Source organism: Metopolophium dirhodum, chromosome 1 (genome assembly GCF_019925205.1).
Source record: "Metopolophium dirhodum isolate CAU chromosome 1, ASM1992520v1, whole genome shotgun sequence".
Taxonomy (NCBI): Eukaryota; Metazoa; Arthropoda; class Insecta; order Hemiptera; family Aphididae; genus Metopolophium; species Metopolophium dirhodum.
The window spans coordinates 64,649,684-64,793,862 of NC_083560.1; the positions used below are offsets into that span (position 1 = coordinate 64,649,684).

Consider the following 144,179-nt stretch of genomic DNA (forward strand, 5'->3'; position numbering starts at 1 on the left):
TATACAATAAATTCTATTTGTAATATAGACATATCTCTCATGGACATATACAATGAACTTACAGTCATTGCCAGATAAATTGAGACGGCGGCGGCGGCGCTTTTCTGTAAGTGTAGCCCAAACTAGTCGCTGGCAGTGTGGTGCAAAGGTCACACAGTTGTATACGACGCGCGCAGTCACCAGTTCGAACCCGACTCAGTGCAAAAAATTTTATTTATTATTATTATTATATTATTTATATTATTTATATTATTTAACAATTTCTAAATTTTGTTCTTAAATAAAAGATTATTATCAGAATATTTGATTTTAAATTAATATCGTAAAATAATTTGTATGACAATTGTTGGTTTATTGATGTATTTTCGGTAATAATATTCAAATACGAAGAACCACTGGTTTTCCGTTATCGCGCTGCCGCCACCGTCTCATTTTATCTGGCAACGACTGTAAAAATTTAATTCAAAGACAATTATTATCATATCTAACAAGACCCCAAACAACAAAATCCGTTCTCCAGTTTCGGAAATCTACTCCGCTAAATGAAAATCTAGCAAAAATAGCTCTTTTTATAACTGTGAAAACATTTTGTATTTACTAGGATAGTAGGATAATCTCTTTTTAATGATCCATCAACCAACTTTCTAGCTATCATAGTTTAGGAGAAAAGTTAAAAAAAATATACATTTTGGGACTGTTCACGCAGATGTTTTTGTGGATTCAAACCGTTTACCGCTTGGGTGTGATATCGGATCCCTCTCATTAATATTTTATATTAAAGCTAGCTTAATTACCCACTTATACTCATTATTACTAAGTTACATTTTTATTACTAACTTATTTAACACAAATTCTTGAAGTATTCAAAATTCAGACTTTTTTCATTTCAATTACCATATTATTTGATTAAAAATCAAGAAAGTAAAATATCATGAAAACAACTCGTAAATAACAAGTATCTATTTTTGTAATATAATAATATTATTATTTATGTTAATAGATTGATATTAATGACTACGTATAATTTTTAATTTATTATAGTTTAAAATATCTTTTAATACGTGGACAATAATATTACCCTTATATTCAAATGTATAAAAATTTTCAAAAAAAAAATCATGTGTTTAATAATATAAAATAAAAAGGGTGTTACTTATTTAAAAAAAAAGAAAAATTGTATTGTTATAGCACGTTATATAAATGACGTAAAACATTTAAGTTTTAAAAATAGTATGTTCTTTTAAAGTTTACATACAAAATGTATGTAGGTTGTTAATGAAGAAAATTCGGGTGAGCAATGAGCACCTAAAGTGTATTGTAAAGATATTCGTAAATCGTAGGTTAGGTTAGAACACAATAATATAGAAAAATTAAAAAATACATTTTTGTCAAATAAAACAAGATTTATTTGATTTGTTTTCAACACCAAACAACATATAATATAATATATAAAGCTGGTAATTGGTATATAATATATAGTCAACCAGAAGCACACGAAACGTACAGTATATTTTTGGATACAACAATATATCACGTGTAAGTATACCTATATGGATATATACCTAATGCGTAATATTTTGTATGAAACCGTTTAATCGAAAACAGAAAACAAAAATATTTATCATAGTATGTTACGTCTTAATACGTAAACACCGACTTGAAATCACAAATATAACATGATAAAATGCCATGATATGTGTACAAAGTTGTTGTTTAACGTATTATAAAATAATTGAATGGTATATAATTTTGATTATTTAATAATGGTTGCAATTAAATATTCAGCCGGTTTTAAAATATATTTAAAAAAAAATTACAAGTCCTTAACAATTACGAGTATACTAATATATTTTTATATATATTTATAGTAAGTATATAATGTAAATGAATATCAGTGTACGGAGAATACTTGCTGAAAAAAAAAAGGAAATCAATTACGTCACATTGCAACGGTAAAGATTAAAGGAAACGATAACGAATAATTTCTCACATAAATCTTTTGGTCGTGAAAATCTCACGCTTATTTCATTATACACACACCTCATATTTAATAGGGTACCTACCTATTATTATTTATCAATTTATTATTAAACTACATGATGACTGCAGCAGTGGCGTCCACCCGCACGACCTCACAATAATATAATAATATTAATATCATCGATATCGAGCCAAAGGCGAAACGGTTTCCTATTATATATTTATTAATTTCGTCAGTGGAACTCTATGAAAAAAAAAAAGAAGTAGGCACGCGAAAACGATTTTGGTTTTTTTTTGCATATTATCGCAAGTCTGCGTCGGCGAAAGTTCAAGAATTTTCAATTCAAGAAGGCAATTTGGTTCGAGTTTGAGTTAACGCTAGCGTTGGTGGAAATACGTTGGTTATGCAGGATTTTTATAATGACATTTAACGGGTAAAACTGCACGTAATTTAGTGGCCAATTGAAGTGGGATAATATTTTGCTATACTATGTTTTTTATGTTTCAAATTGTCAAGTTCGGAGGGGGCGCCACTGGAGTCTGGATGTACCTACCTATTGTAATCAGGTATTTGAGATTGGATATTTCAATGGTCGGGCATTAGGTGTCGGAACTGAATAATTACCATCAACGATGACGTTGTTTAATAAATATTATTATTATTTTATCCGGGGAATTTAATATTATGTTAAACGAAAATCGTATCCAGACCACGATAATTTATATTATTTTTTGATGCTACAAAAAAAAAAAAAATACAATGTCATTTTTTGATGCTACAAAAAAATACACAAGTTCATTTTTTGATGCTACAAAAAAAATACAATGTATATGAGGCACATAGGTAGGTAGGTACCTCTATAATATTTTTCGTAGTTTCTGTTAATGCGTTCGACATCGATAACTTATAATAGGTGGCTTAAGTATATAAATATGATATTATAAACATATAATAATAAAAGCGTTCCAATAATGATAATAATAATAATATATAACTTATATAATCCAAAATACATCGATTACGATTAAACATAGGTTACAGTAACTAACCCGTTTGAGCGCCACGATGTGGCGTTAAAAGTTCCTAGAACAACTTCAATAATATAATCTTAATAAACTGTAGTAAAAACACAAATTAACACTTAATAAGTAGGTTTTCATAGAACCTGTCCATAAGTGTAAAAAAAACAACACATTAAATGCGCAATTATAGCATAACATCGAAAACATATCATTTCTATATCATTTTTCTCTCTTCAACCACTATTAAGAATATAATTTTTTTTCTCTTGATAGCTGGTAACAAATACAATATAATAATAGGTACCAATAATTGCGGACCGACAAAAACAATACAAAACGATAACTCAGAATCCATGAAATTATTCGACAAACGCTTATACATTATACTATATTGTGCACGGCAAGTATCGAACGATTGAGAAAGGTCGACGAGCGACAGCCAAAGTTCAACATAATATTATTATAATATGGCTTTCAAATAATTATTGTCCCCGTCTCTTTTTTCCACGATGGGCGCTAACACGGAAAATGTTCTACTGACAATCGTACACGGATAATATACAATAATGTATAATATTGTGTATTCTATAGGATACTATAGCGTTAGTAATAAGAGTTATAAGATTACTGTAGTGGCCGCTTAACACCGACGATCGAGAAACACAGCTGCATCGAAGTAAACCGGCGTACCTATCTTATACATAATGGTGTACATTAGTGCATGGGATTAAATATAAAAACGGGAATTGTGAACTTTAATTTTTTTTAATCTATATTCGTTAAGATTGGTTTTGACTCACGTTTTTAGCAGTTATTCAACGTGGAAGAAAAACGAGTCCGAATTTTCTAATAGAAAACTTGATCGATTTGTAATTTTTAATATTATAATGCGTTATAGTAAAACTGACGAGTGATAACGCGTAATACTGTGCACGGAAATGAGGAAAAAACGAAGAAGCGAGCATACCTAATAGAAGGTATATTATATTTTAAGAATAAAATATGTTTGTGCTTTAAACATTCATTATTAATAATACAACGATCGACAGAAATGTAGGATATTTATTATTTATAACATCTATACACACAAATTGATTTTGAACGGACGCAGGACACGAATAAAAAGCAATAATAATTAATAATCGCTATTCTTAAATTAATTTAATAGTCACACTAAAAACAAATACACCGACGATTTGATCAACAATAACTACCTATTTAGACTGCGCATCAATGGATCAAACTGGCGATCCACCGGTAATATTGAGTAATTGATAAGTTGTTCGCTTAATCAAATGAATTGCGATTCAAACAGGTAGCGAAACGATTCAACTAGTAATATTTTATCGTAAAAAGTCGACAATCAAACGAGATGTCTTGGGTAGGCGTTAAATAATTAATAATATAATTATATAGGTTAATATTAGAGGTCAGATTATGATGGAACAAGTTCATCGAAGCGTACGGATTACCTCGCGACGACCTGTCAACAACACGGAATACGATAACCGTACTCGGTCAGCGATTTCCGGATGTTAATTTATTATTATTATTGAACAGTTTACAATATTTCTGGGCCCGGGGACATAAGTCGTGTAGGCAAAACAAAACGCGTTCGATCCACGAGCGTATTATAACCTATAACTTAACACAATAAACAAATTAATTCTAAATCCTTTATACGGAAGATTACAAACTAATGTCAACATTGTTGCTCAAACACTATAATATTATAAAATATATTGTGTGTAATGTTTGTGTGTGCGTGTGCATTATTGATGTGATATGGCATAGGTGAGTTTAATGTTTACTTCACATGATACCAAAATAATAAATTATAATATTACATTATAAATAATCGACATGCAAAAATAACGTAGAGAATAAATCGTAGTAGATATCTAATTAATGCGTGCGATTTTATTATGCGATGACTGTATAAGAAGAAAAGAAACACAATGAAAAAAACAAAAATCAAAATCGAAATTAAATGCGTCCGATTATTAATATTGGTAATGCTATAATGAAAGGAACAAATGGCAATAGATAATTCACCGTGAATAGCGAACATGATATAATACTATATTATCATAGGTATTATTGGGAGATTTGGAAAAATATAATAGCATGCTTTGTTTTTGTGGTTGGGAAAAAAATATAATGTACGAGATAACAAAAAAAATAAATTATATAAATAGTAACGTACAAAAAAATTAATATATTGTTAAAATCGACATTTCTTGTATAAATTGTACTGTATCTTGTTTTTGTGTATTTTTTTCCAAATGATATAATATATCATTTTAATAATGAATATTACTAAAATATGATGTTAACAAATTCAAACATAGAAAATAATAATACAAATAAAATAATAATATTAACTTAAAGTTCTAGATACAAGAAGTCATATTATCACAAAAATTAAAAAAAAAGAAAACAAATATATAATTTAATGAAAAAAACCCCCTTTTGTGGTGCTCCCGAAAGCGCCAAAATAAAATGTATGATTCGTTTTTTATCGTAATATAATATAAATATATATTATGTATATATTTATATAAAAAAAAGTAAGTATTAACTTTTATTAATTTATATAATACTATATTAAAAATAGTAATATTATAACGGGATAAAATTAAATGTCATTTATAGATTATTTACAAATGAATATAATATGTAATAACAATGAGAGAAAAAATAATAATGGTCAAAATTAAATAATAATAAATTACCATAGACAGAAATAATAATCAATACGCATTTACTCCTACTTTTCCTGTTCCTCTTCCGGTTCCTGTTGTTCCTGCGGTTCTTCCAAATTGTTGTGCAACAATACCGAAATTGAGTCCTTAACCGCGTGGAACATGATATTCTTGATCTGCAGCTTGTCCTCGTGGTTGCTGTGGCTGCTGGACAGTTCGCGGAACTCGTTCATCAACCGGAAACACTGAGATACGTTTTCGGGTGAAACGAAGTCACCAGCCACCTTGATGCAGCTGTGCAGATTTCTCACCTGCAAACGACACACGAGCACGTTTAACGTCAAATGAGAGTGATAAACAATAATAAATATTATGTTTATAATATAATATTACAATATTATATTATCGTGTGTTAACAAACGCCGAAGAAGCATGACGTTTTTCGTATAATAAAAAAAAATTTAAAACATTATATGGTGGAATTATGTGGTAGGTATATTATAATGGCAATAATATTATGTTTCAGTCAAAAATTTATTAAATAACACGTGTTGTACCTGGTGTGGGGCTCCGGCCGGGATGAATATGGCGTCACCTAGACACTGTACCACCGCGTAACCCTGGACACCGTATTCAGTATACAACCGCGCCCTGAGATCTGCGTCCAAGTATGAGGATTGGTCGTGGATGGGATCGTGGTTGGGTTCCAGTGGTTCACCGCGTTCGGCGCTCACTTTGTTCAACAGGTCGCGTATCGAGTCTGCGTCCTTGGCGTGATAAATGTGCCATACAGCACCCGGCAACTCTTTGGGCTCGCGGGCCCGTCTCCTACTTGCCATGTCACAGCCAGCCTCGTCGATCGCCCGATACGCTTCTGAAACATCCATAATATTATAGGCAAATAAATAAACTGGCCACAGCGATATAGTTCTGTAGGTGTGTAGTAGACCAAACTAAAAAAATACATTCGTAAATTAAACCAACTAAATCAACTACAAAATAATATAGAATATAGAGAATTGATTACAATTTATTAAAATAATTTTATAAAACAGACATTTTTATAGAAAAAAGTATACAAGTAAACGTCAAAGACGAACCAACATAAATAAATAGTATAAAATACAAAAATTAATTTTGCATACACTGTACAAGATTGACTAGTCAGTCAAGTGAACAATTTTTCAGCATCTTCAAGTATACAATTGCTGTAATATAGTTATTAAATTACAATAATGAAAGGGCAAAGAAACTTTCCAGTGTGTTGGAAAAGACATTGTATCACGAACATGACTTTTAATTTGCAAGAAAATAATTATAATATCATAGATAATATTATTCACGTGTTCATCATAATCATTACTATATGTTAAAACGTATGAACTATGTCACTAGAGCAACTGATAAGTTCATCAAGTGTGACAAAAAAAAGCAAATTACAAAGTTCAGAGCATATCACAGCGACAAAGATAAATTATCGAATAGGAAAATATAAATTTATTTTGTGCATGAATATTATTGCTAATATTAGATACTTACCCTTTACGTGCCATTCATGATCAGCTTCGTCTTGGTTTTCACTCTTGTGCGAAATAGCCACATACACCATTACATTAACTGCATCCGATACGTCCAAATGTAGATTAGTTGTACTCATTAACTGTTTTGCGGAATCGCGATTTCCAGCGTTCCCGTAAGCTGAGTACATTTTAGGCCCAAGATCTGGTCGTACAAAACATGCCGGTAATCTAGCGGCCAAATTAAGATTTCCATCGCGTAGAGTATAATCTTTTAACGGCAATACTCTCATTAGATCATCAAATCTGTATCGGAAAACGCTAAATACATTAGATTGGTTTTACTATTCAAGAAATCATAAGAAAACTGGAGATACATCAAACGTTAAGAAAATAGTTACCTTTCTGGTAAGGTGTCCGCAAAATCAGTGCCAACTGGCCAGTCTTTTAGTTTCAACAACATGTGTTTACCATCCGGACCTTTAAGTCGCTTGCTTTCGTCCTCAAAACCATCCCAAAACTGTTTCATTGTCTTACCCTCGACAAGCATACCAGTCGCACAGTCAATCAAGTCATTGGTAAATTCACCGAAGTCACGACTAAACGAATAAGGACTCCACAATTCCGGATTTAACCTTTGGCCCACGTCACTGACCATCACTGGTTGACCTCTTTTCCACTGTTCCTACAAAGTACCAACCAATTGCCATTAAATACGTGGAGGTAGTAAAAACAGTAATTTATTCAACATATTATTTCACGACTAAAGTAAACATAATACATTAATACAAATCCGGCAACAATACGACCATCAATATTAATGTATTCGATGCGAATATCTTGATTACACATTTTTATACCAGTAGTTATTTTTATATATAGTAACTGAATAAGAATTTACTTGAAACATGTCGCAGTTGGTAGGATCTTCGGGATCCAAAAGTCTCAACAGTTTTCCGTCACATAGCCATGTATGGGGATTGTTTGGAAAAAATTCTCGGCTCTCTGCCAGTGTCATTACACGTGGTGGAAGCGGCTCGCGTGGAATAGTTTTCAGATATTTATTTTTCTTACGGACAAAGTGTTTTAAAGCCTGCTCTCTCCTTCCCGGGTGAGATTGAACACTCGCTCGTCCGCCATTTGAACACTATGGAATACAAACGAAAATAGACAAATAATTAATGATTTAACAATTTAATTTGCATGCGTTTATTTTACCCCGGCAATCTGTGGTTCGATGTTAATAGCATTTTGGGAAAGACTCTTAGATTCCTCGGCAATATTTCCCGATGAGCTCTCATCAGGACTTTTCTTAGAGTTTTCAGCAGCACTGTTTTTCGAACCCTCGGCAGGAATGTTTTGAGAGTCCTCAGACACTTTAATTTTTGAGTTATCAGCAGATTCGTTTTTTAAGTTCTCAGCAGAACTTATTTCAGAATTTTCAGCAAGACTGCTTTGAGAGTTATCATCAGTATTTGAAGTGCTTGCTTGTGACATTGAAGGCACATTGTCATCGTCGTCATCAGTACTGGCATCGCCCTTAAAATACAGAAAAGACATATTATAGTGATAGTATTCATATATTTGAGAATATTTATTCACATTATACATTCAAACCTTAGAGCCCTATATAGTATGGGCCCTTTAACTATATAATTAGGTACCTATAATAATGGTATGGAGAAAATAAACCATATTTCTTAGTACCTGTATTGGTAAAAAATTAAATATATTTTCAGGCACGAAAAATAAACACAAAGCTAAATCTAATGAATAATAAGTATTTTAGAAGTTGAGACTTTATAAGTGTACAATAAACTTTTTTTATTACCTACATATTATAATGATACAAATTAAGGGACCTGCACATGACCTGTTTTTTTAATCACAAACAAACCTTGCATGAAAAACTCGTGGAGTGATCAGATATTGATAATTTTCTTTTTTTTTTGGAAAGAAAAACTCTTCTTACAGGACATGCATTTAAAAAACTCTTTTTCTAAACCATATTATACGATTTTTAATACGATCAATTTTTGTTATGTTTGTTTTAAGCATCAAAATAAAAATCAAAGTCCAATGCGCACTGTAGAAAATTATCCTCTTTCTACCGAAAAAACAATAATCAAATTAGACAACTCTATGATGCGTGAGAATTATTCCTGTAATGCGTGTTTTTATCAAAAAATTACATTTTTCATTTTTAGACGGCGGTGCCGTTGACATGTCCACACATACTTAGATAGTCCGGTACCCGCATACAATCACACTCACGCTAATCAACATTGACGACTAACACAAATGATATAGGTGGCGGTAATGAAATTTCATATTGCCCAGATAATGCCCCTTATCAAAGATACACGAGCAGGCCACTTAATAAAAAGGCCAGACATAATACAGAGACCAGATTTTGGCACTCGTCCCACTTCGTTCAATTCAGCATAATAAAGTAGTATATAACAAATATAAGAAAATATAATATAAATATAATAAATCATCACGTTCAAAAATGATCAAGCGCTTTAGTTCACCTAGTGTTTGTAATACTATTTAAAATGTGTAGTTATTCATAAAACAATGAATTATCTTAGATTTTGTAACATTTATTAAATATAGACGAGCAGACTATAAAATAAAATTGTGAAGGTAAAAAAAAATATGTAATTTTAATACATAGATTCAACTTTGACTAAAATAAATTACAATCTAATTAAAAATCGTTTAAATTTTAAATAGAAATAAATATTTACCGGTATCTCAGGGAAAGGATGGTCTGGACAACCACATTCGATTGCAAGGTTCCACAAAGTACTGACTTTGTGTAAATCAGAGAATACAACGTCCATCGAGTCACTGGCTACGATTTGTGTAAGCATGAGCCGCTCGACGTCGTGATTATGTTTGCTGTTACAAGTCATCCACGTGAATGTGTCTTTCTCTCGCAGGTCCTTCTTAGTCATAGTCGCGGCGTTTGGCAACTCTGACGAGCCATTGAGACGCGCCTGCACAACATCCGTAATATATTTGTGTTAGTTATATAGGTATAACATTGTTTGTAGAAAATATTTAAAACCAAACGTATTCCTCGTATATATGTGATTCGATTTAGCATAAAAAAAATAATCAAAACGAACACGTGGGTAATACTTTACTTAACAGCAATTTATGTAATGAAACGTGTGAATAAATACAAACCGTCCATTCAAAATAAAAAATACTGATACTTAAATAAATATATGGATACTTCTGTAGGTATTAAACCAAGTACATTTTTATGATTTCAGTATAACACATAATACATTTTTCTGGTTTCAGTATTATGAGTTAATAAACTAGCCATGCATCATTTTGTTTTTAATTTCGACTACATTTGCAGTATTTAAGTTGTATTCGCTCGAGAACACATGATATTAACTATTATTAAGTACTAAAATAATTATAATTTCTTAAAACAAGTGTCATATAAGTTTTAATAAATGTATTGGCATGTAGTTGCATTATTTTTCAATTGCACACATTGTTAAATTTTTTATAAGGATTAGTATAAAATAACTAGAAAAAATATTGATGCGTTTAAGATTAACGATTATTAAAAATAAATTAATATATATATATACCTTAACACAATCGATGCAAACACCAAAACCACATTTTGCGCAGGCCCAGTGGTAGTTAAAAATAGTCGTAAGACAAACATCACACATTTCCCTCACACCATTAGCTGCTTTTTTCCACGCAATAGGTTTGCCTGCAAAACAAATAAAGTATAATTTTTAAATTCACTTTTAACACGTGAAATTAATTACCTTGGAAATATGGTGATAGAGTTAGAGCTTTATTTTCTTCTTTCACTAAATAGCAAAATTGACGACCAGCCTCAACTAACACTTTTTTTGCAACTTCCACATCTAATGAACTTGGTGGACATTCCGGGTTAGGTAGCCAAAGATTCGCATCATCCTAAAATAAATGTTTAATTAATAAATGATGTTCCTTGAGTTTTAACTATAATAGGCACGAACTTACTTCAGTAATATCCAAGAAAGGATCGGGAAACCCAGCATTCATTAATTGCCCAGTTTTGTTTGTGAACAACCGACGAAATGCGTAGAACCGACAAAATATGTTATCAATTTCATCTTGCGTCATTAAATCATTCTTCTTATTGTTTATGAATATGCGACATTCTCGACATTTATGTATCTTTGGCCCAGCATTTAAACATGGGCCCGATTGAAAAAACCGCACTTCACCGTCATTATTTTTTCCTTTTTTCAAAGGTATACTTACAACAACCTTGGGCTTTCTTCCTCTTTTTTTAGGAATTTTAATCGGAGGAACTTTCTTCTCCGTATCTAAAGGCTTGACATTGTCTGTTGTGTCTTTATTTTCAGGGGGTATCGCGGGATTAGAAACTTTTCTTTTCTTACACTTTTTGGTCCCACTTCCCGATGATGTCGACGGTTCTGAGTAAGAAGTACACGGCAAAATTACAGGAGGCGATACTGCCTCTATATTATCGTCTGATGAGCTTTTGGAAATTTTTCTTTTTTTGGTAATTTCACACTGTAAAACTGGAGGAGTATCATCCATTTGAGAGAAAGAATGTGATGGATTTTGATCAATATTAACGCCTGCTTCTTTCAAGTCTTCTGCCCATACATGGCGTTGTAACCATGCTTTCTTTAACTTGTGATGATGGGTTTTTATTCCACTAGACATTTCTGTATAAGTGGCAGGCATTAGAACCGGAGGAGGTGTAGATGGAGAAGAATCATAGGTAGTTGAGTTGGTGATTGGGATATTTGAAGAGGTTGTCACCGAAATTTCTGTTGTAACATTTATTGATGATGCGGGTTTTGAAATTGTTGCTGGGATTGATGCAGGAGTAATTGTGGGAATCTCTGTTGAAGCTGTAAACTGGGATATTGAAACGGGAGTTGGAATAATTGTCAAATTAGGTAAAATGGTAGATGAAATGGAAGTTGGGATAGCCTTTGGATCAATTTTTGAAACGGTAGACGGAATGGAAATTGGGACAGTTATCAAATTAGCTGTTGAAATTGTTATTGGTTTGCTTGATGAATTACTCGTTGAAACAGTAGACGGCAAAATTATCGAGTTGGTCGATGAGAGTGTCGTCGTTAAGATTGCTGAATTGGTAGTCGAATTGCTTATTAATGTAATCAATGGCGAGCTCACATTATCGTTAACAGGCAAATACATTTCTAAATAGTTATGTTTTTTAGATTTAACACAAACATTTATATCATGTGTGTTTGTGGTATCTTGAGGATCTGGTTTGGCATTTTTGTAGTTAGAATTTAAATATAAAGGAACATCAGTTTCAGGTGTAGCTTTATTACATATCATAACTAGATCTAATGCTTCCGTTTGGAGATCATCAATTGGTACTGCGACAGGTACAAATTTTGGAAGGGCACTAGACATCATTGCATTTAAGTGTGCTGGAGGGGGCGTGTCTAAATCTCTTTGAGCATGATCAGTTTGAGGTGGATACAAAGCATAACGACCATGTGTATTTAACAGAGGCCCAGGATGATGTTGTTCCGGGGAAGAGTTGTGACCTTTTAATTGACTAGTATTGACCGAAGAAGATGATGTCCTGGAGTAATGCATTGGTTTAGCTTGTTTTAGTTCTTTATTATCTAATTTTACAGCGGGGACTGTTAGAATAGTAGGAGTACGATTATATGAATAAGCTTCTGGCACAGGCATCGATGAGTTTTTGTACGAAGACTCGTTTCTAACTATTACTGATGAATTGGAAGGAGGTGCGTACACATGATTTGTATTCATGTAAGGAGCATACGAGATCATATTATTGTGGTTTCCACCATCGTTGGCATTGATTAATACATTATCATGATCGAAATTCGATATAGGAACGGTCCGACTTCTATAATGCGCTTGCTGCTATGAACATATAAATAATAACAATAGTTAAATAAACATTTCCAAAAAAAAATGTATTATTTATATTTACGCTCCATATGAAGCATATGAAAAATATAAAGTAAATTTTATTTTTCTATAAAAACCGACTGCTGGCGTATTATCGATAAAGTTTTAAAAAATGTTATTCTTTTCTGAGGAAAACGGAATCATAATATTAATTTTATATTTTTTTTATTGAAAATGTTCGTGACTACAAGATTTAAGACTTTAATCACAGATTTCTAGAACACCATAATATAACGTAACTTCCTAAATAAACATATAATATACAATATGTATATATTCAAAATTTTTAATTCCAATTAATATTTTTTTATTATTTGTTCTTAAGTTTCCATGGAAATGGTTATTAACTTATATAATTAACTTTTGAGAACACTTGAAATTTGAAAAATCACAAACACTTAAACAAATTGAGCTCTTCTTAGAATTGTTTTTTTTAAATTAGAATTTTCTAATTACAACACACCACGTTTTTATACTAATTTTCTAACTTCAACATTATTTGATTGATAATAAATTTGATTTTATAATAATTATTATTTAACTAAAATATGCATTTTTAACTATCCATTAATGTTAGTTTATTTAAATTTATACTTACAGTTGAAGGTCTAGAAGATGATGAACCAACCGGTGTTGATCTGGTCGGTGCATATTTATTTTTATTTTCTTTCCAATCGTCGACTCCTCGATGATTGGTGGTTTGATTTGCCCCATTTAGGGATGGATGTCTTTGCTTAGATGAATCTTGAGTCTTAGGTCCTTGACTTGGATACACATTTTTCGGCGGGGAAGGCAAATTTGATATCCAATTGGTTCTCTAATAAAAACAATATTTAAATAATGCTATATTTTATTTAGATTCTTTTTTCAAACATAATTTATATATTTTGAGATACGATAGGAGTTGCACGATTGGGTTTAGATTGAACACATATTTATTTAATACATTTAAGCATGCAATATTGAATTTAGACGAATAACATTACTGTCAATAAATTATAGGGAGCGATTGGGTAATATTTGATATGGATGTCTCTTCAAATACAATGAATATAGCTGTAAAAATAGCAAACCTTTATGTTATTATATTTAATAATAATATTTACACACATACACACACACACACACACACACACATATATATATATAATTATATACATATATTTTTTTAACCCTGCTCAAATTTATGTTTATTTCTAAAATCTTTATCGCCAATAATGAAAGTACACTATTATTAAGGTATTATTTATTTATTACCTATAATTTAAAACGTACAATAAAAGTAAAAATAAATAATGACGAGTGTATAACTAATTAATTAATTTCATACTGAATATGACATTTATTTTTAAATAAAGATTAAAAGATATGTTTCTTTTAAGACAATTTTGTTTTATACGTTATCTTGTAAAGATAAAACTAATTACCTATCTAATACAAATAAAATAAAATACAATGAGCACTTTGTTATTAAATGAACATCTACTGTAAACTGTAGGGTTTTTTGAGCTGTGTAATTTAGTCAGACTGTTGTTTTTCACGATAAATAATTGATGGGATATTTATTTTCAAGAACAAGACTTAATAATTTTTTCAAAATATGTAGGTATGGGGCCCGGAGTGGTGCAGTAGTCACGCAGTTGACTACGACTCACACAGTCATCGGTTCGATTCATATCAAAGTGCAAAAAAATTGTGTGGTTCTACGCAACCACCGAAAATCCCAATGCTGTCGTCCGATTGCGTCATCCGGTTTCCAACTAGGTCCCACTCCACTGGGAGTGAAGACCGCACATGTCTCCTCTTGGAGAAGGGGGGTAGTACCATGTATATAGTGATATATATACATAGATAAATAGATCACATAGTCTCCCTACTACCCACTTGTGATAAGCATTGACGAAGACCTTGAGGTCGTTTCAATGAACAAATACAAAAAAAAAATGTAGGTATTAACTTTATCAATAACTAGAGAAAAATTATTTATTTAATATAGGTATTGTTAATTTTTAAAAACTTGTGTTATTGTAACAATTTCTAGTTTTCTATTAAATGTATATGCTTAAAATCCATTGCTACATTAATTTTCATGAGTTTTATATTTCATATTAGGGATGCAGGACTTTTAAAAATAATATAACTACCAATTGTAGTTTTATCGACAAAAAACTTAATACGATTTGTATATCTATTAATATTAATTTCAAGGTACCCCCAATTATCTGTTGTACCTATAGTTATCGCATGTAAAAGAAAGGTGTATTAGTAAATTATCTTTATTTAGTAATTTGTGCGATATTTAAAGAGGATTAAGGATACTATTTAAAAAATATTATGATACAAGTAAATATATATATTTTTTTTTACATTTGTTAATGAGATGTAGGTAGTAATAAATAGTATGTAGTATAATATATTCTAATTAATAAAACAGGCCAAATGGGTTGGCCTTATTGGCATGTTAACGATCACTCATAATAACACCAGACAAAGTAACGTATATAAGCTAAGTTTTAAAAAAAAGAAGACTTGATTTTGTGTTATAGATATAAAACGTCAAATCGTAAATATTTATTGTTGTATAATATTATGAATAATATAATAATAAAAATAAATACAACATCTATTTGTAATAGAAATTTTATTTCAACAAAACTTTTAATCACAAGTAAAATACTATTATGATATATAATATTAGAATTTTGGTAAAGTGTTTTTTATTGATGTTGTTAAACAGTTATTATAATGTAAGGCAACGTGAAGGAAGTTAGTTGCTACTGGATAAAACCATATCCCCCACCTCAAGACAAAACCTAAATACACCACTTGTTTAATGAATTTGGGAATAGATGGTCTAAAAATACTTACTATTTGTATCGCAATATTCATATAAGTAATAAAGGTATGTTCTGTTTTTATAAAAATTACCTTATATGATAGTATAATTTATAAGACAAAACATTTTCAGACAATATTTACATTATATTACCTATATAAGGATTCATTTGTGACTATTATTGATTTTTTAATACACATTGTAATTATCTATATAATGCGTTTAAAACATGTAATGCTAGGTTGACCATGAGCCAAATACCTTTTGACAAATAACGGTATTTTTATTACATTTGTCGATACTATCACAGAGGGCGGTTATCATGCTAAAAGATATTAGTATCATATTTCGGAATTTTACTTAAACGATCACATATAAAGTACCATATATGTTCAGTAGTTCCAGTTTTGTGTAGTAAGCATTAATAACGGAGTATATTATGAAACTTAAAGGTAAAAATATTATTTGTGTTTTGGTCATAGGGTTTCTACGATACTTTAACTTTTAAGCGAGTTTAATATATTTTTACCTACTAATGACTTGATTAATAATTTAAATACCGTAAAAAACCCATGAGAAACGCATAATATAATGTTTTTACCATTAAGTTTCGTAATATATCGATTTACTATAATACTCAAGGTAATCTATTACTAAAAGAGACCTCTTAAACATAAGCCAACACAAAAAAATAAACATAAGTATATATATTATTTCTTAATTTTCATATTAGCTACTCATAATATTCATAATTTGTAGTAACCAGTGAAAGACATTGCAATTGTCGGTGGTACATGTTATTATTTTACTTATAAAAGTATAAACAATCGAAATTTTTTTATTATTTGCAAAATATTTTTGTACGCTTGTATTTTTCGTTATGTTTGCACGATTAGGTTTTTAGAGAATTTATTAAGACACTATAGTGAGTGGTGGATAAAAAGTGTAAACCAATACATATTTCTGCTGCTTTTGTTTAATTCGACATAAGTTTGAAGTAAGAGAAAAAATAAAGAAGAATGAAAAATATAAAGCTTTTTGCATTATAAACGAAGCTACTTTATACATTGGTCTTAAAATACAATCTTCAGGGAATTAATAAAGTGTTGCAAAAGTATAACAATATAAACACTAAAGAAATTATAAAAAAAAAATGAAGAATAATTAATCGAAACTCTTACCCTTTGTTGCTGAGCAAGTTTCAGACTCTCCTCGAAATGCTGATGGACAGCTGCCTCGGCTTGTTGCTTTTCGGTATGTTCGCGATTGCCTCTCTGGTGACGGTTTACCAGCCGTTCGATTTCCACCTGCCCGTACTCGTTATTCAAAACGTTCTCGATGGGCACACCTCCGCTCCTGCTCTTGCCGCCCCCTGCAGGGCCTTGTGTGTACGGCGGCTGTTTGGCTCTTTTCGTTTCTTTGTAAACGTCCTTTTCCGCATTTCCTCTGCGGCGAAAAATAAAGAAAACGATGCATGATAGACAGCATAATATACTCTTGCAGACAAGCTCGTTATTCGAAAATCTGAACAGGGCATGTCTCGGTTTTTACGTCGTAGGTAAATGTGCGATATATTTTATTTGAGACGACAATTATTATAACTGACAACTATACAGCGATATTATAATATATTTGTCAATTTGTCAAGTGTACATTTCAGTGTTTGCAAACTTCTCTAAGAATACCTATTCACGTTCGTCAACTTTACAAAATATGAATTCGATCAACCGCCCGCGATCGTTTTATTTCATTCTCGAGTTGTAAGTTTATAGGTATAGGTATTTTTAAGCTAAGTACTTTATAAGCTGAAACGACTGTTCCTCTATAATTACACTCCAGCTGTAGTGGTTTAGGAAATTATTAGTAATTAGTAATTACTAATTAGGTACACGTTTGTGTCAACTAAATTACAATCTACGAATATATTTTATTTCTTTATTTGTACCTATTTAAAATCATTAATTGTGGAGTGATTAAACAAAAAAAATAATTAATCAATAAGTTTTAACTAGTAATAGAATATATTATTATGTGATACGTATAGACATGAATCTAACTTAGGTAACGTATTATCTTTTTAAATTAACTAGAAAAAAACTATATGTTACAAATTACAAAGGATTATTATACTAGTTAAATTATTAAATTAATTAGAAAAATTAACTTTTCAATTATTTAATGTTAGGTTGTACCTGCTATTTAGTTGCTGCTGTTCGTTGGGGCGATGATGGTGGTAATAGCTGTTGGCTGCCGTCGAATTATTGTTGCTGTTTGCCACGGGAACAGCAGGCGGTTTCCACAGCATTCCTCCGGCTGCGCCCATGGTCGGCTGCATCGCTGACGGCGCTGGAGTCTGAGGCGGCATCGCTGGTGGAGGCCCGACCGACGGTGGGTGGAAAGGCTGATAGGGCATCATCATCTGTGGCATTTGCGCCGTGTTCGACATGAAAAGGCTCTGGTGCTGAACGCTATCCACGTGTCTTATGGGACCGTTCGGCGACTGGAAAACGCGATATAACAGTGAGTTGGTGGTAAACGACAGCACATACATTATTGTAGGTACCTATTATTATTTCATTATTTTACACAAACGATGCAGTACCTATATGTGCACCCCGCAAGATGAGAAGGTAATATTCAGTTTTGTTTGGGCGGACCACAGACACGGGTAATAATTAATAACACAACATAATACGACCCGTTGACTATCGCATGATTATGAACTATCATCGTGACGATTATTATCGATTTTACCTACGACAGCTATAGCGTGGATATATATAAGCCAAGTATAGTAATGTACTAATGTTCAATACAAGTACAGATGTGTACGTGTAAATAAATAATAAATTCCGGTAGAATAATATAAAACAAAATATAGATATTGTGAAAGGTTTTCGACTATAATCCACACAGAGTCGATACATTTATAGAAACAATTTAGATTGTCCCAGCTGTGATGGGAAAGTTGAGATTTTGTTTTGTTTACTATTTTACTATATGTGTACCCGGGGAATATTTAGCTTATAAAATCAAACGTGCATAGAACGAAGATTATTCAAACAAGAAACTTTAATAATTATTATTTACCAAAATACTATAGGTTCAGCTTCAAACATTAAGTCACCGTTCGATGATCGTCGGCTGTCGATAGATATTAAATTGATCGTGATGGAAGTTTTATGATTGAAAAATGCTCATGTGCAGTGAGACGGATAATAATTATATTCATACAAATATATGCAAATGTCAATCAGCGTTGTGCAACCAGAGGTATTTCAGTAGCATAAAACGTGCAAAAATAATAATATTTAGTCTTAGAAATATTAACAACATTTTATACAACATACATGCGCTAATAACAATTCTTTATTAAAGAAAATCTATTTGGTGTAGATTCTTAATATGCATATTGTTATTTATATGATGTGTTTTGGCATTCGTGTAGCAGGTAATACTGATACACCTCGTAATTCCAACTGTATCAGGTGATCTATTAAATTGTATAAATAAACCTAATGGTTGCCTACAAACTTTTCTTCTGTAGTGACAGTTAAGTCGATAAAGTGCACTTGCCACTTTTACTCTTGTATTATTATTTATTACTTATTAGTTATCCATATATAGTTATTACATGATAATATAAAATACACGAGATTTACGCTGAATGTCTATAATTCTATACCTAAATTATCATTATCACGAAATTACACAGAATTATGATAGTATATTAATCAATTGTACGTATTCAAATTTGGTAGATTACCTTGACATCATCCAGCTATAGATCAACAGCTACACGAATGCCGGTATTTTTTTTTTTTTTGAAAAATAATATACCAAAACAAATACGAAGCTCTATATTATGTTATTAGAAAAAAATAACAAAATAAATTTACATTATACTATACCCAAGGGCGTTTGGTAATCTTTGAGTTCGGTAATGATGTGGATCCGATCGGACATAGATTTTATAGACACTGTAGACAGGTACTGGGACAGAAAGAAAGGCTACTTATTATGTGCGGAAAATATATTTCCTTTATAAATAATTTACCGATAAATCACACGGGGGCAAAATAATAAAACATTTCGAAATCGTGGGTTTCGTTCAATTTTCCAAACGCTACCCGTCGTAATATCCACAACACAATGCATCATTATTTACATGGCACGTAACGCGTAATATAATATTATGATGATGATGATGATCGCAGCAGTGTGTGTATATAACACCGATACGCTGAAACGTAATATTGATGCAATTATTATGTTTAATAATATAATATTATGGACGTGACGTGCAATAAAACGTTTCCCTGTGCGACCTACTGCTGTTAAGTATTACTATTGTAAAGGGTTGTATCTCGGGCCCCACACGCCGCGACCGCACAGACTTATCGCGACACCGTCGAGGTATTCCGTTTACGACCCGACGAGGGTTTATGACAACCCGGCGAGGTACCTATATAGAATATTTGTTTTCTGTTATTATCATTATCATCATCATCATCATCATCATCATCACCTGAGGATGGGTGCTATTATTATTTTTTCTCACCAAAACAAACATCGATAATAACGCCGTGTCCCACGTGAATCCGACAAGTGCGACGGAACAGCACGATCAGAAAGAAATGATATTGTTATCTTATTATATAAGAACGATATTGTTATCATTATGAACTTTTAATGCGCGTATAATGTACTACCTATACGTCCTACATACTACGTAAGACAACTAGTCTTATGTCGCATTATTATATTATGAGCTTTGATCCAGATTGTGACATATACTTTTATCGACCGTCTAAAAGCCGATTTATATTATTATAATATTTTGAGAAATACGCATTTTCCACGGAATTGGTTTTAATAATAATATTATGGAACGATAAAATAAAAATCGAATATTTTATTTAATATTCTCGATTGACGCTCTAAAAGTCTTAAAGGAATAACGGCTTTTATAAATATATACAAACTGTAAAACGGGTGAGGACCTATAACTAATAACAATGGTTTAGTTCGTAAAAATTTTGTAAATAATTTTCGGAGATAATAATAATAATATATTATTTATTCATTTTATTTTCCCGTTTATAGCAGAATATAAAGTCAGACAAATATTTGAAATCAATAAAAATGTAGGTACTTAGGTTCGTATAAATATTAAACTTTGTAATAAAAAAAAACTCGTAAAATATATATAATTTCATAATCACATATTATTATATTGTAGAATGTTATATACCTATACAATATAATAATAATATAATATCTGCTAAAAGTAAATACCTATAATAATTTGTTGAAGGGTCGAAGATTTATAGGGTTTGAGTTCGTTTAATTAACGTTTATTTCTATATTATGTTATAATATATTTGGGAGTATTTATACTGTTGAAATAGAAATAATAATTTATTATTGAAAAGTAAACAGTTGATTTGACATCGAGACTCGTAGCGTAATCAAATTATTTAACGCAGAAAAAAATCTTTCTATTAAATTGTGTATCGTCTAAATTCCATTAAATCCATTTTATTTATATGTACATATAAATGTTATATATAAGTTATAGTGCTAACTCTACTCCGGACTAAAGCGACGAAATAAAAATGACAAATTGAGACATTTAAGTCTTAATAAAATCAGGGCATTAAATATAATATTATATAATATAGAATTTTCGACATTCGGTTTATCGTGAACTTAGTGAATTAAAATCAAACCAGAAGATTCAATTATTATCATTTATTACTACACAAATAAAAGTGATCTTATTTATACGTTTTTTTTTTAACATTTGATATTGGTTCACTAAAAGCAATAACAAATTAGCAAAAGTATAATTTAGCACGTTCCTCCCATTTATGAGAATTAAAAAGAAAAAATATCTCATAAAAAACCTCAAGAGTTGAGTAATTTACAGCCTTTATGCACAGAAACCATTAATTATCTTTAACGAGGTGATGAAATATTAATTTTATTCCTTTTGGGGAAAGCTTTGATGAACATTTAATTATTTTTAAATTTTACCTTTACATACTACCTATATAATTTCCAAAATATTATATTTCAACATGAAACTTAAATTAAACTATCTTCTGAACTACGTGTATGCTCAGTACTCACATAAACTTGTATTTTGGTTATTATTTATTATTTTCATGCATTATAAAGTGTACCTAGAATTTAATTATATTTATTCATTATTAATTTTGGATAACAAAATGCAATTATAATATTACTCATTATAGCTATTAACACATAAATTATAATACATTTATTCTTTTGTATCTAATGAATTTAATTCTATTTTTAATGTATTTTTTTATGCTTAAAAAAACCTGTACTTAAAAATTGAGGAAAATTACCATTGAAAAAAATATAATAATAATAAGCAATTTTTTTATTTCAATTCATTGAATATATTATATTGTATACCTTTTATGATAAAGTATTTTATATATTAATTCATTGATGTACAATGCTATACATAACTTATGGTTATAGTTTAAAAGAAGTTTTCCATCCACAATAAATAGTAGTGTAATAACAACTCCTTGCAAGTTGCAGCACAACTCAAACACAACGAACTAACCTCCTGACTCCAAGCTGGTAAAATCTTCTTCATTTAAAAACAAACTTTAATAAACTGTATACATTATTATTATTTCTAAAAACAGCAACTATTTTAATTTATTGCTTTATAACAAAATATTATTCTTTGTATTTTACTTTGAACTTTGCAGTCAAATGAGAATACATTTCTCGAACTTACATAATATATTTATCATTAAAATATTGATATTAAAATTTACATATTGATTAATTAAAACCTCCGAGGAAAATTGAATAGTAACAAGTAATAATACTATTTACCAAATAAATAAATAAAATAAGTAAATTTACAAATAAAAGTCATGACATCGATATAATATGTTTATAGTTATAATCATTAAGAGTGTATTTTGTAGTATATATGGAATTATATGTATAATATATATATATATTAATATGTATTTATAAGTTATTTTGTTTTATAATTTAATTATAGTTTTAAAAGTAACTTAAATAATGGACTTCGGACGTTCGATAAACGGAACGAAACTATAAATATTATTACAATAGGTACCTATTTATAATATTATAATCGTTTGTAATTAGTTAAAATGATACTTTAAGCTGCAGTTCATTAATTATTTATGTTGACCTATAAATTTAAAAAATCATTTGGTTTTTTCGTACAAAATGGCCGAAAACATAATATTATGTTCTCAAAACCTGACCAAAAAATATAAAATATGAAAGATGAAAGTAGAAAATTAATTTATATCTCACAAATAATTGAATATTAATTAATTGTTGAACAACACACATTAATTATACATGCATATTATATCATTAGAAATATATGTCTTTGATTAATTATTATTCATCAAGTGTTAAAATAATATTTTATAAAACTATCATTAATATGATGCAACTATATTTTTCCATATTATGTTAATTTAGTTGAAGTGATATTTTAGAGTTGATGATAAATAGGAAATTACAGCAAACAAATAAGTTCTGTTTGAGTTTTCTCGTAAAATGAGACAAACACAAATGGAATATAATATTATAGAGTATCTACATACATATTTTAATTATTTTCAGTCATAGTAACGTTTAAATATTAAATTCATAAGACCACATTTCAAAATAGATGTCCGTTTTTCTAAACACATAACATTATATATTAAATTTGTTCGTGCATGACACAGTGGTTGGTTATTATCTGGTCTAAACGGACGAGAGTAAAATAAACCATTAAACCTGCTAACATTTTTGAATCTATTGCTTTCGGAACAAAACACATGAATAAATATACATAAGTACACGAACGTATAGAGGTCGTTTGCGTGTTATAAAAGGGATTTTTATGCGGGAAAAAAGCCTTTTGACTAATGAACTGCAGTAGCCATTTCTACATTTTACATTGATATCTTACAATATTAGGTATGTACCTACTTATAATTTATAAGTGTGCCAAAGGGGTATTCGTGCAAAGCAAATTACCAACCGTCGTACATAATATTATTATTATTATATAGCCATAAAGGTAGGTTTTCTTAGAGTTTCGAGATATTTGGTATTGATTTGGTTTGTTATCGCCCCGCCGCCGCGAAACGTATTGAATGTATAGGTACCAGGTATACCGTTCGTGAGTAGTCTTTTAATTTTAAAATTCTCAATTATTTAAGATCAACGTGTCGTTGTATCTTGGTTTATTGGAATATTATTACATGGAACTCAAGTATGCAAAAATACAAAATATATTGATATATTTATAGAAAAGAGAAAAATAATCTGAAGTTTAAATGTTGAGTGTATTGTATTTATGATTTATATTGTAATTGTATTTTATTATATTATTAACGTGTCGCAGGCTTTTCACTTTTCAGCACAAGTGTATATGTCAACCGTACCTAACTGTCTTCAAACGTTATTGTTAAAATTAATTTTAATTATGAGTTAGGTATTCACCGTAATATTTTTAATGGTGACATTCCAATTTTAGTTTTTATAACGAAAACATATTATTAATATATAATTATATATTATCGAAAAAAAAATAATACGTGAATGAAATGTTTAACAACTGTCAAGATATTAAATAAGGATCGCTCGAGAAAATTGTCTAATTTTTTTTTGTGTTTATTATTCGCGTTTAATTATAGAATATATTAATTATTATTTGTGCTACAGTTATTAATTGTAAGGAATGATTAATTATTATTATTATTATTATTACTATTTACTTTTGTTTGAAAGTTTTGTTACGATACATAAAAAAATGTATGAGCAAGACTGATAGTCGCCTGGTAGTGCGATAACAAACGAGTACCATTATTAATATTATTGAAGAAAACGTCTCATACGAAACCACTGTTATTAGTTATTACATACAATGTTGTGTAAAGGAAAAAATTATACATTATACCAATAATTATAAATCGATAATAAAAAAAAAATTTCTATTACGTAGCTGGATATATACAATCAGCTACTATAGGTCAACTATACAAAGTGTTTGGTGAGGCAAAAAAGAATGGAATGTGTTTCTTCGTTTCGAGATTACTGTGCGTTAGTAATAAATAATAATTCATATCAGAAGTATATTGAATATGATTAACATGTGCCAGACAAAAGTCGCCTGTACAGAAAAATAACAAACTTAGAAACGACTGCAGTGACGTCAAAGTTTTCCGTCGACTAAAATAACAATATAATATATTATTATATCGTACAACATAATACTTTAGTAGCGCGCAACTTATTATGTGCAAAGAAAATTATGTAAAATGTAATTTAATTGGCTTGTTGTTTAGAAAATGTTTTATCATCATTAAGCGTTACGCGTCTTATACGTACTTCGAAAAATATTGCAAAAGTGGAGCACATAATATTTATTACATTATTTGGTAAATGTTTTAGCACTCTTAATTTTACATCAAAATCCGTAAATAAAATATTAAGTATAGCTAGCCTACTTATGTATGCAAAAAACGAGCCACACGAATCGAAACTCGATTGTGCGCGTCGCGGAGTGTGTCAAATTCAAAAGTATAATTCCTGCCAGTGCGATGTCCTCTCTTAATGATAAGCTTAAATGATCTATCCAATTATTCATTGCCTACGACCGAAACGAGCCCTCCCCCCCCTCTACAAATTGTGTTGTATCGCGTCACCCTTCAGCAATTTATTTTTCGGTCGGCGAATTTCGGTTTGCATATTACTGCAGATATAAAATATCAATTATTGTAAACGCACGATATTACTGTACCTATTTTCACGTTTCTACGAATCCGATAAAATTAATTTTGTAAGTTATATAATATATAGGTTAAAATATGTGCGAAAACATTTTAATTCTTAACCGATTTAGAAGGTATCTAGTAGGTATCTATACAATACGATAAAATTTTAAAATTTTTTTGACAATTTACTTTAAGTAATTACATATTTAGTGTGCGATAAACAGTTAATATATAGGATTACAGAATTAACTTTAATTGTGTGAATTTAATAAAAATTTCATTGTTAATATCCAAGTTCAAATGCCAAAAAAAAAAGAAATATCAACAGCATTTGCGGATGCGCGTGTCAATTTCTTGAATTCATATAACCGTATTCAATGACAGTTCACGATTGTATGGTTCATTATTTAACCGTTTCGAAGCAATCAAAATACGTTCAAGTCATTTAACCTATACCTATGTAGTGCAACATTTCGATTTACATACCAATTTACCATTCCAAAACTGTAAGTAATAGGTTACAAGACATTAAGTCGTTTTGTCGGTTTCATACAAATGCAGTAAAATATGTAAATGTAATCGTTTATTTTTTTTATTATAATTTATTTATATTTTATATATTATTATTATCAGTAGGTATACGAAATATATTATGTATAATTTTATGCGAATACCGAAACGATTTTGAAATCTATTATGAGCCCTATAGATTCAAAACATAATGACGCACTATGACGGTTTTTGCACATTGTACCACTTTACATCATCGTTCGTCTCAGAATGAAAAGGTTCTAAGTACATTTTTTTGAAAAATGATATTTTTGCATATTATTATTTAATATTTTTTGTTGTAAAATTCAATCCTGAAATCGTATCGATCCGTTGATTATTCAATAAGATAAAGATAATGAAAAGGTTCTAATTCATACGTGAATGATAAGTACGGACTAATTTAAAAACGTTCCCCTGAAAAATTACAAAAATTACGTTGGAGCCTTTTCATTTTGAGACGACGTCATATCCTATGCAGTTATGAATTGAATTTTAAAAATGTAGTCTTCCTCTAACGCTTTTTGTATTGAAAAAATTACGTTTACCAGGGAAAACAGTTTTCAAAATGTAGCTGCAATAAACAAATTTTTGTCTTCCGATTGTCGTCGGTTTGTGTTAGCGCTTGGCATTTTAATGGATTGAATGCAATTTTTTTATGCATTTGAATTAAAACACAAATCACATCCCTACTTACATATAGAAATCATGCGACATAAAACCACACACAAGCGCACGCCATCACGCAAGCACTCAAACACGCAAACACAAACACACAAACACACACATACCTGCAACATGTGAGGGTCTCTCCAGACGGGTATATTGTTGTACGTAGACGGCGGCGTCTGATGTTGTTCGTTGGGCGGCGATACAGCGGCCGCGTGGTCGTCGGAACCGCTGAACGCACTCGAGTGGGACCCAGACCGTTCGTCGCCCGAGTTCAGCGTGCGTGACGAACTGAGACCTGAGTCAGACCGGTCGGCAGTCTCAGCGTACGGCGTGGCCACGGTGGCCGTGGCGTGCAGCGCGCTGTTGGACAAGGACCCCTGAAGCTTTGACTGAAACGGCGTCGAGTTGACGGCGGTTGCGGTAGCTGCAGTAGTGATGGCCACTGCAGCCGCAGGGTTGACAGATGCGGCGCTGTTAGCCACTACGGCCGGATACTGATGATGACGGTTACGGTATTGTTGATATTTTTGCTGTTGATGTTGATGATGCTGTTGCTGTTGCTGTTGTTGCTGTTGCTGCTGCTGCATTTGATGGTGGCGCAACTGATTATGTCGTTGTTGTTGCTGGTGCTGATGATGCTGTTGTTGCTGATGCTGTTGCTGTTGCTGTTGCTGTTGCTGATGCTGTTGCTGTTGATGATGCTGTTGCTGCTGCTGCTGATGTTGATTATGGATTTGTTGCGGCTGTTGCTGATGCCGTTGTTGTTGCAGCTGTTGTTGATGATGTTGAAGATTCTGTTGCTGTTGCATTTGTAGATGTTGTTGCATTTGTTGTTGTTGCTGCATTTGTTGTTGTTGTTGTTGCTGCTGCTGCTGCTGCATTTGTTGTTGTTGTTGTTGTTGTTGCTGAATTTGTTGTTGTTGTTGTTGTTGTTGCTGCATTTGTTGTTGCTGTTGAAAATGGTGCAATGGCGGTGGCGGTGGCGGCGGCGGCGGTATCCTTTTGATTTTGTCACCGTTACTGGTGGCTTCGTCTGTACCGCCACCACTCGTACCCCTAACGCCGCCCAAATCTTCTTCCATGTAACTCGGCTGTGCCCAGTGACCCTTTCCATAAGCATTATCGACGGGACCTACCCACGCCAAAGGTTGTCCGTGTCCTGACGTCTTTGCACGATTCGTCTACACTTTGCCCTAGCCGAATTTGCCGATGGCACGACTCACTGCGAACAACATCACACCACATCGATATTCAATTACATACATTTGTCTCAAAATATTGTAATATAATTGCAAGTACGTTATATGATACGCGACAAGGTGGGTTCTGGTCGGCAAGCGAAACGTATATACTTTAGGTACACACATTATCTAAGTAGACCACCTAACCCACCCATGGTAATTAAATATTATATACATTTTAATCGGATGAAAATATAAACACATATTATTTTCTATTCGTTCCCATCTCGGTCAAAGTATTATATTATAGATCTTTTGGGACCTTTCTATACATTTTGAAGTTCCGTTAGTTTTTAATTAAAAATCCGGTTTTAGCCCTTTTAATGGACCTTCCGCGTATAAATTTCATCCAAAGAGTTATTAACTCTATATAGTAGAACCAAAATAATACTTAATATATATTATATATATACCTATATTATACGAATAAACCTTTTAAAGTATTAAATTACAGTTCATATAGAATTCTTCATAATATAATACCCACACGATGTTATGCGACCATAAAGTGTATACCACGGGCCCGAAATTATTATACTGTTACTATTAATATTATTATTATTATTATTATGATTCTTACGAAAGATGTTCGTCTGCATGCGCTAATACTTCAATAAAATCATACAAAAATATGTACTTAAATGATTTCGACCCCATCATGAAATGTTGTATTTTTTTTTTAATGGTAATAAGTAAATACAATGTGAATTGGAGACGATCGTAATCTTACGACTCATCTACGCATATTCCTGCATCTGCAAATCGTTATTTAGGTAACTATATAATAACGTATTATAATCATATAGAAATACTTTATGTATTAGGGTGTATATAGGACACTTAAGAGGGTATGTCCAATAATAATAAATAACAAAATATTAATCATCTTAAAAATGATTTTGAGCTGAGTTATTTTTTTTTTGTAGAAAGAAATTTAGAAATCCCTGCAACAGTCGAAGATCTTTGTATATTATTACATTTGTATTGCCTTAAATGTTGGTTATGGTGGAAACGCAATTTTTCTTATTAAACGTTTTCAAGTAATTTAAAGTATTAATTTTTATCGTACATATTATTATGCCCTATATACCTACCTATACTTATTTTCAATAATGTTATTTTAATAAAATATGTCTTATGTAGTTGCGCTAAAAATATAAAAATAAAACTGTACCGTAATAATTATTACTTATTAGTATGAAATCTCCGTTTACTTAAAACAGTTAAGACATTCACAGAAATTTATTAAATACGCTAAAAAACCCGTGATATAAGGTCATTACACCAGTTGCATTATTATAACGTAGACACGATAACATAATACTAAAACATTGTGTATAATAATATGATAATATTTTATGACGTATATTACATTATATTATATAGGTACCTAGGTACCTAAGCTGTTGTCATTATAATCGATTTGCGTTTAATATTATGTAGATACAGGCAACAGGCGTACAGCTATAAACATATATATATTCGCCGTAAAGTACTACAAATTATATTTTGTCAGTATAGTTAAGACTCATAACGAGCGAACACATAAATACAAAGCAAAATGCAATATATAATACCTGCTTATTATAATAGTGTTTGAGCCATTGTATAAACCTGCACAATGTCTTAAACGAAAACATATTTGAATATTGTCTGATTCAACACGCGCATTAACGAAAGAAATTCAAACACAAATTTATAACTAAACTGAATGTTAATAAAATTATGTTTTTATACTTATTTAATACGTAGAAATTTAAGCTGTATTAATTTCGAATAAATATAATAAAACATATATTAATTAAGCAGGTTTTTTGAACAACAATCATTTCAATATACCTACCTACCCGTTTAAAATAAATGTTCGGTTACCGATTCCTAAGCTAATAAATTAACAGTTAAGCTTATAAAGTTTATTAAACTCAAATATATACACGAAATTCAAATTTAAAGTAAGTATCTTGTATCTATACAATCACAACTATTTACTTATATAAGTTATACCTATTGTTAGATTATTACGGTGCAATAAATTTAAGAGTAAAATACGGTGAATAATGAATTCGTGATAATTTCACATTTAAGACATTTTCGCAAAATAATTAACATTTACTGATTATTTTACCAACAATTTCCAATACAGTCACGGTACACATAATTAATATAATAGTTTTTATTTAAACTCAACGTTTTAAGTATAGCAAAGATTAAAGAATAATAACTGAAAATCAAGAACCCATAAAAAAATCTGTGTGAACTTTTTTAAGAAAGGCGTGTACAATATTATAAGAAACTTTTGAATTACTTTCACTGTAAAAAACGTATTCCAGACCGTTTAAAAATAAATTATTACTCTTACATACTACATTTGCGTTAAAGCGTATAACTTACCACATACATATTATTTATAAACAAATTTAATTCGGATGTGACGTACATTATAATAGTATGTCATTTGAATGAAAACCTATTCCAATGATAAATATAAACAACGCGCAGTGATAAAATTAATTCAACGAATGTGGCAATTAATTTGTAATTATTACTGTACTATACATAACGATATCGGTGATAAGCGTGTGTATGATGAAAACTCTGAAAGGTTTTAAAACCTAAATTGAGGTTTTTATGCCGCCTGTTATTTTTTCAACCGAGGAATAATTTTTCGATGCACCGCATTTTAGGTACGTACCTTCTGCGGGCTCCTGACTCGGTCACGGCCGATAATGCTCAGAAGTAAACGGAGTGGTTAAGTATACTACTCGACGACATAAAGCAAAATATCTATCGAACACAAGAGAATTTAGAATTCACCACTCGACGCAGCATTTCCGTTCAAAAACAACGTGTTGTTATTGTACATATGGATACGTTTGTTGTGAGGGAAGAAATACCCTGCGGAAGCACGGCGAACCAAATCCTGTGCCCTATGAAAACAGCAAACTCGTTTTTTTAGGGCGAATATAATATATTATAACCTATATAGAATTAGGACGGTGTTTTTCTTCAACCGAAGCGAGCAGGGTTGTTTACTCAACCACCTGCTTGAGTCTCGTGAAAGGCCATTGGCGTCGTTCAATATTTCCTCCCCCCGTCCACCGACCGGCGCTCCTTCTTTCACGCAGCCATTACAATAATATAAGTACAACTCACGACAGTTGTATGGTATATATAATGTATATATATATATATGGTTGTTTTCACTATATTGCTGGTATGACATATTATACCTATCGTTGTGCGATTATGAGTCAGCAACTTGCCAACGTACGTTTTAATGGTTTACACTTGTGTATATATATATATATATACTTCAAAAATACACCCACGATGATGATATAATCACACTAATGATTTATAATGCTGGTTCTGTATAGTAAAAGTACAATTACTTCCTCTTCGTAAAAAAAAAAAAATCTTTTTCAAAACGAAAAGACGGTTAGGTTAGACGGTGATTATTTCTGACTTATGTAATTGGATGAAAAAAAAATCGACTATATAAAATTGGTTTTCAATCGCTGTAAGCGACTATTTTCAAATTCACGTTTTTATAAGCTATTTGTGATGGATGGACCGAGAATTAACATACCTAAAGACGCATTTTGAAAATAAACTATAAAGTTACGAAATAAGTAATTAATTACACATAGTTAATCGGTAGTATATTTATATTCTATAATATATAGCTTTGAGTTTCGACGTAATTCACATATTTTATTATATCACGTATATTGTATACAGTAATAGGTGCATAACACGTTTCGATATAAACAAACAATATAATTTTTTTTTGTAAAGAAAAAATGATATCAGAGTAAGGTAACTAAAGCTTATTCTTTTATTTTATAATATAAATTAAATTTATGCTGAATTCATTTTAAGCGATAACAGTAATTATAATAGTTATTATTATTTTTCATTATAATAATTAATTCAGTGATTTACCACATAATTACATCACTGAAATATTCTAGATTTAAATTAATTTCAACGTTGTATAGGTACGAGGTACATTCGACTTTTTAAAATTATCTAATTATGATTTGTCATAGTTAGGGTTCGGATTTTTGTGTTAACTAAGTCAAGGGATATGATACTATTATAAGATATTTCATAAGCCTAAAATATTCTTAAATACCTATGTGAAAAAGAATTTTTTTTTGAACTCTGTGTTTAATGAGCGTCTTTATTTTTACTCCCAACAAACTACAAATACTCATTGCAAAGATACGGTAAAAATATAAAAATCCTGACTTTTATTGATTTCTTAAAATATATTTAACATCATATCATTTATTTCATATTATATCCTACAACTTATTTTCTCTGCTAGTTAGTTGCCATGACAACGCCATTATTGTGTTTGGGAATATCTGCGAAATTAAGATGTTTGTATTGAATGAGGAAAACATCAAATAAATGTAATTTGATAGACAAAGCCACTATAAGTATAAAGATTCTCGATATATAAGTATCAAACGATCCGCAAGTAACCTATAAGTTATTTTATTATACATTACGATGACGCTATTGACGAGTAATATCTTGACGGACAGTTAACTCTTGTAACTCGACTAAATTTCAAATAATTCTCAGTCCTCGCTATATAAGCTTGTGAGCCATCTAGTTTGCACAGAAATGTAATGTATGTATATTGGTATATAGTAACTACTTAAAGTTAGTTAGCCCTTTACCGGCAAGCCCTATTCGATAGAAGTCCTACGCCTAAAACCTACCTACCTAATAATATAATATACATAACAATATATTGAAATAATTGCGCAAAAGAGAGCTATTTAAACAAATGGTTTCATTTAGTAACTGAATTTTTAAATTGTATTATAATTGTTGTAATTTATATTATAATATTTTATATGTAAACAAATAAGGATGTAGAAATGGTATATTATGATATTATTGAAAACCATTAACCCATTAAGTAATATTAATCGATTTATCCTTTATTACTCTTTTTTTTCTCTTATATTATTACTTTGTTTTAATATCTAATTATTATGTATTATCCGATATGTCAAAACTATAATATTCTGGAGTCCACTACTCCACTAGGCCAATGCTTCTTAAACCATAAATATTGTCAAATTATTGTAATTGTTTTAATGTTTTTTTGAGTTATTAATCATTTTTAACGTTTCAGATTGAGTTTTGTTTTATTTGGTCACGTTGGGCGTAGGCGATTTCCCTTAGTTTTAGTCCCTGTGAATGCATTCGAATAATACATAGGTATAATGACAACGGCGTATTCAAAACATAATTACCCGCGAGGACGGGGGTATTTAAAATATTATTGAAAAAAAAAACTGATGTTAAATTTCTAATCATACGTAATCTGAGCAAAATATTTGGATGGAGGCGGGGTCATCAACCCCACCCAACCTCACAAAAGCACGGCCTTTGGTAGTCAGTTGTACTATACTTGTACTAAATTGTATGGTTGGTATAACTATATTATATAGTTAAAATTATCTTAACATTAATTATAGTTGCTGTAACTATTTAATATTTGTACATCAACCATTTTATATGGTTAAATTTGAGTTACTATTTTATATACTATCATTTTAGTACTCTCAACTAAACACATTGTTTGATATAACTTAATAAAACGTTACGCCAACTGAAAATTATCCAACTATTTACTAAATTTAAAATTTTTTTTTCCATGCACTTTGTGTGCCCTTTAAAATTCACCACCCCCCTTCCACGGTTATCATAGTTTGGATCCGCCTCTGTATTATATAATATTATACTGTTTTATGTCGTTTGCATCCAAACAAACTAAAACATACAAACATATTTTAGGGTTGCCATAACACTGAATACGTGTAAGTATTTTATAATCTGACTGATGTATTAATATAAATGGACCAAAATCTGACCATTCCACTGTAAGTACCTTCATGAACGAATTTCGCTCGTTCGGTCACAGTGCAAACATCATAAGGGCAAACAACAGTAACAGAGCAAATTATTTGTTTACTTGTTTGCAATAGTAATGGAAATATATTATGGTATAGTGCATTATAATAATTAATAATACTTCAAAAATACTATGTAAGTACCCGCAACCTACACTCCGTTTGAAATTACTTCAAGCTCACTAAACTTTAGATATGATGTTACGAAAAATCCAAGTCATTACGCATGCTCAGGTAAATAAAATAACTAATAAAAACAAGAAAAATTTACATTTTGATAAAAATGTTTTCTAAAAATAAGAAACATGATTACAAACAATTTTTTTTTTTATATTTAATGTTGAAATTTACGAAAATTCAATTTATTTTTTACATAGGTTTCGAGTGGTCGACACTTGTGTATAGAAATTGAGTAGTAACTTGTAGATAAATTATAACGAAATAAGTACCTCCTCTAGGTAACATAGTTATTTTAGTGATAACATATGTCATTAACATTATCATTGTAAAAATTACTAAATTACCTACTTAAAATAACGTCAAGTTTAAACTATTTAATTATATTTCTGCAAGATATAAATTGTCAATAGTAAAGTCTATAATATAGACTCTATATCATTAAACAATTTATAAGTTGCCCACAATCGAAGTTTATCACTATAAACTACTTTATGAAATAATATATGTCTCGGTAATATTTATTTAGACGGACTCGAAGACAAACGATGATACAGTAAGTGCCTATAATAGGTATGTGACAATAGATCTAAAATATTACATTATTTATGATTGAAAATAATATTACATGATATACACAATACACGAGTACTACTTTTTTAATTATTTAACTCATTTAAACGAAATACCTACATATTTTATATTATTATTGCTAAAGTGTAAGTTCATGAAATTTAACCGTTGTTTATACCTATTTATAATAGTTATTATCTCACCACAGCACATAATTATATTTCAACCCAGTTAAGTACAAATAATATTAGTTATTATAGCTCTAGAAGCCTAATCTTATATAAAGCACAGGTCAATATTATAATAATTAAAAGATTAAATACGGTTATTTATGTTCTTGATAACCGGTGACCATACATAAACAGATTTAAAACTATTAAATGTTATTAATTAACTATAAATTTAATTTATTTAATAACAAAGCAATCGAAAAAACGTAGTCATATTAAATTATGGATATACTACAATTTAGTTGAATGTAGGTATATTTTAATTTTTGATTGATAATATGCTTTTAGTATTCCTAGGATACCTTTACTGAGTAAATACGACTTATCAAAACTAATCAACGAAAGTGAAATAAAAGAGAAATAATTGAAGCGACACCAGAGTTCAGTTCCAGTATATCATGGCCATCGTACTAAAGTAAAATATAAATATTAAAATATGTCATTTTTTTAAATAAAACGTTTTTATATTCCCATAATAAATTGATTATAATCGCAGTGTCTATTATGTTTAATGTATGCGAGTACTTCGTTCTTTTTTTTCGCCTTTAAAGCTGAGCAAAAGTATGCAACATTTGATCAATTATTAAAAATTACACAATCTGACAAGATTTAACACAAATGGAATATTTTAATTTCAAAAAAAGAATTTTTAAATTCTCAACATTTTTTTGATAGTGATTTGTATCACCGTGCTGGATCTACCATGATTGTAGACGTTTCTTTTCCAATACAATTTTATGAATTTTAATTTCCAATTCTTCTAAGACAGATTTTTTGAATAACTTTCAAATTGTACCTGAATTATATAGATAATATGCATATTATTATAGTTTTTATTCCAAATACTTTTGAATGTTATAACGGTTCAGTATTATAAAACTATGTCGATGATGTTGTATCCCCCAAAATTCTCCGAGTTTATACATAGCCTTGGGAACTGAATAGATTAAATAGTATATTGTTCAAATTCCATTCCTTATTTCACTAGGTACCCATTGAAGGTTACATGTTTTACATTTTATTATTTTAATAAAATACTAATTATGTAATATTTAATGATATGCAAGCAACTCGAGTACGGTTATTTTTTTTTTACTTCGGATACGGTAACAATTATTATGAAGTGACGAGTAATTATTTTTAAAAATATGTTAGGATCTTATTATTTTTCGTTAAATAACTTTACTAGAATATTCAACGAAGATGAACCTTGATATTCAAAATTACTAAATATACACCCTAAGTGTACTAATTCAAACATACTAGTTAAATAACATTACAAATTACAATACCACCGATGTTTAATATGTTACATTATTAATATCAAGCAACTATGTATTATACAAAATACTTATTTAGCTCTGTTTCGTTTATTACCAACTAAAAATTTTCTAAGAAAATAAATTTAAATAGTCGATAAAAAAATATTTCAATCATAGAAAACCCGTAGGTACCTACTGTTTTTTAGAAGTTCGATTAAAGCCGTTTAAACATAAAAAAATGATTATTTTAAAAATTACGTAAATTTGGCGAATTCATGCAACGTATTATATGTTAATGGTTATTATATGTAGAAAATAAAGAGCAGTAAAAACACTTAAGTAGCCGTTTGCAGTATAATAATTATTAATTTCCAAGTGGTATTTTCAAGTGATAAGTGATAACCATTATAATAATATATAATATTATATAGAAATAGCTAGAATGAAACACGCGAACCTAAATAAATCTAAAACCATAGAATTTCCCGTTTCCATTATCATAATCTAATGTACATACTTAATAATAATTGAAGTTGTGAAAATAAAGAACAGTAATTGTATGAGATATATTGTATATATTGTTAAAACTGTCAACGGCATTAAAATTTAATACATGTATAACTATATAATATCATGATAGTCATGTTAAGTGGAACTGTTTTGAGAGAGATTTCACAACAACAAATGCACATACTAAGTAGATACACCGTCTAAACTGTATTAAAAATTGTAAACATGTATTACATATATAGGTGCATGTAAATTATATTTAGGAAAAGGATTATGAACTTGAAGGTACATTATTATTTAGTACTTTTATCAGTTATTCACGCCATAACATATTTAAGATAATATAATTTAAAACCTACTTATTATTATCTAGTACCTACTTACAATTCAATTAAAATTTTAAGATAAAAAGGTATTTGCATTGAGATATGTAATATATGTATCATATTAAGTATTGTCGCTAATAAAAATAATTGCATGAACCTATACCAATTTAAATAATACATTTAAAAAATAATAAATTAGTCTATTATAATCACTGATGTGAAAATAAATCTTCAGTATAATTATCAGGTTACCTAATGGATTTATTATTACTTATTTAAAATCTATAACAATATGATTGAAAAAAATTGTTGTTATAATACAAATAACCATATAATTATTTTGAAATTTGTCAGCTAAATTAATTTTGTTTAGCCTAAATTCTGAACAAATTTAACTATTATAAATGTTGAATGTGTGATGAAATAACAATAAAACTTTGTAATAGATATGATTAATTATTTTATATTTTTAATTTATAATTTATTAAATGTACACATAAAAAATGTAAAACGCATTATCCAACATACAAAAATAAAGCTCCCTCCTATGTTTATGTAAACAAAATATATAAAACTATTTGAAATGTCTAAACCACCTACAACCACTACCTACGTTGAAGAATCACGCTTCTAAATTACCTTTCTGTGTAATAGATACAAAATACTCAACATTATGAACAATTATTGAATTATATACATTAATACGATTTTGAGATTAAATTTAACCGAACAACCTCCGGGTAAACTATTAAATTATTATTTATTCAATACTAATGCAATGTGAAAACGGCATCGGCTGCAATATAACTGCCAACCGTTTATTATGCACAATAGAAAATATAATAATATATTACACTGAGCTGCGACCGCTTGCCAACAGAGAGAATCAGATATAACTATTTTTGTAAGACGTGGGGGATCATCACTATTTAATGGGCACGAATAATCGCGTTGTACACTCGGATATCAAGTCGGACGTGTGTAATTCGTGATGTGCTAGTTTTACCGGTAAAGATAGCGAGACAAATATTGATAACATTTATGAGGATACATACCATAATATTGTATACGCGTAAAACTCAGTGCAAGAACAGACGTAAATAATAAGCACTAATATCTCATTAAGAAAAAAATAACGAAAAAACAATAGGTAGTTAACGTCTAATCAATGTAACGCAATGTATGTATAAAAAAATGCATTCAACGAGTTAATGATAATAATAAGTGACACAAAAAAACTTTAAATTTAAAACGTTAAAGAACGATAACGGTAAAATATTAAATCGCAGTTAATTTATTATTTAAAGGAAAACTATTTGAAAAGTATTAATTAAAGTAAACCACGTACAAGCGAGTAGTTTTTCAATAGAGTATTCACACCATATTATAACGTTACAGCAAAAAAATAAAACACTCAAAATTACGGGTATTAACTATACGAGAGTTGAAAAAAAAACAATAATCCACATTAAAAACACATGACGTTCTATTTAAATAAAAACTGTTGAGTCATAAATAATAATAAATATAAATCTAACATCAGTTTATTGTTCAACAATATCTACAATAATTTATCAAAAAAAAAAAAATTTATTGAAAGAATTATGCAGTGTGTAATAAGTATTAATGTGTAAATTTTAAAAAAAAATGGTTCACATGCTATTATTGTTATAAGTAGGTATTTCGTATTCATTAATAACTGGACGTGGCCTTGAACAATAATTTTGGTCACGTTATTTTCTACATATAATATGTTGCCCGATGTAGGTCCAAGGCACGTCTATTTGTATTATTATCTAATTGTTCTTTGATAACACAAACAGCAAATACGATTTTTATTTATCACTGCATATTACACAAATTATTCAACTTAATTAATCTTATTTCATATGTGAACGTAGTGAACTTTACTTCTAAATTAAATTGTATAAATAGAAAATAAGAAACATAATGACACTATACTTTACACAACTACTAAATATATAATAATATATTAAAATATATGAGTAATAACAAATACTGCTGTTAAATAAACTGAATAACTGGAGATAAAACATTTTTGTATTTTTAATTATTATACACTATTGCAATAACATGAAACGAGTAATTAATATTATCTTGAGTATGTTCCTGCCTACTTGATTATTTACGTCTTGCGTAAACCTATGGTTAAAAAACGAAAAACGTATATTTAACACGCAAATTAGATATTGCAAAGAATTTAGACTAAAATACATTACATTTTACTTTTTAGATACTTCACATAAATGTTTTTTGAAGTTTATAAGACATCACTACGAACAATAATTATTTTAAATTATTTTTTATTGAAAATCCTTGTAATCCTTGATCCGTGGCAATAGAATATTTTACGGAGACAATTTCGTCTTATACTTGTTTCTTTTTTACTCACATAATATTGCGAAACAAACCGATTAAAAAAGAAATCTATAGAATACTATACTATTCTAGCTGTTTGAGAACAATTAGTAATGACAAAATCAATCTAAAGTAAATAATAAGATTTCAAGGGATAAACCTAATAAATATTAGTTTTTCGTAACTTCAAGTCTTAACGACAAACTACGTTTTTATACTTTTATCAATCATTCTTAAAACGTTAGACATTGTAAAACTTATAATTCAAAAACAAATTTTATACTTAATCAAAAACGGAAGTTTAAAAGAACTCGATCAATAGTTAATTATAACTTTTTATATAGTGTGTATACACTGTGTATATTCACGCCGAAAAAAAAAAACTTCAAAAAGTATCAAATTTCAATATGATCCACCTAAACCCCTGTTTAAAAATTAAATCATATTTAGTACGTTAGAAAATCATACCGAAATGGGAGGTACCTTTAAGGTCTCAAATAACTCAGTATTACTGCAATAAATAATAATAATTACACTGGTGTATTAATATTATAATTGTAGTTTGTAATTCACTGCAGCGGACCCTACTCGTCTATAGGTAGTCATCAGGTTTAGAGCTCATCGCCATTGGTGGTGGATATATTTTAAACAACAATGTAGAAAAAAGTAATAAATATTTCTCTCGATCGATTACTGCGATACAATATAATTCGATTAAAATACAATTACGGTATATTATATAATATGTTGCATTTGACGCATGTAATAATTGTTAAAAACCTTTAAAAAAAAATTTTAATTATGACGTTGATTACAATATTCACTACAGAAAAAAACACTAGTAATAATATTGTACATAATATTATACATATAATTTATATCAATATTTGTATTTATGTTCCAAACTATGTCGCGGTGGTGGGATACCTAATGTAAATATAATATTATATATATATATATATATTGTTATTGTATGTACCCACAATGATTATTAATTGCATTAACCAGCCGTGGCATACGTACCACCTCCCACCCATATTATACTCGACCGAAACGGTTTATTTTTATTTGCGAATAATAATTTATCTTTTTACCCGCATTATAATTATATTATTACCTAGTGTTGTTTTATACTCTCGAGCCGCGAGCGCGTAACAATATTATAATAGTATATAACATGGATGGTGCCTATGTATGTGTCTCGTCCCGCGCAATCGAACACAATATCGAAACCGTTAAAACACTGAACCATGTTTCCGTTAATTGATTTATAATGGGTTACATCTAGTGCACTTTGATTAGCGCAGACACGTCCGTACGACGACACAATCGAGTACACGCACTCGACGACGAAATTCAAAACGCGCGCTGTATAATATTATATACTTTGCATCGATGATAATAATATTATATTGGTTCCGACCGACGCAATAATTATTATTGTCAATAAAAATGATGAGTGTATAATATCGGTCCGATCGTATATAAAAAAAAAAATATAACAATGTTCACCGTACGTATATAGTGGCCGCACATATAATTTTTCTTTTTTGCAACTGAATGCATTAAAATAATTTATTTCTATATCAGATAGTGGCTTGAAAAGACAATAATTGTTTTTTATTAAACTACATAATATAGGTATTATGAGCTCGACGGTTCGCGAATTCGGTCGACAGTCGTCGAAAACGAACGGATTTTTTTTAGCAACCGGTTCGCCGGTGCAGCCGTACAGAGAACTGTGGCGGCACGCTAGCTGGTGGTGCAGCAACTACTCGTACGCGGAATTTTGCGGAAAAAACCCGAATGAAAGAATGAAAGAAAGAAACCAGAACTTCAGTCGTCGTTGTTGTATCAGTTGACCGTCGTCATCGATTATTTCACACACGGTGTATAAAATATAAATAATGTATTAAAACAAAAACATGTTTGCTACGCGTGTGAGAATCTACGGTGGCGGAGGGAGAGGAGGACCTGCTTCCATACATGTAACGACGACGACGTCTAATACCGTTTTTTCCCCCTGTTACCTTACTACCTATCCACCACCATACCCGGCACCACCGCCAACCGAATAATGATGTATAATTCGTGCGCGTTTTAGAGTGCTTAAAAAAAAAAAAATAACAAAACGGAGAAAACGTTTTTTTATTGCCAGCCGTATAATAAAAAGAACAACGAACACAACGGGCGGCGGTGTAATTATTATATTGCACGCGGAGTGCAAACAGGTGGTGGTATTGGCGGCGGTGACCTGCAGGTCGAATTTGTGTACACACGTCTACACACACGGCGGTGGCGTAGAAAAGGGCTCATGTGAAGAGAACGGGACTGCTTCGACGATAGATGATGACGACGGCGACGGTCATTATTGTGTCTACGGAATAACACACGCACTACGCACATGATAATATAATAATTAGGGATAGGACTGCAATGTGCATTTTAAAATTTTAAAATTGTCTTCGGTAATGTCCACGAATTACATTGATCACATTTAATTCACATTAATCATATAATATTGATACACTGCATGATACATTTTTTATTATGCTTATTTTAAATATAATTCATATTATTGCATGTATCTTAAATATTAACACGATAAGTGCATGTTTAATGGTTTATTTAAACGAAAGTAGTGTAAGGCTAGATGCCACGTCATATTCCACTCCTAATATTTAAATTTCATAATAAACCGGCGGTTATGATAAATATTAACAAATAGATTTATTTAAAAGTACGGGTATAAGAAATAATAGATTTAGCTAACATGAAAAGTTTACTTTATTCAATTTATTTTAAAATTATAACATGCTTCTCTTTCACTTAATGATAGATAAGAAAATATTGGTAAATTATCATCGAATATACGTTCTACTATATTTGACATTTGTATTGCATATTTTAGCATATTTTAACAAAATTAAGTGCATATTTTAATATTTTATTATTTTACATATCATATTATACACCCTAGCCCTAATAATAATAATAATATATTATGCACACTTAACCCGTTAATCCGAAATATCGGTGATGCCGATGAACCATACCGCAGTAAATATATGTAGATTTAAAAAACAATTTTTTTTAGAAGGATTACAAATACTGATGGATATCGAAAATGAGTATAAGCTTATTACCCATATTATACTGTTTTACTATATTAACTGTATTTATACTCGTTTTTACACACACACCCATTGACAGTATATTTATGTACCTATTGTCGATCGTCAGTCACGAGCGGCACGCTTCTGATTATAGCACTAACACCGTAAATGCTACATAGTATGATATTACTATACTCTGAGGTCGTATATAGGTACGTTCGAAAACCACACTCGTACACAAACGGTGGCGGTGGTGGTGGTGGTGGTGGTGGTAGTGGCGACAGCAGCGGTAATGGAACATAAATATTGAGCGAAAAAAATTGCATTCAAGGTCGATTCGAGTGAATTAATTCGGTTACGAGTTCGTTGGACGTGTTTGCGTATGCATATATGTTATATACTTCGAGGTAATTACATGCCGCAAAAAGAAAGGTGGAATTATACGATTTGGAACAAGCGAAACGTCAAAATATTATATCGAGCGTATTTAATTTACATCAAAAATTATTGACCATACTACAACCAATTATTGGCAATGTTATCCAATAATAGCTAATATAATAATATAATAGTTGATCAAAAAATACAAATTAGGACCGTTTTATTTGTACGATAATAAATGTTGAAATCATTACCTATACGATTAACACTTACTGTACATATAATATACCTACGATTTTCCGTGCACATGCTGACACGGATAGTCGAACAGGTCCTGGTTACTCATCAACTCAATTCGTCTCATACCTTATAAGTTTGTTCACCAATGCCCAATTGGTATTAGAATTAAAAGATGTTTGTCGACTCTATAGCGTTTAAAATTTGACTGTTCTGATTATTTTTCGTCAGTATATACATTAATCAGCGCCGAGTTTTATGTATAATGTTTATACACATATATATATGTGTGTATGTATTTATCATTACCAATGTAGAGCAGTGGCGCCGTTAGACTATATATAGGAACACAAATTTAATATTTTTCGTTGTACCTACTGTTAACACAATTATTTATAAGTGGTATCCCCGCAGAAACTTAAAATACAGTTTATGCCACACAGGCTGTTATTAACTTCGGCGTCACCGATTCGATTGGTTACTGTATAATATTATAGGTATTATAAGTACGAACGCACCTGGCTGCTGAGAACTATAATAGTATACCTAACAGTCCATCACGTATGCCTATTGCCTATATGCCAGTACCTATGCGTAACGCGAGTGCAAAACTCGATTTCAATTAATCAAATTCTGAGAAAAGGAATAAAAAAACATTTTAAACGCATAGGTAATAATACTATAACCTATAGTCAGAACTTAAGCATAAATATAAAACAAGCTTGTATGTTTATACATGAAGTTACGATTCAAGATTAATTTATGCTTCTGTGCCGATTAAAATAATATAAATTCAATGAACCGGAAAATAGTTACAAAATAGGTGGTCATTAAACATCAAAATAGCAAGTGGCGGGGAAGCAATTCCCGATAAAAAAAAAGCTGTTTAACGATCTCATAGTAAAAAATCGCTACCTGAACCTAGGAACGTACTACTAGTGCAGTGTAGTTTGGTTGTATACCTAATACGATTAATTACTACGACTTAGGTTAGGTTATAGTTTTACTTGTATTCTTTCAAATGTCTATCGTGAAAGTCTAGCAGTGATCAGTTGTTGGACTATACGCGCGTGCACACACGCACACTGCACACACACCGTATATAATATTAACGTTTAGGTATATCGTATATAATTATGTATTTAGAAATATATATTTTTAAGCTCTCACACTATGAACTTGGACAACTGGCGCCAATTCGTTATCCGCTAAATTCTAAAACCGGTTCCATCATTCCCACTGTAATCACAAGTGAACCCCTTCGCCGCGCTACTCGCGACCGTGTATAATATAACATGAAACAACACCACTATTATTCTATCGCTTTGATATAAAACCGCTACTTCAAAATGCCACGCGAATGTGTGCGCTTGTACCTATATATAATGAGGCAACTTTATAATACACTATACAGGTATACCTTCATGAAATAGGTATTATTGTATTTTTTCTTCTATAAATCGTCTAATCCCAAACAATAATATCTTCCGTCAGATAATATGCGAACGAGTGTTCGCAATCGAAAACAATAGTTAACCGTTACGTTCAACTAATTACACACTTTAAAAAAAAAAATCGTATTTTATACTTGTAAACATTTTTAACACACTCCATACCAATAAATGAATTACTACAAAAATTGAAATGAACAATTTCACAATCGCACTGATCTCCATCCTACAATCCAAAAAAGTAAAGAAACGATGTCAAAATATAAAAAATCTATAGTTATATACAGTACCTAACTGTATATGCATGAACGATGTACTCAAATATTTTTGCTTTAACACATGTTTGTCGTTATATTACAACTAAAGTCTTATACAATTAATATTAACATTGACTATGAATACTAGTACCTATTTATAATCAATGATATTAATTATTTACAAACCCAGAATTAGAATAATTCATAGAAAAAACCAATTTTAAGTGATACTGATGTTACACTTGAGTGTTTAAACTTATGTTTATGGATGATATAATATTACATTTTAATGAGTAAGTGATCACAACAAAACGGTGAAATTCGATTATGATATTATTGATGCGTATAACAGGTAATTAAATAATTTTTTCTATTGATATTTCGGTCAACCACAATAAATTGCTTCATTCATTTATTGCTTAATAATATTTTTATAGTTAAAAAATCAAGTAGATTATACCTAATTAAATATTTTTTTATTTTTACTGTAGATTCAACTATAATACATGCATTGTTATTGCATAGAATACATTTGTAATATAATTATTTTAGTAATTCAATTTAAATCCTTGACAAAAAAATAAAAATGATAAGCTTATTTTAATTTTCAAAACCAGATTTCACGAAAATAATAATATAATAATATACATTTAAATCATCATCATAAAAATAAAATATTTTTACAGTGGCCCGTGGGTATCATCATCGATTATAAATATTATTAGTAGGTATTTATAATTAATAGTACCATTAACTAATAATGGCATGACTCATTCTTTCAATAAAAAAATTAATCTAAGGTAATTGTTAACCCAACACAAAAACAACATTATTCTTCTACAATTAATATCGAAATCGTAGATAATTATAGACATTAAAAGCAACTCCAAGCATTTATTTTTAATTCGAGTAATTTTTAAGTTATAAGTTATAGTGAAATAATAAATTATACATTTTAATAAATGTTTTACATAAAAAAAACATTATTTGAATTATACACAATTTATCTCACCTACGCTATTAGTTCAATTACAAGTATAGTCACCCCAAAAAGTACAATTATTTTTATTAATTTGTATTACATATTTAAATTATATTATATTATAAATAGGTGTTTACAATAGGTAGTTGGTGTTATGATGAATAAGCAAAGAAACCATACAATTTACATTTTACACTGCACATTATAAATAATTATTAATTTTCACTCAATTTAACAATGGTAGTTCTTCGTACAGTTTAAAAATAATTTAACATCAATACGAAAATTGAAAATTGAAATAGTAATTGGAAATTTCATCTAACGTTTCTGTATATTTGTTAGTAGTGTTATAATTAATATTATCATTAATTTAATTAATAATATAAAATCGTTAAGATCCTAAAGGGAACCTATAAATAAGTAATAACTAACCGAATAACTAGGTTTCGCCAGTGTGCAGTTTTTTTGTGTCATAACTTTTTTTATATTACAGTTAGAGATTGTTTTTTGATCATTACCATTATTAATATTATTATTATAATTATTTATTAGATAAACTTGATTGATTAAAAATAGTTGTTTCTGGGTAAATACTCTTCTAAATAGTTATAATAAGATACGACGTCGAATTTTATTCATATACATTTATATACAAGAAAAATACTAATTTCTACTATTACTATTAAAATCTGCAACTAATGGTAACTATTTAAAACAATTTCCACCATGAATTTCAAAATCCTTTTTTGAGTACCTCTTTAAGATGTGAATTTTGTTAAACCCTTTCTTAGTTCTGCGTCATAAAACGAAACGACTGACTAGTTTCATACTCAAAGCTGCAGAGGTTCTAACTAGACAGTTATGAATCAGTCAGTCAGGAAAAGTTATTTTATGTATAATATATAATATAGATGATGATTATAATACTACCTACCAATTTAAATATTTTGCAAAAATAAAATCCATATCTCATTTGAAATTAAAAATATGCATGCCCAATATGCTTGATGATAGTACTATTATAGCTATAATAGTATCTACTATACCTAGGTATCAGTATATGATGTTTAGCCTAATTTATTTATATTATTTTATTAATTATATTACCACAGTAACTTTACCCCTGCTATAGATACAATGTTAATAGTTTTATATTAAAATTTTATTTTAATACTTCTATAGTAATTAGCACAACGATAATTTAACAATATTGTACAAAAATAATTTCCACGAAAAGCGTAGTTTTATTTAATTATGAAATTGCGTTTGTGGCTTATATTGCTTTTTTTGTTAAGTGCAAATAACAGTGTAGATAGTATATAGTACCCAAGGTAGATTGTTATATTGAGATTATAGTGTATTGTACAAAATATTGATTTTTATTTGTTCATATTTCATATGGCAATGCCAATTGTTGACAGTACTATCATAATTATTATCACTTGAGCACATTTAAAAGTGTATTTTAAAATGTTAATCAAGTATCGACTATTAAATGAAAAAAAAATCAGCACGGCACTCGATAGTTATAACACAAAGCATTAACAAAATAAATTGCTAAAATGTATACAGTACCTTTAACTATAAAATCATGTACAACAATTGTATTCATTGAACAACAAATGCAACATTTCTAAAAACAATAATGAAATTCGAAAATAACAAGTTGAATATTATGATTTATATTATGAAAGTTTTGAATATTATTTACTATAGATGGCATTATAAAACTATAAATTCAATGCATATATTACAATGTTCGCTGTGATTCACCACAAGCATGCTCACCCCTGTTTTTTCATTTAATAATAAATGTAAACAAGTTCTGATATTTGGAGTTTTATACATTAAGACCTTATTTTCATATCTTTGAGATTTTTTGTACTACTTAACAAACTGCTGCTTTTCAAATGAGAACCCCATTTATTTCTGGTTGTAAATTATTTATTGTATATTTTTTTTGAAAATTTTGACACACCTACCTAATCAAAAATTCGAAAGTATAGTTTTTCAATCTTTATTAAAATGTTTATATTAAGAATAATTATCTTAAAAAAAATTTACAAAAGTCTAAAGTCTTTGAAATATTGGATATAGAATTTATTATACTTGGACCATTATTATAAATTATAAATATTGATGGATTAATATAAATTATTAAAATTTTTGAAATACCATAGTTATGTTGTAAACTTATTATCGTAGACCTATTATATCCATAGTACACAAAATAACTCAAAAACCACTCATTCGAATTTTGATTTGAAACGTCAACATTTTCAGAAAAAATATCAGCTAAATAATCCACAGTAGAAAACGGAGGTTATCATTTGAAAAACAAAAGTTTGTATGTTCACAGGACACTCCTAAGTAACGCAAAAAATATTAAGAATTTAAAAAATGGTCATTAAATATATTGAAAAATACAAAAATTAAATTTTGAACAACTGCATTATTGAAGAAGAAAAATATCACGATCATGCTTGGTGAATCACTTTCTATATTATTATGTATATATTATATATGAATAAAGTACTGTTTAAATTTAAATCAGTCTAGGAATTTGGACTTTGATCTTACCAGACAAGCTAAAAAAAACTCAAATCTTATTGATAACAACAAACATTATAAGATTTTTCCAAATAAACACAAATAAAAAGCGGTACAATATAATTGAAAAACTCTCAATACCAAAGAATAAAAATACAAAAACAGTGATTCGGAAACACAGACAGAAATCGATGAAGTGTAAAATTAAATGTGGTTTTTTTAAACTAAATAGCATATTAATCAATACACTACAATAAAACCAATTAGTGATCAATATAAATAGCAATGCTTTCTATTAAAGAATGTCAAGAATTTCAGTGATTAATAATAAATGTATTAATACAAATGTATCTCATGTTGGAAACCATTATGCCATCAGCTGTATTTTACTTACTTAAGCTCTTCGCTTAACATATACTTATACTTAACATTATTCGTAGTTTTCTATAGTTAAAAGAAATATTTTGTCTTAAAATAAAACAATTTTGTCTTGTTTAGACCATTGTTTAACAGTAAGTACTAAAAGTTGCTTGTCTTTTATTTATTTAGCTTGTGAGGTTATTAAACTAATAACGGATGAAGACCAAGATGAAAGATGGAAATCCACCGAAATCAGACGTAAGAACCCCGTACTAATTAATTTTGTTCTGACTCAAAACCACTGGACGGTAGCAATTTATTAGCAATACATCACTCCGGTATATTTGTATTAAGTGTTGATTTTACTGCTTATGTGAACAACTTAAGCTAAAACTAATTTCGATGGTAATAATTTTAAAATGTATAACTTCAATTTACATATTATATTTAGTGTCTGTTTCCTTCTTTTTCGATTGTAAAAATGTATTACAATTTTATGCTTAGATACCTAATTATTTCACACTTTCACATTAAAATAAAACAGGTGGATTAAAGATATGAACCGTAATTGATATTTTATTTTAGTACACTGTTCATTTTGTATCACTTATATTTGTCTTGTATTTTATAAAGTAACCAAATACATGATATGTTATTAGTTCTATATCTCAAAGCCAGTCATTCACATGTAGGTATACAGTTTATATAAAGTCATTAGTAAAATAAAACGAAATATTTGTAAGAAATATCTCAACTTTATTCAATTAAATACAACTAATGATAAGTAATTCTATGTTTTGTTTCCAAAGTTATAACTTATAAATTATTAAAATATAATTCACAAAAAGAAAAAGAAAAAGTGGGTATAGCAGGAATAACTCTATTAGTATATTAAAAAATGAAAAATGTTTTGGTTTTGTCAACATTTATATAAACACAGAAAATCAGTCAGACGTTGAAAAATTGAACAAAAGCAAAATAATCTGTTCTTTTGAATCAAGCAATAATAATATCGTTTTAAAATATATACGCAATAATAAACTCTAAATATATTGTATACCAAATACCAATATAACCGTTACTGAATATACATTATACATATAGATGTTTTAGAAGAATCGAACAATTTTATTCTTAAAAAAAAATACAAGCAAAGTAAACATAAAAATCTAATCAAATATTGCAATCTATATAGCGAAGAAAAAGTAGTATTCAAACATTTTTTTTTTTTTAGTATTTGACTGGAAAAATAAATAAACAATTTACCTAACATAATATAATATAAAATAAAAATATTTCAACTCCTATCTTAAAATATATAAAAAGATCCCCATAAATATTTAGTATTACCTACATGTATGAATATATTTATTTTATAGAATGATGGTAACATAAATATTTATAATATGAAATTACATTTTTTATTAGATTTATAAAATTCTCAGTTTTCGTTTTTTTACTTAAACTTTAAATATTAACAGTCTATACGATAAATTAAACAAAATGACGGTCGTTAATTGTTATTATTTGTAACTTGCACCATAGATGACGTGTACAGTGTACACAATACGTACATATAACGATATTATTTTTCGCCACCTACATAGAAACATATTCCAGAAGGCCACATGATTTATATTCGAACGTCAAACAACACATTCGTGTATACTATATAAAATATATATTACATCAATTTCGATAAACATGAATTGATGTTATTCTGCATGCACTCTTATGGGATAATGAAATGTATAGGTACATGTACATACACATGGCCACGTATTAAGAATACTAAATTACTTCGGGAAGACAGTTAACCTGTTAACCACTGCAGTTAGACTAGTAAGACCAAAATTATATTTTATCAAATTGTATTGTTCGCCCTCGGAATCACAGTTTTTTTTACGATAATTAACTACTGAATATAAGTGCCAAGTGATCACTTAAAATTATTAAAACGCAACTTTCGTTTATTATTTTCGATATAGATATAAATTTGTTAGTTCGTTGGTTTCACGAACAGGCATTTAACAAAATGTATGATATTAGAAAAAAAATCATCATTAGGAGAGTTTTTTTCTGTTATAAATAAAAATAAAGTCTATTTTAAGCCAAACAGATGAATTCCTAATGACTTAAAAACGAATGAGAACCAAACTTGAAAACATCTGATAGGCAGATAAGCTAATAGGAGAATTTCCGTCATAATATTTGAATCAAACTATTTTACAGCTTAATTGGCAAATATTTTATAAAGAACAAAGCTACGAGTTTATATACAAAATGATTATTATGAAAATGGCACCATTTGTAATGACAATGCGTCAAAAATACATAGTTAACTTCAAATAGCTACTTCAATAGCACAATGGTACCACATGCAATTGAATAGATAGTATATATTTTTATTATGTAAAAAATAATTACAATATATGTAGCACATATTATATAGTTAATAACTGTAGGATAACAAATAATATATACGCAATATAGAAAGCCCGGAGATGGGAAAAACTAAATATAATGTTATCCGGATATAATGAGTATTCTAAATTAATGTTTTTGGTTACCTACATTCCGCCGCCGCAAAGAAAAATTAAATTAATAATACGAGTGTGTATGTGTACTGAGTAATACTGGTTTGAGTAAATATTATACTTCATATGCGTAGTTGAGCACTTATATTTAAAGGTGGGCATTAATCGGTTTAATTAACGATCCAGTATTATTTGCAAGATTGCGAACATGTATGTACAACAATCGAAAGTTATTATTCTTTAGCTAAAGCTGCAATAAGACAGCATTAATGCTAATACACTATAATACCAGTATGGGGAAAACATGACATGTTGCGGAATGAAGATAACTGCAGATGAATCATAAATATTAAAAAAAACATTAAACCAGTAGTTTATAATATTTAGGTAATAATGTTTATAGAACGTTTAAATTTATCTTAATATATATTATTATTTTCGTAACCTTTCAACAAGAATATAGCATAATATACAATAAATATATAATATTATTATGGTTGTATGAGCGGTATATTATGAACGATAATAAAGAGTTACTACATTATTTAAATACGGTTAAATAAAACCGGAAATATCCATCTGATGTATAATTAATCTCGGGAGTACTGCCAAGAACTAATTATTAATTGTTGTTTGATTAAAAAAAAAATAGTCGTAAATAACAGCGAAAGTATTATAATTTGTAATTGGGTAATATAATATTATGCCACGACTAATAATAATATTATACTGTCACGACGAGTAATCTCGATCAAATAATTTCCCAACAATCGACCAAAAATTAATTTATAATATTATCATGTTTTGAAAAAGTCGATACATGATAAAATCAAATCGATACCTAGTCCGGATTTGATTAACCGACATAAACTTTTTAATTCCCACTCGTCAAGTCGTAACACGTACGTAATTATTATCAGTCTAATACCTACGTGTCTTAATATTATTTATAACATACGTTTCTATATACCACTAGGTATTCATATAATATTATAAATAGGGCAGAGGACTTTTGGCTTATTTGTTTTTTGCAATCTTAATAAAAAGGCTAGCTATGGAAACAAACTCGTTTCATCTTACGATAAAACTGAATATGTAGTTTTATGTTGTATATATGTGGAGATTTAAGTATTTTTTGCATACGAGGCCAATTTATTTTTTGTGCTATATTTGAACATTTTATTTTAAATAACATTTATCAAAATTAAAATCAGTTTTTAAACCATTCGGTTATCAATTTAAAGCCTACAATACGCACTGTACGAGACAGGACTTTTGTATGTTTTGTCCTTGTCAAATTGAACGTCGTTCTTATATTTTAGATGCTATTTATTCTTTATATTTATTAATTAAGCTACAAGGAAATAATTGTTAGTTACATATTTTACGATTTTTGAACGCACGAGTGTTATTTTGGGCTAATGTCCTCGGCCATAATAAACACGCTTTAAAGTATATGATACGAATGACGGGTAGACCCATCGCGATCGTTTCGCAATTTTATCAGCGATTACTTATTATTAAATTATTCGTGTTTATGTATTAAACTGCAGTTGTGATACGGATGTGTGTTATATTGTTATCCGTAATCGCGTAGTTGGACAAATTATTGATAAAATAATAATGTGCGGAACGAGAAAACCTATAAAAAAAAAACTAGGTGAATCTAACACACGGATAATCTCGAAAAATATATATATATTATATAAATAATCGCCGGTAACGATAAAAATATTAATCTCTTTTCGCAGTCAGACGATCAGACATCAATCGGTTAGTCATCGCGCGTCTCCCACCGCCAAATTCTACCGACACCTATCGTAAGTGTACAGTCAACGACGTCCGCACAATATTATTATTATATTATATTATTATGTCGGGTGACGCGGACAATATAATGTATTGCGTACAACTGTATTATTACTATATCATATTATGTGGCGTCTGACCTAGTGCTATATTCTATTATAATATATTTATTATATTTCGCATATTCGTCGTTCACTTTCCTGGCGCTACCCCGTGTTCAATGGGCACGCCGCCTATTGAACACACACACGACAGTCGAGAGACCGAAAATAAAAGCGTTCCGATAACAATAATAAAAAATAATAACAATCTTATAATAGTATATTATAGAACATCATCATGATCATCATCGTCATTGTTATGCGTTCGCGGAGGCGGGGCCGTAGACTATAATGACGACCACGACACGCGGACATCATCGACGAAAACGACAACGGCTATGGTACGACACGAACGGTGGAGCCGGGGGGGGGGGGAGAGGGGCTCGCAGAAGACGTACTCAGGATATACTATCGAAACGAGAAAAAGTCATATTATTATTATTATATTATTCTCCGTGCGGCCCCCAACCGGTTTCAGTGCTCGCGGAGACGGGATCGGTTTTTTTTTTTATCTCCTAGATCAAAACAATGACGGGCGGGTATGACCCCCGCGCGACTGCCGGTGGCTGCGGCGGACGAAAAACCGGTCCGAAGCCATGTGCAACGTGCACACGACGTACCTGTATATTCATAATAATAATAATAATAATAATAATAATATAAACGATAAACCGGTAAAACGCGAGCGAAGAAGAAGGTACAACAACAAAAACACGATCATCGGAGGAAACATTTTCTCCCGCCACCCGCTGTTATACGTTGCAGTGTAATATTATTATTATAAAGTAATAGTAGCGGCGACGAGTAGAGGTATATACACGATTATGAAACGAAAATAATAATAATAATACCGTCGTAAATGAGGGGCAACGGAACAAAAACGAATCGAGGCCATAATTTTATTAATTTTATAGGCATTAATAACTACAAACATAATAATATTAATAATAATACACCGCACGGACGCAGAATTAAGATGTTTTTCGCCCGGGAGCAAAACGTTATATTTACCCCACCCCCACGCGGCTTCCGCTACACCGACACTATACAGTTTAAACGATGAGCAGCGAGGAAAAAAAATTAATAATTTCCCCTTTCATCCAACTCGTAGTGGGAGTGTAATTTTTTTTTAACCCGATTTGTGATCGCAATATACATACCAATGAGTGTTTTTATGTTAATCTGTCAAGCGGTCAATTCGTGTACCGCATATTATTATAAATTTATAATCAATACAATATTTTCAGTGTTTTATGTTGGATCGAATTATCCTACCTATTATTAGATTTTAATGTAATAAACTGATAACATAATAATTTGTCTACGAGGTCAGAACGGCGATTAAGTGAAGTACACTCACACATATATGTATATAATATTAAACATAGTTTATATACTAATGTTGAAATTTTTTTTTTAATGTACTGTGGTAGCCTTCTTTTATGTGTGCTCACCCGTTAATATTTAGTTTTGTATAATACAAATATATATATATATATGTATATAAACTGTCGTCTTCAGGGGGAATACTAACGTGGACGATATCGAAAAGACCATCGCATTTTCCCGTGCGTTTCCGGTTAAAAAACCAACGACCTAGACAAAAAAAATCCGCAGAATCGTTTACGTGATCCGAATTTGATTAAAGAAGTAACGTGTGGTCATCTTTATAGTGATAGCCACCAGCCATCACTATTTTCCCCGGAGCTAGTATTTTACCATTAACTAAGAGACACTGCACAAAAATGAGATATACATTTTAAAAAGAAAAAAACAAATAAACAAACGATAAAATTATATGAACGTGCACATTGCATAGTTGGATATTGTTGGTATACAAATATCTTGATTATAATACGAATTCTGAATTTTTGTATTAAATATTGAATGAAAATATGTAAGTGATTTATTTATAAATAATAAGTATATAAATACAGATATAAATATATAATAAATAGGCATACAACACTGAACACGTATTTATATATTGATGTTTGACGTCAAACGTCAATATTTTGTAATAAAAAAAAATTAACTACAATATCTAAAGGTATCTCGAATATTTTGAAAGGGCAAACTACTTTTTGTTCACCTTAAGTTCTGCACTACAGACCACTTTTATTATAAAAAATTATATATTAAATTAATCATATTTCATATTATAGCAAACTAAATTCCGATGAAGTCATATTTTAACATGTATAAAACTACAAACTCTTATAGTTATTCAATTGTACTATACCCATATCTGCTACACTATACAGAAACAAAATTGAGATTTTAAGAACGCTAGAAATTTATTAGAACCACATTGGTTATTATATCAATACATAAAATTAAATTTAATAACGTATAATACTAAATCTTTTCCATAACAATAAACTATAATTTAACTGTATTAATCCTGATTAAATAATAAATTCTCTAGCAACTATTGTTTTATACAGCTCATCATTAAAATAAGCTCTTATCTAAGTTTCGTAACATCAATTTTATTTTTATTTTAGGCACGATAAAATTAATTGTGTGGCCTAATTTAAATGTTTAAAGAAACCAGTTGGACTATTTCATACTTTTTTACTATAAGGGATGGGAAAAATATGTCGATATAATATTTTAGTTATTCATTATACCAAGTTTATAATAAGAATTGATGGTTTCGAGTCTTTATTAAACCTATGTTAAATATGACTTTATAATTTGTAAAACCGTTGAAAATATGGCATTATTATATTATGTTTATGTGTAACGAACACAGTAGAACACAGTCTACTTAATAGTTAATATAATAATATTCTGTTAATCATTTTGTTACATATTATTCCCTACATTATCTAATATAATATTAAGGATAGTTAAAATATATCAATCTACATACAAAATAAATATTTGCTGATTTATTATTAATTTTAATCTATAAATAACAATCATTTCCTATACTGACTTCGCGTTTATTAATCAACTAAAAAAGATAACTTTTAATTTATAACATAGTTGTTGTGTAAATTAAATTAGGTTATTGCCCCACATATTAAACTAATTCTACTCTAAAGAAGAGATAAGTTTTAAAAACATCTTACTTTTCTCCCAAACAAGTATTAAGTGAACAAAAAAATATTATTATTATTAAAACAATAAAAAAATATTGAAAATAATTTATTATAATAATACAACAACTACAATGATTTTTAATTTACATTAAAATTGATTCTAAGCAGATTAAAAGTGAAGAAGCTAGAAGTGTTTAAATATGAACAAAACATTTTCCTTTATAATGGCTTCTAAAAAATAAATTTGTAATATTATAATAGTTCTATTGAGACATTAACCATAATATACAGGCTTCTGGCGAGTGCTCGACACATATTTTCTATGTCCTCTCGGTTTTTTTTCTTTATATTAGATTTAATTTTTTTTACAATATTTAAATAACGTGTACTAAATGATATGTATTTTATTACATAACAAAAGAAATAATTTGGTGCCACTAAGACGTTTTATTACTTTTTATAAAACTATTATTTTGATTGTTAAATTGTGTTAGCGTTATTACTTATTAATATAAAGTATGAACATTATATTTTTTTGAAATATACTTATATTTTGTACGCTCATAATAAAAAAAAGTAAGATACAATCGTGCCGGAAAACAATATTTTAAATTGAAGTATTTTTTTGTACCTCACAAGCTTTGGGTTTCATTTATAATAACCACAGAGCCTTAAAAGTACGAAAATAAATTAAACTGTATAAATATGTCATAAACATGATTTTATAAAATATGACTTGACTTCAAAATAAATAAATAATAAAATTATTGTAATAAAATTTTAACCGCTAAAATTATTTATATAATTTAAGATCAATAACTAAATATCAAATTAATTCAGAAAAATACGATATGAAAGTGATCTATTTCTTATTAAATTTTGTTTTGAAATGTTACTTTATCCGCGTAAATTACGTTTAAATAATTTATAAACATATAAAAATATAATTATAATACATGGACAAATATTAAAAACGGGGACTGGATTTTGGAAGCTTCTATTAGCGAAGGCTGAAGGGTTATAAAGTGTATTGCAAAGATATTTAATAATTAGAAATCAATGTTAGTTAATAACATTGTTGAAAAAACGATCCTAAGCAGTAAAAAACGGGGTTGGTGAAAATTTTTCTGATTATCTTTTTTATGTTCATTGAAAACTGTTTGAGAAAATCAAAATACAACCTGTTGTAATAACCTTGATATAAATAGTGTCGTATAAAACTTAGGTTAGTACATTTTCAATTAAAACAAATTTTCACAGAAAAATGTGATCATTAATATTTAATAAAAATGAACGGTTATACAAACAAAAAGTACTTACACAAAGTACTTTAGTCAAAAACTATAATAAGAGTAGGTACCTAGTAAAATAATTATAGAATCATAATTGTTTTAATTTATTTTAATGAATATAAAAACTAGAAAAAAAATTCTGTTGTGAGTATTGAAAAATATTAATTATAATGCCTACGTTTTAATTAATCATTTTTACAAAACAAACAAGGGGTTTGGCGAGTGGAGCGAGCAGAGCGCAAAGTATTAAATAAAGCATTTTATTATAAATATAGGTAAGACGAAGGTAGGTTGGTATTTAAAGAAAATATACAGGAAATAGTTGTACCCTATTTATGATTATAATATATTTAATGTGATTCATACAGTCATTTCATCTGTATATGTTATTGATGAATTATAAAAACGGGTTATTATTTTTTTATGTATTTTACATGTGCAATTTTTTTTTAAATCCGTGTTATTTTATTGAAAATTAATTATTGTTGATCTTTGATGTTAAATTAATTTAAACAACGAAGGCCAATGATCAAAAACCACAACATTTTATTAAATGTAAGCATTTAATATTATACCTCGTATTACACAAATTGGATAAGATATTATATTATATCATTAAGTTAATGGTATAAAATCATATTGTTGGGTTACACAATGTAAATGGACATAATATACACTATGAGCACACTTTAGAATTATGATTGATACACTTCTAGGCCATGTTTGATTGGTAAATAGATACGAGAATAATCGAATTGAATTATGATTCACAAATATTTATTCATTTAATATTTAAATCCACAAACTAAAAATATTCATAATGTAAAAAAGCTTATTGAAGTTAATTTTCGGTTTGTTTAAAAATATTAATTAGATAGGTACTTGAAATTAAAGATAATGCAAGGTCTAACATTTTACAATCTATTTACTACTGTATGTCTGTATACCTAAATAAGGGATTATTATTTATTACAACAATAACATATTTATTGAAACCCGTTTTTCTTATTAATTATGTTTAATATAGAAAATTAACTTGATATAGTTTACAACGAATTTGATAATACGTAAACACTAAACGATATTGGACATTTTATAATATGTATGAACTAGAAACGAGTATAAAAATCCTTTACACTGTCGCTGAGGCATTGCAAATTATCGCGAGCCCAAGTCGGTCATCTACTCGTCATACGCATCTCGTCTCGTCCATGTAAGTTTTTGGGTCGAAAGTTAAAGAACACGAGAGTAGCAACTAGCAAGAGTATATAGGAGTACCATAAAAAAAAAATATTTTTTGTTCTTTGAAAATACCATTAGAGTTGTTTTCAAAAATAAAATAATAATAGCAGAGTAAATAATAAAACTCTAAAAAGAGATGAAAACATTTTATTTTTAATTCTAAGCAGAACAAGAAAACTATAAGCATTTATTTTGTGGTTTTAAAGTTATTTCAGAGTTTTTTAAAGTAATAATAAAATGATTTAAAACTTCATATTTTGTAGTAATTAATAAAGTATGTATAATATAATCGTGATTATATTTGAAATTTTAATTACCTACATACTTATATCCACTTCAAGTAAAAGCTTATTGACAACTATTTTTTTTTCATATAGGTAAGTTATTCAAAAAATACACATATGATACAAATTATTTTTAATTGTAAATATGTTAAACAAATATGTTTCTCAAAATTATAAAAATATGCAGTTTATTTTTCGTTTAGAAATCATATGCATAGTTATAACCAATGGCACTTACGTGAGTAATAGAAATTAACAAGTCCCTACACATTATTATTTTACAGCGAATATTTTATAAGTAGAAATGAGTTGAAGGTAACCATGTATATTATCCAAAAGGGAATAGAAGTTCATTCCTCTAGCTTTAGAAACAATACATTTATTCGCCAACAAACCGTTAGTACAAAACTAATCTGTTACAACTGCTACAAGCTTCATATATTTGACAACAAAAAAGGTGGGCAAGTGGATGTCGCTCTGCTGTACTGTAGGTTACAAGTGGGTCACTGTATAATGGATGGTATTAAATTTGAATTCAATGATATATCATTGTATAAGAAAAACGATTCTGAGTGGAGACGATATGTCAGTCTAGGTATAAGACATATTATACACTTATGTATGGTATTAAAAATAAAATTGACCTATAATAAATTCCAAATTAATCATATCACAATATCCATTAGGTACATATAACGCGTTATACATCAACAACAAACCGTGATACTATCATCATAATATATCGATGAAAATATTACAAATTAGAAGTTTCAAGTGCCCACGAATAATATTATACAATCACAACAAAATAACTAAAATAGTTATTCTAGGTTTTTATGTAATTTCGTCCAAATTTGAACTTAAAATGACTATACAAATAAACTGTGCTTGTGTATTTTTTAGATTTTTTGGTAACCGAATTATCTATTTACATGGAATCTTGTTTTAAATTTTCAATCCTTAGCTATAAAAACTGAACATTTTATAATTTATTAATTACAATGGTTGATAATTTTCGAGATTTTGATAAATTCTGTCCAAATTTGATCTTTAAATGCTTATAAAAAAAAACTGTGCCTATGTATTTTCAATATTTTTCAACTGCTATTGTAAAAATATATCAGGAGTCTTGTATTAAATTTTTACACTTTTTGGCCCAACAGATAAAACTTTATTGATATTTATAGAAAAAAAAACTAAAAAAATTGAAAACTGAAAATGCCCGTAAACAGCTCAAAAAGTGTCAAAATATTTTCAAAATTGTATGGTGTATAGGAAATGCTAATATAAACATTCAGTGAAATTTTCATGTATCTACAGTTATTCGTTTTTGAATTACAAGAAAATAAGGAAATCGGTACATGAGAAATCGAGTGAATATCTAATGTTGTAAAAATATGAATTTAAAACGCTCATAAAAATTTAATTTGACTTTCTTGTAGAAATTTTTTTTTTGATAAAGTTAGAGAAACTTATGAGGAATCTTGTATTAGATTTTAAAATCTTAGATTTAAAAAGAAAATTTTTTATGAATTTCTAACTCAAAATAATTTGCAAATTTTCGTGATTTTTCCGTATTTTTTCAAGATTTGAACTTTAAACGTGTATAAAAAAAAACTGTGACTAAGGATTTTTAATTTTTTTCATCTGCCTTTGAAACAATAACCTAGGAGCCTTCTATTAAATTTTCAAGCTTTTTTACCCAACAAATAAAATTTTATTGATATTTATAGAAAAAAAATTTAAAAAAACTGAAAACTGACAATGTCCGTAAACAGTTCAAAAAAAGTCAAATTATTTTCAAAATTGTATTGTGTATAGAAAATGCAAATATAAACAACCAGTGAAAATTTCATGCATCTACGGTCATTTGTTTTAGAGTTACACCAATAACCAAAATCGATTTTGTTAAAAATCGATTTTGCGTAAAAATTCCCGTTTTTCCTTAATTTTTCTTTTGTTTTTCACATCGCTTTTGAAAACTACTGGGAAATTAAAATTTTGACCTCCCCAATGCACCAACGATATTCACTTTCCCATCGAACAAGATACTGAAGTCGAAAATCGAAGCATTATTTCGACTACTTATCGTGTACACAGACACAAAAATAAAAAAAAAATAAAAAAAAAAATAAAAAAAAATAAAAAAAAAAATAAAAAAAAAAACACACATCATTGTAAAATCAATACATTCATCGTTTCACTCAGAATCTAAAATAATAGTTTTATGTTCTATAACAAAAGAAAAATATCACTTAATACAATTTTTATTTCGTTTAAAATTTTTAAATACAAATTATGGCCGTAATAAGTCATAAAACCTATAAGAGATGCATTTGTTGAGGAACAAATGATTTGATTTTATTATTTGCACATAATTTTAATTTAGCAGTATTATACATTCTAACCATTATACATCTAAAAATTATTAAAATATGCACGTGAATCAATCACAGATAAATTAATATTATTTAATTTTCAAAAATAATGAGAACGTAATTGAAGGGTTCAGAGCAACAACCAGACAAGTCCATTTTTATCAAATTGTTAGGGCTGTACGGCGATTAAACGTAAGGTAAATAATTTGAATTTTTTTAAAAAAGGAAAAAATATAGACACCTGTATTGATGTTTTATTTTTTTTAAGTGAATTATTTATTTCAAATTCAATTACATTAATAGTACTTAAGTTTTGAAGAACGAAATCGTATCAGTCACAGTTCTCTGCAGTAGATCTGATATTTCTGAGGATATTTCAAATTACCGCCGACGTCTGGAATGGTCGGGTTCTTATCGTATTAAAAATTTAAATTGCGACCGGTCGCTTTCAGTTTCCAGCACCAAACAATTAAATTACTCCAATTTTTTCACTGTTCAACATATAATAACATTTAGAAAAAACGCAAAATTTGAAAAAAAATATTATACCTACTGATACGAGTATTATAGATTTATAGCTACATACTTACCTACTATTTTATAAACTAACTATCGCGTTTTACTATTATCGTGTGACCGCAGCTCTAAGGAAATTAATTTTTATTACTTTTGTTATGAATGATATTTCATTTAACTACATGTTTATACTAATTTATTTTAATTTATAACTATAAATATTATTTTACTGGTATGCTAGTGTATCAGATAAGTATTAAAAACCAAACCTCCAAAAATGAAAACGGAATTTATAATTGGTTGGAAATAATTAATTTTAGTTTCAAATATTATTTTGTTTTTATTTGTTTTAATATGTCCGTAAACTCGTTTTTTGGTCAAAAGAATGTTCTAAAAGTTTCATAGAGCTGTTTATATATAGCAATATAGGGACAGGTTAGGTTTTGTATACCTATGTATACCTAACTTATATAGGTACATACAATATTTGAAATTCATTGGTTTTTTAAAGGTTTACTTTTGAAATTTTCAAAAAAATACAGAGAATTGCTGAAAACTACGCTATACTAATAGCTATAAGACATAAGATATAAGACCAGTGTTTTTTTTGGAAACTATTTAAAGGTACATACCTATTATTTTACACAACTTTTTAATATTCACCGTTCATTTATTTTAATAATTTATCATGATATTTTCTAAAAGTACGTTGATCTTATTGGGTTTTTATACAACATATTGAAAGAGTTGTTTTTCACATTTTAATTTAATTTATGAAAGGCCTTACAATATTGAATATTTATTCAATTTTTAAATTTTAATACGACAATTGTTGAATATATGTATAATAATAATAATTAATCATTATTTATATCAATCTTAATCAAATTTTGAATTTTGGATTTTAAAAAGTAATTTAAGAATAAGATCGTATGTTAAACTATATTTTAAATTACACGTATAATAATATTTATAATATACCAATAGTTTATTAATTTTACAATGGTATTATGTTAAAATATGATATATACACAATAAACGAACATATAGTATTATTATATATAAGAAAATATTGAATATATAGTACATATTAGATTCATATTAATCAGATTTATAATTGATATTATTAAGACTTAGTTGTTTAATATAGAAAGGAGTACTTTAGGTGTTACTAATATGATACTAATATGTACTACTATGTAGTAAATGCGTTCAACAAATTTTTTTTTAAGAATATTGTACATTATTTTTATCAGCAGTTACGATTTTAAAACAGTCTTTATTGATCGTTTAGGTAACTACTTAAAATTTATAATAATTATTAATAATATTAAAATAATGTTAATTTGAGTCAAGGTGAACGAATAGTTTAAAAGCCCATATATGTAGTATCATATGTAGTAATCATTGATTATAAATACTAGTATTTATAATCAATGGTAGTATGTACCCGGTCCGTGTTTATTATTTTAAATTTAATTAGGTATAGGTATAATAACATACAAATAAATTGATAATATATTTTCTTAACAACAAACCATACGACACATTATGATATATATTGTAGAATTGTAGAATTCTTGTTATTTAAATTGTTAAATAAAATATTATTGGGTCATAAACCAATCTTGAAGGTAATTCAATAAAAAAAATATAATTTAATTAAGGTAATAACTGTATTGTATTCATTCGATAGAGGCAATTTCAATGAGAAAATATACGTAGGTAGGTAGGTACGTCGTTTTGACAAATTTGTTTAAATTGGAAAAATATTTCATTCTACCAATTGAACTTAGTTTTAATAACAAATAACTATATAATAATTTAGGTAATTCAATGCACTTTTCACTTTTTTTTTAAATTTGACTTTGTGTATTTAAATGTTCATACATATTTTATACAGCAAACACGTTGTAGTAAAAAAATTAACTGGTAACACTTGGCCTATATTTCAAAGTTAAACGCGATTTCCAAAACTAAAATAACTACTTTTCGTCCAATATATAAAATTTTTACCTAGATGATAAAATAAGATAACTAGTGGTGGTAATATTACAGTGGTCCTTATATAAATATGGTGGTTTGTCCTTGGCGAAAACTATTTTATTATTATAGTATCCTTTCCCGTGATATAAAACCTACATAACAAATATAAAAAAACTTATCATTCACTACCTGCTACAAACAGGTTTCGTTAGAACAACAATTGAAATTTGAAAACCATGGAATGCAATTATAATTACAGTACAAAAATTATTATTATAACATTTGACCATTTACTACAGTACATTTTAAACCCCGTGCAGTTGTTACAGAAAATATTATAAAATAATAATTATAATGTTCATAAAAAAGTAATAATAAACATATTATAAGAGTACAGTAGTATATTATATTTAGTTTCACTAACATTTTTATCGACAAATATAATAGGTAGTATAAACAAAAGTAAAACATTGTTCTAATTTATTATTAAAATAATATCATAACAATATAATATTATGATCAACTATATATTTAATTTTAAACTTTGAGTTAAAATACGCGTGCATTGCATATAGAACATATTATGATCAGGGATATGTCAAAAGTTTCAAAAATTTAATTACACCAATTGATTGCTTTAAAATAATAGGAATATTGCATTTGTTTATAATAAAATAATAATTTATGCCATGTTCCTTGAACTAATTAATTTTAAGATAAGAAATCACTTTAAATAAAATACAATTTATAGTGTAAAGTATAATGAACAATAATTTAAAAAATAATACATCGATATAGTCTTTTATTGTTATTTGTAAGTAAAATGCATTTTTGACATAAATTGTATTTATTTACACAATTGTACTTCTTTCAATTCAGTTAAAAACACAGCCTAAATGTTGGAAACATTTTTTTCCATTTTAACAATCATTTTAGTTACTATATTATAATTCAAATTTTAGATATTGATTTAAAAAATAATATTTCTTCAAGATTGATATAATTCGAACAATACCTATGTTTCATATTAATAAGCTTAATCATTTAAAACGATGTGTGAATAGGATATTAATAATTATTCGAAAATATATTACCTAAATATTACAATTTAGTATTTTATATTTTCCATTCAATCTCAATATTTTATTTATATTTACTTTAACTGAGTTACCAACAAGAAAAGTCTAGATTATTTTATAATTGCAATCATAAATAAAATAAACATTGGGTATGATGAGAAGAACAAGTTACACAAAAGAAAAAGTAAATGTGAATCATGGACAACAATAAACAGAAATCGGTATTTACAAACATCATAGTTAGTCGCGAAAGGACAACATAAAGAAAGGCCTTTATTTCTTCACTAAAGGATAGTTTTCGAGCAACAGGAGTATACTCATATATTGTTATTTAAAGTATATTATGTACTACCAGCTAGTTAACAATAATAACGTTGGCGGCCCAAGATATACCTATTATATGAATTGGAGTAGGAATGTAAGACGAAACAATGACCCAAGATAACGAATTCAATTAACTAATTATAATATTATATCTGAGGATTTGTTTAACAAAATTAATAGGTCAACATTTAGTTTAAAAATTTAATTCACGTTTACCTAGGTACCTGCATTTTAAAGAATATACTTTTTATGTTCTTAAGAGGACACAATACTCACACATGTCGCATGTGTTCATACAATCGTTCAGCAGAACCAATTTTGTGTTGTTAGTTGTTAAAATTATGATATATATGTAGGGAGTTTAGTATGACAAAAATCTCAATGAAAATAATATCTGTACATCTTACAAATTAAACTTGTAATCTTAAATGTACTTAAATAAAAGTACCGAATGTATCTATCTCAGTAGTTGATACTAAATTGCATTTTTAGTGAACAATTTCAATGATAAAATATATTGTCACGATCATTATAATACATACCTATTACCTATTGTAGTAGAATTATTATAACGGCTTATTATAACTTGACCTTGGTTTATTGTAGGTATACAGATTTCAACCGACCAAATAATGTTAGTAATATAATGACATTATAATGGCATTATAAATTATAGTACATTTTTTTTTATTTAAGAGATTTATTTACTATTAAGAAATATACTTATTAATTAGTATAACATATTGTATTATATTATAATGAAAATGTATCTATTCCAAATTCATTTTTGTCTAATTATTTTAAAAACCCTAAACTTTACTAACTTTTTTAAAATATGTAGGTAATTTTCTTCAAATAATCAAAAAGAAAAAAAATAATTTTTACTGTGAATATAACCTTGCGGAAAATAAAGAACTGTTAGTAGAATATATAAATGTATCATTATGTCTATTTATAAATATCAGCTATATTAAAACTTATTTTTTATAAAATAAAATAATGAACAATTAAGATCAATTAAGATGTATACATAAAAACAAACTAAATTATTAAACTCTAGCATAAAAAAATATCCGTATAATTAATAATTAGGTATAAACTATTAGATTATAGTATAACAATTCACAAATTTACCAACTCAAATTCATATTAGCACATAAATAATCTGATTGCATACAACTTTAATAACTATTATTTTAATATTTAAAACACGTTCAGTAATTATATTTTCTTTAGGCTGTATTCAACCCAAACTAAATTCAATGTTTTTGTGTAAGTCTTAGTTAATCCATAATACGTTTAAGGAACATTATGTTAATTTTTAAAGATGAGAAGTGAAAAATTAAATATAACTGTTATTCTGTCTGGCTGTAGTCCGTTGTATAAGAATCTTCTACAGAGTCCAAACAAGTCAATAGATTCTTATTTCTAAGTTAAAATGTATTTATTAGAAAACATTATTTTATTTATAAAAATTAATCGAGCATAAACGTAATAAATTACTTTCGAACTTTTTACTTAAAATGTAGGATAAAAGGGTAAAAATACAAGAATAAAATGATTATAAAACTTTGTTAAATATTCCATAACTTCCTCGATAACTTCATAATAAATAAGCCAATTAGCTATAATTTGTTAGGCGTTATACATGTTGAATATTATATGAAGCGTAAAAAAGGGATAACGTGATAACTAAAAAGTATACAAGTATTTTTGACGAAGATGAGTATATAGGTACTATATTAAACACCTTTAAGTAATACTCTGATTATTACATGTCATTTTATATTATGATACATTTTGATAAAATTGGCCGGTGTACCTAATTGTGTAAAGTAAACATTATACATACCTATACTAACTAATAAAACAAATATTACGTTGTAATAACATTAGATCTGGGTAAACCTTTATTACAACATTTATATAATCAATTTCACAAGTAAAAAATAATAAATCAATAATTTTGTAGTTATTATTTTCTATTGAAAGTTCAAATAGATTAAAATGAGTACTTTGCATATTTTACCTGAACATTAAAGAAATTTATCGGAATTTAGATTGTTGATTTCAACTTACAAGCGGTTACGAGTTATAACTCAATTTAATCTATTACAATATTGTAGGTAATATCTATAATAAAAATGTATTTATTTCCTTTCAGTCACGCATTATTGTCTTAAAAATAATTTATAAAATCGGATACCTGGGTACCACAATATCAATGTTTCGGGAAATAAATCTGAACACGTTTACCCGGTGGCGGGGGATCTCCTCTCGTGATCACAGCAGAATTACCTATATGATATGTTTATTATGACTATACATTAAACATTTAATATTTAAACACATAGTTATGAATTATAATATACATCAAACCACAAAAAAACTCAATAGTTGTATGGACTTACAGACGGAAAGTCTATTTGAATTTTGGGCAAAGACCTACTATTTAATAAGCACTTTAGTACTCAACTACAATAGTACAATTTGTAGGTTAGATTATAAAATGTAAGCCATGGTTTTATAATTACACAAATTCGTCAGTGTTAATGATAATATAAAATATTGTTAGGTAGTATATTATTATAACGATAGAACACGTGCCAAAATCTTTGTGCAATAGCTGATAATATTATTTTTTAAATGTATTATTGAAACATTCTTCGGTAAATTATTAAAAAAAAAACAAATATTAGAAAATTCTCAACGGCTCAGTTATAGCGGCAAAGCCGTTTGCACGCGCGAGTATTTCACCGTATCTATTTTTAGTAATGTGGATACAATTTAAGTATTTATATTTTATAACTGGATTAAACTTGCATCAGTTGTACAAGTACCCGGAAATTACATTAATTAAAACAATTAAAAATAATATTGTATTATATTTTATTACACATTATTTGATACCTTGGTTGATACCTAATAATAATTTATGATTATTATTTGAGTACTAATACAATAATATAATGTATTTAATTTAATCAAGATATATTTACGTAACTTTTAAGTAAGTTAACTATAACTATAGGCAAGTACGGACAAAACACATTTTAACAATTCTTACCTACAGAAGTATTGATGTATTGATTGTTTTCATTAATAATTTAAACGGAATCATTCGAAAATAATATCTAACGGCTAGTTCTTTCTCAACTATTATAGTGTCAAGTGTTTTTAACTAACCGTTCGCTCTTAAAAATTTATAATAACCAAAATTGTTTTTTTCTTTTTATGACGGAACAAAACTAACAAGATATTGTAAGAGGTTTAATTACATTTTTTCAATCAACTGTCAACACGTGCTCTAATAAAACATAATATTGTGAACCTTCCCACCTTCCTCCTTACCGGTTTTAGTTGGATGTTCCTACTGGACAGTATAATTGCCGCGGGTACGAGAAACGTTAATAAGAATGTTTTAATATTCTAATTAGGTACCTACACTATATTATAATCTACTTCTTCCTAAAGTAAGTACCTAATAACTTAACAAAGATCGACAAACATATAAAAATACAAATAAAAAAATTAAATCGGTATGTTATTGTTTAGGTTATTGTTGTACAATACAAAATAATAATAATAATAATAATAGTATTAATAGTAGTAGCAATTATATAGTAGGTAAGTATTAATGATAATATTAGTGTGAACATGAAAAGTGAGACCGAATATCGGCATTCGGCAGGTATAAATGTATAATAATATTATAGCTGGTTTAGGTACTCACGGGAAGTTGTTATGAAGACGACGTTGACGTGTCCGGGGTCTTCCGTTACCACGTATAATTGGGTCAGGCGTGCGTGTAAATGCAGGTAGGGTACGTATATAATATATTATTTAATGGGCGCGAGGAGACGGACGACGGTAGGTGTATTAAAATAATAATAATGTTATAAGTACCGACAGTTTTGTGGGCACGCGGCGAGCGCGCCGGTGACGGCGGACGGGGAACGTCCGGAGAAGATTATGGCATCGGCGACGCGGAAACGGTCAACGGGGAGAAGATTCGTGTTGACGAGTCAAAAAAACCGAAACCAATGACGACGTGCCCACCGGGAGAGACGTCGGCGGCGCTGATAAGGGGCGGGCGGCGCGGCGCCGCGCGACCGTTTGATGGGTGCGCGTGGGGAGGGTAGTGGGGGACTGGGCTAGTGTGCGTGTGTTCGGCAGCTGGACGCGGCGGACGCGTGCGACGACGACGAGAAACGACGTGCTGCACGGACGGCGGACGACTGGCAACTCCCGGGCCTTCGGGCTTCGACCGACGCGGCTGTGTGCGTGCCAGGCGCTCCGTCGTAGTCGTCGTCGTCGTCGTCGTCGTCGTCGTCGTTGCCGTCGTCGTCGTCGTCGTTGCCGTCGTCGTCGTCGTCGTGGCCGCCGCAGAAACAGTCTCTCGGTCCGGCTGCGCTCCCAGTGGCGAGTTTGCGAGTTGACCGGCCGCGGCGGTGGCGGAAAATGACGTCCACCTCCTCCGCCACTGGGAAAACGTTGTCCTTAAAGAAAAGTGTGTATTAATGCGTTGGCGTTTGTCTGGAAAAAAACCGACTAACCACAACCCCTCCCACCACTACGACCCAATCGCACGCCAATTCACGTCTCTGCGACACCGTCTCCTACAGTCCTCCGCCGCTGCCGTCGCCGTGGGCACCGACATGGGTTTTTATTTTGTGTCCGAGCTCCTGCTAATTTGAGTTTGGAAAAAAAGACTTGCCACCCCCATCGACTATATCGGCGGGACGACCGCGAGCGTGCTCACCAAATGTTTAAATCGATTTTTTTATTTATATTTCTCCGATGTAATTTGATTGTGACTGCACTATATATATATATATATATATACTACCCCTATACGTATATTTACTTCTAGGTATTATATATTTATATTAGAATCGACTTTCGAGTCAAACGGTTAAAAATTCGTTTAGAATAATGTAGTGTTTTATGTTATATTTCACGATCTGCATATTATTATGATGACAGTGTACACATTATACATAATACATATTGTATACGATAATAACTCAAGACTCGGTCGTAAAATTGTAATATTATAATAAGCCTTTAAAAGGCTCAGTCAAACAGAGAGCGGGCTGCCATGGTGCACAGCGGTCCGGTTGTATTATTTTACAGTGCCCGCGCGGGCAGACCGCTTTCTGTTTGACTGAGCCTTTACGTTTCGAAAAGACGCAACGAAAAAACTAAGTTTTAAATTTATAGATTTAAAGAATTTTTTCCACGCCAATCGTTATAAAAAAACCGAAACAAAAATATGTCTCAAATTGATCCTATAAAAGACCTTAAACAGCGCAAAACTACATCGCCAGCAATCGTTTTACTTATAAATGTTTTTCATGATTTTTTGTAAAATTAAAAAAAAATTTATTCCTTTTATGTTTTCACTTTATATCACGCTTAATAATACAAATGTATCTTTTGAATATTAAATTTAATACAAATTGCCACTAACTATTTTATACTTGAGTATACTAATTATTAGTAACTAAAATGGTAAATACTATATTATAACAGACAATTTTTATTTATGAAAAGCTAGTAAATACGATATTATAACAGACAATTTGTTTTTATTAAAAGCAATTTCCTCTTGCAGTTTTATTCACGAATGGGATGGTTTGAGTTTTTATCTATTGATATTATATTTACAGGCAACTGACAAGTATGGCTATGTATAAATTGTGCTTTGAATATTAAGCGTAAACATTCAATTTTTGTTTTAAATAAACTATTATATTTTATACATTTGTATTGTATACATTATAACTATATTAAATACATTTATACATGCCTATACAAATATTAGTGTTTGATCAAAGTAATTTTTTAATAATACACAATTTTAAATATATAAAGTGGTTGCATAGTGCATACCAATTAGGTACCAACCACTTTAAATGTTAATCTCAGTATATATAGTCTTTAACTCAGTTACAAAATGTTTGAACCCCAGGTAATAGGTTGTCTCTTTAATAGTAATCTATTTATTTATATATATTTATTTTCATATTATTTAAAAGTAAATTTCAAAATATCTATTTATATGACGCGTTTTACCCAGTTACAATAAATTATATACCTAGTAGTAACCTAGATTTTCCGATATTATTAATTATTATGTATCAAAGAGTCAACGAGTCATAATAATATTATCTCTGCTAAATGCCTAAATATGACCTTAAAAAGTACATTTTTTTTTATTATTTTATTTAATTTATCTCGTTTGGTCATATATAGTCATCAGTTTATGAATGATTAATAAAATAAATATAATTAATATGATTCAAATTAAATATTAAGATATCTTGTTCATATACATATAATATAAGTTATAAGTACTTATATAAATATATTAAATTTGTTACGATTGATTTTTAACTAAGAACATTTTAAATACAGATGTTGCTGGTTATAGACGTTTAGTAAACATGATATTTTATACATAGTTAATCACCAAGATGCAAAACGTGGATGAATATCATCGTATACAATATAATAGCTATGATCAGCTTTTTTGTATCAAATTTTTAATCAAATGTCAATATTATTTATAATTGAATATGTTTTCTTAATTATTATACTTACTATATAAATATAATCAATATTATCTATTGTAGTTTTATCCGTTTTGAATTTGAACTGCTGATTGTATTATCTATTTCTTTTATACTAAAATTAAACTAAAAGTAAATATTATAATATATAAATTAACTTTTGTTTGATAATGCATTTAATAACTCCGATAACTTTGAATCACTAATATAATAAAAATTAAGTGTGAAAACTGAGTTTTGAATTGCGTTTAAGTTTTTAAGTTAAGAATTTGACGTATTAAATAGTAATTTTAGAATATTGTTATTTTTTTAATTTAATTTTTTTCTTGTTTAGAAAGATACTCTAAATGTTTTTGCGGCAATATTTTCTGTTGAACATTTTATCTATGTGGCACTTAAGTGTCCATAAGTGTAATGAAAATATACCAAAATATAATGATAATCCTGTAAAATAAAAACAATACACCATAAAAAAAATGAGCGTGTTGCTAGTATACGCGTGGATGAAGTGAAACTTCTTTCAGTCATTCAACTGATAGAATAAAAGGTTTGTATATTAAATTACCAGACTTACATTTACATTTTACATCATTATATAAGTTCTGTGTTTCTATTTGTATTATCGGTGTATACCATTTATGAATTATTAGAACAAAATTATGATCCCATTTTTATTTACTTTGGGTTCAGCGGCGTGTTTAGGAATTATTTAAGAGAGGGGATAGGGCATAAAAATCACGTACAAGGAAGCATAAGCCCTCACAACCCGTTAAAGGTTTCTGATAATTTCCTACTACATATATTATTATGCTGTATTGCAGGCAGCAGCGGTCCTCAAACTTTTTTGTTCGTGGAGCTCTATAGCTATTATGTGGCCAAGAAAATGCTACGGAGTCCTAAACATTTTGAATGCTTATAAAATATACATACTTCATGGATATAATGCATAAAAGATTTTCTTATTAATTTGTTTCTTCATATAATATAATCATAAACAACATAAACGACAAAAGCAATTTATCCTTCAACCAACTCGTATTTATATAACATCGTTTTCGAGTACATAACAAAATATATGAATTAGTATTAATTAAATAAACATGATAAACCAAACATTTTTGTTTATTACTTATGTCCTATAAATTTATTAATATGTTCTTACTATATTTACCAGAATGGAAAAACCACCGATAAATACTCTAAAATTGTTGTTAATACCTAACAAAAAATGTATCCCCCCCCCCCCCGCCCAGTAAATACACCACTGGTTGGGTTGATGGACATTGAGTCTTTTTTTATAAAAAAACAAACCATAGAAGTGTCATGACGACCTAACCGTGATGGTTTTTTTTCATACCCTTTATAAAAAAGTTTCACTTCAAAAAGTTTTTTTCAAATGCGAAAGTGTTGCATTAATTTCAAACGTATGTAGTGTTAAAAGTTGCAACACGCTAGTATCTGTCCGACATTTCAATTATTTCAGACCTATATAATATAAGTGTATAAAATATAAAAATTATTTGAACATAATTAATTATTTTAAATTCATATAGTCTGACCAATGCAGTATGCCTTATGTAGTAAAATAATATTGTGACAATTGAAACTAAATTACATGCAATATAATTAGTTTTATTAAAATCGTAGCTATACAAATAACCTGATCTTTTCTTTTAAAAATATTAATTTATTTAGTAAAAAGATTTTTGTCAATATATATGAGAAGAGAGTTCAAGAAACATTAACCAACAGTTCTAAATATTGTGCCTATATGGCTATATAGTATATATAATATATATATGTGTCAATTTTTCTTTACATATACCTACAACCTACGTCTATTAAGTTATTCGAATATCTATAGTAAAAAAATAACAGTGTGATGGAAATTTTTTTTTAAATCTCTATAGATAATAGATATTTTCAAAACAAATTTATATTTGCATGACAATAAGTGTGTGTGTACAGAAATTAGAATAGTGAGGTTAATACACTGCAAATTTAAATCAACAAAAATGCAAAACAAATTGGTCTGGATCATGAAACAGTCGAAGGTAAATTCGAAAAAAGTAAAAATAAATACCTATGTCCGAATCATTGGTTGTAACTATTATAACCATATTCGAGTAGGTAATATATCATTGAATAAAGATTGAACAACTCAAAGTCATTTGTAAGTTAGGAAATATTGTACGGTATAGGTAACTGACTTCAATATATTATAAACCAATATAACAAAGAACATTAACAAATTAATATTACTGTGTACCTATATTATTTACTATAAGTATAGGTACCTTAAACTTAGTTCTGTTATAGAACTTAATATGCAACTTGTTTAATTAAGCATAATATAGGACCACTATTCATATATTTTATAACTTTCCATAGCGTTATATTATAATCATTATAATTTATACTAACATTACTAGTTGAGGAAGTATGTACAAAGTTTTGCTAAATTAAATGTATAAAATTATATCATTAGATAAAAATGTTTTATACTTATGACTTTTAATTAAAATTAAATAAAGAAATACATTTAGACTATTAAAGTTAAAATATTATAAACCTAATTTATATTATACAATTATATATTTTGTTAAGAGCTTATCATTCTAACAAGATCTTGGGAAGTCTCTGCTGTTTAGTATAGGCTTTGATTGTAGGTACTTTTCATTGAGTAATAAAGGTCATGATTGTAATACATGTGTTAAATATTTTGAATTTAATGATAGATCATTGAATATGAAAAACGATTAAACGAGTCAGTTTTTATTTCTAAGTAATCTTAGTTTGACGATAGGTTTATTTATTTTTTAAATAATTTGTTATAAATCATAAATGTTATAATACTATACATAATAATATTGTTGTAAATTTACAATGTTATATTATACTAGCTGAATAACTAGGTTTCATCTGTGTGCAGTTTTTTTTTGTGGCAAATCCTATATAGGTGTATCTCGGTTTGAGTGTATCTCAGTTTGAGTGTATCTCAGTTTTAGTGTGCCTAGGTTCACGGACAAATCAGCGTCAGTATACCCAGCATTGTGAAATAATTTGACCCAGATGGGTAACCGCGAGTCGTGGATTTGATTTATCACTTGGTATAAATTATATTTAAGCTACTTACCCTCTAAACTTTTCAGACATAAAAACATCTCTGAGATTTTTGTCAGATTCAATTGAGTATAGTTTTTGAGTATATAAGCTATAGACACATACATTTAGTTTTAAGATATGGTTTCTTTATTCAAGGCCATAAGCGCGACAATTTGATGCATGCTTGTACCCGATCTGCCCGAGTAACCAATGGCAACCATTGATATACAAAAAAAAATAATACTTATTTCTAGTATTACTATTTTAATCTCCTCCGACCAACGGCAACCATTAATAAACAAAATAAAAGTTTCAATTTACACCGAGAATCTCAAGCTGGTTATATCGGAAAATCCTTTCTTATTGCACATTTAGAGCATTAGAGGAACCACTATTCCAAATTTCAGGTTATTACGTTTTGTAGTTTTTGAGATATAAATGAGTAAGTGAGTGAGTGAGTGTGTGGTATTTGGATTTTACATATTATCCTGTATGTCCCGCGATGATTTACCCATTAAGATATCTCCTAAGATAATTAATTTATCAGAAATCTGTTTTATTTTATTAGACTCACAGAGACAAGGACTACAATATATTATATTTTATTTTTTAATTTAATTACATTTTTTGGTAAAAAAGTTTAAAATGTTATGTTTATTTTTTTATTTTTGAAACATTTAAGGTAGCAATTTTATAGAGTTTAATTTTCTGAAAACGTTGGCCTTTCAACATTTAATTTTCATTAACCACATGATTTTTAATAATTATTTTAGTTTATAGGTAAAACAGCAAAAAACAAGGTGTTGTCCGAGTGGCGAGTCCCCCAGTAATTTCAATGAGTAGAGTGAGTCATAGATATGTGCAGGTGACGGGAGTCCAAAATCTAAACAATATGGATAGATAAGATAGTAAATGTAATAAGAATATATACAATTTACGTCATCAACGCCCAAACTTTTCTAAAATGCCTCTTTTTTTTGATAAGTTAATGTCATTCAAATTCCAGAAATAAACCCCCCTCCTCCCACCCCATAAAAAAAAGTTCCAAGTAAACTACTGACGTAATTTTCTTATTAGTTACTGCCTTACTGGTAATTAATGGTAAATGTCAAATAATGGAGTACATCGTACACATTAACCGCATGCCTCTGTGTTAGCAACTTAGCGTATAATATAGGTACACGTGTAGAATAACAAATCGACGTACCGAATTCTTTGTACAGCTCATGTATAGTAAATAATTAACACTAGCAAATTTACATGGTACTATCATCATTTGTAGTGGAGAATAAAAAATGTGCTCGAGCAAAAAATTAATTTTATTATGATTTAACTTGAATAATTAAAAATTAAAAATTCATATAACTCGTTTTGAAAACATATTATGGCAAAAAACACTATTCTCGAGCACAGTTTATATTCTCTTCTACGAATTCGTCAATATGTAAATTTGCTCTAATATTAACTATAATTAAACTAAAAGTAAGAATCTGGTAAGATCCTCGATATATTAACCATGTGTAAGGCAGAGCTGGCAATGTCCTCTTAACTATCTGAATTAAAAATTTTTATTTTATTTATTAAAATGTATCAGCATATCACATGCTATTACAAATTTAACAATTATACAATTTTACAGAATATAATGTTGTGTTAGTTTAGCCGAATTGTAATTGATTAGGTATAGATATTTTTAAATAATATAATGAGAAAAGGAACGAGATAAGATAATATATAAATGAATTTTAATGTTATTTAAATGTAAAATTAATTATAAAATATCTCCATGGACGTTATAAAATAAGCAAAAATTGTTTTAAATTGTTTTTTTTATTTTTAATAAATATATTTTATAGTTTTTTTTCTTTTTGTTACCAAAATGTGATAAGTATTTTATTTACAATCTGTATTTACATAGTACGATGAGTAAATTTGGTGGTGGGGTATTATTGGCGTGAAGGGGAAGTCACCCATTGACGACACCCCGAATATTTTATACTTAGATTTAAAAATTTAAAATGATTATAGATCCATGTTATTCTTATAACATAGAATAAAATAAAAAAGTTCAGATTCGTTAAATTTTACTTTACTTTCAACTCCTGAAAAATTTAAAAACTACTAAAAAATATCTTTAATCTTAATTTGACATGATGTATTTTAAATTATTTAATATTATCCTATATGGCATACACGATTAAATAAACAATTAGTGCATATATACTCTGTTCAGCGAGAGAACGCTCCAATACTACGCACCCCCTGTGTCACCGTGCTATCAAAACCGGTTCCCCAATGGCAGGGGATGCGTCCCGCAGAACAAACGATTTTGGTCGGGCCACAGTGCGTTCTCTCGCCAAACAAAGTATATTATATACCTTCTTTATTTGTTTTCTAATTATCTCATCTTTATGTATATTGTATTTGTATTATAATATATAGGTACACTTTATTCTGTCACAAAAATCAACAATAAACCAATAAATTGTGTTATTACTTATTAAAAAATTAATTAATGTTGTTATTTTAATTATTTATTATTCGGTGTAGTATATTAATTATAAAAATACCCGTCGACTATGAACAAAAAATAACACAGGAATAGTATTTCCTCGACATGTTGTTCCTCTATATTATATAGACTATAAAACAAGTTTTTCTACTAGGTACCTACTTAATAATAATTTCAAACTCGATGATTCCAAAAAAAAGTAGACAACGGTATTATTGCAATATTATTGTACATAATGTTATCTACATTTTATATACATATACTTCACCTTGCTTCAACAGTTTAACCTGTTCCCGTTTTATACTAACAAAACCGCTTTTAATAATGTTTATGGTTTAATAGCAACACTATTATTACTTATTTGCATACACAATTCACTATTCAGTAGGTACTCACTATTGAAAAAAGTTTATTATTTTTTGTCACGGCTGCACTGAAAGTAGAATATTTTTTTGATGCCGGTTGAAGCATTGAAAATGAACTTTTTCCGTCCCGTGGGCGGAAAATTTACTGTCCAAACCAGATTAATTATAATATAATATATGTCATTAACGTATCTATACGTTTTGTTTAACATAGTAATACATCAAATGCTAGCTGGTAGGTGGGTTACTCTCGTCCTGTTCAATGAAACAATTTAACTAATATAGATACTGAGAAAGGCCATCGGCATGAACTGTTCATTACAGATTACAGTAATTTCCACAGAGGAGATTTAGGAGGCGGCAGAGGCATGTCGAATTCAGTCTTGTGTGAAATTATTCGTCTCTTGCTCAAGATCAATCGCTCAATATTGCCACAAAAGACACTATTTTATTTCCATTATCTATCATCTATCGTGATGACCATATTGTATAATTTATATAATATGTATATACAATTTTAAACACACTATAAGTATCCGATTAAAAAATCTTATTTTAGAAAAATGTGCTTGATTATATTTTCCGGCCGTGACATAACGAACTAAATAATGTTGATTAAATATTAAAATTCTTCACATAATATAATATTATTCAAGTACAGTATTTTATTACAGTTTAGTAGTTCTAGTGATTATATTACTTTAGTCCCAATTTAGTATATAATATTTATCGATGTGATATTAGTTTAGGGAAGTCGATGCGATACATTGTATTTGTAAAAATAAGCACTGATCATGATAGTTGATACCATAACCGCTGAGTCATATTAATCTATGTTTATGTTGTAATAGTTATTTGGTTTTAAGCGAAATAAAATGTGACACTCTGAAATCTGTTTTACATAATATTATATAATATTATATTTTAATAACATTTTCTTTTTTTTTAAAATACTTCTTTTTACTCGTGGCCCTCGTAGATACTTTGCGTCTTTGAAACAGGTTTTTCAACATTCAACTTGAAAATGTGTCCAACAAACTATAAAGATTAAAATTTCCAATTAGTTGTGTCGTCATAGGTCGTATAATACTGTATAATTAATTATGCTGTATGATTAGTGCATGAGCGATTGCCCATTGTCAACCGTTTCCGTACTTTTTGGAAAGTATTTTAACAGAAATTATGGTGGACTATTGTGCGCCCATTTATTAAAAGGTTGACACGTTTGTGATTACTGATTATGATTTAAAAAAACAAAACAACTCGTTCTGTTGTAGGTATCTACCGTCTAGTATAGGTACCTCGATATTGAGTAGGTCACTGTAATGGACGTGTTAAATTTTCATTTATCGCTAGAAACCACCTTCAAAGAAGAAAATCGAGCATTTTTACTGATATATAGGTGACGTCAGACAGACACACACAAAAAACAAACACCATCGTAAAATCAATACATCTATCACTCCACTCAGAATCTAAAATGCAAAGCACATTAGGACCAGTAGCAAAATCATATTGAAAAATTACAACTAAGTTGAACAATATAAATATACAGGAAAATAATAATTTTAATCAAATTGTGGGGTGTTACCCAACCGCTAAATTTTCCGTCAGCCATTCTGCTTGTGAATCAGTTGTCGCGACCGTTTTCTCCGTCCTAATGTCCATCACACGTTCGCACCATAATTTTGTTTTCTATTTTTCATCTGCCGCGTCTGTCAGTGCGTTTTTATACCAAACTATAATATCATGTCTATATGGTTTACTAAATATTACTGTATACGTATAGTAGGTAGTATTGTGCAGTTCGACGAAATTCCGAACACGAATCACGATCCATACCTATTTTTGTTTATATAATCAACCGCTTTCGTGTCGTCGTTCGAGAATGAATAATATTTATTATAATATATTTGGTGTTATATGTTTTGGCAAAACGCGACATGATGGTCTTCCCCGGGCCCACGCTACGTGTTGCTCGTTTTATACGCACCGCGAGTCACCTATATTATTTACAGGTTGTTTTTACATTTACAGTATAATAATATGTTATTCCCCTGTAGAAATAGCGTAATATTATAGTATGAGAAAATATTGGAAAATCCGAGGAAAATCTCAGTTGAATAATCGCGTAAAATTGTATGAAGATTTTTAGTTTAAATAGTATAATACTACAACATATATTATAATATATAATATTGTCATCGTCCGTTACTACTTTATAGATACTTCGTTTAAGAGTCAGCGACACAGATATGCGTAGTATAACGCGCATTTTGGGCGTCAATAATGCGTAAATGCGCAATTAAGCTAGAAAAACTGAAGAATAAATTTGTTTTCGTTTATTCTTAAAAATGTGTGATCAAAGCATGATTAAATAATGACTTTTTGAAAAAGTATTATTTTGAAAAATTATAAGAATGTATAATGAATTACTTATAACACATTATTAATTTGTTCGTTTTTATTTTACCTACTCATTCGTTATTTGTACCTACATTGTTTTTTAATTTTATTTTTCATAAATAGATGTGGCCACAAATATAAGATATAACATATTTCGTTATTTTTTTTTCATTCAAGTTAATGATTGTGTACTAAAAATGCAGAATATGTATTTTATTTTATATACAACTATAAATACACAGTCAATTATTTTTATCATACCTAATCGGGCTAATCTAAAATGACAGAATACAGTAAGAGTGATTTGTTTTATTTGGCACAAGAAAACAATGATTAATCTGAGTCAACTCAAATAGCTATAATTATGGTCTTGATTTTTTTAATATCATGTTAATTGATCACGAAAGAATTTTTGTTACAACGATTAATAAATATGTATTGAACATACATATTGTTTTAGTTACGATAAATGTATAGCTAATTCCCAATATATCTGCACATTACAGCAATTACAAATTCTGTTAAAGAAAATCATAACAATCATTAGTTATGTTTATTCATCGTCATGTAAATAAATAATAATGTATAATTTATTCAATGAACAATATTAAGATAATTAAAATATTATAAGTACGTGGTGTCGTCGTATACAATTGGTTAATCATTGGTCCTATTGGTATTTGGTACCTACCAATAGGATAATATTTTACCAATTGGTATAATATAACTACCTAACCTACTTTAAGCTTTTAACTATGACATCACAATAGTACAAACTACAAAATACGTACAATACCTATTACCTATTTACTCTAAGAGATAAGGATTGATTATAAAACGATATATTTGCTACAAATTGAAATTTGCATGAAACTATTATATTAAAAGGCAATACCTATACCTATAGTCTATATACATTTTGATTTGATTTTAAAAGTTCCATGTAATTTATTATGATAAATTATGTAAACTTTTGTTGATTAATTTCTGATCACATGGTTTAATACACTGCTTATTAATTACAAACCATACAATATACAAAGTATCATTTTTTATTAATTATTGAACAATATTTCATATTCGGATAAAGTAGTATCATAAGGTCTTTATTAAAAGTACCTACTAATAAAACAATATATAAATTGGGTCAATAATTAGAAAATCAAGCACTGATCAGTGATGTTCAAAAAATTTGAATTATCGTAATATACAAAAGAATAATAATATAATGTATTAAACATATTATTATTTATTATAGCTTCAAAGCATTTCTTATGATATAATTATAATATCTATATTAAATTACTATATTCTAAAATAAAAGTTAAATCTAAAACCTAATATATTATATTCATCTAGAGATATTACAATGTTAAAATTTGACGCTTTAATGTTATAGTACATAAATGTAAGTTTTATTTTATTGTAGTATAGGGACATAGGGTAGTAATAAAGGGTAGTATACAAGGCAAAGACTCATAAAAAAAAATAATGCACCCATCAAATAAAACAATTGAAATAATTAAATACTGATGTTCCTATTGTACTATTATATTTTATAAAACGTACTCAAACGACAAAATCACGAAGTGAATGAATAAAATGTGGTGAATCAATTGTACATTCTTGTGTTAAAAATCTAATATTCAAAAAATGTTACGTTGCACACGTACGAGTATATAACATCGACTTAGGTATTGGATTATGATGATGAAATATTAATTTATTTTTTATTCATATCATATTAATAAACCCATACTATATTTATAATCGAGTGAATTAATATCTAATATAAATATATAATCCATATATTATATTGTTCAACGTTTTTATTTGTAATGAAGATAAGTTGGGCTCGATTCACGTCGGTAGTTTCAAGTTTGTTTACTAAGCAAACAATGTCTTTCAAATTAATATCTCAACCATTTAAATTAAAAATTCCAATAAATTATTGTATATCTAAACTGCATTTCTTAAAATATATTTTATGCTATCAACATCATTTAAAACCGTTAAAAATAATATAAAACCATACAATTTTCAAAAAAAAAAACCCACGTTTACCTATTTTCTGTAGCCACAAAATAATTTATTTTTAATTTATAATTTATATTTTAATGAAACCTAAGATTATGAATCCATAATGGATTGTCTCGAGATTTTAGTCCCTGATTTTATTGTTCACTAAAGTCAAAAAAACTAAGAGTTTTATGGTAAGTTGTATAAAAAATGGATTAATTAAATAATTTGCCAAAATGTATCGATCATGGGCCACTACCTAAATCATGTTTGAAGGAATTATCTAACTTACTATTGATTTACTAAATGTTTGGTGATTGTTCATACTTTATGTAGCCCAACATATTATATATCTGTATTATCATTACTTTAATTATACACCTGTGGAAGTTATCATAATAATATTGGTGAAAATTCTAGTTTTAGCATTATATACATATATGTAGAAAACACACATGATCTAAAATATCTTGGTCATAACTCATAATATCTGCTCTATTGACTATTTATGTGACTTATCATATTTATATTCTAATATTGGAACACACTTCACACATTTACATAATATTAACTATTATAGTAATAATATTTAAAATATTTCATATCTATAATTTGAAACATTATCATAATATTATGTAATAAGTAGTAGATACCTAAGTACCTATCATTGATTATAAATACTAATGAGTATTATGAGTATTCATAATCAATGCTACTATACCTACGTACTACTGTACTTTAAAGATGTAATTATTTCAAATTTCCTAGTAAACTTCATAAACAAGTTACTATATAATGTAATGCGATGTTTTTAATTTAATCAAATCATTACCATTTTTAGGTAAATCAACTTCACATCACTGCGTTGATGATGAATTTAAATAGCAATAAATTATCACTGATTTCAATAATAAATTCCATTGCCTATATCTATATGACTATATGGCTATAATATGATTTATTTATTTTCTTGATTGTTATGTTTAACGTGTGTGTTGAATATATGATTGTTGACTGTTGTATTTAGTTGTGTCGTAGATTTTCGTAAAGACAAAGTGGTGGAAATGCTTTCAATTAAATGGTGGTGTTGCGACGAAGTATATTAATATACATTATACCTAGCCATTATTATAAATCATATTGACTTATGGACAACTACTTTCTGATTGTTTGGTTAGTCGCACAACTGAAACTAGTTGATTAGACACATCCATTTACGATTAGCGATTCATGCATAGACCTTTGAATCGTTCATTTGAATACACAATTCAATATGCGTGACTACGTCAGGTATTAATGACAGTAATAATTGAAATGTATAAACGTATTTAAAACATCTATTGAGACAGAAAATACAAGTTACATATTTATTCATATAAGTGATAATACACGTCATGTTTATTTATTAATTGGAACATTTGGAACTGTAAATATTGTAATAAAAAACAATTAAAACATTTGAGAAATATCTTCATTACCTTTGTTAAAAGCTAAAACTGAAAAAAAAATTAAATATACGTACAAATTGGGAATGAACATTGTATAGATAAGACTGTAGGTGTAATTTATTGAAAATTTAATTTTTAGATTATTTTATCAATATCTATTATTCATTACTAACAATAAACGGTTGATAGTATTTTACTTTTAGAACTAAACATGATATATTGACCATTGACTGATGATTCATATTATACTTACGAGTTATAAACATTAAACCACACATTGTTTGAATAAAAAAAAATATTGAAAGAAAATCTAAATTACCTCAATTTTAAATGTATTATTATTATTTTTAAACATGTCAACGTACTTTAACAATAAAATAATAATTACACAAGTACATTAGTACATTTTACGAAACATGATTTATTTTGTTATTTCAATATATTTTAAGTATTAGGTATATATTTTATTTTATCGCGGAGTAAAATTAGTTTATAGAAATAATACTTGACATTTGAGTTGATGAAAACATTGAAAACCCTTGAGAGAACACAATGGTGTTCATGAACAATTAATTAAATATTTCTGTAAAATACAATAAGCGCAATCATACTAGATTAATTAAGATAATTGTTTTAAATAAATATTCTTCTTTTTATACAACAATAATTGAAAGACTTTTTCAGCATAAAATAACCAGCACACAAGTACAAATTATATTTTGCAGCAAAAATACAACGGTGAGAATCGGTATTTTCAATTATAGTGATTAAAATATGTTGTGAAACCTATATTGTGTTTTCCGAATTCTTGTGTATCTTCTATATCGATAATTCTAGATTCCAATATTAATTTTGACGCAACCTTTATTCCAAATTGTTCGAATAATCCTATATTACTATAACACTTATATTATTTGATATTAAAGTAAAGTTGCTACTAAAGTAATATATTTGACTATTAGTAAAACAGTTGAATTAATTTTATTCTGAAAACTTATATTAATTGAAAACGTAACTGTGTGTATAAAACATAATAGTATACTTAAAAACGAAAATTGTTATTCTCAATTTAAATACCTACCTAATTTTGTCAACATTACATTACATTTTGACAATAAAAGAGTTTTATACTACCTAATTATTTACTTTTTATTATTTTTGGGGGAAGGCAAGATGAGCATTTGCCCCGGTCTGATTTTAAAAGCAGCCCAATGGGCTGGTACCCAGATGGTTTTCGATTAACCATTATTATATTAACGCAAAAACATGCCTATATTTATAGGAAAATATTATATTGTGTAGGTAGTAGGTACTAAGAATTTATTGTCACAATGATAAATTGTTAATTAATGGTTGGAATATATTTATATTTAGACCCATGTGTGGACGTTCCTGAAAATTTTGTATTACCTAATTATTTACTTGTCATTATTTTAGGGGGCAGGCAAGGTGGGCATTTACCCCGGTCTGATTTTAAAAGCAGCCCAATGGGCTGGTGTCCAGTGGTTTTCGATTCAACCATTATTACACTAACGCAAAAACATGCCTATATTTATAGGAAAATATTATATTGTGTAGGAACTTACTAAGAATTTATTACCACAACGATAAATTGTTAATTAATAGTTACTAATTAACAGTTGGAATATATTTATATTTAGACCCATTTGTGGACGTGCTTGAAAGTTGGTATGTATGTATGTGTCTTATGAAGGAAAAATAACATAATATATTAATATGTGCTGTCGAGTGGTTGTTTTTTAAGTTACCCACCCGGCTACCCATTAGGGCTGGTCAAAACGTTTGCCCCCTCTATTAAAAACTGAAAAGACACCACTGATCCAGGTTTGTTCTGTCCTATTTAAGTTTTATAAAAAATTTGATTTTGGTAATTCCTGACTTAATATTATAAGTTATAACGCTCTACAGAACACTAAAAACTTTTAATCTTAAAATAAAATTATATTACAGTTAATATACTTTGTATAGAATTTATACAATTTTAAATTGTAAAACAGTTTAAAGGATTATTTCAAATATATATTATACGCTGGTACGCTGCGTATTCCAAACAAAATATAACTATAGCCTACAGGCAATATTGTTATATTAGGAAGCAAGTAAAGTTTCAAAGAAACCCTAAAGAAAACTAAGCAACTGACATTAAAAGCTTTCCGGCGAAGTTCGAAGAATTTATTTAATTGCGTACTTTGTGCGCGCCTTTATATTTATTAACAGTGTACTGGAATTAAAACATATTTTTCTTAAATTGTTTTCATGTTTACTTTAAACAATCCAATATTTTTGTTACATGGAAATATAAATGAATATAATCCATTCACTAATATTATTTTTTAAATCAAACTATAATATCATAAATAATTTTTAATAATAATCGATATTATACGTGTGTTGTAATGTAGTTGGAATTAAAGTTAACTATTATTTTACAGTTTTTTAATTGTATAATATGAACGTTTTCGTAATGAAGGGTCAATTTTAATTTGCCTTTTAGAAAGTCACTTATTTTTCTTCGATATAATATATAAAAATTTCTTTTTTTTGTGGTCGAATTTCAAATTAATCACTTTTGGTTATTATATTATATTTTTGCTGGGGTATCACATTTTTAATAGTCATTGACATGTTGTATAGGTACATAAAATGTGTCGACAATCCTTTAATATGATGTCATCAATTACTCAGTAATTATTGGGGAAACACAAAAACTAGCAAAAACAAAAATAGTTAAGAAGAAGTTAAAAGAAGGCAATTAACCTTATTGAAAAACCTTGACCTTATTTGAGGTAAATCGATATAAATCGTTTTTTTCAAACATTCGATTAAACTGAACTTCTAAACACTTATAAAACATCCGTTCAAGTTTCTGAATTTTTATTTTTATTTCTTTAGATTTTATCAAGATTGTAGTAAGTTCTGTAATTGTTTTATTTATAACCACGTAAACATAGTTATCAGATTTATTTAAACTCAATTTTTAATTTTGGGATTATCAGTAGATATTACTTGAAATTTTCAAAAAGAGCTTATATTTCTTTAGTTCGTGAAATATAACACATTTTTTGAAAAATTATGATAATTTTATAATTTAATCACTATTATAATTATATATTATTATGTATTATATTGTGTATTACATTTTAATACTGTATACCTAACTCAAATGTATAATGATTAAAGAAAAAAATGGAAAAATACACATTCAAACTATTCGTAGGTATACGTCATAGCTTGAATGGTAGAAACTAAGTAATTGTATAGTTATTTATCTATTTGCTTATAACTTAATTAAATGATTTATGAACAAATTTTTGAATGATGTATATTTCTAAAATTGGATGCAGTATAACGAATTTTTGATGTATACCATTTTGCTTTTCTGTTGAATTATTTTGAAGACATTTTTACTTTTACTTATCAAATTAAAAATTCGACATTTTTAAGTTTAAGTGTGACACAAGAACGACGAGGAAGAATAACTGTAACTCCCATAACGTAGGTATTAAGTATTAACGTGCCCGTGTATTGTGTACCTATATCTTCTAACTACGAACTATTTTTTGTAATGTTATTTTACAGGACATTGAAGCCTTTGCACTCTTCTACCAAACTTCTCCATTTATTCCGTTCCATTGCATTACCCATTTGTATTGTCAATATCCAATATATCCTTTTCACCCTATCTTACCATGTATGACGAGGTCTTCCCCTTAGTCACTTTTTTGTTGGATTTTCTGATCAGGACATTTCGTATAAGGATTTATCAGTTCTCCAAGCTTGGCCAGCTCACTCCAACGGTTTTGCTTTTAGGAACAATCTGATATTTGGCATCTTGAAAAACGTTTCTAAATCATTGTTTTGTGTTTTTCATATTACATATTAAACGTATAGTATAGTGGTCAAGTATCTGTGGTTATATGTTTTTGAATTAAAATAAAATAAAAACATAGTTTGATGAGGAATCGTTAATTTACGTTGAATATCCAATATCACAACAGTTTAAAATGCTCATAACAAAAAACTACTAATCGAACATAATTGAAAAAAATTTTTATGTCTATAAGTAGCTCAAAAAGAGTCAAACTATTTTGAAAATGTTATCATCTATGGAAATTGGTCATATAAAAATTTGGTGAAAATGTAAAGTACCAACAGATATTTGTTTTTGAGTTACACCAAATAAACAAAATACATTTCGTTCAAAACTGTTTTGCGTAAAAATTCCTGTCTGTTCTTCATTTCTCCTATGCTTTCGAAAACTACTGGGAATTTTATAATTATGACCTCCCTAAGTACCAATTAGATTCACTTTTTACTAGAAAAGGTACTGAAGTCGAATATCAAAGTGTCAATTTTTCGGCGCCCATAGGCCATAAGGTTATGACATTCAAAAAAAAAATTGCAACATTATAAATTCAATGCATTCATCGCGTGGCTTAGAATCTAAAAATAATTTAATATTCATTTTTATTGTATTATTTTCTTCCGTTTTACTAATATTTTGTAAAAAGGTTGTAAAAATAAATGATTATTTCAGTCGTATAACGCGTACGTACAATTACTTATATTTATTAATTATTCTTGCATCATAATTTGTGTTATTAAGTCTTTTGATTAGAGTGGTTTCATTGAACATAATAGTTCTTGTTGAAATTTATTGACTTTTTAGTTAGGTAGATTTTGTGACGTATTAGGGCGATGAGGAATGAGAAATTTCAAAGTCATATATATTGAAAGCTTTACATCGATGGGTATTACACTATTGGACTATTACAGTATTGGTCTTTTAGTTATTAAAGTTTTCGGCTTTACTGATCACTCTTTTTTGTAGAACGTATATCCACATGACCATATTATATATATACCAATTTGATACCATAATATACATGCTGAAATAAAGAATTATGTATTAGTTTATTTTTTTCTGAATAGATCGAGATTTAACGAGATTTGCATAATATGGTTTGATAATTGAAGGGAAGGTTTCCGTCTAGAACTAGATCCTATAAGTATTTGTACGGTTTTATTGGTTTGCATGTTACTAGTGGATGGACAGATTTATCCTTTAATAACAGTGAAAGTAATATGTGATCTTGCGGATTTATTTTTTTTTTATTTCCCAGCATTTATCTCGTTGCTTGTCAATTGACCATTTGACCATTGTAACTGTTAAATACATTTCTGAATAAGAAAATGAACATTTTGTGATTTATATTTGAATTAATGTGTTTTCCATGTACCACTCTAATTCAGAGTTCAAGTAATACATTTTTAACTCTTTACTTTAGGCGTTAAATTACAGTAAAGATTCAAGGTTCACCGAGTATTCGTATAAGCATTTAAATATCTCCGATTGAAGTGTCGATAATGTTAAATAATTCGTTACGTATTTTTTCTTTGAATTAAAATGTAAAATCCTCAAAATCGAGTTTTGAGATTTACGACAATTATTAGGAATTAGTCCGACGATTTAAAACGTAGGTATAATATCAATTCTACAATTTTACCGTATTTCAGATTTTTGATGTCAATTCTTGTTATACGCGCATACCTACGCATTATATATTATTAAAAGCATTAGGTACACATTATTTACATAATGCCAATGGGTTTCATTTTATTGAGAATGCATATTTATTATTTATATTTCAATACTACATGGTTTTTAAATTAATGGAAAGCAATAAATAGTTAAATTTAGTTCGAGGTTGTTCCAATGATGAATGATGTATAGGTACAAACTACTAACTACATTATTGATAACCACTACCTATAATAATTATTACCATGGATATTGGAAATGGGACGAAATAATATTATTCTTATGCACTTTCAATGACGGAATATTTTATTTTAACAATGAAATCTCTTCAATTCTGTGAAGAAGTTAAACATGATATTAATACACAATATTCAAGGTCTGCTATTCACGGATGTACTTTTAAAATGTAATTTAAATATTTCCACATAGTACATTATTATACAACGTTTTACATATTCCATTTTGCGAACGAAACAAATAATAGACTGCAAATAGACTTTTCAATAACTTGACATAATAATGAAATATAATAATTTATTTCCAGAGTAAATATTATAAAATTACAAAAAATATGTCATTCGCTATGATTACAATAATAGTGTTGGGTCGACCTCAATTATTCATTGTTTTTCCGAGTAAACTCAATGAACGATTATTGTTCTAGAAACGTACCTTTTCGTAATGAATTTCCATAAAAAATTCATATTAAAAATAAAGTAAATATATTTATAATAATACGCAATAAAGTATTTTACTTCAGCAAAATGTAGTTGATGTTTTTATGTTCAGTATAGAAAAAGGTTAAAATGAATTTCTTTTTTATGAATTTCATGTGTTTCATTATAACTTTATTCAAACGAATACCTACCTACACTCCGCAGTACAACATTAATTTCCATATTTGTTTAGGATGCTTGTAAAACAATTTATTTGGATTCTATAAAATGCATTAAATTCTACTTATACGCATATATGTGAGAAAGTAAATTTGAATACCAGATTTTAAATTTTAGCTAACATGTAATTTTAAATGCGTTTTTATTTTCCAAATATTTTATACTGTTTTTTGCCTTTTATGGAAAAAATGTCTTGTAGTTTATTTTTAATACAAAATATAATTTCAACGAAGATACACGACAAAAAAGTATCGTTAATTAATATCATATTTGGAATAACTGTGAAAAATTGGTAGTAAATAGAAGTTAATACTTAGTAGTAGGTATTTATCTGCTTAAAAACATTTTACCAGATGGTTTCACTATAAGACCTCCTAAAACTAGTAAATACTTAATTTTACAATCACTGAATCACATATTTTTATGTTTTTTTTTTTTATTGGTCTTGAAATTATAAGTTTCTTCTTCGACAACTAAGGTTATTACATTTGTAGTAAAACTGTAAAACAGATTTATTATACTTGTGTCACATTTAAAGTATTGTTAATCTTTTTCATACAATCATAATATTATGTAAATAGTATGTTAAATTGTATTAATTAATTAAAAATAATTTTATCACTTCTCTGCTCTACGAGATTCCCCCGATAACTTGACGGATCAAACAAGACCTCTCACCTATACTAAATGTTACAATAATAAGTAATATATTTTTGTATATTAATTGTTTATAAATTATAATAATAACTAACAATGAGAAGAAATTTTCGAATTTGGTAAAGTTGATCAAAGTTAGTCTTACGAACAGCTAACAAATACTACAACAACACTACATGATATTTTATCAATAAATATAAAAAAAACCATCTACCTCTACATTTCAATTTTCATTATAATTACATTTCTATTATAAGCTTTTTTAAAAATATACGCTATATTTCCCCCATTCTTTGGACGGTTGGTTGAGAATTAATATCATATTATTAAAGGTACCTAATTTATTATTCAAGTCTCCGATTTATGAAAAAAGAAGAAAATAATCACGAAAGTTATTTTTAACGAACCGTTATAAAAGGTTTTTATGATATCCTTTCAACTACCTATTCTATACGTCGTAGAAAATACTAACAATACTATTGATCTTTGCCTATTAAATTTTGTATTTCTATTGACTAACACGAACAAAACATTACGTCAATACCTTTGTATCTATAGGAAGCCGCACCAAAGTTTGATACACGTTAAATTGTTATTCACATCTTACACCATCGAAAAAGCAAGTTCACTTATACATAATGTGAGTCCTATACATGTTATGGTTGTAAAGTAATTTTATAGCTAAGGCATACACCGGACCTATATTTTAAAAACATTTTAAATACCAATATTTTTTAAGGTGCTTGTAGCCTTGGTTTTCATGTTATAACATAGGTACCTATATTCAAATATTTAATTACATACCTAAATACCTTACAATATAATATACACGTCAAAATATCCTGCGTTCATACTAACTCAAAACTTTAACTTCTAAGCTATTAGAAAAAGTAATGATTAGAAAAACTAATAACCATGGAATTTTATCTTCATTAATGACTAATGAGTGATATTCGTTATTTTAATAATGGTAACGTGTGCCGTGTGCTAACCGTTTTCAATTAATTGAAGTGTAGCTACAAAAGCACCTGAAAAACAGATGTTGATTTTTGGTGTAACTCTTAAAAACATTACCGTAGATATAGGTACATGAAATTTTGAATTTTGAAAATTTTTAATCAAGCTTTATTTTAAACAAGTTTTGAATGAAATCATATTTTAAAAGTAAATGTAATAAAAAGTTTTGCAGGACTACAATTTCTAATTTTCTACACGGACTTTAAATCTGAAAAAACAATTATTTTCATTTAATGTTATAATGTTCTGTCACCATTCGTAATCTCAATTTTTACTTCATACGGATCAGTACTAAAAAAATAAAATAAAATAAAATAAAATACAATTAATAATATTCTATTAGGTGAAATCCTTGTTAGCACGTTACAATTATACTTTTTTTAAGAAATAATCTTAATATTAATTTCTTAAAAACCCGGATTTTAGTGTTAAATGCCTTAAAACCTTAAGGTCAGTTCTTACAATGTCCGGTTAAGTGTCTGATAACGCTAACCGGGTGAATTTATTTTGTGTTCCCGATAGAATTCTGCCAGTTAGTCTCAACCGACATTTAACCGGGCATTGAAAGAACGGACCTAAAAGTTAAAATGCTTTTATAAATGAAAATAATGACCTTAAAATTTAAAAATTTAAAAAAATAAAAATAAAAACTTCTTTTTTTAATTCAAAAACACATGAAATGTATAAATTATAAAACGAGCATCGCATAACTAGTTTTGTAAAATAATGCAAAGTGCATCGAAATCCCAGCTTTAGAGATAACATACCTATAAGAGTGGCATCATATTGATATTGAATTCATTCAAATTATATTATAAAATAATGCAATACACTTATAGCTATGTAGGTACTTTGTTTTATTGCTGTAGATATGATTACCGTTATAGAATATTAACATAGTTTGTCATACAAAAACATAATATCATATTTATTTTATTTTAAACAGTTAATATGTAACCAAGTTTAGGTACAAATGGGTATTAATGAGTACCTAGTTTAACGTTTAATTTATTATTCTTGATATATACATTTAAAGCCAATTAATAATTTACCAGCAGCACAGCATTTACTATGTAAATTAAAATTTTAAATTTTGATACATAAACTAAAAACTTTAACTACTGTAGTATGCCCGATAGCAGTATTTAAGCAACTTTTAAGAGTTTTCTACTTAAAATTGGTATTGATAACTAAAACTACGAAATAAAATTAAAGAATCGTCAGACAGTTATTAATAAATTCTGCTCATAACCTAGAATTTAATAAAATTATATTATGTTATCTTGGAAATAATCTTCCACAATTCGTATCAAAAAACGTACTGCAGTGTGCGTATTATTTATATAATTGAACACTATTCTACGTCATCAATTTACTAAAGAATTCTGAATGATTTATTGCAAAAATATAGTTAACTTCTTAGATTTAGACTCATCTTAATCTAAAGAGATAGTTTATGTTCGAACAATACATTTAAGTCATATATTTAATGAATATATTTTGTTAAATGCATCATACACGTTCTTCATAAAATTGACGTTCTTCACGTTTCCTTCATAAAATATGTCATTAAAACGTGTACAATGTACATCAATACGTCTTACTACGAATTTAAAAAGCATAAAATCCTATGTAACATAATTGTTGCTTTAAAATTAATCGCATAAATAATATTAATTATTACGAAAAATATACGAAAAGTATTAGTTTAGCGCTTGAATTATAGTAAATCGACTTGATTACTAAACAAAAATAGTTGCATGGCGTTATAAATGAAATGTATTATATATAAATTAAATTTATGAACTAAAATAAATAACCAAATTACTTAGGTATAACTTACGTACCAAGTATAATACCTATGCAAATTAAGCGCACTAATATTTTGAAATTTAAAAAATAGAAGGTGGCGACTGATATTGTATAATAAATTAAGAAAAAAACAAAATGTTTATTTTATAAAAATAATCCATATTAATAAAACGTTAATAAAATTTACACGCATTTTTAATTTGCGTATAACTATAATATTATATCATTCTATATGGGTGGAAATTATACAAAAAGTACATTATATGGATTAAAATATTTGTTAATATTTTGGACCAAGTGCATAAATAATAATTGATAACGTGTAGGTATTAGGTATACCAAGTACCTATACATACAATTAAATTGAGTACCCGACGCATTAGTTGTGTATACAGACGTACAGTACTTATAGTCGTTAGAATTACAATATTATCTAAGTATACACTACATATAGCCGTCCTCGTATTATGGTTATTTCCTACAGCTATATAATCATAAATATTAATACCTATCGATAATTTCTCGCCATTATATGCAGTAATAGCGTTGTTGGTGTCTTCGTTGGAAAAACGAATATTGTGCGTGTTGTGTAATATTAAAACATTTAAAAATGACTAATTATTATGATAAATATATAATAATCTAATAAATTGCAAAAATGTAACGTCACTTGAATACTTATCCAATAATAATAACTGATTAGTAAAAAGCATGAAAATAATAATGGATTTTAAATCCTCGAAGACGATATTAAGACATTTTTAACACTGCGGTAACACATTAAATCGAGAAGTACAGAGTGCCTCCAATTGACATTATATAGTTTATAGTATGGCATATCACATATCTATATCCTGTGTTCTTCAATCGATTATACGTATTTTAGTAATATTTTAAAAAGTATAAAATAAAATGTTAATATTTTGTTTTTTAAACAACGACTGTGCGTTGTAGTGTAGGTACACACATACCTATTTATTATTTACATATAATGATGAAAACCACCAAAGCTATAGTTGACCAGTATAGTTATTTATTAGTTTTATTAGTCTGATTACTAATTTTTATGATATTGGTAATTTATTATTTTTATTTTTATTCGACGAAAACTTACATAATGCGTATTATAATTTTGTACTTTAAAAGTTTAAAATTTGATGACCTAAATGTTTTTGTTACTTTTATTTGAATTTGTTGAAAACCATTTCGTTTAAACGGTCTAATACAAAATACTAAATATGATTGCAGTAACAATTATTATACATGATTATAGAATAAAGCATTAATTTAATAATTCTTGAATAAATTAAAACAATACAGAACTAAGTATAGTAAGCAATATAATATACGCTACATTGAATTATTAAATGTTTGTGGGACGTACAGGACACACTAGATTATAATCTATATTGTACAGACTGAATGGATATAATATTATATTGTATAACACAAAACAAGATACAATCACTTAAAGTAAATAATTTTACTATTCATTATTGCGAAATGCGATGAATTATTATTGGAGTAAATAAATCAATACACAATTCAATCAAAAAGTTATTTGTCAAAATGTATACAAACCACGAAATCGTAAAAATTTAATTTTAATTTTTAGTTATAAGTTATTATAGGTAGTATTAAAAATTTATACTAGAGGCTATACACTTTTTATGAAATATTTTTTTTCTTGAAATCTAATACTTTAAAATGAACAATTTTCGATATACCGTTTACAATATGAATATAATAATATGATAGGTTATAAATAAACCTATTTAAAAATCAGATAATTAAATTTAGTGTTTGATTATTATGTTTGTTTCTTTTACTGATATTTTTTATAATCTTTTTAGGTTAGGTTAAGTATTGACGTAAGTACTGTATAAGTTCCCAGAAATAATCTGATTAAACCAACATCTTTTTATCGTGGTTATAGATTTATTATTATTAAAAATTTTTTTAGAAATATTAATTTAGGTATATAAAATCCATCTTTCAATTTTTTTCCTATGTACTATGTAGTTAATAAAAGGAAGCTTATAAATAAATAAGAGCTTAGAGCAGTATATTATGTATAGAAACTGATGTATACAAAATATCAATGAAGTTTGTTTTATATTATTAATGTATTCCTTGAATTATTTATTCCCATATAATATTTTTATTTCATTTAAACAGACAGAGATATGTGCACATAATAATAATAATATAATATACAATATCATTACAGTAGATTAACAAACAGATATAAAGTAACTTTAGTATTATTTATAAAAGTTACCTGTTTGATTTAGTATGGGTAGCGGTATGATTATAAATACTCCGATAAAACAAAAATAACGCATGGACTTGAAAAAAAAGGAATTTTGATTTTAATTTGTTTTTAAGTTTAAAAGTTTAAATTGTAACAGTCTAATTCAAATTAGATAAATTTAACGTTGTGTTATTTTAAATAAATGTAGGAACCATGAGATACAAACTTTTATTTTTCAAACGAGAACCTTCCATTTTCTATAGTAATTTTTTTAGCGGATAATTTTCTGAAAACTTTCACGTACCTATCAGAATAAAAATTTATAGGAGTAGTTTTTAAGTGAATCGACTTAGTCTTCTATATCACTTCGTATAATATATGATATTGATTCTATATTTATAAGAAAATTTCCTTTATAAAAAGTAATATGAGATAGACCATTATTCACAATTAAATATTTTATTTTATATTAATTATAATATAAATAATAATTGTACATATTTCATTTTTTTTTTGTGCATGATAGTGTTGTGCTGATACTGTCGTAATTTTGTAGTTCCTAATAAAATAAAATTCCATACGTATAAAATAATTTATAGATTATTGATAACCAAAAAAAAAGTTTATTTGGTCAAGTGGTATACAAAAATGTTCAAACTGTGTAGATAGTAGGTGGTACGCGGGTGTCAAAAAGGTTTTGAGGACATCGCACCCGCGTTGTCTCCGTCTTACACACGTACAATATGGCAAATTTTCGTTCACCAGTTTCAATAGTGTGTAGTTAGTTTTGATGTAGGAGTGAATTGACCTATTATCAAACGCTAAGGTAAGAACATTATACGTGTTCTCTCGCTGGGTCATTACGATATTTTAATTTTGAAGTGCATTGTGAGCATTTTGAAATATTAATATTTTACATACTGATAACTCACTTAAAAATTAAAATATCGTAAAAACCCAAGGAGAGAACACAGATAATGTATGTTTGATAGTAGGTCAATTCACTTTAATATGAAAACTGACAGGCACACTATTGAAACTAGAGAACAAAAATTTGCCGTGTCTTCTTGTGTAAGACGGAGACAACACATGTGGGTGCGACGCGCGACGTCCTCTTAAGAACCGCTGCACTATAATGTTAATAATATAATGGTACTAATAAAAACAACTATATTTTACATCTACGCGCACGTATAATATTAATATAAACTAAATCCAATAAACATCTAAAAATGATCAATGTTTGTGCTTATCAAATAAACAGACAAAATATCAAAGTCATGATGAATAAGACAAATTTAAATACAATGAAATGAATTCGTATACGTCAACAATCTAGTATAAACATATTATTAAAATAATATTTAGTGATACAAGTATATCTATAATATTAGCCGTACTCTGGTGCTCACGTGTTATTTATTTTCTTTTATCATGTTATAATAGACGGTAAGTATATAATATATTTGATAGAGTTCTAACTACTCTAACTCTTCGTCATCATTTACACATTTTGTGTTGATGACTGGCGAATAAACATTTTAACATAACATTGTAATTTATAAATTTATAATACTCGTACGATATTTATTTAAAATGTATAGTTTATTAACAAATAATATTATATTATTACTATAACTATTTCTATTACTATTATTATATTTTTTATATTATCAAAATATTTTTAGTAGTAAAATCGCTGCAGGCAATTACTAGAAAGCACATTGTTACATTTTGTGTTCAAGCACTCCGTGCAAACTATTATTTTCATAGCGTTTATATATTATTATAATACAGCGACACCGACACTGGTCTATATTGTAATAATTTAAAAAAGCGGTCGATTAGCAGACACGTCGACGGTGAATAATATATCAGACGGTATGATGTCTGAATTGAATATTTTTTGTAATAAGGATACGTTTAATTTCGGACCGATGATGGTGCAGCGGATGCAAATATATTCGGGTCAAGTGCGATGATAATAACAATATTATTCTCTTTCTCTTTCGAGTTCTGACTATATACACACACACGCGCGCGCGCGCACAGACGATCACGCGCGCGCGCACACACACAAACACACACACACACACCAATCATAATGGGAGTTATAACTTATAATCAGTTGGAGATTTATGATTCGCAAACGAGCAAATAAATGACGAGTAGGTACGTGACAAATTGTCGGACAACACAATAATTAGTAGCAGTATGATTATTAAAAAAAAAAAAAAAAAACAAAACATACGCACACACACACACACACACACACACACACACAACTGCCAAATGCAAATAAAAATATAATAACTGGTTATTATTATTTTATTAGTACGCCGATAGCGTTATATTTTCTTCACTAAACACAATAATTATTACGAATCTGTGCGTTTCGGTCGATACATCACCGCGGCAATTTAATGTGTATAGATAAAAAATAATAAACAATATAGAGTTGGTATTGAAACAAAACTACATTCATAAAAAATCGTAAACGGTGTCTACTGTGTGTGCGCGCAGTGTGTACATTGTTCTGACCCATTTGTGCAAACATTCGCGGATTTACAGTATATTATATTACAACTCAAGCTGCCACAGGCTATAGTACGAATAACGCAGTTATCTGTGGCCGCCCCGGAAGCATGATATAAAATATTATAAACTATGAACTGTATCAACTGTATTTATAAAGAATGGTTATTATTAATACTATGTTTTGTACTTTTGTAATTTTATTTATATGACATTTGGATTTTAACGTCAATAATATTGTCTGCAATCTTAATAAATCCGGTTCAACATGATGGGGAATAATTTTAAAAAATAAATAGTAACCACAAACATCTATAACTGTTTTCAACAAAATGTTTGGTACTCAAAATTTTTTTCGAGACTCATTGAAATTTGAACCTAAATATGGGTATAATACAATACAGGCACCATTTATAAACATCATCTACAATAAATGCATACAGTAATATACAGACTGGTTCATTATATTCATCCTCATTTTTCAAATTCTTAATTTCACAATTTTTAAGCATACTTAAAGACCATATTTTAAAATACTTTGATTTTTTCATTCCATTTAAGGAGTGTCCTGTGGCGACTACCTGTTGGCTGTTGTGATACCAACTACTTTTCTTTTAATGAGATCACCCTTTTTTTGTAAATTGTTAAACAGATGATTTTTACTTCAAAAGTTTGATATGTCTAGTGTCTAAATCGAATTTGGAATTAGTGCCTATAGTTTTTTAGTTATTTAAGTTTGTGTAATAAGGATAATAATAGGTTCATGATATAGGTTGAGAAGAAATAAATCTATGATGATATTTGTAATTAATCAGAGTAAAAAATTAATATTGATCTAATTGATATAATTCGTAAAAATTGTTTGAGTTTAATAAATACTGGATACAATTTTGCATACATTTGAAGAAGAATGTATTTAAGTTTTGATAACTCAGAAACTATAGTCGTACAAATTTGATTTAAGTACATTTACATTTTCAAAAAGTAATCTGATTAACAATTTACTTTTTTCTTACAAGAAAATTGGGTAATCCTATAAATTTGAAAAAAAATTCGGTATTACCACAGTCCACATATTACTCCTTAAACCGTATAAGGTCAAGAGTATGGTCAGTAAGTTACCAATGGTATATTCTACTATCAGTTTTAATAAATAAAACGGAAAAAGGGGGTGTGCATACTTGGCGAACAACCTGTATATTGTATAAGTATATAACTATAAACGACTTGTTTCAAAGTCATTATACCCAATATTAGAGTCCATTGTTCCCGCTTAAAAAAAATCACCCTGTATAGGCCGTATAGATCGATTGATCGGTTTTTTTTTTTTTATTAATACTTAACCGTAGGCAAGCACAGTGTATACACATCACAATGCACGTATATTATTATTATCTGCAACGATTGTATTGCATCCGCAGAGTTTTTACACTTTACACATGGTTTTTAGTCGAATAAAAACAAGTAACAACTCACAATATACTTCGTAGGTTATACACTTATACCTACCTATGTATTATGTATATGTATTGGCCTCAGGGGCAGAGATCACTTTCCTCCGAACGCGTAAAACACGCTCGTCATCATGTGTACACAATCGGTCGACGGACCGCGTGGGTGGTGGTGGCTACGGTGGTGGTGGGTGGGGGGGCTGAGGGAAACTGCCCCATTGTCCTCGTTGCCTTATATATTATATATATATATATACATATACACAAGTAATACAATCGTCGTCGCGGTAGTAGTAAAATAAATATAAAAGAGCGTACCCATATACATATATGAGTATACAACACGAGCGTGGTGGGCACTGTTGTCCTAATATAAACGCAGGCAATAACATAAGACCTAAAGAGTTGTCCGTGAACATTATGGACGCGTTATTAGATTTTATGTACCTTAATAACCGTCGCTGTTAATGAACGCCTTCACGATGCAATCCACAAACGAATTAGACTCGATCGGGTGTGTGTGCGTGTGCGTGTGTGTGTGTGTGTGTGTGTGAGTGTGTGTGTGCGTGTGTGGTAGTTAACGGGGATGGTGTAAAAATCTTGTCGGGGCCGACAAACATTTAGAAATTAGAAAGTCATCTACAGATTGGACTAGATCCCGCACACACTTTATTGGTGTTTCGAATTTTCGTTTCTATTAACACTTTTGCGTCTCTTAATAGTTAATAATATTATGCGTCCACAAGTGTCGAATAGCCGCTAGTCGCAACGTAGTTCGTACTGTGTGTAATGTAGCCACATATTATAATATATTATATAATATATAGGTACGTAGTACCTACAAGTTACAACATGGTAATATTATGTTTTTTTAACGAACACAAACATATTTCTCTAAAAGGTTCTTTATTCTAACACGTCAATATACCAATAAGTGCCTAAATATTTGTTACTGTTTATTACTATATAATCGCCGTGTACCTGAACGATAGGTACAATATAAAGTACCGGAAATGTAATTGAATTTAATTAATTCGTTTATAATCTCCGTCATTATACTCATTCGTAATTAAATTAATACTACATTTCAAATTGTAAATACATTGCTCTTTTGGAATTTTATATTTGTTGTATATTATTTTGTAGCAATTAATTAATGTTTGTGTAGGCCAAAGGATATTAAATGTCAAGTTTTAAATTAGAAATGTATAAATAATGAATTTTGAAGATAATGTCTTTATGAGTACACATTAGTCGATTTACAATGTGTTTTTATTTGTTATGGGATATTTTATCATACTCTGCTCGTTTTCCAAACACTTTGTCATTTTAGAACCTTTTTATAGTAAATACATAACGATTTCAAAACCTTTTCACGAAAAAGTAAGAAGGTTCTTATTATCATTATTCAACAAATTTATTTTTCACAACAAATCAACAAATAATAATAAATATAACGAACTAGCCATAAAACCTTTTTTATGTAAAAATATAAAATTATTTCTAAAAGTCCTACTTAAAAATTCCATTCAACAAAAATTATTTTTATTTTAAATTAAACAGGACTTTTTAATTTTGAATACATCGTTAACGATGTTATAAGAACGATTCCAATATCCCTGTGTATACCTAATTCAATTATCTAGAAATTTATTTTTTTTTTTTTTGTAACATTGTATAATTTATTATAACATAATTATAATAATACAATCAAATGTTCTAAAAAATAAACAAAAAATGAAATGGTCATTTGGTAGAATGCCATGATGTTATTTCGACAGTAAATGATCGATTCAAATTAATTAATATAAATACAAACAGACTATAATTACTAATTAGTAATTAAACAGAACTCATATTATTTTTATTTCTCGCCCACAATAATATCTACAACCACCGTAACACATTATATATTATATGTTTTTATTGATCGTTTATTTTATTTTATAGATACTAGGTAGGTATTTTATAGTGTAGCCAAGTAAGCGAACCAGTAATCGGAAAAAAAATCGCCGACCCTTGGAAAAAAAATCCCCTGACTAAAATATATTACTCACAACCACATGCAACATGAACAAATATTTTTTAAGCGTTAATTAGTATCTATAATTACAATTTACCACATTATTAATATTTAATTACAAATAGGTACGTATATTATATTATATTATGTTATTAAAAAAATTATATATTATAAATAAAATTTTGTTTTAAATTACGATAATATATTATATGTAATATGCCTCGTGCCTACATTTAATAAATTATTGTTTGATAATTATTATTATTATTAATTATATTTTGTATAATATGTTTTTAACTTTATTATTCGACGTATCGATCATTCGAAATATTTTTATATGCTATATTTGTGAAGTTGTTAAATTAATGAAGTTGAATTACACATAATATTTAAAACAAAATATTATTTATAATGTATAATTTTTTAATAATATAATATAATATACGTATTTGTAATTGAATATTAATAATGTGGTAAATGATAATTATAGATACTAATTAACGTTTAAAAAATATTTGTTCATGTTGCATGTGGTTGTGAATAATATTGTAGTCTGGGGATTTTTTTTCCGGGATTCAAGCCAACCAAAATATAACTAAAACGAATTTATTGATCGATAAAGCATACTACCTATATAATAATATAATGCTAAATATTTAAATATAGACTATAAAATAGTATTATTATAGTTGCAAGACAATGCAAGTACCTAAATTGGTAAAGCGTACGAGTAGGTTTATAAGAAAATATCATCGTAGCATATGAACCTTTATAAGACATTGAACGTATTACATTACGTGTTTCTCGGTACCAATGACCCTGGCCAAAAATGATAAAAAAAAAAAAAAAAAAAAACAGAAAACTAATAAACAAAAAAAACAAAATTCTTTAAACAAAACTAATCTTGGTCTATTTGGAAATAAAAGGAAAAAAAATTATACACGCGTGAATGCTGTTGTGGATATGAATTGTAAATTATATTTATGTAACGTACGACCGGTTTCCAAGCTGCAGTTGGGTGCAGTGACTCACTTTTCGTGCACAAGGATTTCTATGTCCCGGAGGCAGCTGGTTACATTTCTCCGTACTCCCCCGTCTACCTTTAACGCGCCAACATGTCAACGATCATAATACGATTACATTATATATACCTATACACATAAATATATTATATAGGTATAGGTATATATATATGTATTATAGGAGTATTAATATTATGCAGATGTATAATATTATATAGTGTCATTTGAACCTCGCGAGTTCATATTAATATTATTTCGCTTAGAACGATGACTACGAGACGGACGGAAAGGACACGGGATGGACGGCGTGTATACGAACATATTAATATTCTACAAATTTGCCATTAACCCGGTAAGGCGGTAACACGGTTAACTTTAATACGTTTTTATCCCTATTCTGCGATGCCATTACATGATATTAATACTATTATGTGTGTTCACCCAACACGACCGGCGGGTGTTTCGCGATGTATTGGTATTTGAAATTTGAATAACATAGTTACTCTTCACCAGCAAGGGGTAAAAATGATACATTATTGTATTATAGTCAAGGGACTCTTAGAGAGAATTATACCGACTAAGCGAGGATATGATTCACAAAGGCCCCTTAATTACTGTTTGGAAACATTATACCTATACATAAATATGTAGACACATAGTATGGGTACATCTATTATCTGCGTGTATTATACTTCGATGAATTCTCCGTCCACAACAGCTCTACTGGTTCAATAATAAACGGACCAGTACGTTTTGCATACAGTTCATTATAATATTTTGTAAATACGACAGAATCAAATACATTCATGATGAACTGATTTTTTTCATGAATGCCAGACAGTGGTAATCAACGTTATTGAAAGATTAAAAGTCAATCAATTCAAATGAATAAACCAAAAGTATCTATTAAAGTATATTTTATAAAATAATTTACGAATATTTACGTTGGCAGGTATTTATTAGATCTCAAAAGTTAAGCAATAAGTGCCACAACAATGATGTTTTTTTTTATTATTATCTGATTATTCATTTTTGAGCATCTGATCATTATTTCGAGCTGAATAAGTGCTTCAAAAGTTGGAAATATTGAAGAAAAACTACCGGATAATTGCAATTAAATTGTAACGGATACACCCATCGACCCATCAAAAACTTTTGTTTAGTGTCTATCTCATTTTTATAGAAATACACACAATTTCAACTTTTTTTTATTCCAGTGCTACATAAACAAGACCAACTATACCTAAAAGCTACTCTAAATGATTTATAAATATAAAAATCAAAATTTAAGTGACATTTTTAAATGACATGTTCATGATAAAATTTGACATTATTATATTATTATTATAATACAAGATTATGCAAGCACTCATAAGTCATAACTTATTTATGGTACTCTATTATTCAATACCTACAATCTACATTTATAAATGTTATTGAACGAATACCTTATACACATTATTGGTAATTTAAATTTGCTTTAAAAAATCTCTAATAATATACACTTCTCCTCCATACATACACTATATTATAGCCTATAGTAGATCATGATTTACTCAAGTTGGTTATTTCGATTACCATGATTTATCATTGCATTCATACATTCAATTTATAATTATTTTAGTAATAATTCACTACCAACCCAACGTCATGATGAGAGAACCGAAAAGAAGCCCCGTGTTTGCGTGTTCCGGTATCATGCAGTATCTTGTCTGGATTTTTTGTTTTGAAAATATTCATAAATGATATAAGAGAAAAAAAATTTTATGTTTAAAAAACTCATAAAAAAAAGAAATATTTATGTTCAAAATTATACAATGTCATTCAGCAGAAACTTCAAACATACATACATACAAGCTTATAGATCGAAAAACAAATATTTTTGATAATTAAAGCGTTCCAAACAAATCTGAAAATCCATATAAAAATTATCCACAACGAGTACAGTAAGTGCTCGAATTGGGGGAGGACGCAGGGGGACGGAGCTCCTTTTAAATATTTTTATATCTTGAGAGCACCCCTTTTAATTATTTTCATTAGAACGAAGGGACGGAACGTTTTATTTTGTTAAAATAATATTGTAATTTTGTAATTGTTATTTCGTAAGATTGTCAAAAGTCTTTGATTATTGTCTATAAGTCTATCATTATTGAAATGTATGATTAATTACCTAATTAGTTAAAAATGTTATAATATACTTTTATGTAACCATTAGTTTTTGTGTTAATAAATGGTAAGTAAAATACAATTTATTTTAATTGTTGGTAAATGTTACTAGTTAAATTGGTATATTGGTATATAACTACCTAGCTATTGCTGAAGATGGATGGTTGGGGGTGGGTAATCCACGGGCTAGGTGTTTAATCATTGTAAGGAATGCTAATTTTTTTCAAGTCTCGGAGTCCCCTGTCTTTTATTTTTCCAATTCGAGCACTGTCAAAACGCTACACTGAACATTTATTGTACAGTGTAGCGTTTTGATTACCCATCACGAATTCTATTAAATAAAAGATGAAAAACTATATAAAATTTATGAATTTAAGAGCATTAAGAACGTTTGATAGATATAGAAAATAAATAAATGGCTTTATAGAAAACTTTACGACTTAGAAATTCACTATAGCTGTTTTGATTCGAATGCAGACTAATAACGAAAAATATGTCTATAAACACGGAGATTTATTTTCATGATTTGAAAGTGTTATAACTTTTTTGATGTTATATTGATATTTGTTTTATTATGGTTCAGCAATATCACCGTTTTATGGTAAAAATAAACGTAGGTTAGTGCCCCACTGTTCCTATAAAAATATAAAATATAAATATATAATATATTACTTATTAGTTATTAAATTATAATATAGGTAGATGTACGTACTACGTACCTACCTATTTTATGAACTAGCTAATAAACTATAGCTAATAAACTAATATAAACTATATTATATTATACAATACCCTGGTGACTGGACTGTGTATAAATAGATCGGTATTATAATTTATAGGTGTTATAAATTCATAGATCTGTTAACTGGGACCTAATATCTTCAAGGATTGAAGATAGCGTATAGATTCTATTATTATTGTATAGTTAATAAATATTATAAAATATGCGTATATATAGGTATACATATATTGCGTGTTATCATATTAATATATATATTTTGTGATTTTGAGATTCTGAGCGAAACAATGAATGTTTTGATTTTGCAATGATGTGTTTGGTTTTTTATTTGTGTGTATACGACGTAGTCATGATATTTTATTACCTTTTTAATTCACAATTTATTAAGGCATTAAAAGCATGTATAAATGGATCCAATAATGATGAAATAATTGTTCCAAGTTGTTTGAGAATTTTTTTTTTTAATTTATTAAATATATACACATATATATTATATTATATTATATATTTATAGTACATACCTACATATATTATATACCCCGTAAATCATGCTGAAAGGAAACAAATTTGAAAAAATATCTCCATAAAGTTCCATCTATATTCACTGACCATAATATTCTGCATTTTACAATCAATAAAAGGGTCATATTTAAGTTCAAAAAGTTTTTTGCTGAATCTGACATTTGAAAACATGATTTATGAGAAAAATAATATCACTACAAAGTTAATATTTGTCTCTTCTACCTTTTAATAACAACATAGTGTCATAATAAAGTCTTTATTGACAAATAAAAATTAAAAATTAAGAAAATGAATGTATACCTTTTATTGGTATCAAACTATTTATAGAACATAAGTATTTTAAAATTATATTATATAATAGAGGATTTACGTAAAACATTAATTATCTGACTAGGTATTAAACAAGATTTTTAAAAATATTTATTTACATAATTTTTATGCCGTCAAAAACCAAATTTTTCTAAAAAAAGTTTTTTTTTACTATTTCTTATCATTTTTCATTTTTAAAATTTTTTTTATAACAACTTAAATTTTTTATTTCTTATCCCAAAATAAAATATTCTTTGGAGTACTTCGGTGTATAAAAATTCGAATTTTGGACGAGTAGTTTATGTGTTATATACTTAGGTATATCTTTAAAGTTTAGTCGAGCTTTGAGGAGTGGTACAGGGGGAGTGAAATACCTCAAAATGTTTGCCCGCGCACTTAGCTGAGTCAGCTCATTAAAACTTTAAATAGGTACTTATAACTAATAAACTACTTGTCCGAAATTTGATTTTTATAGATCGATAAACTCTGAATAATAATACACTGCTTTGGAATATTAAATTAAAAATTAAATGTCAAAGAGTAAAAAACTTAAAAAATTATAACGTTAAAAACATTTAAAACATAATTTTTAAATAAAAGTTGTTTTGTAATGATTAAAAGTTATGGGAAGAAATATTTTCAAAAATGTTATTGTTTTCTGAAATACTGAGTGTCAACAATTTAAATGGATTATTGCAGGCCTCCCATATGTATTGTAGTCATGTAGAATCTGTAATGTATAAGGTATATTATATTACTATTATAATATAAAAATATGCATATACCATTGGTCAATAAAATAGTTATATATAGGTTAATGCAGAGTAACCCTATCAGTCAATCATATGTTGAAAGAATGTTGATATATTCACAAGAACTTAAAAAATGTAAAATACTACTTAACATTGGTCTTTGAATGCAGCCGCGACGCTGGGAACAAATACCAAAAACAACAAAATAATTTTAATAAATGAAGCCAAAGTTGTATCTATTTCGATCAATAAAAAAAAAGTGGTTAAGTGGGTCCACTCTGCTGTACAGTAGTTGTCGAGAATGTCGTTGTGATGAATGTGTTATATTTGAATTCAGTGATAAATTATTGTATACAAAAACGATTCCAAGCGGAGACTGAATGGAATAATTATTTATCCTGTTGCTAGTCTTTGCTCACCCATATAATTATTAGTTTAATAACGAATGATTACTGATAGGTTTTTTCTAAAAGTTCATGTTCTTATAATAATTTGTACCATGGTCGTAAAAAGTAAACAATAGGTACGTACAATTAAAAATAATAAAATTTAAATTAATAATTTTTTTTAAAAATTATACAGAGCTCTAATTCTGCCAATTTTGGGTTTATAATGCAAGTTGATAGATCAAAATTTCTTGAAAAATTGATCGACCCTAAAATAATATGGAAATAGGGGTTACCATTAAAAAAAAATGAAGTTGTATTGCGCATGCGCAAAATACATGAGTTAAAAAAATTGTAAGTCATAGGAATTTTTGATCCATAAGTCTAGTTGAATGTCCCAAAAACAGAATTAAAAAGGTGGGTAAGTGGATGTCACTCTGCTGTACAGTAGGTTACAAGTGGGTCATTGTAATGGATGGTGTTAAATTTGAATTCAATGATATAATATCATTGTATAAGAAAAACGATTCTGAGCAAAAACGGCCAGCCAGCCTATGATATTACTAAGTATATTTGATGATATTATTGTGAATAAAGTAATTTATATATTTACTTATTTACGTGGAACCTTGTTTTAAATTTTCAATCCTTAGTTACAAAAGCTGAACATTTTATACATTTTTAACTACAAAATAACTATTACATTTTAAATTTGATAAATTTTGTCAAAATTTGAACTTTAAATGCTTATAAAAAAAAATTGTGCATATGTATTTTTAATATTTTTCAACTGATATTGTAACAATATATCAGGAGCCTTGCATACAATTTTCACGCTTTTCTACCCAACAAATAAAATTTTATTGATATTTATAGAAAAAAAAAACTAAACAAATTGAGAACTGACAATGTAAACCGCTCAAAAAAGGTCAAATTATTTTCAAAATTTTATCGTGTACAGAAAATGCTAATACAAACATTCAGTGAAAATTTCAAGTATCTACAGTCATACTTTTTTAATTACAACAAAATAAGAAAACCGTTACAAGAGTTATCGAGTGAATATCAAATGTTGTAAAAATATGAATTTCAAACGCTCATAAAAATTTAATTTGACTTTCTTGTAGACATTTTTTTTTGATAAAGGTACACAAACTTATGGATAATCTTGTATTACATTTTCAAATCTTAGATTTAAAAAGAAAAATTTTTATGAATTCTCAACTCAAAATATTTTGCTAATTTTCGTGATTTTTCCGTATTTTGTCAACATTTGAACTTTAAATGGTTATAAATAAAAACTGTGACAACGGATTTTTAATTTTTTTCATCTGCCTTTGAAACAATAACCTAGCAGCCTTCTATTATAACATTCAGTCAAAATTGCATGTACCTACGGTCATTTGTTGCACCAAAAACTAAATCGATTAACAAACAGATTTTGCGTAAAAATTCCCGTTTTTCCTTAATTTTTCTTTTGTTTTCCCGTAGCTTTTGGAAACTACTGGAAAATTTTTACTTTTGACCCTCAGAGTACCAACTAGATTCACTTTCCTATCAGAAAAGTTACTGTTGAAGAAAATCCAAGCACTTTTACTGTCCTAAAAGGTGATGACAGACAAAAAAAAAAAAAACACACATCATTGTAAAATCAATACATTCATCGCTTCGCTCTGAATCTAAAATATTTACAGGCTAATGAGTTATAAAGTGTTCCCTGTTGCCGTGAACAAACTGTATATTAAATTTTATCGAATTGTTTGATAAAAATAATTAAATGTTAGTCACAAGTCTGGTAATTATATTTTAAAATTTAGATTATAATAAATATTAATAATTATTTTACGTAAGAGTATGGATTACATTTTTCATTAAGAGGATTGGGTGATTATTTTTATAGGATGAGTTATAATCATTGTACCTAATAAACGACTTTCTTAGTAAAGTTTAACCAAGCAAACCTGCCACTGGGAATTTATGAGTCATGTATTATATAGTTGTAAAAGTTGAGTGTACATAATGATTGAGTATGTTGCTGCAAATTATGTGTACTATTTGAATTCAATGTTAAATCATTGTATACGATGAAAATCGTTCTAAGGATGTTTTATTATACAATAATACAATAAGTTTATTGCTATATGCAATTTATTTTTCTTTGAGTAATCTGCAGTAATAGGTTTAGTTTGAACTGATTTTAAACATAAATAATTAGGTTAAATAGGTTAATCGAAGTACCGTTGAACGATGCGAATAGCTTAAAAGTAATCTAAATATTTCGAAAATTGCTTTTTGCATATAATTAATAATTATAATTATAATGGTAAAAATTTCTTATGAATATTTTTTTTTAACTACAACAAAATAACAAAATCGTTAATAGGACAACTTATGAGAAATCTTTTATTACATTTTTAAGTCTGCTTGGGTATTAAAATTAAAAATTTTAACTTTAAAAAATGATATGTTCAAAAATATATGTTAAATTTTTTTTTTATTCCAGTAAGAACAACTTGTAAGGACTAAGGAACCTTGTATTAAAAAAATAAGTTTTGTGGATGAAAGTAATAATTATTATCAACATATTATATAGAAAAAAAAATTTAAAAATCGATAATTTCGAAAGTGTAAATGAATAAATACCTAAAAAAAAGTCAAAATATTTTTTAAATTATTCCGTACATACCATATTATGGCTAGAAAATGCTTATGTGAATATTTTATGACAATTTTTAAGTATCTACAGTTACCCTCTTTTGTTGAATTTGTCAAAAATTATCGGTGCGTAAATATTCTAGTATTTTTTTCTGCTTTTCCCAATCATAAAGAAAAGAACGTTTAACGTTTGACCTTCCAAAGTATCAACTAGAATATTAGATCCAATTTACTACCATTTCCAAGAAACCATCCACGAAGTTGTAGATCGAAGAATTTCATCATACATAAATTGTCCGAAGACGCACACAAAAAAAAAATGTCCAAAAGAACCCATCATTGTAAAACAAATACATTATAATATATTCTTCAGAATGCAAATAAAAAGTAAATCAATAACTAAATGCTTTTTTTGAAATACAAAATATATAATTCATAGCTATTTTTTTAAAAATATTTATTATTCATTATCATTTGACACCAAATGTCTAAATAATCATAGAACATTGTAAGAAACAACAGCTATCAAAATACCATTGTTCACTGAGAAATATTTCACTGCTATCACTATTTTCTGTGATAGTCATGTGATAATGACAATTATAAAAATTAAACAATTTTTTATTTAAGTATGAACAAATTAGTTTTGATTTTGTTTTTACCAACTTACTAATTACTACTAAATAACGTAAAATGCATACTTAAAAACTGTTTATAAAATATAAGTAATACATTAAGATTTCAATATTATGTTTATTGAAAAACTACATAGAAAAAAACGATTATGTTCTATGAAATAATTCATCGTACATTCGTACATGATCTTCAATACTTACCTACTGCTGCCTATGCTACATTTGTCTATCAACAGAAAAATAAAGACGATGGAATAACAAAGTCGTTATATTCCATCCTTCAATAGATAAAAGTTACCTGCAGTCTGCACCACAAGTAATACATTAATGAAATTTATATGAATGCGTACAACCTAACCTATCTTTTGACCTCTACATTTAACGATACAATACAACCGCAAAACGATAGAAGTATAACATTACTATTAAATTATAAAAATAAGGTTAGGTACAGCTGCAACATAAGTATGTAACTGCTCATAAAAACGTTTATTTCCGGTACATTTTTAACTTTGTTTCATTATATTCTTTACTTTCAATTAATATAACACCTACAATATATTAAAAATTATCCTGTATGTGTGTATTTTCAACTTTAATTTTTAATGGTAGGTACCTTGAATAAAATTCAATTTCAAATAACACACTTTTCTTTATCCGTGGACAGTAATATTGTATAGGTTAAACAAGATATAATGTAATACAAATGTCGATTTATAAACTAAAATAATAATGTTTATTAATTATTTGTAAAATTTGCAATAAAATCGCAGAAAGCCGTTTTCCAGACGATATACTTACTGGTTAAGTATAAATAACGGCATAACTTCGAGCTTTAAATCGATCGATCAAAACATTAGTTATAGGATTATTATAATATGACCATGTATTTTTGCATGTATTTTTGGCCGATAATAACCACGAATACAATTTTTTTATATACCTTGTTAGATGTGGAACATAAATTAAAAGTTTTCGTGTGTCATTAAATAAAAACAAGACTATCGCAATTCGCAAGACTAAATGTTTTATTTATTTAAATTCCATCGTCTTCTTCACGCTGTAACGACAAATTAAAAATATATAGCACCACTATACGGTAGTTTTTAGCAATAGTTTTCGAGAAACGAGAATATTCGCATCTCCAAAACGGAGTTTTGTGAGTTGTGATTCACTTGCCAATTAAGTATTATCGATGTTCAAAAATTAAACAAAGAAGAAAAACTTGAAATATCATTAAATTCACTTGTTTTAGTACATGTGTAGTCCTCAAACAAAATTGATTAGATGGCTCAGGATTATAATGCCAGCATGAAACAGACTACCAACTTACGCAGAACACTGTTATTAAACGTGTTCAAATGGCTATATCAAATAAATTGGGGAATTCCTGGCAAATTAATTATAATGTATAGTCTATTTATGAATGAAATTCTTTAAAAAAAAAATATCTGAAAATCTGGATCATGTACCTATACATTATAGTATTATACATACACGAGTACTTCAAACACCATTCAAATTTTAAATAAACATCATCGCGGTATATATATTATTTGAATCCAATAAAATCCATATATATATATACAAGTGTAGAACTAATATATTTTATCATAAAAATGTAGTAAAAAGATTGAGCAAAAGAAATAATTTACATTCATGTAGGTAGGTAGGCCGTAGGCATATCGCGCATACGCAATTATTCAAATGGGAATAAACAAGTATTTAAATTGTAGGGAAATAGTACGAATGTCATCATAACATAAACCTAAATAAAAGCAATTCCAATAATTAATTTGCATACATATTTTATATCCATTCATTGAAAATAATTTGTTATACAACGAACTCATATAAATTTATATATAGGACATGGAGTGGTTCAATTATTTATTTTCATCAATATCGCAAAAAATATGGGTCAAGATTGGAAACATATATTTATATTATAATTATAAAACGAAATTGTCTGTATCTACCCATATATAGGTAGATAGGTACCTAGTTACATTATAAGTAGGTAGGTACTAAAGTTTAATTAAATTAATAAATGTATTATACTTTTTTCCGTTTGAATTTAAATTAGATTTTTTAGGGTTGTTTTGTACAACACTTTAGATGAATACAAATAGGTGCATACTTTATATAATTACTTTTATCTTTATTAGAAAAAAGAAAATGCACATTTAATTATGAAAAACGAAATACTTGAAAAGAACATAATATGTAAATATATGTTATACATTGTTCTTGTGTTTACATTATAATATACGTAGGTACGTGGTTAAAGTAAAGAAAAAATATTGATAATAATTTTTAAAACTACAAATGTATATTATAGGTATAGTGTATTTTATTCGTTAGTAATTTAGTGTTTACTGCTTTGTATAATCATGTATACTTAATACTTATATCATATTAGTATAGTGTATTGTGTATATTGTATACATTATAAAATAAGTATAATATATTATACAAAGTCTAATCGGGTGGAAAACAAAAATGATATTTTGGATTAACGACCATTTTTCTATAATGGTACAGGTACTTTCAGTTTGGGAACAACACACAATATTTATATTTTCTACCCATTGACATTTACTATTATATTTTACTTGTTTGATCGGAAACGACACATTTAAATTGAATGTACCCTAAAACAATGGCTGTAAAGTGTTCAATGATCGTGAACGCGTATTTGATGTACATTGTACATCAAAGCAAATTAATATTTCAACGGGTCTGTAAAATCCGGTAGGTACCTATCCAGCTATCTCTTAAATAATATAGTATACGTGTGATGCATTGATGTCGAATGTTAGTCAAGTGAGCGTACTTTTCATCCATATGACGGACATCTATGTACGTATTCGTTACTAAAGTAAGTATATAATTACATGTCTGGTACTCTGGTGTCAATGATAACAGCAAAAGTCATAATTTACTGTTTTTTTTTAATAGCTGGTACAATGTACCAATGGTACATAAGTCATAAATACATAGGTATATAATACACTTTGTATTATAATTTATAATAAATTAATATAACTTTAATTTACTATACTACCTACTCGAGCATATAATTTGTGTCGGTACTTGAAATCCTTTTCAAATTAAAATTAAAAAAAAAAAAGAAAGACGAAATATTAAATTTAAATTTATATAATACGATTTTATAATACCTACCTAATATATTATCATGTTAATAAATATTTTTTTTAATAATATTAACAAATTTATACACTTATATAACATTATTTATTTGAAATATCCATCCATCATCCATATACCTGCAGTATGATAAGTTATTATATAGTGCCAGGGTGACTAGTGAAATCGTTTTACTTGAGCAGTATATTATTTAATTGGGAGAATAACAATACAAATCTAAACACGGTTACACCGAATACGGTGACGGTGTAAGTGTAACAGACAATTATTTAGTAATAGACAATTAGGTATTGACTTATAGTTTGTTTTTTCTGCAGCATTATTATTACAGAATGTTGGAAATTTCAAACTCGGAATATTTTTATTAGCCATGGCCGTCGAAACCGATACCAAAAATAAACAAGGGTGACTTGAGTATCATTACTACTATAGTTATTAAGTAATAGAATACAAAGGCGACATTTTATCCGTAAACATACATTGAGGGTTTTTGTCAGTGACTACAGTCTGCGTGCAATAAAAGGGTTTTCGAATTTCATATTTGAAATTATGGTAACATGAGATATTGAGATAACTGATAAGTTTCCGTAGCACTCTAAGAGTGTCGATTGCAAGATTGTAAACCTTTAAATCACGAACCCTAGCGGCCTAACTGGTCATTATTACTAATAAGTTATAGCTCTATTGAATTACATTTTGCCATTTTCACATTAAAATGAACAACACATTAACACGATCATTACTTTAAGTAAAATTAAAATATTAATTCACGATTCACTAAATTATTACAACAAAAATAAAATAAAATGTTAAGTACTCGATAGGTACCAGTAAAGGTGAAAAGTAAAGTATTACAAATGTAAATAGCTTTACTGCATACACTAGATAGCATTAATCAGTTAGTGGTACAAAATATATTGTGCATAATGTAATACTGTTTATGTCGGTATAGGTATATAGTGTATATTATTACTAAAAGGTAGATATGAATTTTAAATTCATTAAAAATTCCCAATATACGTAGTATAATATTATGACCTTTAAAATATCAAAATGTACATAACAAGCGTAATATGCGTTACAATTAACATACAATGTTATAATATATCTACATAATGCAATTTTATATAACCATCAAAGATTAAAAAATATCAAAAAAATAATCTTAAGAAACTGTCATGTATTCAAATTACACTATTCTTTGAGTTAATTTAAGTTAAAGTTAAAGTCAATGGTAGTTTTGTATTATGACGTTGTACAATATTTTACAAAGTGAACTTTATTCCAATGATAACGTCAGTTAATTGAAACAAACTAACAAACGTGACATTACCTACAGGAAAATGGAAATTCTTATTACATGTATCAATAGTAGAGTAAGTAAGTCGAATTTATAGAGAATACTAATGTAAACTTTAGTTAAGAAGTCAATTTCCATATTCATTCAAATGTATTCAAAGAATTATCTCGGGCGAACTTGCAGGAAATAATAATAATCATTGTTTATTCATCAAATTTGCTGACCACGCGTGTAGGTATAGTTGATTTTTTACTTAATAAGTATACTTATTATAAAATAGGTAGGTTATTATTTATAGTATAATGTGAGGTCGATTTATATAGCTGCCTTTTTCCTTTATTTTTCTAAGTGAATACCATTAAAGCGGATTTAAATAAGACGGTTTTTCAAAAACTTTATCAATGTACCATTAATTAACGTAATATATATATACCTAGACATTCTATATTAATTATTGTACGGGTCGTTACGGATATAAATGTAACGCACCTCAGTTTTTGGACACGTCCGCCTCGTCGCAGGCCTGCACATGATAGATAGGTACGTCTTGTCTACCGTATATTATAGAATAGATTAATTAATTCTATAAGCATGGCCCTCGTGGACCTAAATAATATTGTTGTTGTGCATTGTGTATGGGATGCATTATATTAATATCATATCACAATGATACCGCGTTTCGAAAAGCGTTGACGTGTCCCGACGCAGACGGCACATTTTTAGGCGCGGCAGACTGATTGACGATAATGTTATGATTATATTTTAATATAATATAATATACTTATACAATAATTTATTACAGCTGGACTTGAGGTACGCGTCGCTATAATATTATATCGTCTATCGTATTTAGTCTGTGGACTGTGATGATGTGCACGCTCCCGATGTCCGTGTGGTGGAATGATTTACGACTATTATAGCCGTTATCTAGACCGCGTGCAATTTAACAGTATAGGTATGTGTATTATTATTATTATTATTATTATTATTATTATTATTGCATAGACGACGAGACATGACGATAAACTATATGAAATGATATTTTGTTTAATTGATATAATAATATGTAAACACAGCTGCAGCTGATACGGATGCCTACTCATACAAGTTTATACCTACTATATTATACCACGACGTGTGTTTGAGTTTATAAGTCGGGTCAGACATCTGCGACCACCGCGGTGCCAACAGGTGAAACGGCGCCGGTATTGTACACATAACTCGTTATATAGTTTGATGTTGCAGAACCCAATTCGTAATATACCAATATTATACTGCAATAATCTACGTGGATATACTATATACCTTTATAGCAGGTAACTTGCTCATCGTCTGTATATCTACGCGGGACGTGTTCCAACACGCAGCTGATATATTATAAACTCAGCTTGTGTTTATTATTACTATTATTATTATTATTGTTATTTTTTTTTACTGGGTCGTCATATTATGCTGTTCGTATAGAAGTCAACTAGAAGTAAAACAAAAAATGTATACGAAGAGAAAAACAATTATTCGACAATCGCAGTGCGCGAACCTTTGTCTATACCACTCACCTTTTTTGTAAATTGTACAGGTACACAAAATACAGGGCCGGATCTAAGATGAAAAAAAATACGCCCATTTCAGAGAGATGACCAAAATTAGTATTTTTTATACGAAAAATCAAGCACACTCACACAGTATTCTGAGGACCAACCATTTACAAAGCCTTTCGCAATATACTTGACCAATAAATTATTTATCACGAATAATTTAAGTGATTTTAACTTAAAAATGAAACATTTTCAATTTTAAACTAATCAAGTAATAGTTTTAGAAGCACTTCTTTATGTGTATTTAAAGCTAAAATCTGTGGTCAATATTTCTAAGTTCTAGGCTTAGAATAAATAATATTGATAATAATAACATGTATGAATTATTAGTTATTAACAAATCTAAATTAGGTATCCATTGTGCTTACTTTTAATATAAAAACATTTATGTAAAAGAACAATATTTAATTTACAACATAACAATATTATACATTTTTAATATTTGTTACAATCAAAACTTAATATGTACCTAGGTACGGAAAAAATACAATAAAACAAAAATGTAAGTTATGTACTGAAAGTTGTAATATAATGATTATAACATGATAAAGAAATTTACTTTATCATTGATTATAACTTACGGATTAAATGTATATACTAAAATATCTACATTCTATATTCTACATTTTATAAATTTCCAAAATGATAAGAAGCCGGTTGTCTATTTGATATCTTTAGCTATAAAAATAAATTAGATGAAAAAAACAGTTTAAAATAAAAATAATTAACCAAATCTATACTAATATATAAAGCTGTAGAGTTTGTGTTTGGACGCGTTAATCTCAGGAAGTACTGGTTCGAATTGAAAAATTATTTTTTTGTTGGATAGTCAATTCATCGAGGAAGACTATAGGCTATATTATAACATCACGCTACCTACCACCAATTAATAGAAGTGCTCAAACAGGGATTTTGAGATTTACGATGGAAATATTTGTTTATAAATGGTTGCTATTGGGTTAATCAGGCAGATAAGGTACAAGCATACATCAAATCGAATTTTCGCACATTGCCTACCAGGGTGGCTGAGTTGCTCTTACTGCAGTGAGTTACATCAAAAAGGTGTTGAACAATCACAATTTTTTTGTAGTTTTTTGTGGGCCACGAAGTGCGCAGGATCAGCTAGATTATATATAAATGAATGTTTGAGTGCAGATCTCTGGGAAGAAGATTGGCTAATTTAAAAAGGGTTAAATTTGTTTTTTTTATTCATTGGATTTTAGTACGGTTAGGTTAGGTTAGGATTATGTATTAATTTATTATAGGTATTAATCCACTGTATGATATCAAAATAAACTTGGTATAACTTTGATACTTTAGAGTTAAATCATACACTTACGTACAAACAGCACTGGGTCCGCGATCTACCGCAGGTAGATTGCCTACCTGATAATATACTGCTGCGAATCAGAATTTTTATTCCAGGCAACAAAAAAGTTAAGATACATTTTGAACACCATACACCGAATATTAAATAACGAATTGAACAAAGTTTGAGTCATATAGAGTTGGTACATTTAACGGGCAACGAAGTGCACAAGATCAGCTAGTAGAATATAAATTTCCTTTTAAATTATTTTAATATAATATGTAAAACATAATATTCAATCTGACTTGGGCTATATATCAATATGATAGTATTTTTGTTTTAATTATTTAATTATGTTGTACTTTTGTACTATCAATAGTTTATCTAGAAAATTAATAGTTGTATATTTGTATTTAAAAAACTACGAACATGTAATTTAATAAATAATTTGAAAACAATTGAATCAGTAGTAAGTAACATTTTATGTAGTACCTATTTGAAAAAATATACAATTGTTATACATAACAATAAATTACAATTAATAGTGCCATTTTTAAGATTAAGTTTTAAAAAACTATCTACGTAATATATAAGAAAAAATGTATAAAATATATTAATATAATAATATGTAGGTATATAATATATATTATATGAAAGAAAACGATGTAATTTACCATACTTTATTACATCATTAATCGGAGAGTACCTACATTAATCTATGATAGACTATAGGCGTGTACAGTGTGTACAGTTGACCGTTGACAGTTGCGGACGGGTATTTCCACGGCACTGCGTACCTATTTCATATTTTGTCCTTTTTAATTTGTAAATCAATGTTATTACTTATTAGTTATTACTTATCTCGATTAAAAATAAAATTATTTTATTTTATTCGTATACCCATTATTACACATTTCCTGTAAAATATTATTTTGTAGTTTTGACTTTTGTTTGAAAGTCCATTTTCAATTTTCAATTTTCAAATTTAAAACCTTAAAAATACGCCCACGAAAATTATACGCCCAGTGATAAATCCCCGACTTCTCCCCCCCCCCCTTAAATCTGGCCCTGACAAAATATAACTATACAAACTGCTGGGGGAGGGAATGAAACAGCAGGGTAACGATATAATATGTCACATAATATTATTATAAACGTTTTTCGTTGCAATCAGTAACACGATTGTTATAGCCTATAGGGCATAGGATATTGTCACTTTAGCGGTAGACGGACGAAACGTCCTTGTCAATTAATATTAAGATGGGACATATTTTGGGCCCCGGGAGGTCTTATAATATATATAGTATTATATAGTATATATTATATATATTATTATTATATATTATATTATATAGTCATAGAACGTTTGGCTTCAAGCGTATATTGATTTAAAGGGCGTGTGATCTACGATTTGTAAATCATAACTTTTATTAATTTCTTAAAAATAATAATAGAATATTTTGAAAATATGTATGAATAATTTTTTTCACCTAACAAAAATGACTGTATCATAAATTTACAATTACAAATAATTTAAATTTAAATAACTCACACCACACACATTCACGCTTAACTTTGACGTGACTCACTTATGTATTTAAACAATATAAAATATATACATAATTATCATAAAATAAATTCTGTACAGTATATAATTGCATTTTCTTTTATTTAGAATAATTAATAGTTATTGTCACATTATTTTTTTAATTTTTTTATATTAATGAATTTATAGTGCACTGATATCAAATTGACTTCCAAAATTAATAAAAACAGTGATTTAAAAAAACGGTGGACAAACTTTCTCTAATAAAAATTCGTGGACTAAAAGTCCTTTGGTTATATTATAATAACTTCTAGCAGGGACTGGAGCCTTTTGAATTTATCGGTATCGGTTCCGGAACTGGTTCTCTCAAAGTAAAATAACTGTTCTGATTCGGTTCTGGTTTTATGATAAAAAAAAAAAAAATAATAAAGGTATAGGTTCCACAAAATGTCGGTACCAGTTCCAGATAATTTAGGTACCAAAAAGTATAATAATTTTAAATACCTATCCAGAATGCGGGTTTAATTGATATCATGAGAAATATTAGAAAACTCATATGATCATACATAGTTTATACACAAAACAGTAATACCATTAAATTATGATAAATAAAATTATTTTATTTTTGAACCTAAAAGAATCTATATAATTTAAAAATGCCAGTTTGGTTCCGGTACTTTATTTATCAAAATAAAGGTTTCGGTTCCGGTACCGGTTCTTAATATTTTAAAGGTTCTGGTTCCAGAACCGGTTATTTTAGGTTTGGTCCCAGTCCCTGACTTCTAGAGAATATACGACCGTATATAAACTCAAATTTTTAACGGGGACGTTTCGTCCTAGATTCCTCTTTCACAGTTATGTAAAATATGATCAACGGCAGTTTATGCTATCCCATGGTCAATTTGAGAGAAATTGAATTGGCTACCGGTATTCTTAATATTTTAAAGGTTCTGGTTCCAGAACCGGTTATTTTCGGTTCGGTTCCAGTCCCCGACTTCTAGGGAATATACGACCGTATATAAAGATATATAAAGATGGCCTAAGATTCAATGGTAGCTGGTCAAGTTGTATGCTGTGATACAAATTCCATTCAAACTTATGAATACCTACTTACAAAGTATAGGTACGATGATTATTTAATTTAATTAATTTGATCGAGGCTAATCGCCCCTAGACGCTACAAATTACACTTATGGCCTATTTATGACTTAAGGTTTCTGCAAGGTATTTCTAAAAATCGTGTTCATACACTAAAACCATTACTAAGTTTATAGGCATTTCAGACCTACGCGGTGATGCATGCAATAAAGATACCTGCCACGCAATTCTCACGGCTGCAGCAGACATGTAATTTCATTATTATATATAGGTAAACAGATATTCTACGTAATTATGAATAATAACGATGTATATATAGGAGTTCTAAACTTGTATTTTTAATAACGAGTTGTGATAAAACTTTAGAGAACAATTTTCATTTCATTTTAATATCAGAGACCTGGTACGTTTGAAATATTTCCCTTGGAATTTCGTCCGTAAAATTGAAAAACAGTTATATTATTAATATATATTTTAGCCATTGAATATACTTCTTATTTTAGGTTACTTTACCTCGAATAAAAAGAATACCTTTTATTATGACCGTTGTGTGTCCGCCGTCATGAGTTTCGTTGCCATAGTTACAGTATAGTGTTATTAAAGAACGAATTCGTTTTTTTTTTATGAAGGAATCTATCTTGATATTGAAACCCCTTGAAATATTATATTGAAACGAAAAGTGGAAATGTAATTCTGTGTTTGAGAATTATGAACGAAATTTGCACACATGTTTTTCAGTGGAATAACATTTCCATATAAATTGTTTGTACATTTTATCAAATGTATTTGACATATTTGCGAAGTGTATTATTACAGGTCAAATAACATTATTTGATATTTTTAATCCTACTGATATGGGGTAAGCTTTTAATTCAGTTTCAATTAAAGTAATGACGAATGGGTTCATTATCTTGAGGTACATTTAGGGGACCGTGTTCCTGATATAAAAGGATATTTTACAACTACGTTCTGCCACTATAACCCGCAGGGCTTTATTTTGATAACACATCTAAACACATCATACACATGCATCAGTAGATTAAATTTGAGAGCACAAAAAGCAATACAAACATAATATTTCTATAAATACCAAATCCCCATATTAAAAATCAATTGCTGTCCAATAAATACGAAATTGTTAAATGCGTAATACAATAAGTTAGAAGACAACATTTTAATTAAATCTGAGTATATAATGAAAAATATCAAAATACATGCTAAGAGAATCCTGTTCATAAAGCATAAAAAAAAAATGCAATCGCTTCACTAGACAAGAAAACCCGGACAATTTTATCCATTTTCATACTTACTTATTAATTTATTATTATTGATTCCAACTTGATTTCTGTAGGTATGGTTAAAAATAAAAATGTATTAGGTTTTAGTTATTAAAATATATGGGTATACTAAATAGTAAATAATATTACATTTCATTTTATAAAATAATAAACATTCTTTATTGTATAATGATGGAAAAAAATTAATTGAAACTTATTTTAAAAGTTCAAAATGAGTTAATTTTTTTCAGTTGATAATTGATATTCGTTCACTTTTTTGTAAAAAGTATAATTGCTTTTTTGCTTCATTTTTATTTTATACAACAAATATTTCTCATTTTAATATTAAAATTTTTTCGAATAAACTTTTTTTTCAATTAGGTACCTACCAATAAAACTTAAAAGTTTTGTAAAAATTATAATTATTATTTTAACACAACTCGTATGCAATCAAATAAACATGTTAATTAAATCTGTTTAAATATTTTATAAAATATTTATTTAAAATAAAAAATTGACTTAAATATTATAGTAAAAACTAATTTATCTTTTAAAAAAATAATTATTTAAATGGCTATACATACTCGTTATGCAGAAGCAGAATCGTGTGTGTTGGTTCTTCAGATAATAATATATAAACTGTGTTTAAATCATCTCAGTGTTATATAATTTTCTTATAAATAAAATTGATGCGAAAACTTCACTTTAGTAAAACACAGTGGCGTATTTAGGCCGGAATCACCAGGATCAATCTTTAAAAGATACTTTTTAAAAGTATTTAAGTACAAAAAAGATACTTATTTTGAAAATTATTTAAAATACGTATTTGAATACACAGTAAAAAAAAGTTTTTGAGTACATACAGATAGGTCCTTTAAAAAGTAATTATAGATACTTTCAATTTTTTTTTACATTAAATGTGTTATAAATCAACTAAACCATTATTTTTAGCATTTTATTAATGTTATACTTACATTAATTTTATAGATTATTAATTGTGCACCATTTTTTTTATTTTACGTGATTGAATTAAAAATATTAAATATATTACTTAAATAAAAAGTATTTAGTTTGAAATGTTGATACTTTGTGAGAAAGTACATAAAATACTTTGTTCAGGTACTTCTTAGCCATCTTTGTCTCAGGCCCGACAAATTTCACGCTACACTATTGTTTAAACAGTTTCAATAAACGTGTGTATTCAATATTCATACAAAGTTTGTAGTGTACGTGTAAAAATAATATTGATAATGTATAACATTCATTGTATAATGTAGTAAATAGGTAAACGTATTACATTTATTCGGTGTTTTTTTATAAGAATATAATTTATTTAATTAATTTTGAAAAATATAACGTTATAGGTAGGTACTTGGAAATTGTTTATAGTTTCGTTTTATATACCTCACCGTATTTCAATATATTTATATTTATTTTGAAAGTACCTACGATAAGTTTTCATAATGACAATATTGTTTGAATACATTCTAACAACACTTGTTCAAAACAGATTCCTATGAAATACTGAATATTTTAAAGGTCAAAATTTCTTTGTATGGACGTCAGAGAAACAACAATAATTTCTTTGTTTAGGATGACGGGTAATCAAATAATTTCATTGTTGTCAAAGTTCTGCATTAATGCATAGTACGTTTGACCTTATCGTTATATCTGTTTGTTTAGATTTAGTAAAGGTTTATCTGGTGGTGTTAGTTAGTAGATCATCAATATACATCAAAACAACGTTTCATCACGTTTTTGAAACAGAAGCTTATCATATTAATTGTGTGAGTTTAATATTATGCCACTATAATAATATGATGTATAGGAAGGATAAGGATTTAGCAAAATAACTAATTGAACAAAATGAAACACTTTTTGAGTTATTTATTATTAATGGAAGCTCTGTAATAGTGAGTTGAGCTGCAGTTATCTTTAGTTTGTTTTAATCAATGATAAATTATTAACCATTCTGAAAACCACATTAAGCAAAGCATTATTTACTATAGGATGTATAGATACATACGTCGTCATACCGATAAAGTATTTATTTTTTAATTTGTATGCAAATACTTAGTTAGCCTATTATACCTAGTAAAAGTATTTTGAAAAATGTCTGTAATCAAAATTGTAATATAATATGACAAATTAAAATCGCATAGGCAGTTAAAAACGCATACTTCAAAATATAAACCTACAAATTGTAATGACGTTTTAACAATGTCCTGATCGTAAATATCTTGATAAATTGTATTAAAATGAAATTAAGTCTAATATCGATACTGGCGTAAATTTGATACTTTCATCGGTTATTAATATGCTGAGCGTATGAAAAAAAAAAACTTGTACAGGTATTTTGGTTATAATTTAATTGAAATTAAAAATGTTATTAATAACGAATTAAAATTCTGTCAACCATTTTCGAGTAGGGTACACAAAAATTCTACTATATATAATGAAAGTTTTAATAATAATATAAATACTATAAAGATAACAAAATACTGATGATTTTTAATATCTATCCATTCACCATCAATCAAAGTAATAGTTCGAGTTCACGTAAAGTTTTATTTAATTCATAAGTTATTAAATTAGGGCTCGAATTTATAAGAAATAAAAAATCACGATATCGTTCTTTAAAACATGTGATCATGAACCAAAAATTGAAAATATGCGGTAAAATATGCTCGTAAAAACCATGTCATTTTTAAAATTAAAAGTAGGGTTTTGGTTTTAAATTAATACACAACATATTACAGCAATCTTTATTTATTCGTTTATTAATGTATATTATTTGCAAAACTAAAATGTTCAAAAATATAACATAAAAGTTATAGTAAAATGTAGAACAAAATATTAAATAACAATTAAATTTGTTATATTTAATAATTAAAAAAAGTTTTTATTTGAGTTACAAAATAGTTCAATATTCTATAAAAAGACCAATATGACCTTAAAATAGTAAAATATACTCTAAAAACTGTAAAATGTTGAAACAAAAATTTGTATCTTTAATCACACTTTTTTGTATTTTTACGAATATTTACCAATAAAAATATGAAAATGCATACAAATCCTAGTCCTATAGACTTATAGACCATAGTTTACTTAGTGGCCAGTGGGTATTGATAAACTCGTAGATGTATATTTTGAATTAAGAATATTGTTTCTTACTTAACTTTATTCGTATCGTTTCTTTTATTTACTCATTTTTATAAAAGTACCAGCATTTATATCAATGTAACAACATTCGAAGTACCTATTGATTTTAGCTCAAAGCATTTAATTCAAGTATTTTGTTGCTTTTTTCTCCTCTTCTTGAACCACAGCATGAGCGGGGATCGGGTTAGCATTATTTCCCCTCAAGTGTTGTGTTGTCTAACTATATAGTGGTTATAGTCGTATCCCAATTATTTTTAGAGTACCTATCGGCTGTCTGGAATTAATATTGTTACACAATATAGTAATGATTTCGTTTTCATATAGTCACTATTTTATTATTAATAAAATCGAATTTATTAGGTAGTGGTTATTGCTATATTATTTTATTATATTACATCAAAAATTAGTTGAATTGAGATTAATTATTTACTTATCAAATTATATATTTAAAACCAAGCTTGTTAACTAAAAACATAATGCAGAACATTTACAGTTTGTATATACTAATTTTAGATTCTGAGCGGAGTGATAAATGTATTGATTTTATAATGATTTGTGTTTGTGTATACGATAAATACGATTTTTTTTTAAAAACGTCGGGAAAAACGAAAAAAAAAAATTAAGGAAAAACGGGAATTTTTAAGCAAAAACAATTTTTAACATAATCGATTTTAGTTTTTTGTGTAACTTTAAAAAAATTACATTAGGTACATGCAACTTTCACTGAATATTTATATTAGCATTTTATATCATACTATTTTCAAAATATTTTGACTCATGTTGAGCTATTTATAGGCATACGAAATTTTCTATGTTTATTAGTTTTTTTTTAATTAATGTAGAAAAAAAAATGTTTGATCGGTCAAAAATCTTAAAAATGTAATAAAAGTTTCCTCGTAAGTGGAAATTAAAAAAAAGTCGAGCCTAAATCCATAATATTTTTTTATGAGCGTGTAAAGTAAGAATTTTGACAAAATTCGTTAAGATCACGACAATTATTTTAAGTTAGAAATTCATATAAATATTTATTTTTATATCTTATAGATTGGAAAATGTAATACGAGAATCTTCATCAGTTTGATCACCTTTAATAAAAAAAAAAAAAATGTAAAAAGTGGAATAGGTAAGTCAAATTACATTTTTATGAGTGTTCAAAGTTTTACGACATTGGATATTAGCAGTTCAGAAATATTAAAGATCCATTGACATATAATTTTTTTTATAAGTATTTTATGATTAAATGCTGATCATTTTCTTATTTTTTGAAGTTGTGTATTTTATTTAATTTTAATAATTTTGATATAATTTTTTGTTTTAGGTAGGTAGGTACAGTAATATCCACAGTTGCAGTCAGGAAATGATATACCTACTAATTACCATGTACGATAATAAACATTCATGCCAGTGTAACCCCACGAATCATTAAAATTACCATGAGATACGCTGATACACCTCAATTAGAAGCGTGAATACATTATAAATTCTAAACAGCGAAGACTGCGTGTTACCATTTAACGAGTTCTATGAATAATTGTGCGTGTGAATCTAATGTGAACCCATGTTTGTATTGAAAACTGTTGAATTAATTTGGAAAATGTACACGTATTTCGTTAAAATATGTTAAATACATATTAATATATTATATCTGCTGTATTTTGTGCACGTTAAATGCACTGACAAAACTATATTATATTACGTTCGTACAAGACCCATATCGATATACTTGCTAAAAAAAAAATAAAAAATAACGCCAATTTGTTTTAAGGCTTTAACAATAAAATGCCCAATGTTTTTTAATAGCGTCGTTTGTATATATAGGGATTTCGTGACGTGAAAAACATCATTGGTATACTTACGAATTGGATACCAATATAGTAACGCGAACATATAAAAAAACACGGTCAAACACGGCAACGGAATAATACAGACGCTGTCGTTAAATAAATCCTATATAGAGCTGTAGATAGCATGACAATAGACGAAAACAATAATAATAATAATAATATATTCGACAAGAGGGATCACTGCAGATCGAACGGGCCGAGTCAGAGTCGGGTCTTCGGCTAGTATAATAGGTAATTGCACGTAAAAAAAATTAAAAACGAAAAGGCGAAATCTCGAAACACGCAGGTAGTTGCTGCAGAGGGATAAAACGATACAAGCAGACTCATGCCAAATGCGTGGGATTAACGAGATTTTCGATCACACATATTATTATACTCAGTGGTCGAAGTAATAGTACCATACTTTAATAATAATAATAAGGGTATAAACCTGCCAACGGCCGACCTCGTTCCTCTCTGGACGGTATTGGTATCCGCCGAGGAATAACCAGCATATAATATTATTCTCGAACTCCAATACCCAGCTATGTCATAATGTCGACATTATATACAGCTAAATAGAGACAGGTTACTGGTTAGTGTCCCGCGGCAGTGTGAGTATTTGCAGGTCTCGGCGGCGATTGTATATCGGCGGGGGAGGGTTGGAAATCAATCAAATAACACGCAGAACCGTGAGGGTCGAACACCCACACCACTACCGAATACCTCTGTCCGATCGGCACTTCATTTTGAACTTCACCCCATCTTCGATCGAGTAAAATAAATACCTATAGTATAGTAAAGTAAATACCAAACACATAAACGATGCTAAAATGTCCATTATTGCCGGTTACAAAATATAATATAGGTAGTTATTTCATGCCGTATTGTTGTGTAATACTATTATATATTATCGGTAGTCAGTATATCTACTACCTATCCATATGTCCTACATGGTGGCAATGATTGTTTAAGCAATAAAAAATAATTAGGAGAATGTCGTAGATAAAATAGTACGAAGAAGAAAAGTCTACTAAAAAAACATTGAATATTATTAAAAATTCGACGAAATGTATTTTATTATATTTAAGGTTTTAAAATTTCATGAATTTTTCATGAAATATTTCATTTTGATGAAAAATAAAAATAAAATGTTTATTATACCTAAAAGTTTATAGTCGTCGACTTCTAAGTGAATATTTTTAAAAGCGGGTTTATTATATGAAACAAAGAAAATATGTAACATATTTACATATAATTTACAAGTTGTTTAACAAATCTATAATAGTTATAAGTTATAACAAACTATATTATGATCTAAGTATTAAATAATGAGCCCAGAGCACCTTCACATCACTCAGCCACATACACACAGCACATATTATACGACTTTTGTACACTTTATAATTACTGAAAATACACTATTATTTTATTCATTGTCGGAATTGACTTTATTTCAAACCATTATCTTTTGGACCGCTGAGATACAACAATATTTTAAAACTCATGAATAATGTTTTTATTCTCAAAATAATGCCAGGAATATTTTTCAGCACTATATATAATATAGAATATACAAATATGAAATAATAAATCAACAAAGATAATATGTTTTTCTTTAATTCTAAGTGTGTAATCAATTTATTGTTTCTAATCATCTATAACCGAACACGTTTAAAAGAAGAAAAAATATTTTTCATAATTTCATTGAAATATTTCAATTGAAAAATTTCAAGTGAAATATTTCAAATTTAGAACCCCAATTATATTAGACGATAAAATACGATAAAATAGTACAAAGAAGAAAAATCTACTCAAAAAACACTGAATATTATTAAAAATTCGACAAAATGTATTTTGTTATATTATATTATATTAAATGTTTTATTATAATAAATTTATAAGTAATACCTAATACAATTTTATTTTTCATTCCCGTTTTTGTTTCACATTTTAGGGTAATAAATTTAGTAGTAAGAGGAAATTGAGATTTTAAATAATTGTTTCTTTGAAACATAATGTTACAAACTTAAAAATAAAACTTAATTAAAACTTTCTAAGAACTAGAATTAAATTACGAAGTTTTCCGAAAATGAGAGCTTACAGCTCAACAACTACTTTTGAATGTTTGCTAAACTGAAAAATAATGTATAATATTAATATAGATACCTATGAAAGAAATTTCAAATAATATAAACATAACCAACAAATTCAAAATAGCAAAATAAAATGAATATAATAATATACACTACGAATCAAATGTGTGACTATATGACTGAAATATGTTTATAAAGCTATAAAAGAAAAAATAATTTGCTCGCATTTCAACTTAATTTCATAATATACCCATACTAGTCCCATAGGAGATAATCAGGATAAGACTTCCTGAGGGTTAGCCGGCCCCTACCACCCAGAAATTTAAATCTTCTCACCAAATATAATTGTTTATGAACATTCGTAGATCATGCAATTATTAATAAGAGAGCAGAAATCTATACTTTAAATACTGGTAAAATGCACCTCCCATTCTTAAAAAATGTACCAAACATCCGCCTATTCATATATATTGCCAACAAATAAAACGGAAAAATTATATTTTTAATATTAAAATATACATAGTCATCCATGGTTTTATGGCATACGCCGATACAACCTCGGACCGTGTATTAGCACTGAGCGCAAATTACGAGCCGAAGAGGTTCGAGCAGAGCAGATCATACCCGGGTCGCCATAGGGGCCACCAGTACCGGGTCCTATGACCCGTTCCTATATCCGAATCAGGTCGGCTTGTGCCTTAAGGATCCTTCCTCACACTTAGGTGGAGTGTTGTACTATCTTAGCGCTTGTCCCACAGCCACCACCTTTCAGCACCTCAACCATAGAAGGGCATCGTTTCCGATGGGGCTCCCTTCCCCCGTGGTACCGATTGGGTTTATCGTTGACATCGGTGGGTCAACTCGAGGTGTGAGCCTCTCCCGCTATTCTAGCTTCCCAGGCCGGCTAGCGGTTGGCCCGTCTCCCTCGACCCCCATCAGTCAGGAGAGACTTGGATGCTCCTGGTATGGGATGATAGGCTCCTATTATACCCGTCATAGCTATCCCGTTATCTTTTTAGTCGCCTTGTACGATCAAGTTAAGATAATACTGATGCTGCAATTCTGTTCCCCAGCAACAGGGATATTAAAATATACAGTAATATTATATACTTTTCGAATTGTAGGGGCTAATAATAAGATTTAATAAATGATTCTTATAGCTTCTAAATTATATTTTTTTTATAGAAAGCCGTAAGTACCTATACAAGCGGCTCTCTATATAGATTATAGAAACTTAACTATAATTAATAGTATACTATTCCGTTGCACAGTGGGTAGGCACTTAATATGAATAATTGTCCCAAATAGTTTACTTCAAAAAATGAAACAAAAATAATTGCAAAAAATGAGAGAATTGATGACAAAGTGTACGAATGATCTTTGATCAGATAGGGTTATTTAAACCGATATTGGATACCGATTTTGTATACCGGTTAAAACCGAAATTGAAATCGGAAAATAATATAAACCGGTATTCAAAACCAAAAACGAAATCAGAAAAAAATGTATACCGATATCCGAAACCGAAACCAAAATCGGAATATTTTCGGTCCGAAGCCCTTGTATAACGTATAAGTACATAAATATATTATAATATTATCTAATAATACCTATATAGTAGATGCGTACGTATTCCTCGCAGTGATTTTTCTATCCAGTTGTTGTTGTACGATGCGTGATTGACGACTGTATTGTGCAGTACATAATACAATATATTGTGACCGGTATTTCTGATAGTTCACTTGCGCCATTATTGCTCGGCAGTAATTATAATTGTGATTGTAATAGCGCGCGTGCGTCTGTAAATAACCCGCGCAGTCTAATAGGTATCTGCGTACATTACTATAATAATACGTACAAATCTGCATAATTGCATATCATCAAATCGGAATGCGAGAGTTCATTAAGTCGAGGCAACAACAACGACCACTGACTATGTCTCTGCTCGCCGGTATGCCGCGTTCCTATAATAATAATATATAACAATATAATATTAAATTGGTATCCCTCCATCGAATTGGTGCGCAGCGTTCCACGGTAAGACTATAAACAGGTAATCGGAAAACACGTACATACTATAGATACCAATAGTACATAATATTATTATTTTAACGTTAGACCTATAATTGCTGCAATGGTGTGGCAGAAGAAAGTTCGTCAGAAATTATGAATACTAAACAAACACGAAAACGCGAGCCCCGCTCTACGGTTGTTTACTGTTGCCGATACTATATACGATGTGCGCGGTTCATCCGTCAATCGCATTTACTTACCGTAACTTTTGATTATATAATTATATACAATTTCACTGCGTTTCCCGCAATGTCAGAAATCATAAATATGTACCTACATCGAATATAATCCCGCGAGCCGGGTACGAAAGTTTTCCGGGCGCGCTGCAACTATATAGGCAGGTACTATGGGTAAGTACGTTTCGCGTTATCTTTAAAATACAATTTGATAACGCATATTATACTAACGTCGTCGCTTTTCATCTAGACAGCGGTGGCAAATAGTATAATGTATTGTATGTATAGTACGGCGACTCTCATTATAAAGTTAGCAACGCACAAACTCAAAAAAGTTCTACCGGCGAAAATAATGTGTGTTGGAGTAAAGTTGGCAGAGCAAAACTTAAGAAAGCTCTCCCGGTAAAAATAAATAACGAAATCGGGAAGTTATCCAACAGTGTCCAACAAGTTGCAAACAACTTTGTAGGACATTTCACTACATAGCCATATATAATAGTAATATTACGACTAATTAGTAGTGGAACGATGATTAAATCAACTAGGTAACAAAAAATAACACTGCGCAGCGATTCAAAAATATATTATCAAAATCTCCGGTCATATTCCGGTCCACAATCAGGGGGAGGGGGAGGAATCTTACACAATACTTTTTCCTATTTATGCCGCACCCATTTATTAAATTTTACATATATTATGATTACTGGACAAAATTTTTAAATTAATCTTCTTCAGTAATTTACATTGGCAATTTTTACAACGGTTTATTATTGCCTACTATGGAACCGAGATATTTTAGCTTGGGTACCTACCAGAGACGTAGCGTACCTGTAAGCACTTTAAACACTGCTTACACGTGAAACGAAAGTTTTTTTGAATAAAATCAAGTCAAATAAGAAACAATTAAGTGAGTTAGTGTGTACCACTGTTTACACTTACTCACAACTCAAGCCACGTCCACTTGTACCTACTATTATTATTTTTTAAATTATTAAACCATTGTTTTAAATCTAAAAATATAATAATTATAGTTAGTAGAAATACAATATATTACCACATAACTACGAAGCCCACGAACTTGCTCTTAATTTTGATTTTTGTTATGCAATAAATCAATCGGTGAATCGTTGATCACCGATAATTAAAATAGTATTTGCGCACATCGTTTAATCTTTATTTCATCGAGTTTTAAAAATAGAAAAAATATTAAAACTAAATTAGATAGTTTTTCATCGGACGTTATTCGTTTGACCACCACATTGATTAGGCTACATTTAGAACACTGTCGTCAGTATAGTTTTTCGATTACCTATATAATATGTACCTATAATTGTATAAGTCAACCCACTTATCCACCGTCGAACGAGTACGACGACGTCAATGGAAAGGGTATAATATTCATTGTTTGAATTATTAACATTATATTACTTATATACATCTAAAATTATAATAATAGCGATATTCTTGTTATAATTTTTATAATTGTTAACAAAACATCATCGGGAATTTTAAATATTATCGCTGAAATCATTTGGTATCGTCAATGGAATTATTTAAATGTGCATAATATTATGATTTTATTTTTAACTCTCCATAGTTGTTTTGATTAATATCTCGGCATATCTGAATTTAACTCGGTCACTCAGTATATGCTATTGAAGTGTGATAATAACGCATACACATTCAGTCATTGTATAATTTGTAGGCAGTTACTAGGTACCTGTTACGATTGATAATTTATGTGAAAGATTTTGTATATTTAGTGGTAATTTGAAAATAGTCCTTGACATTTTCATTGATTATTTATTTTACCATTATGTATGTACCTAAATTTAAAAAAAAAACTATTTGTTTTAATTTTAATATATTAACATCTGTAATATATGTTGGGTTAGGTATACTGTACGATTTTAATAACGTTTTAAGAGAATTTAATTATGAGTTTTTAACTCGTTTCAAAACATTTTAATAATCTTTTTTTATAAAATATTGCGTAACATAAAAGGAAACTACAACTATGAAATTGTTATTTTTAATGATATTTTTTGGTTTCTCTGTATTGGTACAAAATATAAAAATTATTTCTTTTTCAATTTAAATTTCAATGTATACATTTCAAAATGAATTGCAGCATAAACAGAGCTTTAAAAAACAATTACTCAAAACAATATCACATTTATTAGAAGCTTTTGGTGAACATTTTAACACATTATACTAAACAAATCTAGAAAAAGCAATTTCCAAAACTTGTCCATTAAATTAATTTTTTCGCGACCAATTTAATTTGTTTGCTTGATAAAAATGACTTTTTATCACATTTATACAAATGAAAAATTAAACCAAATCCTCAACATTAATTTAATTTTCATGCAGAGTATTTTTAACTCAATGTTTTAGTGGTGAACATTTGAAAATTGTGTAAGTGTATAGTATAATATTACGTTGGTTTGTACATTTTTAAGTTAATTAAAAATGAAAATAAAACCATTTAGTTTTCAAAATATATTAAAAATAAATAAATAATTTAATTAATGAATATTTCTATTTATTAGGAATTTAACGATCCATAATCAATTTAGTGTTCATGTTTGATATTTGCCATTCATTGATTGATTCTTTTCGAGACGACGAATAACCCCGAGTTTCAACATCGTAATATAATATATTCTCGGGTTGTATATTAAAATATAAATATAATGTTACAGGTATAATAATAATAGTATATATGTATAATATATATATACGATACCCATAGTGAATACAGAATAGTTGATATAAAATTATGACCCCGGCTGGCGCAATGAGGCAAAATAATTAATTAATTAAATATAAATAATATAGTGATTTCCGATCGGTGTTTTTCCATAATGGTCGCAAAGAAAAAGAAAACCTTTATAAAACTGTGAAATAAACAGTAATACCAATCATTTTCTCTTCTGTTGTTATAGTTTGAACCTACCCCACTTTTAGGACCTAAAGTTTATGTCGATGTGATTTTTAATTACAATTCATTAGTTCATTGTGCAATTATAATATGATTTAATTAAATCAATTAATGTGTATATGTGATCATTTGAATAGTGACTATATTCAATTTGTAGTACTATTTAATGAAAATTAAAATAACAACTGGGTTTTCAAATTAATAATGGATGACAAAAATATATTTTTAAAGCCACTCCATTGACAACATCAAAATATGTTATTTTTATAATAATAACCTAGTTAACTTAATTACCATTTAGATCCATTGAAAAAACTCATAATTAATTTCAAATACCTATACTTTATATTGGGTTCTGTAACATGAATACTTTTGGAACTTTTCGTATAGGAATTATATGGATAGTGTTGCAAAAGTTCGGTTCGTTAGGTTGTTAATATGATTTTAAGTCCCTGTAGATAAATATAATAGTATAGTATTGTAGAATATTACCAAGTCGAGGAGGCTACGATTTGAGTAGTTCGTTTCAAACAAATAACAATATATTGTAGGTATCTTATTTGTAATAAATACACAACTTTCACTTGGAAAGTCATTGTGAGCTGATCCAGATGGAAAGCACACTGTACTTTTCTTGATCGAGAATTGAGTTAATGATAATGAAGTCGGTTGAACGCTTTCAATGACCGTTCGCATAGGCGCAAATAGGGGGAGGGGCTTTAGGGGCTAAGCTCCCCCAAATATTTCTTACATTTTGTTTTAAGCTTATTCAATATTATCAAAGTAAGACTCTAGCCCCCCCCCCCCCCCCCCCCCAATCCCAAACGCTATTTGCGCCTATGACCGTACGAGTTTTACTAAGCCCGATATTTAGAGTTGGATTTAGCACAGGTAGATATTATGAGCGCAAAATATCGATTCAGAATAAAAGGGGTTGAAATTCCAATAATAAATACACGGAATCGATTCGTGAGGGGGGCATCGCCCCTCGTAATGTCTGCATAAATATGTAAGTACCTGATTTATAATTGATATTACCTATAGGCTATATAGTAGTGTACAGTACTTGTAAACTTATTATAAGTTTGAATATCATAATTCATATTATGTATAAAATAACGACACGAATATGAGTATAATAATCATAAAATACAGAACATTATTGTCTTAATAATACCCAGGTACTTAATAATTAGTAACTATAGTAATTACTACAAATTGCTATCTAATACTTATTATATGACTGTAATATTATAATAGAATAGAATAAAATAATATTATATTGACGCGTATTACCATTGGCGACAAAGCATTATGTCAACAACTTTTATTATACATTTATTAGTATCGTTTATTGTGTGGCCCGGTGTAGGTGTGTAATGTGTACTATACATAGTGTACTATAATTTCATTTTTGCATACACTTTTTTAATAAAACAAATATAAACAATTTACTTTGTTTTTAATCTTTAATAATTTTACTCGATGAAGCTAAAAAATAATAATTTTTTGCCTAATGGTATACTCAAGCACTTACATACAAACAATAATTTGAGATTATTCGTAGAATTCAACTGTATGAGTTATGCCTATGACAGTTATGACCGCTATTAGTATGTTTTATGTTATACTTTGTGTAAAGAATAAAGTAACCACTATTTGCTTGTTTGTACACAGTAGACCATTTTTTTTAAACACAACACATTAAATGAATAACTTAATAAGGTGGTTGTATTTGAACTTAACACAACTTTTATATCTTTTAATTCTAAAGTTGAATCGTAGTCAAGCCTTATATTGTGCCTTTACTTCACATAAAAAAAAAATAATTATATGTATTATTAAATATCAATAACTTACTATCTACATTCTACAATATTAAATATTTATCTAAACTTTTCAAACTTTTCAATTCTTTTTTCATATTAGAACTCATAAACTTCCTTTTGTGTAAAATTATATGTACTACGAATTTAATTTAAATATCTAGACTGTAATCATAAATATCATATCTAATTCAGAAGACAATAAAACCATGATAATAATAAATGATTAATTAGTCAATATTTATTTACAATGAAACATTATAATATGGAATACATAGCTAATACAATTATTGAATTTAAGATAGTAACAAATTTACAAATGTCACGTCAAACGTCATACTCTAATATTATCAATATGATATGTGTTATTTGTTTATATTAGATTTTGGTGTTATTTAGTCATTTAGGTAACACCAATTTATATTATATAAAATATTATAAATTATAAATTATAAATATAAAATAAAATATAAATGTAGGTGCCTAAAATATATTATATAAATGAAAACCGGAGATGTCATTATTCCGCTGGGTAAATGGTGGTAGTAGGTGGCGAGTGTACCTCGTAATTTATTGTATTTATTGTAAATAAAACTTTGTAAAAACATTTATTAGGTACCTATGTTGAAGCAATAAATTAAATTTAAAAAAAAAAGAGAAAAAAGAGTGTACCTCGTCATTGCGTAGGTCACTGTAATGGAAGTGTTAAATTTTAATTAAATGATAAATCGTTAAATCTACTCAGAGCGTCAGCCTATATTTCTAAGGATATTATATTATATATTTAGTGCTATGAGTATAATACATAATTCATCTATTAGTAATAACTAATAGGTAGATTGAACTTTTTTTTTCCAAAAACTAAACAAATAGAATATATTTTATAATATAGTAATAATTATTAGTGTTTTGCTGTTATTAACTTGTAAGTCAAACCAACATACCGCAGAACGGTAGAAATATAGTTCGTGGTATAAATATCTTAAAATTAACATTTTGAAACAGTTTCATTGTGTATAATAAATAATAATGTAGGTAGGTAATAACGTAAAGTTCCATTTTTCAAGTCCCTATGAATGAATACATTTGTTTTAATTAATACAACAAAATAACTAAAATTGTTTTTTTTGTTTAAATATCCAATAATTTAAAAACTTAAACTTCAAATGTTTATAAAAAAATTTGTATTTAGAGATTTGAATGCAATAACAACCTCTGAGGAATCTTATATTAACACTCCTTATAGTGAGTAAAATTGAAAAATGTAGGTATACAATTTTAACTACATTATGTAATTATTTTAAATTACAAGTTTCGTAATTTCGGCGTATTTTGTCAATATTAGAACTTCAATAATTGTTTACAATAAAAATTGTTTCAATGTATTTTTATTCAGTATTTTTAAATTTCTAAAAGTCTATGACTTATGAGGAATCTTGTTTTTGACTTTCAAGTTATTTGACACACCGTAAAAATGTTAATTACACTTGTAGAAAAAACTAAAAAATTCGAAAATCTCAAACGTCTATAAATATAGCTTAAAATTAGATTAAGTATTTTGAAAATTTCACAGTGTATAGAAAATGATAATACTTCATGGAATGTTTCAAGTTGTTACTACTAACATTTTTTTAATAATAACAAAATAACAAATATCGTTATAAATGATAAATTGTTATTTTACGTTTTAGTAAGCAGTGTCAACAAAAATCTGAAAACACACTTTAAAAATGTATGTGAATTTGCGCTAAACTTTATTTGAATTCCAGTAAAAAAAACTTATGAGGAATTTTGTTATACATTTTCAATCCTTAGATATTAAAATAAAAATGTAATGAATTTTTAATTACAAATTAATTTTCATATTTTCCTGTTTTTGACGTATTTAGAGCAAACCAACCTAACGTCGTTGTATTCAATTTTCAAGTTATTTTACTCATAAACAGAAATTATATTATCCGTAACTAAAATGAACGAAATATTTTGAAATTTTTATAATTTCTAAAAATTATAATCTCTCAAATATTTGTAGAATATTTAAAATCTCTACCTTTATTCATTTTTCAATTACAACAAAAAATCAAAATCTAGTTTTTTCATATTTTTTTTTTTGCTATCTCGATTATTTAGAAAAGTATATTCTGCTTTTGACCTCAACGTAAATACTAAATCAAATTTGCTACAAGAAACCTCCTTTAAAGTTGGAGATTAGAGGGTTTTTCAGCCACATAAAAAAATGTATATAAATATTATAGCAAACACACTACACACATCATTTTAAAACCAATACATTCATTGCTCTGCTCATAAAAATGTGTCAAATATGACTTATGGTTGACTATTTTCGAATGGGTAGATCGTTATAACATATAAGTTATAAGTTATAACCATTACTACGTAGTAAAGAGTAATAGCAAAATATATAAATATTAAAATAACGGAAAACGCGTATAATTTTTTTTTTGTCGTTAAACTATAAATCACACGAGTACAAACAAATTAAATCAGTATAACATGCATTTGAATGTAGGTTATCACCAACGTAAAGAAATTTTGAATCAAATAGAATAAAAATTGCATTACGTCAGGTATCTACTTGCCTATAACAATGTTAAATTAATGTAAATGTTAAACTAATTGAATTTCGAACCGCCTGTAAAATATATATACGTGTAGGTAGACCATTTTATTTAACGATACAATATTACAATAATTGCATAAAACAATAATTAATGATCAACAAATACAAATGAATATACGGTAGAAAAAATGTGAACAATTTATGACCAAGCTAACAATATACCATTAAAATATCTATATAAATATACTAAAATGTATAAAGAATTTTCGGTTGTAGCGTATTTTTAATTAGGTACTTTAAAAACAAAATCATAATGTGCACATCAAACAAACTTAGTTTTGACTAAAAGTTTAAACGAAAATACCATCATATAAATTGCTCAAATTCAAAACCAATGATATTATACTAATATTCATATTAAAAATTAAGCGCACCGTCGACATGCTCTATATTAAACGCTCTACACTGGTATAAAAGCGTAATCGAAACACAAACTTCATAGCAGTTAATAATTAATAGTTTTAAATTGCATTTAAAATGGTACAGTTTTTTTAAAGTTAAAAACAATTAAATTATGAATGATGACATTTTAATGAATTACACTTTTAAAAAGATGAATTTCTTTTAGTAAAAGTGTAGAGTATACGTATTTTGTTTATGCGGATAACAGTATTGCCTGATAAATAATATAAACTACCTACGTATATGTTACTAATTAGTTTTTGAGTTGAAATTGAACTAATTTTAAATGATATAATATTGTATAATACTTAATTTTGTTTGTATTTAACTACTTATGGCAATATTAATTTTATGAGCCACTTTATATTTAAAACCTTACAAAATAATACTTATTACTTAAGATATTGATATGGAGTTGTGAAGGAATAATAAATGCTCTTGTACGCTTTTATGAACATCTTATAAACTTTCTTATTATTTTGTATTGTATCGTCTGTAATACTTCAATGTTGGTATTCAATGTTACACAACTTTTGATTTACTCTCATCAATAGAATTATTAATTGTAATTTTCTATCTCTTCCACTTTAATAACATCCGCACCGCTGCACGTGCCAATATAATATATATTATTATTTTATGCTGCCCGGGACATTTACGTTTGTAATATTATGCTAACTTATTATATTATTATTATTTCTGTTATATTATAGTATAGGTTCTGTCATATTATGTATTGTCGCAACAAAATCTTCGTAACCGTGAATAATAATATGTAGATATAACCTCTTTGATTAAAATCCTTTCAGGTTAATACGGTGTGCGTTATCTGATGACGTGAACGAAATAAAACTGTTCACACATATGCCAACAGAAAGTCAATAAGCGTTATATTTTACGATGTACATATTTCTAGGTAGGTAGTAGGAACCTACAATAATAGTGTAACACGTATCGGAAATTAAGATCTATCCGATTTTGGGATAATATTATTATGTATACTTAATATTCTCGAAGTGTAGTTTCGTTTCATCTGTCGACCCATGGAGATACACAATACTATAGTGTATACATGTATAATGTTTATATTTTTTTTCAAATATATGAAAAAGCATTCATTAAATTCCCGATACCTTGAAAGTCACGAAGCGTTCTCTTGCCCAACTAAAATAATAAATAACGAATATATTAAATCTGAAACATTATACAAAATATGAAGTATAATATATATAGTTACGAACACAAATACCAATTATTAAATAATAATCTGAGGATATTTTATGAAAAAAGTTTTTGAACCGAGTTGTAAAATACCATGGCTCTTACGAATTAAAACAAGGGTAATAAATTATTATAATATTAATTGTATATACAAATCGTAGACAGTGATTACACGAATATTACAATATTACTATTCAAACACCGAATAAAAACGAAATTCATCATCTCTGACGAGCTGCGTTCTATTTAATTTTAATGATAACTAGATGTTTGTTTTGGTAGGTAGTTGGTACCTAATCATTTTTTGCGAACAATTTTATATAATTTATTGTCCATGACAAAACTGGAGTGTCGTGATATTATAAGATAACGCATAAAAAGCTTTACATTATGTCTACTGAAAAGCTAATTTACCATACACTGCGCGCATGGTTTCAACTGATAAATGTGTTTTTCATTTTCCCTTGGTCTTCGTTTCGGCGATCCGGGTTCATAATTGAATACCGTGGAATATAATATTATGTATATTATTATCTACTTTTTGTTGTTGTGCGTGCAGCCGCGTACCCTACACGCCCCCGGGGTCCGCCAACGAATTCCAGGCATGTGGTAAATTTTCATATTCCAAAAATGTCAGTAAATATACAAATCGGCACATGGCTCAAACGCTCATCACATCGGTTCCTTTTCATGTTATTATCGTAGTTATATCTTATGAAATGTATTGTGTGTCATTACGGAAATGTACACGTTGCTAATGTTATCTTAAAAAAGAACAAACAGTTAGACAGTAAACAGCTCCCCTCGTTCACAACGCGCAAAATAGTGGTAAATAATTATTATGGTATAGGTTCAACCTATCCACATACAAATGCAACGATAAATGTACGAATACGAAAAACAACGACGGCTCGGGTGCTTAATGTCGTGACTTTTTTTTAAATTATTAGTTTCTAGTATAATATAATATAATATTATTATGATTTTCAAATTTCAGACGAATTAATTGTTTGTTTTAATATGCGATGTAATAATACGATGTGAATACGAACAGTTATATGTCTAAAATATATGTCAAATATTAATACCCGATAGTAAAAATAATTATATATAATAGGTGTATTAAGAAATACATGTAAACTATAGTTTAATAACTTAAAATATTCAAACTTATAAGCCCTATAACATTTTGTATACCTATATTACGATTTTTAATTGGTTTTATTGTAAGTTGTAGCGGATAGAACAACAAATGGTTGACATTGTATTTATTTTTTAGTTGACAAGAGTAATTTCATAGATGAAAGCGGGTCGCTAACGAGTGACTCATTTTTCAAAACAACGCATATCAAAATTATTAATAACAACCAAAAAATTATGCTTATTGTACAAACAAATATATATATATTATATAGATTGTATACCTATTACAATAATAATAAAACTATATTATATATATGATTAACTGTCACACATTTTTTATGAGAGTTTAAAGTTTGATTTTGACGAAATTCATGAAAATTTGCAAATTATATTTCGTAAGTAAAATTATAATAATAATTTATTATTATCATTAATATCTACGTTATACTCGTTTACTCTATTGTGTGCATTTTTATTTTCTATACACAATTCAATTTTGGAAATATTTAGTCTAATTTTAAGCCGTTTGTACGTTATAGGTACCTACCATAGGTATTACGAATCTATTCACACATACATGCTACTTCATTATTGTAGGTGCATATAAGTTAAAATCAAATTACAATAATATACCTACTATATAGGTACCTAAATTTAGTTCAATGATCCACCATCCACCGCAATTTGATTATTGTATATTTGTATACCTAACACTATTACTCCAATTTTTCCTAGTTATTTTTTTTTTTAGAATGAGAGTTTACTATATTTTGCAGATTTGCAGTACCTACCTGTTATCCGCTTAAAAATACTGGTTTTATGCATTCGGCAACGGCTTTGATGATTTCACGAAGTCGGAAATTGTTCTGCCAATTTCACGAATTTTGTTTAACATACTAACATAGTGAACATCGTGAACTCATGACTCATGGGATATATATTACAGTACAACTTGCAATGTTATGAAATCTTAATAGTGCATTCACTACAGGTATAGGTCATGGTTGAAGATACATCTTTAATTATAACAATATAGGTAATCATTATTGACACGTTGTATATTATATTGTTTTCATAAGATTGAAATCTATATCTTTGGATACTATCGTTATTAACTATTCTATGAAATCAGTGTGACTTCATACATATCAGTTACTAGCTGTTGTTAAGATTAACTAGTTTTAAATGCAATTTAATATCTAAGTTAAATGATAAAACTGTAAAAAATAATTAAACGTATAGTACTTATAAATTATAATAGATATTATTATCATGTATTTATACTATAATATAGCTTTTGACACATTTTATTATATTCGTTAACTAATAATATAACAGCAGTTTAAATTACCCCTACTCAAATTATAAGAAAAAAAAATTCCATATTACCAATTAGTTATTAGTTATACATATAATCGAGATAAGTCTACAAAAACTACAGAGTATTAATTGATGTTGTTAAACAAATAATAACTAATAATAATAAATTATTATGGAAATATATATAATATTATACTATATTCATATTCACTAAAAATATTTTAACGATTTAAAATTCTTCAAATTATTAACCGAATACCAGATATTATGGCGTATCGTTTTTGATGCATACCTACTACTGTATAAATATTAGGTATAATATATATATATATATATATATACATAATTATGTAATAATTTATAACGGACCTGTAATGTAATATGTACCAACATTTCAATTTTAGTCTAAAAACTTTGGATACCCACGAGTTACGTTCTTGGAATTGTTTTCTCGTTATATTGTTCCTATACATAGGTATACCTAATGCAGGAGCTGTAAAATGAAATTATTTGTTTGTCGATTTTCAAATTGTTTTAACTTTTAATAGAACTTTAGTGAAAAGTATCAGAAACTTTGTCGTCTTTAT

General features: G+C 28.1%; 1 protein-coding gene across 4 annotated transcripts; it reads right to left on the reverse strand.

Annotated features, from left to right (window-relative positions):
- Positions 1 to 1,915: 1,915 nt before the first annotated feature.
- Positions 1,916 to 69,931, reverse strand: LOC132937548 (lysine-specific demethylase 3A-like). Of its 4 annotated transcripts, none has more exons than XM_061004370.1 (15): positions 69,379 to 69,931; positions 27,196 to 28,298; positions 18,242 to 18,549; positions 17,231 to 17,495; positions 13,812 to 14,030; positions 11,255 to 13,162; positions 11,035 to 11,188; positions 10,846 to 10,976; positions 9,979 to 10,230; positions 8,444 to 8,764; positions 8,127 to 8,372; positions 7,627 to 7,910; positions 7,248 to 7,546; positions 6,266 to 6,582; positions 1,916 to 6,019 (listed from the first exon to the last, which is right to left on the reverse strand). In XM_061004370.1, exons 2-15 carry the CDS (start codon positions 28,156 to 28,158, stop codon positions 5,774 to 5,776), a joined length of 5,913 nt encoding a protein of 1,970 aa, XP_060860353.1. In that variant the 5' UTR covers positions 28,159 to 28,298; positions 69,379 to 69,931; the 3' UTR covers positions 1,916 to 5,773. The 4 variants fall into 4 exon arrangements, with proteins under 4 accessions (XP_060860353.1, XP_060860354.1, XP_060860352.1 ...); XM_061004371.1 differs by having other exon boundaries at positions 7,248 to 7,531; positions 11,255 to 13,165; XM_061004369.1 differs by having other exon boundaries at positions 11,255 to 13,165.
- Positions 69,932 to 144,179: the final 74,248 nt, after the last annotated feature.

Bases quoted from the DNA above. Each gene is read 5' to 3' on its own strand.
- LOC132937548 (XM_061004369.1), bottom strand. From the start codon at position 28,158: ATGGAAGAAGATTTGGGCGGCGTTAGGGGTACGAGTGGTGGCGGTACA. The intron at 10,977-11,034 runs GTAATTAATTTC...TTTGTTTTGCAG, and splicing joins TCTATCACCATATTTCCAAG to GCAAACCTATTGCGTGGAAA. The intron at 7,911-8,126 runs GTAAATTCTTAT...GGTACTTTGTAG, and splicing joins CCAACTGCGACATGTTTCAA to GAACAGTGGAAAAGAGGTCA.